We start from the raw sequence: 137599 nt of genomic DNA, 5'->3' as shown, positions 1-137599 counted from the left end.
TAACAATACTGGCGATGTCCTTATAAGTAGTAATAATTTGAAAATGAAAAAACAAACAAACTAATTATAGAATCTTCCAAAAATCAATTTAACGTATGCTTCTTTCTCTTATATTCATCCGCTCTACAGAGCGAAAAATACAAAAATAGCATTACTTTTCTTAGGGTTATCGAATGGTTTGTTGAAGGAAATCGTCTTCTCTTGGTTTTTATTACTTATTTTTTATTTTTTTTTTAATATAAAGTTAAGTTAAGAACTTTCAAAACAAAAATAGTAATGTACGAACTCCAAATATAATTTGTTATAAAAAAGGACAGCGGTTTTTTATATTGGTGACCAAGAATAAGCACTACAGTCCGGATATATAATTATATTTACTAGTGAATAGCACAATTTTGTGATCTGTCTAATTTTAAGTGTACTAGGTTTTCCAGGTGACGTTGTTAAAAAACGAAATATAACTTTGAAAACTGTTTAAAATATGACATTAACTAAAATTGTAAGGTTATTTATACCTTATCCAAAGCTTATGTGATCATGCCCGACAAATAAAGCGTGCATTTGAACCTCTATATTATATTATTTCTCCGTAAAAACAAACTAAACCAAATCACTCATCCAAAATTGCTATTATTGTAATCTCTATGTCGATAATAGTCAATTATTTCAATAGGTCCGTTTGACATCCTGAGAACAAGTTAATTTTTTTTTTTACAAAATATCACAGTATTTTGGTTCCCTTAAACTTTCTCAGGCTTATTCTCTTCGAAGGTGGCCTGAGTTAGTAACACTAGCTACCATGGTGATCACTCACGTCGGTACTAAATTCTTTTCCCTTCTCTACTCTTTTACGCTATATACTGTACTGCAGCACTTAACTTAAAATAAATAGCGTCACTTAAAATAAAGATACTATAGTAAAAGCTTCACATAGGTTTGCCGTGAGGTTGCAACGGAGGTGGCTCCAATAAATTTTTATGTAATGAAGGACTTTCCAGATGTTATTTCTATTACTATTCGCTTTTTGTTATTACTATAATTGTAAATATTATTTATTTACTGTAATAATTTTAAAAAGATATAACTATTTAGTTATTATGTTATTGATATCAATAGAATAATAATTTTTTTACTTTTACTTTCAAGAAGTTTGGATTCCGTGTAATAAATAGGATAGTAACCTACAGCTTTATAAAAAGTTGGTTGGATTTGCCACTTGTGTGGGGAGTTTTTAATGGTTTTGCGAACGTTTTATGGTGCCCTAATTAAAACAAGAAATATTTGTTAAAAGAGTCTGCATTCATTTAGTATTGCGTCCGAAATAGTTCAAGCAGTTAATAAGTAAAAAAAACCCCGGTCTAGTCAGGGAGTTGAATAGTATCATTTTGTTCTTAAGGCTCAAATTACTATTATACAATAGATGGTGAAGAGGAGAACACACGCGCTACAATAGGTCGTCCTTTGTAACTTGATAATATTAGTCGAGATGGATCTTTAAATTTCTTCTAGTTAAGGGGAGACGCTTTATTTTGAAAGCAATACTCATAACTCGTCATGAGCCAAATCACTTTCTGAGGGTTGCTAGATACGGTCGAATGTGCTTTATTGCTAACTGAGCTTATTATGATTTCCTTTCTACTAAGGTGTCGTCGGCGTATTGAGATGGCAGATATTAATAGATGTAGAGCACCATTTAGGTTGATGGAGAAAAGAACTGAAAAAAGAAGAGCGTACGCAGAACCCCAGTTTTAATTTTTTTTAAATCCTATTTTTTTTTTAAGTTTGTTTAAAGCACTTTTCTAATGGAAATAATAATTCAACTTATATTTTTTTTTCATAATTACCCTTTACAAATAAGTTATTTTATGTTAATAAGGTCTAAGAGAACAATAAAGGTTCTCAAGTTATTTAATTGAGGTTTTGACAAGTAAAATAGCACCTGCCTTTCCTATGCAGGAGACGGTGTTATCGTACTCTAATAAGTTTGCCGAAATGTTGCCTAAATGGTTTTTATTAAAAACCTGACAGTCTGTAGTTATAGAGTACGTCAGGGGATCACGAAGGTGATATGCTTCCAATAATTATTTTTTATCGTCGTTATTATTCACAATAGTTCATAATGTACTGGTGTAAGTTAGCATGGCCATATTTAAACTATTGTAATGTACAAAATCATAAAAGCACCAGGTATTGAAGGACTTTTGTGAAAATCTGTAATTTTTAATTTTTGCTCATATTATTAATTTTATCTTTACTAATGTAGAAATTATTTGTAATATTAAAATTGCCATAATTAATACCAGTAAGATAATATACTTAAAGGTAACGTCCCGAATTTTGGCGCTATGTTGTAAGATTTTCTATCTGGTTATATCTGTTAGCATAATAGGTGGAGGCCTGTAGTTTGTAACTTATTGTTTTTATTATTAATTCCATCTCCGATGTTGTAGAATAGTTGTTACTGTAAAAACTACATAATTAGTACCAGTAGTGGTGCTTGTCGCATTTTTAACCAATAAGTTTGTTGAACTCGTCACTGTTGTTGTTTAACGTAGTTTTAATAGTATTATAATGATTAGTGTTTTAAACTCCATAAAAGTTTATAAATACTATTTTTTATGCTTTTATTAAAGTGGCTATGATTTATTAGCTTTTATAATAATTATTAGTATTAACCAAATTCTTTATTGAGTGATTTAATATCTCCTTATTTTCAAGTATAAGCTTTTGAAGGTACTTGGCTTATCGAGGAGCTCCAGTACCCATAATATATATCAATAGTATTTGAGTCAGTTTTTTCCATTAATCCATTTCGTTTCCGTGTTATAGTGATCTTCTTGATAAACCTCGTTTAGTTTTGCTTTTGTGACTAATAACTCTATTCTGAGTGTTTAACAATAGCTAATAACTTAGAAGCAAAGTCTGTTTAGTTTCTCTGATAGAAAAAGGATCCATAGGGGAGCCATAAAATATATATTAAAGTGTGAGAATGAAAGGGTTCTAAACTATAAGAAGAAGGCGTGTAAAGCGAATGTAAACAAGCAAGTGTATAAAAAAAGGATATCAGCTATGAAGGTATATATCATTAGGATCTTGTAGCCGTAAGGACTTTTTTTAATGATAATAAAGCTAGCCCCAAAGTTACAAAAATATAAAAACTTATTAACATAAAAAACAGGCTATTATATATAAATTTTCTTTAAAAAAATATAAATATGAAACAAAAATAAGCTATTAAACTAAGAACATAACTTGGAAAACAAGAGGGAGGAAAGCCAAACCTTATACTGAAGGGAGGCGTTGAACGCAGTTTACTGCAAAGAAATTTAAAAAAAATCGAGGGGCTATTTTTTAAAATTAGAGGGCGAACTGAACAAATTTAAATAACATGATGTGTAAAGTAAAGGTAAATAATAATATAATAAAACAACACAAAAATAACGAGAAAAATAACTTAATTAGATAAACCGCTTCTGTCACTGTTTATTATTTAAAGTTAAATATATCATTAGACAATTTAAAATTTTTAAACTAATTTGTAAATTATTGTGGGTTAAATATTAATATAATTTTTTTCAATAAATTGAAATTACTTTTTATTGGTTTAATTACTTAAAATCTTGTAATAAAACAGTACCGCTTTAGTTTATCTAATTAAGATATCTTTCTCTCTCGTTATTTTTTAATCCATAGATTTTATTTTTATTTATACATATCTAGATATATAAGTTTGTTCATATATTTATCTAGACTTAGTACTCTTTATCGGGCGCCAGCCCTTAGCTGACTCGATCCCAAAGTAAGTGAAAATTAAGGTACAACGAGGTAACGGCATGTGCTTAAAGGCAACATATCGGTGGCAAGAGTTGGGCAGGTCTTCCTCATTTTCTAATTATTTATATTTATAACTGGGAAAATAATTTGTTTGAGGCGAAATATAGAGGGAGAAAATACAAATTTTTTTATTTTTATTAATGAAACAGTAAACGAAAAACGTGTTAACTTTTAACACAAATACACCAAACATGGAACATACACAAAAAAAAACAATTCATAAAATACAGAACACGAAATTATTAAACGCAGAAATACAGAACACACAAAAAACATAATACATTAAGATTTAACGAAAGTTAACATGTAAGGTAACACGAAACAAATTTTTTAATTTGTTAAATCTAGCTCCCCCTGCGCGTAGTCAAAGTTAGACTGTAGCGCCTATAACTACGATGTTAAGTAAGGGAGAAGAAAATAGGTTTATTAAATTCTTTACATTCTATTCTAAGAACAGAGTGGGTTGAGTGAAGTTGGTTACATGCATATTAAACTAATGAAAAGCGACTCTATGCAAACCATAAATAATATTATCGCGCGCTTGTAAGCCTAACTCAACCTTCAAATTGTTTAAGTTATTCTAAAGTGAGGTTCCAAGTAAACAAATTAAAATGTAATGCCTAAACGTCGACCAGTCAAAAATTAAGTATTTTCAAAAATGAAGAACAGCTATTACAACTAAAAAATAATTTTTTGTCTAACACAAGAGCTGGTTATCAGACAAATATGAATAATATAATATTAATCTTTCGTAAAGGGTGTATAAGTACAGATCGTAAACAGGTCAATAAAGCACTCATACGTGAATACCATTTAGTTTATATTTTGTACATGCACAATATTTATTTTTACACAATTTTTACAATTAAACATATTCATATTTTGTTTCAGATATTTATTTTTTATATTTTTGTGCTCCTTTATAGTGAGTTTTCCAGCATCTTTAGGACCATTTTTCCAAGTTCTTAGGCTTTTATGTCTTTAGTTTTAACGTATTTTTTCTCAGTGTAATAGTTGCATAATCTTAATTTCTTTAAGATAACTTATTGTGACTATTAGGTACATTTTAAAATATTACTATAATTTAAAGTAAAATACTATAACTTAATTTTATGTATTAAAAGCTACTGTTCATTTAATTCCTTAGCGAATACAGGCTGACTGTTTCCAACTTTAACGTTATTTTTGTGCCGTTTGTTTGGAATTCTAAATAACTCACAGGCAGGTTTATAACAATCTTTTACAAGTGTTGGACTCAACGTTCCAAAAATTAATTTAAACTAGGGTTTAAAAACAAATTCTAAGTTTTTTGCAATCATGGTAAACTTTTAATACTTTATTATTTATGGCCACTTTATCAACGTAGTACTTAGTGGTTTCCACCAGTTTAGTTTTTTTGAGTGGACTAATATTAACCAAATACATATTTCTCTCACTTAATAAAGTTAAGCAACCGGTGCTATTATTGTTTAAAATATCCTTAGAGCAGCTGAGCTCAAGTAAAAACTGGAAGCAATAGGAAGGGCGGTTCCTCTCTATACCCTTGGCCTCTCACATGTTTTTTATATAGGCGGAAGTCTGCAGGGCAGCTTTCGAGACAGGTACGGAGTATGTTATCTCAAATGAGCCAAAATCTGACTGCACTCATGATGAACTATTGCCTTATTAAGGATCTCCCGCTTTATGAATTCTAGCGTAATAAGACTTTACTGTCAGTACTGGATTAGCAGAAAAGTGGGCAGATGATCTCTTTAAATTAAGGCATAAAAAGGTCTAACGCCAACGACAAATGAAGGCGCTTTTAGCTATGAAGCTGTAAAAAGGACAGTAGGCTGAACATACTAGCTGCAGTCATCTCCAAGGTTGTTCGGTTCTATGATCCTATCCTTTGGGACATTAGTAATGTAATAAAATCCAAGTCTTATGTGACTGTAAAGATACTCAAAGCTTTTACCTAGTCGGACTATGCTCGCATAGTGTATATAGTACTATATCACCGACACTATTAGTGTCGATACACACAATGCGGCCGGTATCCAAGGAACTGGCCCAAAGCCACCTGAAAGGATCAGGCAGTCACAAAGCGGCCCCGAAAAAAGGTTATAGTACAAGGTAAACTTCACTCATTCTACGGGCCTTGCCCCAATCGCATTCGGCCACACCTAATTACCGCTTTCGAGTAGGTTTTGAAGAACTTAGCTGATTTCATCAAATAATATGATAGTGAAAGGGTTAACTGCGTTAGCTCTCCCTCGGCATCTTACAAGAACAGCTCCAGAAGGCCCTGCTAGTATTCAACGCGAAGGCTAAGAGTAAGAATTAGCACAACAAAGCCAATTTAAGTTACAGGCAAGTCTCGTTAGCGAACCAAAGTTACTAACCATAACTGTGCCATCATGTTACAGGGAACATAGCACCTGCCACTGGACTCAAAGTTTTGCCAATTTTAAGAGTGATACTTTCGAACCGCTCGTCACGCAACCTGCGACTCCCCGAAGTACTGTATATCTCATGACTTAGAGCTCAAACCAGGAAGTTACCGTAGTCACGTTGTATTGGATTTCACAGTTAATTAGCTGTTCGTGTCATAGTTGATTTCAAGTGTTCAATTTAGTTGACTGAAACCAAGTTCTGACTTCGTTACAAAGTAGAGTCGGATACATTACCCAATTAAAAGGAGTCTACTTTTATACAACCTTCCATATTCGGATGGCGACCTAGAGACCACATTAGACCGTAGCCCACATCCGCGAGGAATAACAACGAAGCAAGGCGCGAATTTTATATATAGGTCTGATCTTTTTCAGCCGCTTTTACTAATATATCCCTCTGGACTGAACAGGAATCCTTACGAACATGCAGGGCGTACAATTAGTATGAAAGGTCAAAGGTTAGACCCAATAGTCAGAGCAAGAACCAGATGTCCGGCAAAGTCTAGCCGCTAAGTAGTGGATCTACACAGTTGCCTCGGAGGCGGCAAAGGACTTAACTGCTGCGATCAAAGCACTAGAAAGGTTGCCTTCGCGTATCCCGCGCCAAAAATGAAGTTAAAATTAAAAAGTGTGCGCACGGAGGACACGCGCAAGCAACGAGAGATCAAAAAAACGCATCTCTCTTGTGTACGAGGATTTAGTTGCTTAAATATTACAGCAAATAGCACTAAAACATGAAAATTTTTTTAAAAGACCCTTCAAAGGTCAAAAGAGTGTCGAACTCATGAAAATGACCATCAAAGGTCCAAAAGGTCACAAATAGTGTATAACTATATAAATCGAACAGCATCTAAGGTGGTCTAGTGTAAAGAAAATAAACTTCGATTACGGTGCCTTCCTGAAAAGGACAAAAATGGTTTCGGTACTGTTCAAGACACAACCACTTATAGAATAGGGAAGCCTTTGTCACATTTGATTACGTACTAGTCAAATTGAATTAGGTTTAAGTGTAAATGTTGGTTAGCCCTAATGTGTAGAGATAGTTAGAGCCGGTGCTAGAGTTGTTTCCTAATGAGAAGAATCATGTGACAATAATCCACTACTCTTCCTTATAAAAACCAAAAATTTACAGATTTTGCTACAGGTGGGACCATCTTGAAGAGAAGGTGGATAATTTGCCTAAAATGAGGTAGCATGTTTTTTTCGTGAGCGTTTTACAAAAACAAATTTGTATTAAAAAATTTTACGGCAGGGGCCTCGCTATAACAATATAAATTATAATTTTGTATATAATCTGAAAATTCCATTTTCTGTATTATTTTACTCAATTTAGGCAACGTTATAAGGACAAGTAATTGGTTAAACTTTGCAGAATAAAAAAGCCTTTTTTATTTAAATATGATCCATGTGCCTTTCTTGTAATTAATTTATAAATTATTAAAAATAATGTTTTGTACACCTAGAGGGGTTAGTACGTCGGATAATACTATCGTTTGGAAGGCAAACCTTTATGACGAAAATCGAAATATTTTCTTTGTAACAAACAGTACCCGCTCTGCTGAAGACTATTTAAGTTTATATATTAATTCTTGAAAGACTTTTAAGGTAAATTTCAAAAATAAAATTTTTAATTTGTTTAATGTAGAGATCCCATTGATGTTTGCGTACAATTAATCGAGATGTTAAAAAAAAATGTTATATCTTTTTGGGCTGATTGGAGTGCCGAAAGTAAGATACAGGCTAAGAGAGAAAGAAAGGAGTTAAACATGTAAATAATTCTAACAATGACTCGCACAATTTTTTTTAAAAAATATATTTTAAAAAAGTTTTAAGTTGCTTTTTGTAAGTTTTATATCATTAGTTATGATACTAGATACATAGTAAGATGTATTAAACCCTAAGTCTCCCCCTGAGATCTTTTAATAAAGCTTTTATACACGTAAAAAAAAGTTACAATTAAATTTATATAATATAATATTAATTTCACTCAATTTTATGGACAGTTTTTATTTGGAATTTTATATTTTTTAAAGAGTAGTGCTCTTTTCTTTTATAAATTTTAATAAAGCCCACTTTAGAGTTGACCATTAAAAAAAATGAAGGTATATCTAACTTTCCTCAGCCAAAATAAAAATGCTAGCGGATATTGTTAGCTTAATGTAGAATTTTTAATAGTTATTATTTAAAATAAACTTATCTTTAGAACAATAAAATTGTAGTTAAACTATTTCTGTGGTGTATTAAAAAAACCATAACAGCTCCTTTTGTTTTTAATTAATATTAATACTAACATCAGTTAAATGTGCATTATACAAAAAAGGGTAGTTACTGCTAGCATGCGCCCCTATCATTATTTTCATTGGATATTATTATGTTATATGGGCCAATGCATGAAAATTTTATAATTTGCTTTTTTAGCGCTTAAACATTGTTCTTCAACGCAAAACTCCAAGGCTTAAAATGGATTTGTTTTGCGTTTACTGATAATAAGTTTACCACTTTTTTCATGTTTCGTTGGTTGCTGCCTAATCCTTTAGAACATGGTAGTCAAACTAACCAGAGATTGTTTCAGGGATTGAGCCTGTCATTCAGGGTTCCATAGACCTACTCTTGCAAATTGAACCTAGGCGACAAGTGGTAAACATTGTAACGTGTAACCTAAAGGGGTTAAGGCTTCCAACCTTAAGGTGAGGGGGCTGATTCTGTTACTTTCTTTATGTAAAGCGCCTATCGCATATTTTCTCTTTGTTACTTTTGCTTCTACATCCAATTTCTAAGTTCTGTTTCTTTCTTCGTTCCTTTCTTAAGTTCTCTTTCCGCTTGTGCAAAGCTTTGATATAGTTGTGCATTAGCTCCATTCTTGCTCTAAGACCTTAGCTTTGTTAACTATTATTGTTTAAGGTTAATTAGTTTACTTTTTTTTTCCCCTTACCATCTATTTTAACTCTTATAAGTTCACTTTAGGGCTCTTATTATCGTCAGAGAAAGATAGCACTTATTAAAGACAAACTATATAGGAGGGAATAAAATATAGCTCTCAGATTAGAAAATGATTATTACCCACTCGTTTCTTTGGAAAAAAATAATATAAGATTATTAGTTCTTAAAAATAGTAATAACGACTATTATATGCGCATCCTAAATCTTGTTCCAGTTCTTAACTCTAAATTCCCATCTTTACCTGGTACAACAATTAAATTTGTATAACTTACTTAAAAATAGCGTTAACGTTTATAAAACTTATAATTTCTAAAAAGGCTAAGCAGAAATCGTCAACTTTTATAATTTTTTTCGTTTTGTCTTTTATTAACTAATTGATAGTATAGCGTACAGCAAGCGTTTTTAATCTTTTTTATCTAGATAATAAGATTAAAAAAAGATGAAAATAACATTACTACTTTTATTTATGGCTGGTTCTTAACTTCAGTAGTGCAAAATTTGGTTTACATGAACGCTTTGCTGCTTTGGCTTTTCTTCGGAACACTACGGCAAGGAGCGTACTCTCAAGATGGCTGTCAAGGACCATTTAATAAAAGAAAGGCGTAAGTCTTATTAGGCTAACTAATTCTATAAGAGCTTCCTCTAGACCTTTATTTAAACATCACCAGCAAAATTGTATGTTTTCGTTTTTAAACGGCAGTTTTTTATAAGGTTACCGACATAGGTTTTAGGTTAGGCGCTGTAGCATCCAAGGTCTTCGTTGAAACGATAGCTGTTTTATCACGTAATATTAAGAGAATAGTAAAAGGGTTTCTAGGGTAATACTACTTTTGATACCCCAGTTTATGAGAGGAATGTTTCTATTTAATGAGAAGTTAATAAATTGATATTTATAAATGAAATAAATAGAGCGTTAGCGCGATGTTTTTTGTCTGTCCCACTCCCGACAGGTGACCAGCTATCCTCAGACATACAGTACTTGTAAGTTCCTATCTTTAATGTTATTACTTCTGACTTTGCAGTTTCAATCTTTTTGTTACTTACCTTGAACTATTATTGAAGTTACACTAGGGCAATGCCACCTTCGTCTGTCTAAACTAGTTAAATCTACTAAGTCGCTAATATTAGACTTAATTCAACTGTCACAATTACAAAATGAATAAAAAAAATTAATTTAAAAAAATGCTATTATAATAAGCGCCGAGTTTTTTGGTAAACGATTTAAAAGTACTTGTTAAAGTTAGTGGAAGTACTCCAGTCAAGAGGGACATGGCAGTAATTTAATTATTAGTGCAAGTGTAAGAAAACTAACAAAGTAGGAAGAGGCCGCCTTTAGCCAAATTGGCGAACATCATAGAGGTGCAAGAAATAGGTACTTCCTTTATCAATAGTGCAAATGATGGATAAAATATATGGATTACTAAGTAGAATATTTTTAAGTGGAATTGCTGTAGTTTGCTCGCCCTAATTGCTTCAATACTTTAATTGGTTATCTCCTATTATCTGTTGCATCAACATGTAACAATTTTTCAAGTGTAATTGGGGTAAATAGGCATTCGAAAATTATTTTCTTGTTGAAATAACTACTAAAGTAATAATATCTCTTGCTTACTATTTTTTTCATTTGTTAATGATGTAGAAACTTGGGGGAAAATAATATAACTTCACTGCCTAAAAATCTTTTCAAGAACCTTGTCGGCCTACATTCTTTGTAATTTAAATTAAAACCTTATTTATAATCATTTAGTTTACTTACATTTTAGTTTTGTAAAACTTAATTTATAAACATAAAAGGGTTTTGAGCGATAATGGTCTTACCTCAATTTATAATTATAACTTTAAATATCTTGGAAGCCTTAAAGAATTGTAAGTTAACTGTAATTTTGCATAGAAACCTATCAGTCACTCTAGAATCTACATTTAATATGTTTTTTTAGCTTAAAACAAAGACTTTTTAGTAGCAAAAAAAGGCATTAGTATAGCCTAATTATACGGTTGCCGAAACTAATCCTCTTAGAGACTTACTATTTGCCTATTTAGCGGTTAGTAGTTAACAATTTTTTGTTTAATTTTTTATATAACTGCAAATAAACTTCCTTATTATACTTTATAGAATTATAAACAATAATCAACTTGGGTTCATAGAGGAAGGCTCGTTTGACGATCTTAAATCTCTGGAGCATTTGTACTATAAAATAATATAACCTATGTTTAAGCCTAATTTGTTAAAATTTCCGATGTCAATATAAATTGTTCTCGTAATTTCCACTACAATACTTATAAATATTGAAGTACGAACTTCTTTTAATTCGTCTTTTACTTTTTTTAAAGTATTAGTTATAAGGGAGTGAATGCTGTTAAAACCGTAAAAAGAGTAGTAGCTTTACCTTCACATCCCAGCTTAAGCTATAAAGAATTAATTTTTTTTTACTTGCAGGCGTAATTTTAAGTTTCTTTAAAATACCAAATGTAAGAACTAAAAGTACCTATAAAATTAATGAAAAAGCCTTAAAAGCTCTAGTTCTTAAATAGATTTAAGTTCTAAAATTTGCGTAACAACTTTAGCAAGCAGTGTTCCCAAAAATAAATTATGATTTTTAGGTTTACCCTTTTACTTATATACACCTTTATAATTCTTTAAAAATTTACGAGTTCCTACTCTTATTATTAATTCTAGTTCTTTGTCACTCACAACGTCTTAATTTATATATTCTATATTTGTGTAAGTTTTATAAGTATTTAATAAACTCTACTGTGTTATTTAGTTGCAATTTTTTTGAGCGTAATTCAAATTCTCTTAATTTTAATTTATTAACATTTTAAACTAATAAGCTGATATAGCACTTAGGTTTACTGAATCCTTTTTTTTACTGGTTTTAAATTAGCATTACTTAAACATACAGTTGCCTATTAATTAATGATAAGCTGTTTAGAGGCTTGAGAAACGTTACTACCTTGTAAGACAGCTTTTAACTTTCTACTAATAACAAAGTTATCCATACAAATTTATTATTCATATAATGTCTTGAATTATTTATTCTATCTTTCAATAAGTTATGTAAGTATTTAATAAGCTTTGTTATGTTAGGTGGTAGCGGGGTTTATTAAGTCTACCTCAAATTCTACCTAAATTTATTAAATATTATATTAATAAGCTAAGTAAATGATGTATTTAGTGAAGAAGTTGTACTTAGCCTTTCTTACTAGTATAAATTGGTGTTACGTAATACATCTAGTTGCTATTAAAAAATGATATAATTTGCGTTTTTTCTACTAATTGACACAGGTCCTTACAAAACAATTACTTAACTACAGTTAGCGATAAGCTATTTAAAGGTTCGAGGAACATTATTACCTTGTAAGTTGGCATCTAACCTCTATTAAATGCAAATTTATAATTCATATGTGTTATTAAGGAATTTAGCTTGGAATCGATTGACGTCACTTGAGAAAGATACCTTCATAAACTTAAAGGACCTTGCATCTTTGTGAGTAACTGAGATTTTAAAGTATCTTTTCGTAATCAAAACTGACTATTAAAGGAAGCGTAAGCATTTCTCTGAAGACTTATTTTAATATAGCTACTTGATAATAGTATAATATACTGAATAGCAGCTTTCGAGCATGTATCAGGGAAAATAATTTTTTTTAAGCGCTGTGCTACGGATTTAGATATCTTTTAAAAAGTATTCATACGAATTAAGGGTGGGTAAAGGAAAGCTTAATAACGGTGTTAATAGATTAGAATCTTGTAATGTAGCCTAATAGATTAATTTAGTGCTTTTTTAGTAGTTTATGTATATTTATTATAAAATTGTCTTTCTTAACTTAAAAACAGAAAGATTCACGTAAAATCATTAATAGATTGCTCAGTCATAATAGCATAAAGTCGTTTAAAGCTGCTTCAATTTCCCACTTGAGAGCATTAACAGAATTGTATGTTCTTTAAGAGAACCAAATAAGAAAGAATATGTTGTTTTTCACTCATTATTCTATGTATTTATGCGGTGTATAAATTTTCATATAGGTATTTGTCTTATAACCCGATCACCTCAATAGAATACGATGATGTCGAAGTTTTCCTAAATCTAAAGCAATTGTAAGTCGCTGCTAATAACAAAAACAGATATAACTTTTTCTAATATCAGAAAGCTAAGAGACCATATAAAATAGTTGTAAGAATGCTGGCATAAAAAAACTTTTTAAAGCTAAATTAACTACTTCCCTTAGTTCTTTAAGAAATTGCTCCATTAAATTAATAGCTGATGAGGCATTTTCGCGGTTGCCAAAGTTGATGTATTTGTAAGTTGCTCATAGTTTTTTTTCTTTCTATTTTATGTTGTTTTCTACCAACATATTCTGTAGTAGTACCACAATATAGCTTCCTTTGTAAAACTATATAATTAGGTCAACTTAATAATTGTCTCTAGGTTAGCTCTTTTGGCCACTTAAAAAATTCATAATATATAGATTTTTTTAAATGGCCTCATATTTAACTGTATGGAATCTTAATGAATTCATAGACTTGGCTTCTCAAAAAAAGCTTTTAATAGATAACTAACTCTAACTTATTAGGGATCTACATAAGAACGAACTTACAGCGATCAACGATGGCATGTTTAAGGGCCTGAATTATTTAGAAATCTTGTAAGCTCTTTTGTTTTTAGATAAATGAAATTTTTAAGGATGAAGATATTTAGAAATCCTGTAAACTCCTTTTTTTTTTAAGAGTAATATAATTTTAAAGAATGAAGGTAATCAAAATTTATAGAGCTTTATATTGTTTCTTTTTTAGGACTATTCGGTTAAGACGTAAAAAAAATGTTAATAAACCTATTATGTGTTAGATATCTTTCGGATAATAAAATTACATTCATTGCGCCTAATTCCTTTGGATCACTAACGGAACTAAGGACCTTGTAGGCTTATGCTTCATTACATAAACTTGTCATAAGCATAACTTAATTTGTTTATTTAAAGTGAAAGCGGCTATTTTCTGTTTAGATATATTAATTAATGTTATCTGTAATAAGAAATTTATTACTTATAGTTTCAAAAATATATTGATTTATAGCAAATTCTTTTTATGGTGCGCTTACATGCATTATAGCAAACGTATCTGTTAGTATTAATTCTTTGGTTGTAATAAATATATATTTGTTTACTTCTATTCGTCTTACATAATGAATATTAGGCATTTATCTAGTAATCCTATAACTGAGATCGGGCCCAAAGCATTTAGTCCTATCTTGGATTTTAGAAATATGTTAACTTTTCTTGTGTTATCCCTTCATTTTGTTTACCCTTTATTTATTTAATTCAGTGTTTTGAAACTCGATAAGAATTTTCTCTGTTGCTCGCGCGTTCTATATGAAAGCCTTAGTTATATAGAATCCAAATGCACCTATCAGGGTGCTCTCGAAGAGTATAATAGCTTTGTTAAGGAGAAGTGTAGTTCATCTTTCGCAGCAAACGCTCAAGGTGTCCAAAAGGAAAAGGTAGCTCTTAAACTTGACGTTTTAATTGCGGTATCCCTTCAATAAACTTTGTCTTCGTTGCCGATATTTTAATTTGTCAGTGAAAAATATATGAAACTGCGATAAATTTTTATTTGTTTCCTCCTTAGTTGTCGGGTTACCAAGACAAATAAGTATGCTTTAACATAAAAAATCACCCGCATAATTAATAATAGCGTTAGTAACTTTCGGTGACATGGTAGTTTCTAGCCTGATTACTTGTGGCAGGTGGTTCAGTTGAACTTGAACTTTAAAGTGCCTGTAAACTCGTCCACTAAAAAGAACCAGAATCCGACAAAAAGAGTCGGCATATATAAAAAGGCAAGTTTTCTTGTCAATGAATAAGCGCTCATTATAGACATTGATCTTCCTTAGAAGATAGGAAGCAGCTTAAAAGTAAAACAACAATGGTGGGTCGAAAACAATAAAAAGGTAACACACCCCCGCTTTACTGCTTAATATGAGTTGTTATATTTATAAAAGATAAAAATTAATTCTCAATCGCTTGGCTATGATAGTAGTGAGAAATTAACAGTAAAAAGACGCGAAAGAAACAAAAACACGGTACTGATGTTATTGAAGATACTATTTAAATACATTATTTCTAGTTTTATAGAGATTAACTGGACTCTCCCTAGCCCGAACCAAACAATTTTTGATTGTAATTTTCGCAATAATCACAATAGTCATTATTATAACTTTGTCCGTATTATATAAACTTGAGAGTTGCAAAAAGAATTATGGTAAACAATTTCGCATTCAGAATCAAGTAGGAATGAGTACATTGAATCCTCTTTTTAAAAGTGGGATCAACACGGGTTATAACTATTCAGGGGTATAATAAAAAAATTTCAATTATAACTGCTCTATTTTTATTAAGCGTCCTTCCACAACCGGCTTTAGTGGTGAAATTAGCATAAGCTGACTATTATAGAGTTACATACACATCTGAAATGGGTGTAAGGGCTTATATAATAAATTAACGCAGACACAATAGACAGAGAGTTTCTAGTTTAAAAATTGACATCTTTGAGTTTAGCTTATTGCCTCTCTACTCTAAAGGGAGTAAAAAAAATTGTCCTCAGCTTCAGTACTTCATTTAAATTTATTTTTTTGTTTATTCATAGCCTTGCGCCCAATTTTAAGATGAAATTGTAGTGCTTATTTTAGAACTTGAAAGAGAGAGGAGTATGAGTTTAATGAGTAGCTTCACGTCAGCAGTTAAAGAGCTTTGGAAGAGTAGAGCTATTTTATAATAACGCCTCCTCGAAGAATAATTAATAATTTTTTTTCGTGCGTTAATACAACTAATTAGCTTTCTTAAACTACGACCTACCCATAATTTTAGGAGAGCTAATCCGACTTAATAAAAAAGAGTAATGGTGCCGACTTAAACTTGAATTACTCATAGTTAAGCAACACCTAAAATTACGTTCCAGTTAAGTAAGTTTTCAATTCACTATATCTTTAGAAGAGTAATCTTCTATCAATTTTAATTCGAATTTATGTTTTTCAAGTCTCCTGTAGGGTTGGGCGTAAGAAAGCTCTTGCAAGCGAAACGAAATGTAAATTAACCTTTAATCAGAGTCGCAAGTTTTCTGTGGATATCCTCAAACAAGTAGTATAAGAGCAATAATCCTTCTACTTTATAAACCAATTTTACTGTTTTAGGCTAAGGTCTACCTGAGCTGTGTAAAAATAAGTCTCCTCTTCGTTTGTACGTTGAGGAACTTTTCGATCAAAAAGAATTTTAAATGCATCCTAGTAGGAACAGCTGTACCAATCAAATCATAAAAAAAAAAGGTAGTCGCTTGGCTCATCTGGCACTACGGTCTCTCATTCTGATTTCTCTAATATCATTTAACAGCGTTGTGCATGTGTAACTTCTCTTAATGTATAACAACCCAGCTAAAATTGCTGTTATTTCTTCAAAGCTTTTGTAAGTCGTATGTGGCTTACCAAACTCGACTTCTATTGACTAATGTTGCAATAGTTAATATTTTAATATTAAAAAAAAAGTAGCAGTTTTGATGCTCAATTGATGATTTTGATATAACGGCTGCAGAAATATGGAATATATGTATTACTAGATTTATTTTGGATCCTCCCCTTGTCACATATATACCCTTCACTTTTCCATAAAGCAATTGTCTCTTTTTACTTAACTTTTTCTTCATACAAATAAATTTTGTTCAGTATTTTTACCCGACGAATAGGGCCTGGGGGCGTATAGTCGCATTACTTTTAGCTTCAAATTTTTTGTTAGCAACCTCACAAAGGTATATGGTATTATGTTTTTAAATGACTACACTTAAATTTATCTTCAAAATGCCTTGAAAAACTTTTAGTTATATGCTTATAAATAAGTTTATAAATAAAAATTTCCTCATGATATTGCATAACAAACGCTAACGTATTTAAAAATTTAATGCTTAAATCTTAAAATGATGGCAACACCAAGTATAATGCTTCTTTCTTTTCCTAGCTTTCGTTGATAAGTTAATAGCCTCCACAAACAAGAACACAATTGGGGTATTCGTCAGTAAGGCGAGTAAATCCTTTGACCGAAAGGTTTCTAATTTAACAGTGTTTAAATCATTTCGTCCTCCCGGAATCATTTTTTTTTTTGCGTTTAATATGCAATGTAGTTTGTTCAAATTTTATGCTAGCCCTACTCTTTTTTAAATAACAATTTTACGATTCCCTTATTTATTTAAATTTACTGTTCAATTTTTACCGACCTCTACTTGAAAGAAATGCCTCCATAGCGGACGAATTCATGAAAAGTTAGAGCGAAATATATCATCAAATTTAAAAACTCTAGTATGGCAGTTCTACTTTAGTTAAGTTAATTTCACAAAGTATACTTTTATCTTTGTTAAAGAAGGTTATTAGTGCATTTATAAAATTTTATTAATGTTTATTGGCAACCATAGCGCTTAATTTTATAAGAATCTCTGTAATGGTAATAATAATAAGAAAGTAAAAGCATATAAAGCCCCTAACTATAAGTGATTGAATCAATATGACATGAACTTCATTAAGATGTAAGGGATTCCCAGCGGGAGCAACTTGTGCAGGAGTTCCCCTCAACGTGGCGTAAATTATGTTCAACTTCAAAATAAAATTTCAACGTTCGGGGCAGCAGATACTCAAACCGCGGTGATTTCGACGGAATGGTTGGGCTATATATATATAGTACTAGCTAATAACACTACAACTCACATACAACCAATACAGTTTTTCAACCGACCAAGGTATGCGTATGTTTGTTTGCTACTGTTGCAACCGTAAGTTAACCCGTTATTTAGCCAAGTTCTGAACTGTTTTTGTAGTTGTTACAATGGATCTGGAAACAGACCTTTAATGTTATTAGAACATTACTCATTATACAGATCTTTCTGCTAAGACTTTCCGTCCGCAATCAATTACTCGCATGACGGTAGTTTTCTTATAACTTAGCTATTTACTTCCAAGCAATCATTCAGTAATTGCAAGAGTTCAATAGATCTTTCTAGGCGTCGTATATAAATATTACGCTTCGAAAGGCATTGCTAGGACTCAATGCGAAGCTTTCATGACCAAGTTAAAGAGTTGTTATCTCTTTGTGTGTTACTTTATTATGTTTAATCAACAAAGTCATTTTTATTATGAGTTAAGTCTAGTTAATAAATCCGAAGGCATCAGACACCAGTCAGAATATTACACATAATGGTTCATTTAAAGTTACTGGGAAGTTAGCAACTGTTCCAAGACTTTATCCAACCTTAGTGTTTTGCCAAGTTTAAAAGCATATTTTTCGATACGACCCTAATAGATCCTATAGTTTTCGGTAGTACAACGTAACTTAACAGAGCGCTCAAAAAGTAATATACCATAATTACGCTGCATTGGTTTCCTTAGTTAATTAGCCACTTGTGTCAGAATTAAGTCAAAGTATACATTGGTTTAAGCTAGTTTACAGCAACAATATTGCCAACATCTTTGCAGAGTTGAGGATGTCATGACCCAAGACAGATGTTTTCGCATTCACGTTGCATTACATCTACGGATGGCAACCCATTACCTTCCATAGATCGAAACCACCTGGAAACCGCCGGGAATAACGCCAAGACTGGACGCAATTTATATATAGGACCGATCTTTTTCGGCCGCTTATATTCTTATGGACCAGGCGACGGAACAGGGATCCTTACACCCTAAAGAGTGTGCATTTCTGGACACTGCTAAAAGATGTGGCTAATGGTCGAGTTGGATGCTACCACTAAAGTCCGACCGACCGCAGTTGCCTGGTCAGGCAAGTCAATGAGCCCCCCCAAACAGAATTTAGTCGTTGCTACCACAGCCCAGAACAGGAAGTCCGCCGCAGGCAAACCCTCAAGAATAAAAAAGATAAAAGACAGAGCGTCCTCTCGGGCGCGAGCATCGAGACCAAGAAAAAAAGTTCTTATCTCTTCTACGGGTTTTAAAAACTCTAAATTATAAAAATGACCTTGAAAAGGACAAAAATAGTGCTTCTACCTATATAAAGATAATGAAAGATAAACGAGTGTAAATTTTAATATTATTTCAAGATAGAAGCACAAAATAAGTACAAGGGCGTTGACTAGGTTTAAACTAGCTTATCCGAGTAAGACGCCGAATAAAATAAGTAGTTCGTTAAGCCGCTATTTTTCTTAAATTTAGAGGTGCCTGAGGAGCACAACACAGACCACCTATAATTAACAAACAAAAAGTGGGGAAGGGTGCGCCATAGCACTTCTCTTTCAAACACTAATTGGTGTTGCGCCCTCCACTGGTTAGTCAAAAACATCCATACAACCATGACAACTCGCTATAGAAAATTGTTTAATGGCACTAAAGATGATTTAACCAAACAAACTATATTTGGCGCCAAGTCGGCGAACAATTATATGGCTTGGCAGTGTTTTATAAGAACGTTGCTATGAACTCACAACTTAAAAACTAAGTTAAGAAATTACCGTAATTATTTGCCTTTGCGCGAACATTCAAAGACTTGGATGAAGGGAAGTAATGTCAAAGGTGCATTTTTCTTGAAATGAAGAGAAAAAAAATAAAAATTCCGAGGCTTTCAAAGGCAATAAAAAGTGGATAGTTTAGTTTACTGAGCACCTCCGAGGTGGTATTCTTGGAAGACGTAAAGCAAACATTCTTCACTCTTAGAAATTTGGTTTAAAAAGAAACCATTATGTCGTTGAACTTGATGACTGTGAAGTAAATGAGCGGCATGAAAATGTATGACAAAGACCCACTGATAAATTTACTCGAACGAGTAAAAATTCTCAAATAAATGCGAAATAAGATGGGAGGACAGTAGTCATAGATAAAAACAAAAGTCATATTATTTATAAGACTTTGTATTTTGTACAATGAATAAAAAAGATGACTAAAAACGTACAGTCAATGGAAGAATTAACTTTCAATACCAAGTTATAAAAGTAACAAAAATAACAATAGTTTAGCTTCGAAAGTTTTTTATTTTTACAAATTATTCCCGATATAATAAAAGGTAAGTGTAGTATTTTTGTAAATTATGTACTAATGTTACTTGGTTTCTATAACTGCTGAGTCTGCTTTTGGATGGTGGGCATATTGAGGGTAGTCTTTTTAAAATAGAAATTAATTTATATTTTTAATTCCGAATACTTTTCGTTCGGTCCATAGATTGGCAATTAAAAGGCAAGCTTTCTACCTTATTAATATTCCTCGGCATCTACTGTTTAAACTAAAAATGAGTTATTATTACTTACTTACTCTTTGCATATACGATATTAAAAAACATTAGTAACCTCAATTTATTCACGAGTTACACCAGAATAGTTCATTTGCTCTATAGTCCAAAAACTCTCTTCTTCTTCAAGCTTCAATGCACAGTATACATAGTTAATGCAGTTCTTATTGGGTCTCTCAGGAGGCATTCACTTCTACAAAAACGATTAGTAAATGAATTACATTTTATAATGAACAAAATGCATTATAAGAATTTCACATAAAAAATTTCATAAACATAATATTCTCTAATATCATCCATAAACCCAACTTGCATTTGAAATAAATTATATTGCATTCAAAAATTTGAACTTTAGGCAAAATAAAATATTGAATATATCGTACAGAAAAATAAACTTTATTTCCTCTTGCTAGCCATTAACCTTCAGTTATCCACCGAAGAGTAAGATAAAGTCGGAATCAAACGGTTCTATTTTGCTACTTACTACACTGAATGTGTTGTAAATTATAACGTTAAACATTTCTTGCATTTAACCCTACAGTAGTCGCGCCTCTCAGTTAATCAATGGTAGTCGTAGTAGGTATCTCAGACCCCTTGAGTTTAAATTTTTTTTAAACTTATGTTAATAGAAATAAAAAATACCGTAAATTTTGAAAACATGTTTTATTGAGATATTAGGATACAGCTCACACTAAACTTTATCCTATCTAATTTGAAAATTTAGAAAACAAAATAAATTTTAGATCCGTGAGACCCTCCGCGACTACAAGGGTTAAAAGTTTTCCATTTGTAAGCTATGTTGTAGATTTTGTTACTTTTAGATCCAATTAACTTGCGGTCATTATTGGCTGGCCCTTACTATATAATTTTGTGTAAAAATCCTCTTTACAAACCGAGTACTTCGATTTAGGGCGTCCTCATTTTATTTATAATTTTACGAAACTCTTACTCAGTTAACCTTAAATTAAAAACTGGGGTACAATATCCCGAAAAGTTTTACAAAACATTGCCTTGAATGTACTTTTGGTAGCTGTTTAATAATTTTTTTATTAGTGATATTTCCTGGTACTCTTTCGGGTCGTAAAAGAAAACCGAATTTACGTGCTCTCAACAGAATGATAGCATGCACATTAGCTTTAAGCTTGTGTTAAAAAAATGATATATATATATACTTTAAAAATAATTCTATCCCTATCCCATATTATATACTTAGAGTCCATGGGGTGGTAGGCGATAGCGTGCGCCGGCCAACATTTCCTTTTTGACCTTATCTGTCAGTAATCGATTAGTGGGTCTGATTGAGCCGATTGTAGGTTGTGATAGCTTTACGTCGAAAATGTTACCCAGAGGTTCAATCTAAAGATCTTGATGTAAGGCCTCGATGCGTACAAACCACGGCGCGTCCGTCATAAGGCGTAGCAGCTTGGTTTGCCTCACTTGAAGCGAAGAGATTATAGCCGGTGTGCCATAGGCTCAGACAGTTGACGCGTATGTCATGATCGGTCGAATTCACGACAATTACTAGCGTCGTTTGTGGTGCAGCGAGAGTTTGCTTCGAGCATAGTAAAGGGTAAAGAGTTTGAACCGCCGCCTTGGCCTTTGCTGCAATATATAGTTTATGTGCGGCCGCCACGAGAGCTTATTGTAGATAATGACCTCAGGTATTTCGCCTCAGGGCACCAAGGAATTACCTTAATATTAAAAGTTAGCGGCAATAGTGGTGTAATGCTGATACTGGCACAATGGGACAAGTGTCTTTGACGTAGAGTAAATCACTGTGTCATTAGCATATAAGACAATCCGCATATGGAGGTCGTCAGGCTATAGCATGTCGCCTACATAAAATGCAAAGAACAGAGGTGATAAGAGAGAACCTAGTGGGTCTCCCGGTGTTAATGGTCTTAGGGGCGAGCGCGCATCTCCCCACACATATTAAAGACGCGACCCTTAAGGTGAGCTTTGATCACGTTAAAAAGAATAGTAGGGAGGGCTATGGTGCGCTATCTGTGAAGCAAGCCCCTGTGTCAAATTCGGCCAAACGCTTTTTCGACATCAAGAAGACGGCTCCCGTTGCCTTCTTTAAAACGAAGGTAGGGGTCGTCCACTCTGTTAAGCGAAGGAGTTGTTGAATCGTGGAGTGCCCTTGTCGAAATCCAAAATGGAACTCTGGCAGGGCGTGGCTTGCATAACAAATGCCTTCAAGCGACGCAGTATGGCTGCCTCAGCTACTTTGTCAAAAGCTGACAAGAGGCTACTAGGCCTGTATTTGCTTGACGTAGATGCAGGTCGTGGTGTCTTCAGGTACATCACTGTAGTTGCCGTCTTCCAGCACTTTGGAGAGGTGACAAGAGCCATCGTAGAGTTGATGAGGCAGCATTCTGTCGTCGCCATTGGTAATTGCTTTAATAACGTTGGGAATACTGTCAAGGTCATGTGCCTTTCGTCTCGGTTAATAATCTCTACTATTTCCACTATAGTTATTGGCGCAAGCTGTTCCCCGGCATTAGCAATGGAGTTTAATTCACAAAGCACTTTGTTAGCAACTAAATAAGCTGAGGGCGCACCCTGAGTAGCGAGGTGATCAGAAAATGGAGTCTCTTTGTCAACATCATTCCCCGCCACAAATTTGCCGTCTCGCATAGTAGAAAATAGTTAACGCTCTCGGTTTCTGTAATTTCTAATTAGCTTTCAGAAAGAAAGCAACCGTTAACCGTTCTCATCCAAAATATTACTTAACATTTCTCCCACAATCGGTTATAGTGCGCCCACAACTCTTTCCTTATGCGCCGGTGTAGCCTATTAAGAGCTTCGGGCGTTGTGACACCGTGGCCAGTCGAATTAGGCGTCGTTACTCGCAGGGGAGGGTCTTCCATGCATCAGGCAAGCGGTTAGGCGGAACTCAACGTGTCGTCTTGGTGGTTTAGTACGCCATGACCAAAGATCCCTCGAAATCAGCGACAGCAAGGTCAGGTTAGGTGGGTGTTCTGATTAAGGCGAAAGATTGGAAAAGGTTATATTAAGAGCCTCGGTAGATTGAGTCTAGTCCGAAAAAGTTCTGGTATATGTCCTCTGTTACTCCTTTTCGTCGCCCAAATTAAGCAGAACTGGCATGGTTTGACGAAAGTTCGTAAAGAACTTCAATTGCAGTTGAAATATATATATATATTTCGAAACGGCGATATCTAATACGTCTAAAATCCATGTCTTCGCCGTGTGCGTTGGGTACTGTGGTCCTATGACGTTGCAGTCCGCACTCGTCGGTGGAAGATCCGAGGATTTAGCTGTTTGGGTTATCGACATGGCTGTTTCAGGCGGGATGCTTGCAATTTAGGTCCTTAAATTCAATAACTGAGGAACAAGTTATATAAAGGGCATCAAGCTCTGAGGTAATGCGGTAAGCTGGGGGGCTTGTAAGCCCTAATTACCGACAGGGCCCCCTGGCTGCTTAATTTGGATGGACACTTCAACCTCTCAATGCTTTGCAGGGTTGGTAAAGATATCATATATTGACGCTTTTGATGGAGCTTGTAATGGTATTGGTACTTTATTGTACCTTTAGCATTCGTCACGGCTTTTGGCGCATTGCCTGGTCGTTGATGTATGCTAGTAGCACTACTAGAATAGTGCTACTACTATATAATCTATAGATACTAGTACTATATATATCGCGCCGCTCCCACTGCAATCCTTGTTTTCTCTAGAACGTCATCTGTTTTAGAACAAAAGACGGGTATGATGTAGTGTTCGTGATCTAAAAAGCATCTCTAACCTTGTTGACAGGCTTGTTGTCAATATTGAAAGCAGTTGTCGAAGTGCTGGTTGCGGTTGTAGGGGGTTATCTGTATTAGAATTTATAAATAATTAAATAAAAAATATTAAAAAAAGTATGTAACTAAAGATAAGCAAAAAATGATATGATAAATAAAATAGTATAGTATAGCTTTTCTACTTCTTTTATTCTGAAAGTCTTGTGATATTTATACTAAAAAATGTGTTCGAAGAACCAATCAAATTCCCCTTTTTTATTAACATTTTTTAAAAAACTACCTTTAATAATAATTTTTTTTTGCATACTAAATAAAGCGGATTCGAAGAACCAATCAATATCGGCATCGCGACCAACGAAAATCCATTTTTTGTTAATTGAATTAGTTTTTAATTTAATTTTGTAGTTATTTTCTTGTTAGGCTGGGGTATTGTCTTTGTGGACAGGCGAGCGGCCTAAGAAATTGTCGGAGTTACATTAATAGGGACCTGTTTTTGAAGTTTTGGTTGGATGAATATTCACAGTCACGATAATTGGCAGTGTGCGTTTCACCGCAATTAGCACAACTGACAGTACTTTCTCGTGCTTTTGTCCACTGTGCAGTCAAGTGGCCCTCGCCACATTTAATACGACCAGCGGAGCAGAAATGCTCTGTGTCCAAATACCCTGAGAGCGGTGGCACTATCCGACTCCATTACTCTTTCGGAGCACTTCCACCCTAACCTGGAAAAATTGTAAGCCATCTTTAATTCCAACAGCTTTCGTTGATCAAGGTAAAAGTCGCTTCGTGCGTTTTTCATCGACATTGTCCTCAAGCTGCATCCTTGCCAGGCCGAGGAATGAGATGCCTTGCTCGCTTAAGTCTCCCTCCACGGTTTGGACGTAAAGATCGCAATAGATCCCACGTAGAACAAACTATAAAGGTTTGTCCTCCGGTAGTTGATAAGTGAAATGAGGTAGCGGTTCATCGCGCATGTCTTGGTGATAGCTCGATACCCGTCTGCTGTTGCAGGAAAATTTTTATCCTTTGACGTGTATTCCTAGACTTTGGAACCCTGCTGATGCCATTGGCTAACAGAAGTTTTACAAAATGATTCCACTTCTTTTTCGCAGAGAACCATAGGCGGGAACTTAGTGTTTCGCTCAGGAGATGCAGCTGCGGAAGGTGGCTCGGATTCACTGGAGATATTTCATTGGGAAAACTTTCTCTAATTAGCCATATCAACGTCTTTGTTACCATTATTATAAACAGTTTTTTTTTAATATTACTGATAAGTTTACTATTAAGGTTGATACAGTCATTAAAGCCCTTTACAAAAGTATTATTACTAAATTACTTACTACTATTACTACCTTTTCTTTGTATAATTATTATTATTTTTACTATTATTGTTATTGTTATTAGTTTGGTTATAATTTCTTTTAGTGTCTTTTATCATAAAAGCTTTCCCTTCACTCCTCTAAGATTTCTTCTTTCCAAGGCTCGTTAAGTACTTGGAGAGCAGAGTAAGGGTTAGCATTATTACTTATAATAGAAGAATTTCTATCGGCTCTTTTCGTCGTTTAGTCTCGTTTTTAATAGGCGTTTATTCAAAATCCTGTAATTTCATTTTTACAGCCTTCAGCTCTTTACGAAGTTTTTTAATAGTAGCTAATAATATTTATTAGTCCTTCGTAAGTCGGCTTCTAGAAGTGGGGGACTCATCTTATATAATAGCAAACGAATAAACACAAACCGCATTCCTTATCTTCAAAATACGTTTAATTATATGAACTAATCTTAATATATCTTTATCGTAATGCTTTTTTCCTGCTAATTAGCCTAAAATGGTTGAATAGCTTTTCTTTTAATTTATAAATATTAATCCAATTTAGTATTCTTATAAACCTGAATTATATATACTTTAAAGAGTTTGAACCTAAATATTTTTATAACCTCATACACAATCTCACGTTACATCTTAATAATTTATAATGCTTGTTACTTTAAGTTGCTGTATATCTACATTCCCTATAGAAATCGAATATTAAAATTATTAAGAAAAATATTTATCACTGCTTTAGTGACTTTTAATAACTTAATATTGCAAATGATAAAATAAAGTTTAATTTCCCTTATTTCTTTGAGGACTTGAACTAGTCCATCTTAATAGCTATTTTATTGCATTAAGAAAAACACTACTAATTAAAAGAGGATTGGAGAAAAGGACACAATAAAATAATTTTAAGCACCCAATATGGATTTAAAAGTTACAACACTATACAGCTGTTTACTCTTAAAAGCGCTAGGAAGGTCCCCTATTACAAAAAAAAATTCTTTAGTGGTTATATATAAGCTTTTGATGAATTTAGAAGAATCTAGTTAAGGGCTACTCCCACCTGGTGAGAAGCTCATAGCCTGGACGGCGGTGCTGATCGGTGTCTCCCAGGTGGCCTCGGATCTTGTGCCTCTCCCGGCGGTGATTTATAGCGTTTTCCACCACACCAGGGCGAACGGCGGGAGACCGGGCCCGATTTTTTCCGCATTTTCTGACCTCCGGGAGAGCCATTATGGCTCTCTAAAGAGCGTACTCAGGTGGGCACTCTGCTCCAACCCCTGCAGAAGATGGGAATTCAGATAAATCGATTTAAAGTCTTAGTAAGAAGATCGGCCGTAGTTTACCAGTGCTAAAAAATTAAAAAAAAAGTATCCAGTTACTGTCTTGGCCACTTATGCTAAATTAAGTTTTGCGAAGAGGTCTCTTCTCAAAAAGAGGTAGAACAAGAAGGGATAATTGTTATTTTAAAAACATTTTACGAAAAAAGAGAAGTGAAAACTAGAAGTGAAAATTTAAAAAAGCTGTTTTTCGGATAATTAGCGCTACGACTAAACTTAAGTGTTTTTTCCTCGACTATCTTAAGAATTTGCTTCAAAGATACAGAAAGTTCAAAACTTTATACAGTAATAATAGCAATATACTGGTTTATTATAAAGTTCAACTTCGTCTTAGAATCTTTCTCAAACTTTTATCACTCCTATGCTTTATTCAAGGTCAACATAAGTTGATTTATTTTAAAAGTTGACAATTTTAATAAGTAAAGCTTGCTTTCAGCTCAAAAAAATTAAGTAGCAATTTTTTTTAAACTTAATAATGAGTTTTGGGTGATAGTTTTTTTTAATATGAACTTTAATTTTGAACTTGTCTCATCCGTTGACAGCCAGTTGGGGTATCTACTTATAAAAAGAAAGGTTAAACATCTTATATTTCTAAGTGAAGTGGGTAAATATCCAGTATATAAAAATATTAAATTTAAATTTTTTGCTCTATGAAAACTGATCAGCAAAAGCTTCGAAGCCTTTAAACAAAAAAAATGTTTTAATAGAATTTTAAGCAAAGATCAGCTTATATAAAAACTGAAGTTCTAGAAATAATAATTTGGTGAATATCATTGTGAAACTTTTGGGATTAACTATTAATATATTTTTACAGAATAATGAAAAATACGTTAAAATACACACACGCAGCAAGCTATTACCTATGTATACTATTTGCATTTATTTTATTAACGTATTTTTCCATATTTTTAATTATTTTATTATAATAACTTACATAACCAAGTGTATTGGAGTGACTAATTCGGTAGATAAGTCCAGCAGCGCTTTTTATGTGTGCTAAGGTACTAAGTAAACTATCTTTAAAACAAGAGTAAAAAAGAAAGGCCGGTTTACAATAGCGAAAAGTTGTCTTGAGTTCCAATATCGGAGCTCCAAGGTACGGATAATTAAAATACTAAAAATATATAACTATAAATAACTAAAAAATAAGAATAGTTTTTAGAGTTTCACTTTTAACTTTATGCAAGTTACTAACTTAAATTTTTTAAAAAAAGGGGTTACAACGTAGATAATGTACTTTTAAGTCGGAAGAAATAACTAAGAATTAAATAAATTACTTTATACCTAATATAAGGTTTCTATTTTTTTAAAAAAAGTTGTGCCAACCAAAAAAGGTGACAACCATTCCTATAGGAAAAGTTGAAAAATAAATAGCTTAAGAGTCAAGCCTGGTGTCTTGAGGTTCTGCGAAAACTTGCTCTTCGCGTTTTTAAGTAAGGTTTGCGAGTACCGTCCAAATTCTAAAAAATTTGCTACTTTACCTTGAAGTTTTTTTTTATACAATATTCGCTTTATCACATTGCTTTATAGCAATGACCACAAGTATATTTCTGGATACCCAAATTCGTGACTGGGTTTTAATTCCTTTAAGCCTTGTAATATTTCTAATAGAGATTTTTAGAACTTACTTATCCCAGTTACTTCAAAGTGATAAGAAAATTAAGGACTTAGGATCGGTAAGTTGTTTTATAGCAAAATATTTTAAAAAAATGTTTTGTGTACCAAATCTTTTGAAAGTATTAGTAAAAAATATTTAATACTTTGTAATAATTAATACATAGCTATTGTTCATTCTAATAATTTATGGAAAAATTATTGTAAAAAGATTAAGGAAAGTCACATAATAAAGCGTGTACAGCTTTTAAAAGCCAATCGTAATTACCTTTCAAGAGAATCTTTTTATGCTCGAGTGCATAGTTTTTGTGATGAGGTTATTTTCTTGTTAGAAAACTGTTGCATTTTTAATTTAATTTAATCTATTTTCTAAAGGTTTCCGGCATTTTACGAGAGAATCCTTCTAAAAAGCCTTTACAGGGTCTTTCTATGGATCCTGAGAAATTGGCAACCTCACTTAAAAATAACATGCAACTTATGATTACCCAGATAATTTTGTATAATTGGGTTAATTATTTCTTCTACGGATTTTTGACAAGTAATTTTTTTAAAAATTTTCTTAGTTGTAGAACTGTAAAATTTTTGTAGTTTTTTAATTTATGCTCAATTTAATTGATTTATTTATATATATCTATATATTGTTAAATTTTTTTTTTGAGAGTTAAAACAATAATAAGTTTCATTTATATGCTTGCAATTTTTTTTGTTTTGGCTTTAACGTTTCTTGTCTTATTAGAGTACGCGATTAACAAATTTTGTATTTCTCTTATAAACTATAGATTTTTACGGTTATTATTTATTGTTCCAGAAATTTAATATTTTTCTGTACGTATTTTTTTACCATTCTTTTGATAGAAACTTAATAATTTTTTAAATTAAATTAACTAGCGAAAGTACCTTTTCCGTTAACATTGTCATTTAAAACTATGACTCAAAGCGGAGTGGAACTAGAGGTAAATTTTTTTAAGAAAAACAAAAAAAAAAGATTAATTTATAAATTATTTTTTGAAAAAAAGTTTAGATTTCGGAGAGTGCCAAGGAATTAACTTTTTATTTTTTTTTTCTAAATTATAGATTCTTATATATTTTTTATAATAGCCCCATTTTTATGCCATTGCTTAAGAATCAGTGTGGTTGTTGTAGAGACATAGTACTTTGAGATTGTACAAACTTAAATTAAAAAAAAATTCTAAAAAAGCTTTTTTATTTTGAAGTTTATATAATCTTTAATTTAAAAACTTTTACTATATTTCCAGCATCTTTTATTCACTACTTTTTCTATTATTTATTGTTTTACATCTGAAGAATAATTATTTTTCATTTCAATAAATTTTTTTAAAGCTCTGTAAAACGTATATGGAGAAAAGTTCATTGGATATAAATTTCTTTTGTACTCCACTGTGACTTCTAGTTTTTTCTAATTTAGTCGGAAAAAAGCAGTTCTTATATGAAATTAATTCAGTTTCGAGATTACAATATTAAAGTTAAAAATTTTTTATAGCTTTCTTTTTTTAATAAAATAATAAATTAAAAATCAAATTTAAAAAGTTTCTATTATCAATTTTTAATTTTCTTATAGTAATTAAGAAAAAAAAGATTTTATAGTAAATTTAAGTTATCAAAGAAACAAAGCATCCTTTCTAAGCCATTTTAAAAATTCACTTCAAATTATGTTTTGTAAAAATTCGTGCACGCGAATTTTCTACTTATAAAAGATTTGGGGATATTTTTTTGTTAACCTAACAACTTTACGTCGGCCAACTTCTTTTTTTTTTTCAATCCCCCTCGTTGTTTATAAGTGATTTTTTATTTTGTAGCAAAACACTTCTCGTCTCTACTTTAATACTAGCTTATAACTTTTATAAAAAAAAAGTCATTTTCTAATTATATTTCGGACTTTAAATAATTCTAATAACGTTATAAAAATTAGTTTTAAAATTATTTCATTTTAAGGTGTAGTACTTTCACCAGCTAATTTATATGAAATCCTAAAATTACTTTTATAAACTTTTATTTCTTTCTAATTTTTTTTTATATTTCCTATATTTTATGAATTATTTTAATTCGATTTATACTTTATTAATGTAAACTTTTAATTTTTTTTTAAATTATTTTATCCTTCAACAAAAGACTCTTGATGCTTCCTGGATCAGCTCGTTTAGCTGGTATATTCTAAACATGTCTGGAACGAGAGGCTTGATCACTCTAATCTTGGAAGATGGTTTGCCAGAAATTAAAACAATTTTTTCTAATTTTGTTATTGTGCAAAATATTTTAAGCGGAGAAATGCGCTCTACTCATATGATTTTTAATTAGAAAATAATTATAAAGTTCAAATAAATATATATATAATTGGCATCCTCTAATCTATAATCTATTTATTTTCTTATAAATTTTGAGTTTCTGAAAATGTATTCTATTCTCATAATTAGACGATACAGATCATGTGAAAGTTGTTTACACGTGGTGCGTTGATTATTTTAATGGGTGTTGTGCTTCCCTTTCCAGATTCGAAAAACTTTCTGTTATGTATCATCATTATTAATAATGCATTGAGTTAATAAAAGGTTTATAGTATGCCTGATATTGTCTAGAATATAAATTGAAACTGAAAGAACAAGATATAAAGAAAAATTAAAAATTTATATTAAATTTTGTTTAATTTTTTATATAAAGTTCATTTTTTTTTGGTTAGTTAGTTATATAGCAAAGAAATTTGCTATTCTGTTTTTATTATTACATGAATTTAAGTTTTCTTGGTGTCCTTTTTTAATAAGAGGAGTTCATTGATTCAGAGATTTTTATTCTATAAACTAAATTATGCCAAAAAAAAATTAGGGATGAGGAAAAAAATATACTTGTGGTCATGTCTTTATGTTCTTATTATGTTTTTTTCGGTTGTAATTTTAATAATTTTAAAAATTATCTTTCTATAAATTTAAATTTTGAATCTCCTTTCAACTTTAATTAATTATACATTTATCTTAAATCGTAGTTGACTTTTTTTTGTAATTCTGTTTTTTAACTTTGTACACTTCCCTTATAAATCTGTTGTTTTATATTTTTTTTATTCATTTCTGGTAATTTATACTTTTTATTTATACAAAGGAATTTAAAAATAATAAATAAAAGTTGTTCCTCTTTTTATTTTTATTTTAATTAAATAATATAAATATGAATCTCCCTGTAACGGCTTTACACCGTTTAGCTTAGTAAATATTCAATTTTGTGCTGCATAAAAATTTGGATTTTAAAGATTTTATTAGTTTATTCTATTTTATTATTAATTTGTAAGAGACGACTTCAGATGATTTTACTTTGATGCAAAGTCATTTAAAAGAATCTTCTCAGCAAATTACTGATGCCAATGCGGTAAGCACGCTCCTTTCCCTCAGAAGTCTAAATTGCATTTAACTATTTTTAAATAAATTTATTTTTAGCTTCTCCCACCGTTTTGGTTTGAGTATTAATTTATTATTTATACAAAAGATTTTTAAGGCCGAACGAGAAGAATTAAAAGTGTTAAGTCATAGCTTTTTACTTGAAGATATAGAAAGTCGTACGCTTGGATATACAAGTTGAGAATAACATTTAATAAAATTTTTATTCCTCTGTTTCTTCTTCGTTCCCTACAAAATATTTAAAATTTATAAAGTAATTTGGGTCAAAAAAGTTTTGAAATAATTACTTGTAAACTTATTTAAATAATGTTCATTTTTTTAAAAGTATGAAAGCATTGTATCTTTAGCCCTTATTATAAGCGGTTGATTAAAATAAAACTTTGAGCATCTGACAAGTCTATATGATCGCTCTGCTTGATTTACTCTCCATAAATTATGCAATAACTAAAAAACCACCCCTTAATATATCTTTTTTCAAACCAAAAAAGTAATTGTATATAACTTTATAGAGTTTAAGATTAATAAAAGAGCAGGCATTACTTATATAATATTTTCAATTTGGGTTTAAAGCACAGTGGTATAGGAAGAGAACGTGGCATTAAAAATAAAATATTAAGAGTCTATTACTAACTGTCTCCATGGAAAGCAGTGTTGCACAAATTACTGAAAGCCCTATAAGAAATGCAGCAGCATTTTCAGATGCACTTTATGCAAGGAAGCTAACACTCTGGCTAACGGAGTTATTAAGTAAATTCACCTATTTGGTTTGAATATAGAATAAAAACTTATACCTTTTGCTTAGTAGAATAATTCGTTTTGTTGATAGTCTGATTTTATGTCTTTGATATAGATATTATGGATTTAAGACAATAAAAAGTGGTTCACGTTATAATTTATTTACAATTGAATTGTATTGGGTTTAAGTTAACTCAACATATATGTAATGCATCCGTTTTTTGTAGCACTACGAGAGTCGCTGGTGGCGCTAAGTAGAAAGCACTGATTCTTGCCTTTTAATAAATATCATTCTACACGGTAAAAATTAATAACTACTTATTTAGTTAATACTTCCACACAATTTTTTAATAATTCTTTTTAGGGTTCAATACAAGCATCTTTCAAGATGCCCGCAGTATAAGCAATCTACGCTTACTTAGCCTACGCGATTAAAAAATAGAGAACTATTTAAGTTTGCAGTACCCTTTTTTACTTATAAGAGTAAATTAACATTTAAAAACAAGCAATTTCTTTATAAATGCAGGCCTATGAAACCCTCTAAATAGGCTACAATTTTGTAAAAGAAATTTTAAGTATGTGCACGTTAGGTTGAACGAAACTTTAGAATGCGCCGTGGCTGTTATGTTTTGTTTGTTGTGGAAATAATAAAAATAACGCAAAAAATTGCAGTAGAGAATCAGCAATCATAAAAATTTTTGCCTACGATAATAAACTACGACCTTTAGTGATGCTACCTAAACACCTGCTAAATTTAAATCAGGGATATCGGGGAGCTCAAGTGCTAGCATTTCAACTACTACTACTATTAGTAATGATAATGAGAGTTATAGTTAAAAATTGGGCTTATAGTAATAATAACAATTAGAATATAACCTAGAATAAAACTTTTAACAAAAAAGATGGAATTAGCTCTAAATTATAAATTAAAATATTGAATTCTTTATTGTATATTATGCCTTTTACAGGTTTCAATGGGTTAACAAACCTGAATTATAGCGAATTTTTAACAAATTTTTTCATCATTGTCAGCCCAAATCTCTACACGAAATACAACAACAAACTTAGCGATGGATTAACGTGTTCTATTAGTTCAACTGTAGACTAAATTGAATACTTATTGCAGAAATTCGCTAAATAGCGGCGGCATAATGCGCACTAGCTTGCTTAGTGGCATGTGAACAAGATTTAATAGAGCTATCAGTGAATGTAAAGTTTGCCCCCAAAAAATATAAAAAGAAAATTAAAAAAACATTTTTTGGGCAATCGTATATGGAACAGACGTATACAATTGTGTTCATTAGCATACTTTTTAATATATACTAAGGTGGTCAGTTAGTAGTTGGTTGTGCACATGCACTAATTTGAAGCCACCCTCGAGCTAAATCTTAAATAAAAGGCTTGCTCCCGATAAGAAGTCTCGATTCTTGTTATCCTTCATAGTGGAGCGCGTCTTACGCCTCTCTACTAAAAGTACTACTTTGTTTGGCCATTAGTTGTCTTTCCAGTTTTGTTGGCTTATTTCTATTTTTTTGTTATATTATAAATCCTATTTACTAGTCTGTTGGCGCGCAGTATAATCATAGGATCTAAAGGCTTTAAGGTCGTATCAGTTCGATGTCCTTTACTTTTTATATTACGTCTTGGGTTTAAAAGCTTTGAACCATGTTGCAACCCCAATTCCTTCTTCTTTTCCTTCTTACCTCTTTTAGCTTCTTACGGCTAAATATTTTTTATCAGAAAGTATTAACCTTAAAGAGATAGCTCTTTTATTTTGTAGGCTGCCATCTGTTAGAATTAACTTAAAATCAAATGCTCATACCACATTTTCTATTATAATTCCTCTGGAGTATATATACCCATACCCTCCCTATACAGGAGGATTAACTGTAGCACTATAATAAATATTATATTCGGTCGCTAAATCTACGTCAGTTATAATTAAACATCAACTTCAAAAAAAAAATTGTTTTTTGCGCAAGTTGTCTAATTAAAAAAATTGTCTTTATTCATTAAAATATTGGTTAATCCTCCTCTGTCCCCGCTTTCCCATCATCTCAAATGATGGATGTTGGAATAAAAACTACAATTTCGATACCTTGATAAATATGTATTATTATACTTTAGTTCATTTAAAGTTATAAAAATGTCGAACACTCATTTATTGATAAACCATATATATCGAGCTTTAACCAACTACAAGGCCACGGTTTTAAAATTTGTTTCCTCTTCGAGTATTAATTACTTTTATTGATTTATTAAGAAGTCTTCGGTGCAGCTTTAACCAATGAATGCAAATTCTTACAATTTTATTAGCAATCTTATTAACTCTCTGTCTCCTTTTTAAATGCCTTGCTAATTAATTTTACTTTTAAAAGTATTACCGCTGGGATTCTTTAAAAATTTTACATTTTATTTATATACTACTTAATTATTATTGTGACTGGCCTAGGTTATCATGTGGCATGAATGCGCCACAAAAAATCTTTATAGAAGAAATAATTGACCAAAAAGCGAAGCAGTAACAGAAAAACACCAACAAGCAATACAGAACAAGTCGTACGGAACTCAAAATTTAACGAGAGCCAATAAACTTTATGTATACAATTTTAGTGAATTCCATTACGGCATTTATATATATAAAAGCATGCTCACTGCTAACGTTTGTTACTTCATTACACTGTTACCTACAATTTTTACTATAATAACATAGTTTTAAAAGCTTTATCATTAAAACAATGATAAGTATTCTAAAAGTTTAGTTAAGAGGTTAAGGTAAATGTTTTTATTACCTACTCCCAAGTGTATATTAATTTTTAAATATGCCTTTTTTACAAACATATATGAAGATGACTGTTCGTACTCGTGGACGGGCTCCTGGTAGTAAACGAAATGAGATAGATTTTAATACTAGCTCTTCTTCCGGTACTTATCTTATCAAACAGGAGAACAACTGCTTTTTAGTCTAAATCTCTTTTCGTAGAGAGCCAAAGTGAAAACAATAGCACTATAGGAGACACATCATTTACTACCAGTAATACTACTTTTAATTCATCTTTTATTTTGTTTATATTAATTTTACCAGAGTAATTTGCATTTTTTTGTAAAAGACGTTTGCTTATATCTAATAATAAAAGTCATATACTTTTTTTATAAACAATTTAAAAATATTTGGGGGCTTGGATTTATTTAGTGTCAAGTTGTTTATTTATAAAAAAAAATTAAAATAATTATAGTTTTAGGTAGGCAAATGCTTTATAATTTTCACATATTTTTGAAATTTAAATTTGAAATATATATTTTTGTAACTTTAATTATTATATGATTATCCATTTTAATTTCCTGTACTTATTACTTTATTACCATTTCGGTGGTATCTTTACTATTTTTTTTTAGAAAATGGAGAATATGCAAAGGATTAGTTGTTGGAATTTGGTTTATAATTACGTTTTATTCTAGTTTTACTTTATTTTTAAAATTTAAAACATTCCTGCTTAAATTTTTTAGTTGTTTTTACTAAATTATTATAATTACAACTTTGAATTCTTTTTTGTAATAACAAAAAAGAATTATTACACAATTATTATTATAGTTTGATTTTATCTATATTTGAGTATTTTTATAAAAAATTTAGAATTTGTTTTTTCTATTAGAAAGTAAAGTCGTTATTAAAAGTGAATACTTAAATTTTATAGCAACAAATAAAATAATATTTGAATTTAAATATTTTTATTACTATCGGGCAGTTTTTTGGTAGTTTTATTGAAATAATATACAATATACTTCTTTTTTTTTTTTTTACTATTTATCAAATTTTATTACTTAAACGTATTTGGTTAAGCCTGTTAACACCATTTTTAGGTAAAAGACAACTTCGAAAGAGAAGTAGAGTTTACTATAATGAAATTCAGTACTACAAACAAGTTTTATTATTACCAATCTTTTTCTTGAGTTTTTTTTAATTATAATTTTTTAATTTAGCTTGAACGGCAAGCATACGACTTTAGGAGATTTAATAAAACTTTCAAAAAAAGGAAGTCATTAAGACTTATGAAATTGAAATCTATTAATAAGGAATGTGAAAGTGAAGATCATATTGCAAGCGACGTCAGTGCAGTTGATGAGGAGATTATTAAAGGAAAAAAGCATAATATCGATGAGAATCACAAGGATTTTGTTGATGAGGAGAGAAATTTAAGGTGATTATAGTTCATAATACTTATTTAGTACTTCTATCACTGTTCGGTAGACTTTTTTATAAACATTTGTTTAAATATTATTTATTGTAAAATTTTTTTTTTTTTTTTTAATTAAATAACTTTTGTTTGAAGTTATTATTATTGTTAATTATGAGATTATTAGTAAATCGGTGATAGTTTTTATAGAATGCAGTTACAGCCTGTTATATATTTATTATTCAACTTTATTTTTAAGAGTTTTTATTTTTTTACTTTTTTTTGTATTTATTAAACTTGTTTAACGCGCAACAAAACGCAGTAATTTCCTTTTGAATTTCCAAGTAAATTATATCACTACTGGCATGAAAGTAGTTTAAGAAAAAAAACTGTAGCATAGTTTTTATGAATTGTAAGTTTTATTAAAATTATGATTTTAATTTTTAAATTAATGTTTCAGTCGACTATTATTATTTTTTAACTAATTTCTTAATTAAAGTTATTATTATTAACTTCTATTAGTTGTTCCTGCACGGAAGAGGTTGTTGAGGACTGCCACAGAGAAGGTCTTCGACCGCGCATCAAGCATGTGACTGTTCGTAGAAATAAGCTCAAAAGGTCCTATTAATCGAGAAGTGGGTGTAGTGTAACTTCTATTTTGTAATTGGTAGATACGATTTACGCCCGAAGCGGCCGCCTGTCGATCGCTTAGAGCCGACCTCCTATGGCCACCAGCAACCAACTGTTTTCCGCCCCGTATCCAGCCCGCCTCGCCAATATCACCATCGGAAAGAGCGCTTTAGAAGACGGGAGGTTGCGCACGTGTTCCTAGCCTCGTTTTTTGTAAAAAAATAGTTTTCTAAGACGGTAGGAGCCATTTTTTCGGGCAGTGACTCTGAAGGTTGTCTACTGGCTTATTTTTTTGTTTCTTGTTATTATTATTTTCGAGTAGATAAAAGCAGGGAGCCAATAAAACCGCATAACATGACTGCCGAGATGGCCCGCTCGCTCGCTTTCGGAAGAGGCCGAGCCACCACTTCAACTCCGCAAAGTATTTTTTTAAAAGAGTTCAGTTAAGTTTTTATGATTGGTCAGCTTTTCAGGCTGGCTGGCGGATGTGGACCCGATTGGCGTGGATGACGCAGACTTTGCTTCTGTGGGGTAAGACTTTCCTTATTGGCCTTCTGCACTTTTGCTACACCATCCATCCTCCAGCGGGCTTGATGAGCACGTGTTTTCCTTAAAAGAAATGATAATCCTTCCATTGCTGTATCCTGATCTTCTCGGTATTTTTTTTACCTTTCTTAGTAATTAACTATAATAAACGTGTATTTCTTTTCTGGTCAAGTTATTATTTTCTCCTCTTTTTTTTGAAAGAGAAGTTTTCTATTAAACCGATTCGCGGAGTTTTGTTTCACGGTCCTCCCGGCACTGGAAAAACGCTTGTAGCTCGCGCATTGGCCCACGAGTGCTCTCGGATTTCTGGGCAGAAGGTTTGTCCACACATATATACATACATACATAGCCAGTAATCTTTTTTATATACTCATTTCGGCAGGTAGCTTTTTTCATTAGAAAAGGCGCGGACTGCCTGTCGAAGTGGGTGGGCGAAAGCGAGCGGCAGCTGCACTTGCTCTTTGAACAAGGCTTGCTGTTCCTTTGAAATGGCTCTAGTTCGATTCCATCAATGTCTTCACTTTCAGCGCACCTCCTTCGGCCATCGGTGGTCTTCTTTGACGAGCTTGATGGTTTAGCGCCGGTTCGCTCATCCAAGCAGGACCAAATTCACAGCTCCATTGTTTCGACACTCCTGGCACTGATGGACGGGCTAGAAGACAGGGGGCAGGTAATGTTTTTAGTATTGGGGCGCATGCTTATATATATCAATTTTTTTGGCGCAACGTCTTATAGGTTGTTGTCATTGGCGCCACCAATCGTCTTGATGCCATTGATCCCGCCCTGCGCCGCCCTGGCCGCTTCGACCGCGAACTTCTTTTTTCCTTGCCCACGCTGAACCAGCGAATGGAAATTTTTAGAATCCACACTCGCACGTGGGTACCTCCGTTATCCCTAGCGTATGATTTTCTATCACTATTAAACCGCACCTGTTGAGAAAACTGTTTCAGATTAATCCAAGAAGTCATGGAACACTGCGATGGCTACTCGGGGGCGGATATCCGGCATCTCTGCACCGAAGCCGCCTTCGATGCGCTTAGGGAAAAGTATCCGCAGGTCTATTTTTACTATGCGTTATTATAAAGGGCATAGCAAACTACAACTTTTTTAATGACTAACAGATATATGAAAAACCTGTTCGTTTTCTGCTTGATACCTCGGCTCTTCAGGTCTCGAAACATAACTTTATTAGAGCTGCACAGAAAATAAAAGTTTCTTCGCAAAGGTCGAGTATCTTTTTTATTATAATACTTCTGAATTTGGTGATGTTTAAGTAAAAATGCTTTTAAAAATATAAATCTTGACTTTATTACCTTTTCAAGGAACCAGAAAGTTTACTCGAAGGCTCTTCCGAAATATATAGAACCGCTCTATAAAGTTATTATTATCAGTCTTTATCTTTTTTTATTTAAATTATAACTTACAGTAAAAAATAAACTTCAAAATATAATTATTATACTCAATAATAATAAATTTATTATGAAAAATAATTATTAATGAGCAAGTTATACACCAAGAAAATTATTATAAAAATAATTACAAATATTTTATTAATTTCTATTAATATAGTAAAATATAAAAAATACAGATAATAGTAATAACTATACGAAAGTATACGATAATTTTTACTTTATATTATGAAAAATTCTACATCTTTTTTATTAGAAAAAATTAATATTTTATTTAATGATGTATAAATTATTTTATTTTTACTTTATAACTTTTTTATTATAAAATTATATTATTTTTACTTTGTAACTACTATTTGTTTGCTTTAAATTTATTATTTATAGTTAAACTTTACTTTTTATTACATTTATATCAAATTGTTGATATTTTAAATATCTGTTTGGACTTAACTTTTATTATTTTTTTTTAAAGTACCATATATTAGTTTTAATATTTACTTTTTATATTTCTTTTGTACTTTTTCATACACCATGTGTTACTAGCTTTGCAAGTTATAAATCTTTTGCTCAGAATTATAAAAATTTTTATATTTTATTTTTTTTACTTTTATTAAATTGTTATCAACTTGTTTTTATTATTAAATACATTTTTCATGTATATTAACTTCTTTACTTAATAGTAATTTACATAATAATTATAATAAGTAAAAAGTTAATAAATAGTCACAACTTTTTTCGATATAAATTTAATTTTTTTTTATAATTATATTTCATATAATGTAGTAATTATATATATTTTTTTAATATGAAAAATAAACTTTTTATATTAACCTGTACTTAATTTATTTATATTTAAAAAGTTTTGTATAAAAAAGATCTGCCAATTTTTGACTTTTAAAACTTTTTTTAACGCTTTATTATTATTAATTACATTATTGCGTTTAATATATACTTTCACTTTTGGTTTTCGTATAACTAAAAAATATTTTTTAACTTCCATAATTTTTCCATTTTTTATTCATTTCTTTTTACTTTATCTTTTTTTTTGAACTTTAGTTTTTGTAATATTTTTATTATAGTTTAATATTTTTTTTATATACCGATCTCTAATTTTTTTTTATAAATACTTAAAAGTTTCCTCATATTTATATTATGTTTATTTTTTGGTTTTTTATATATAATATTTATTTTTATATAATTTTATATAACATTTCATTGTTTTTTATATTTTTTATATTAATAAACTTTATAGTCTTTTTTTGAAGAGCTTAATAAAAAAGTTCTTGAGTCCTTCAAATTGAAAAGTTCTGCAGAAAGAAAAGAGTGGATAGCTCAATTGCTTTCGTGACGTTCTGTTTTACTTGCAAATACTGTTTATTGATTGTCCAACCCCGTTTAGTTTTGAAGTGGACGACTGCCCGCCGCACAACAAACTCTTTATATTATTAAAAGGAGAAAAGTATTTTATTAAATAAATATAATAAGTAATATTTATTATTTTAGTTGCTCAACGATTCAAAACTTTTTTATTTTATTTTTTCTAATAATTTTTTTATTACCAACTTTTTAAACCAATAGAGGAATGGGCCAAAGCACGTATGTTGCTCCCGCGTTATTTCACGCTTTGGGCTGCGTAGTTTATTTTTAATTTAAAAGTATCAACTTTTACTTATAAAACTTTTGATTTGCTGTTTTTTCAGGAAGTTCAATGCATTGACTTTGCTTCTCTTAGTGCTTTTAGTGAAACTCTTTCTGTTTCCATTGAGGAAGTTATTATCTTTCTTATTTATATTTAGTTTTGTTGCAAACATAATGAATTATATTATTAATAAAACAAGGCGCTTGTGAAAAGCATAAGAGATGCTTTTAAGAGACCACCATGTGCCATCTATCTACCTCGTTTGTGCTTTTGGCTAAGACTCGCTAATAAAAGTTTATCACTTTTACTGCGAGCATTATTGGATGAAATACCTATAGACAAAGGTTTGCTTATATTATTCTTATTGTATATTACTATTATTATTTTATTAGGAATTTGTGTGCTTTTCACTGTTGAAGATACTGTTGACGTTGACGATTTGGAAGAACTTTGCGGAGATTTTCTCGTGTGGGAGCTTAAGCTTCCCTCTTGCGCGGCTCGGCATTCTTTTTTCCGTCATTTACTTGCAAACTTTTGCAACTCTTCATTTTCATTGGTTTATTATTATTATTATTATTACTATTATTATTACTATTATTATTATTTATTATTATTATTTATTATTATTATTATTATTATTATTATTATTATTATTATTATTATTACTTAGAAAAAGCAAACGATTTGCATACAAGAAAACTTACCGGAAGCCCCTTTCCAACTATTACGTTTGTTTTTAAAAACTTCTTCATTTTTAAGGACTCTTTGCGTTTACTAACTATAATAAAAGCTTCCAGCTGTTCAAGTTTCGAAATAAAATACTTTAACGAGGAAAGTGAAGCGCTTATGCGGGAGTTTCGTATATACTTACGACAAGTTTTGATACTTTGATACTTAATATATATATAAATTTGTTTTCATAACTTTAATAATGATATGCTTATGAATCTTTATTATAAACTTTTATACTTTTTTACTATTACTTATTAACAGTTTTAGTTTTACTTTAACATAAATTTTTATAGTAAATGTAGCCTTTTTATGGACTTCTTAAGTAAAAAATTTAAGAACGCACTATTTCACTATTAATATGACTTGTATACATTTTTTTTACGTTAGGTACTTAACCGCGTGTCAAAAAACTCGAGATTTCGTATTTTTTTAACTCCAGTAAGCTTAGAAGGTTTTTGTTTAATTGTTAAAGTTAAAAAAGTTAAAATATTTTTTATGGAGAACTAATTTTTTAATTTATTATTATTTCTAATAATTATGAAAGTTTTGCTTTTTCCACAATTTTATTGGTCAACTTTTTTATTCTCCGCTTGCAGAGCACCCAAAATACCTCGCAGTTGTCGATCAACCAATGGATCTATCTCTTATCATGCAGAAGGTATGTGTGCTAATATAGTTCTTGTCTTTTTTTTTACTGAATTTTTTATATAAAAGTTTACTTACTTTACTGTATTTCCTAAGTGTCTATATATGACTTTTTTCTGTTTCAGTATTTTATTTGTACGTTTCTTTGTTCTACTTTTTCACTATATTTTTACCAAAAATTTTTATAATAGATAAACGATAACGCCTACATTCGGCCTTATGAATTTGTTGAGGATATTAAGCTAATAACGAAGAACGCTCTCGTGTACTTTAAAAAAGGAGATTCTGTTACGAACCGCGTACGTTTATTTTATTATTGGTGTACGATTTATCAAACTTTTCTGAAGTTATTTTTTATAGCGTTTTTACCCTTCATATTTTATGATTATTTATTTGTATATTATTTCAGTATTATTCCTTATTAGTACGACTTTCACTTTTATTATTATAAAGCAGTTTTTTTTTATGAAGGCTATCGAACTTCAAGACGAAGTTGCCTCGCTAATGGCCGACTTGCGTGAAGAGTTTGTAAAAGACTGCGAGAGGCTTTACCGTATCAAACAAAAGTTAAATGGTTCAGTTTACCATTTTTTGGTCCCTTTTTTTAAAACCAGCCAGTTTTTGTTAAGAACAGTAAAAGTCTGAAAAACTTATTGTTATTGCTTTTATTGTTTTTTTTTTATTAAATTTATGATAGAATCGGATCAGTATTATGAAAATTGTGAAGCCGAAATCAATGTTATTAATAGCAATAAATATGATGATATTTATAATAATAATACCTCCGACATAAAAAAAACGCATGAAAATTTCTCGACGGAATGTTCTACCGAAAATTGTGTAGTGAACGAGCCAATGACCGCTAAGGTCGATGAGTTGTTAGACATTTTGGTCTCACGAACGGAAAAGCTGCCCATTAAAAAGTACGTTCCACTTTCACGCTACCCAATTATAGTGTATATAAGTAACGTTTTAACCTATAGACTGACTGAAGTTTATTCTGAGCTGAAAGAGCTCATCTATAAGCACCGCCTTGAAGGAGACAGGCATGTGACTCTGCAGGTCTTTTGACTTTAAAAAGTTTATTGCGCTTTGCTACTTATGCAGGTGTTTAGGCCATGTTTTCGTATGCTGCTGAACTCGATGAAATAAGCCACTCGGAACACGTGCCAACGAATATTTGTTTATAATAGAAAAAAGTTTTTTTTTTTAAAGATTACCCATTAGTAAGTTTATAAATAAAGAAAAATATTATTATCATTATTATTATAGCTAAACAGTTTCCACAGTTTAGCAGAGAGTCTTAAAATAGTGATCGATCTTTTCACAAATAAAGGAGAGTTTGTTGTGTTGAAGTCTAGCTTCTTTTACAATTTCAGCTATAATATTTTGGCTGCAAAAATAATAGTGATAATAATAATAATAATAATAATAATAATAATAATAAATAATATAATACTCCAAACTTCCTAAGAAAACGCTGAGCGAGTAGTCGATAGCGCCCGTGTCCAGAACCAACTGAGTAGCATTTAAAAATTTAAGAAGAACTTTTACACCCCGAATAGGCTCCACAAACGAAACTGCCACTGCCAGTTTCTCTCCTTTTCATAGTGTACATCATTATATAATATAGTAAAGCGAAAAAAAGTCAACAACCTTCGACCCGCCATGTGGCGTCCTTAAACACGCTTACCTTCGAAAAGTCGCTGGCAAAGTAATAAATTCTGCCCAGAAAGAAGTCAAGCTGGTGGACGAGCTCGGAAAGCGTGCTGCTTGCGCGGTCACTTATAAACAATAGAGAGCACCTATCTATTAATAAACCTCGTGTCTTTGTAGCTGGCAAAAATATTCGGCACTCCCAACGCCTCATATAATTGGTGGAAAAGAGAGTGAGTGGTCGAGTGGTCTTCAAAGGAAAGCTTAATATTTTGAATCCAATACTTATTTTCTATGGAATTATAAAAATAAGGCAAACTTTTAAAGTTTTTTCTGTTACTTTTCCTTGAAAAAAATTTTTTTTTACAATCTGAAAAAATTTAAACCAACAAAAATGTTGGGCAAATTAAACTGCGCCTGTCGACCAGACAGTACCTGTAATGCGGCTCGTGTCGAGTTCGATTCGGAGCTTTGATCCGAAACGTGGAGCGACAAACTCGATAATATTTTCTGTGAACGCGCTTATCTTGTGCTCCACAACCCCGCGAAGAATCTCTAGCGTTATTTGCTGCTTAACTATGGACTGTAAATGGTAATAGTAATAATAATAATAATAATGATAATAATAAAAATAAAAACAACACCTCCCATGTTATAGAGCTTTTAGTAGTATTAAGGATTTCTAATCCATTCAACTCATCCTAATGTGGTAGAGAATAATAATAATAATAATAATAATAATAATAATAATAATAATAATAATAATAATAATAATAATAATAATAATAATAATAATAATAGTAATAACAATAATACTTGAACTTGAGACAACTTCTCCTCTAACTGGCTTTTATCGGCCAGTAGGCTTTGCATGTGAGAGCTGAGTTCTTTATGACTCTCTTCTAACTGATTCAGAGCTTTCTACGAAAAAGTTTTAATGAATGTTAACTACTCCCGTTTATCGTATATAAAAAATTGTCGTTTACGTCATATTTACGAAGAACTTCCTCCTGTTCGCAGGCCGACTTGTAAAAGGTATTTAGCTGCTCTAAAAGAGAAATTTATTATTACTATTATTTTTACCAACAACGAATAAGGAAATACCGTATTGTTCGGGTGACAGAATGGCAGACTGAAAGGAGGCAAGCTCTTTTTCTAAAGAGTCGACATAAGCATCAAGCGCTGTATTTTTAGCTCTAAGCAGCTCAACAAACTCGGAGTTGTAGACTTCGCAATCAGCTTTTAACGATTCCTGTAGCAAAAATAATAATAAACAACATAAATTTAATAGTAAAATATTATCAAACTCACAGAACAGTGTAAAAAGGAGTCATGCAACTCCTGCTCTAACGTTAATCGGATTTGATGGTAGATTTTTCTTGCTTCAAGCCTTTTTATTATATTAATGAAGTTTACCAGAAGCTTTTTTCTAAAAGTTATTCTCTTGAACCTTTTGTATGACTTGAGTTCTCTTAGTTTCTCTAAAAGTTCTGTCTTCTGGGAACTTTCTTCTTCTAGAAGAACGAATAAAATATCGGGAGTCTTCCTTTGCATCTCGGAAACAATAAAATCCACGTCGCTTTTGATTCCTGTTATTAAACAGTGTGAGCAGAAAATAAAAAATCTACCAAAAGTAATGGAAAACCGTTGATTCGATGTAGTATTTGGCTGCAAGTTTTCTCAATGGCTTTCAACTCGGGAAGTTGGATGGCGGCCAAACACAGTCTCTGAAACAACGTGTCTGTGGGGCACACTCGCTCAGTGCCAAGTGTCGTGCGTCTTAAGGAATGTAAAATGATGGGTAGTTGGGTTCATAATTATATTTACTGACAATAAAAAAAAAAGAACCTATTCGTATTCATGTTATCATAGAATCGAATTTCGCATAAACTCAAAAACTCATTCAGTGTGAAATGAAAGTTCGGCTTTTCCTCTTTTCCTGCATGAAAATGATTGTTTTTAAAAAACGAGAGCAACGTATACAAAGAAATACCTCCTAAAAGCTGTGTATATTCCATAGTCTCACCGTTCTAGAGGGTTATAGAAGTAAAGAAATATACCGCACTGGAGCGGATGCATGCCAACAACCTGAGTAACATCGGGCAGCACTGGCGCTTCGGCCACGCCTCCAACTACGGCCGTCAGTTCCATTTTCTCTTTACTTGCCCCGAGAGCGACAGGTGTCACCACGTGGTCATCGATGTTGCTTTCCACCGCAAAGCTCCCTGTTTGCTCTTCCAATTCGCTGCAAGTAATCTCTTCTGCCTGCGTGAGTTTTTCCGAAGGAGCGTGGGGGAGAGCCCCTCCTTGAGAGTCGGTGATACCCATGACTTCTCCTAGACTTTCTCTTCGTCCTTCGCCTTGCAATCCCCCGTAACAGTCTGTCATGTCCATGTCTCCTCCCAAACTTTTTCTTTCCGGTCGAACGGAAATAACACTCTGCAAGCCGCCACAATAGTCCGTCATGTTCACATGTTTATCTCTATCGTTTACGCTTCCCGCGTCCTTCAGCACGGATAATTCGCTGTACAGGCCGCCATGGCACTCGGTCATGTCCATCCTTCCATCTATACTTTTTCTTCGCTGCTCAGTTGTGGCGTTTTCGAGGAGTTCACTGAGTACGCCGCCGTGACAATCAGTTGTATCCATTTCTCCTTCGGAATCTTTGCTTTGCACAATTAGTGCCCCGTTGTGGCAAACAGTCAAGTCCATGTGCTCCTCTATAGCTTCCCTCGACACGTCCAACTGTTTTCCTGCCACAGATCTTGTTAGTTCTGCTCTAGGCAAACCGTTGTAGCACTCCGTCATTTCCATTTCCTCCCTAAAACTTTTCCTTCTTTCTACATTAAAAGAGGTTCGTGACTGTTCATCGCTGAGCGACTCTTTAAGACGCTCCGCGGTCGCCAAATTGCTTCCTGTTATTAAAGGTGGAAGAGATTCCGAAGTGTTGGGGCAGAACTCTACTTGATCTTCGCTTAGCAACCCGCCTAGACAAACAGTTAATTCCATTTCCGTGCCAATGCTGCTTCTTCTCTTAGCAAAAGTTACTTCTTCATGGAGATAATCGGCAGTAAGAGTGTCCCTTTCAGTCTTAAGTTTATATAAAAAAGATAAAATTAATTTTAAAAAACAAATTATAAAAAACTAATATATATATATATCTGATTACTTAAAGGAAATATTAGTTTAACAAAACGAGATAAAAAGGTACTTGTATATTGCCATCACTAGAACCTTGAATTCGACAATCATAGTCGTCTGGGGTACCAGAAGAGGAGACTATCGGTTTCCCATAGTGTTCTAAAAAATTTCTTGGAAAAGTCTCGCTGGGGCTGGTTTGAAAGGATGAGAATGTTTCACGAGGGGATGCCGTTTCGTTAAGATCAGGAGGATAGGTCGGTGAAGGCTCCCCCCATTGCTCCTCCCTCTCGTACTCAGTTCTAAAAAAAATTAAGATAAATTTTCAGTCATAAAAAGAAGAGAAATCTAAAATCACCTGGTGTTCAAAGAATTATCAAAGCGAACAGATTTCCTGTATAATATTTAAAGAAAATTTAAACCAAGAGAATAAAAATTTATATAAAATTACCTCCTTTTACTATCTTTATGAGGGGTGTTAGTATCGCGCTCTTGTAAGGGAGGTAACTTTAAAATCTAGGAAAATATCCTTATGGAATCAATTAATAAAACTAAATCACTTATTAAAACTGCTTGCCGAACGTCTCCTGTTGAGAACACCCGCTTCCTTTGGTGGTTCTCTAAGAAAAAGCGGAGGTCATAAGTATAAAGTGGAAATGTGTGAAGAATTTATTAAAAAAAAATTTTCGAAAACAAAGTTTTTCCTAACTTTGAGAAAGTAGATAAAAACTTAACTTACCCCATCAGTAAAGGAGAAGCAACAGAATCGATACGATGAAGGCAAGATCTAATGACCCTCCCTTTAGTTTCTAACGTACCAAATGGTGGATGAACAAGAGGGCAAGTATTTAATAACCACATTAAAAATGCTATATAAATAAAAAGATTAATTCTTTGTTCTCGTATTCTTATTGAAACATTTTGTTAATTTCAGTACAACTAATTTTTTTAAATCAACAATAACTAAGAATTACAAAATAATATATCGATGGTAAAGAAAAATTGAATTGCCGGGCTGCAAAATTATTCACGGACGCGATAACTATTTGTAGGGCCACTCCGAGTAAGATAAGTACAAAAAACTTGTATTACAAAATGTATTAGTATAACTCGAATAATTTGGTATAAATTTATAACTAGTTAATTTTATAAAACTTTTAATAACTAAATTACCTCCACTGAATGCACTTTTTTTGTAATTTCCATACAACTTAGCTATACCTTTCACTACCTTAAGTTATATATCCTCCTAATAAAGTCCTACTTCGATTTAGCCGTGCTTAGTGTTTCAAGTAACTTAAAGATTGGAAATTATTAGTTTAAAAATAGTGCGGAAATAGTTTTTTCATAGTCATATAAGTACGTAATTATGATAATATGATATATATATAAGCTATGGTCTTTAAGGTTCTCACATACCAGAGGGTTACTAAGATAACTTAGAAAAATATAAAGTTTACTTAGCGCTCTACTTATAATAAGTGTAACGACAATAAAATGAGGAATCTTCTACCGTATAGGCTACCCTGTATAATGTCAGCCTCTGCCTACCTTTCGTAGTCCTTGGCTATCAACACAACCGAGTTTACTCGCTTTATTTAGGTAGTATAATACTAATGGTAGTTTAACTAGTTTTATAAAGCACAGCCAAGTATATACAATACCTTGCTTTATATATATATACAAATTGGTGAGACCTTATATTTTTTTATAAATATTAACAATTAAAGTAAGTGTGTAAACTAATATTAGAAAATAAACATATTTTGTTTGTGCCAGTTCTTAAATTTCTTTAACCTTTTTTCTAAATAAAACTTACTGCTTAGCTATCATTTTCTTTGAGGTTAACTAGTACTTCGCAATACTAATCGCTTCCTTATTTATAACGGTCTAAAACTTTAGTCTTCTCTCAACTAAAATAGTCCACTAATTATGATTATGGCCCAAATATTTCCCAGTTCCGCTGGTACCTTCCCGTTTTACTCTAGGCTACGAAAAAAATATGTCGATTCTCATAGTTTTAAAGCTTTAATATTATTGCATAAATACGAATAATGTGTTGTTTTTATTGAGCGAGCTTTGCCAATCGTTCGACCTTAAAAATCTATTAAAGTTAGTTCATATTGGATACTTTATTGCCATAAATTCAAAAAAAAATTGTAGTATAAGCATTACGACTTCAGGACTTAACTAAAAATTTTACTTTGTAATACATTTTTTTGTATACTAAATGGCTTCTCATTAATTTATTAGTTAAAGAAGTCTAGCCTATATACATCAACGCACTTTTTCCCGTTATAACCTTAACAAGCTATAAGACTTAAGAAACCATTACTAAATTACATAAGTTAGTATGATATTATATGTAAGTCGTTAAGTAGTAAAAATAAAGTTAATGATAACTTCGGGCTTGCTTTGCTCAATTATAGTATTAGTTACAAAAAGATACATTTCAGAGTAAGAAAAGAAAAGTAAAACTGCGCATGTCCTAGCAATATAATTAGTTTTTTGTGTTTTATATAAGAACGGATGATTATAATGGATAATACAATCCTGCACTTTAGTAGTTGCTAACTGACGCACCGAAAAGTTATACACTTCTGGTGCTATCCTTCGAGAATGTAACCCTCTGCTGTACAGCGTACTAGGAGTTTTACAGCTCAAACGTTTTTTGATACGTATATGCGATTAAACCGAGAAGCCCATGTTTTACGAAGATGACTTGGCCTTGGCAAAGTACCTGCAGCAGCAGGAAGATGATTATTTGTATTCAGACCAACTATAGTATGTTACTTTCTTTATTAGACTTAACACCTTTGAATACATTTTTTAACTTTTAATTTAATTTTTTTAAAAGAAAACGTCCTTTAAGTTTTTAAAAATAAATTAATTTATTTTTTTCACCGACCAACTGAGATGTTATACCACAAATAATCTCAAAGAATTTTTATTTTATTTTTTAAAACCTAAACACACCACCAGTATGGCCTCCTCTAGTGAAGGTGAAGAGTTAAGCCCTCAAAAAATTAAAAAAAGGCTTGTTAATAGGAATTATAAGTTAAAGAAGTCGGTGGAAAATAACACTTCGAGAGCAAGTGACTCTTCCCTCAATGGTAGAGATTCCTTAAAGGGTTTTAATTTTTATTTCTTTTTCATTCCCTTTGCTCAAAAATTGTTATATCCAAGTTGTATGGCGTTCATTATAAAAACACTTACTGCTACCTTGTAGATAAGAAAACTCCTCGTAGTTGGTCACAAGAAGAGCAACGACTATTCCTTGAAGGTTTGGAATTATACGGTCGTGATTGGGAAAAAGTAAATAGTTAATATTAGTAATTCGCTAATTTCTACTTTTTTTATTTTTTTTTTTATAAGCTTGCACAGCATGTCGGAAATAACCGGAACAAAAACAGTTGTAAAAGCCACGCACAGAAATACTTTATTAAATTATATCTGGATCAAAGTCCGTTGCCAAAGAAGGTTATTATTTTTTTTATATTTCGCTTGGGATTGGTAACAATTCCGCTGTGAAGGTCCAGGAATCCGGAGAGGGCTACACTCTTTCAGGAAAGCCTTTAGATCCAAACTCTGCTTCATTAAAGGCTTACAGCGATGGATGTACGTGTTAATTTCTTTCATTTTTTATAAGGGACTCAACAGCTTTTTATAGCTGCCTACAGAAAAGAGATCGCTGAGAGAAATGCCAGTAAAAGAAAAACTGTTACTAAAAAAGTTTCGAGTAAAGAATCACTTTCAAAAACGAGATTAAATAAAACTAGAAAAAGCGAGAAACAGCTCCATAAGGAAGATTTCATATCTAAAAATGTTAGAGACGAGCACTTACCAAAATCCGCGGGAGAGTGTCGACCGGAGCGATCCTCCGCTCGCCTTCGTGATTCGCAATCTAAACCTCCGGACTTCTGTTTATTGGATCCAAAAAGGTGATTGTTTTAAATTTTCTGATTTTTTCATAATCCTCTAACAGCGATCCGTCTGATTTAGCGGTCTACTTTCGAGCAGATTTTTTTCAACATTCTTAATTACTTTTTCATATTTTAAATTTTCTTGCAGCCACCCGTTGCAAACGGCTGTTTGTGAGCGGTACACTTCTCTACAACAACCATTTTCGGTGGAAGTTTCGAGCGCTGCTTTGGTAGTTATGGATTTTCACGCTCATCTAGCGAGCTCCGAAGTAATCGGATTTTTGGGAGGAATTTTTGACGAGCAAAAGAAAGGTAACCCGCTAATATTTGAAAGTTAATCTATTAATTTATTTAAATTTATCAAAATTATTGATTATATAAAAAAGGGTATTTTAATGTTTTTTTAAAAATATTTATAATATTTGTTCTCTGCTTGGTTTCTATTTGTTACTCTTTACTTTTTTTATATATCTTTATTGTTCGTATTACCCTTGTCACAATTAATTTTTATTTAATTTTAAATTTTTTATAATAAAATTAAGTGTAGTCAAAAATTATTTTTCGACTTTAAAGCTTTTTTATGAATTATAAAACCCTTTTTTAAAAAATTGCAGCTTTCCAATTTTTACATTTATATAATACAATTTTATGTACGTCTGATTGAAACTTTTTAACATTAATTTAATTTTGTACAAATAACTATTTTGTTAAATAAATTGTTTCTTTGAATTTTTTTTTGAAGTCAAAGTTTTTAATTTATTATTTAATAATTGTGCTCATTTACTGTAATTTAAATTTTTAAAACTGTAGAGATGAATTTATTAAGTTAATAAAGTTTTAATATAAAATTTCTAAAAATGTGAAAACATTCAAGATCTACAACTTTAGAAATTTTAATACAAATAAATTACAGTATAACAACAACTATATATTTTATTTAACTACAAAATAATTTTCATATTTATAATTTTTAAATATAATTTAGTAATTACAATACACAATAAAATATTCTCAGCTTTCAGATTTAGTTAAATATCTTTTCTTCTAATAAATTATTAATACAATTATTTTTTAAGGTAGCGTTAAAAATTAATCTAACTTCTATGTTTTATTTTATAATTTATATCGAATTACAAAAATCTTTCTTATTTCAGCATTGATTTTAAATTATTTTTTAATTAAATATAATACTTTTTAGTATTAAAAGTTTTGGAAGCTTTTGCCTGCCGAGCAGTTGATCAAGGGGATCCGCAGTCCGTCTCGCACGATGTAGAAACCAACGTGGAGATGGATCCTCAAAGTGAACTTGAGGTGAACTTTTGCCAATTTTCTAATTAAATTTTAAATAATTTTTTGAATTTATTATTTTAATTGATACTAAAAATGAAGGTGAGAACTTTGATCGGCGCAAGAAATCTTCAAATCGTTGGATGGTACCACTCTCACCCCACTTTTAAACCCGTCCCGTCCCACACTGACGTCGTGAATCAGTTTAACTATCAGGCAATTTTCAATTTTACTTAAAATTAAATTTGATTTAAAAAAGATTAAAAAAACGATTATAAGTTTATAAATGATTTTCTATTACTAAATTCCCAGTTAAAGATTTACTTAAATGTATACATTATTGAAAGTTTCTAATAAACTAGTTTATATATTGATTAATTATTGATCTTTTTATGCCACAGTTACTTTTCTATAAGAAAGCAACTCAAGCGCCTCCCTTTATCGGTGCTATCATTGGTATAAATTTTTAAATTTTCTTCTGATGAAATTGTTTTATAAAAATGGAAACTGGAAGGCCCTTACGATTTCGTGATGCCGCGAGAAGAGTCAGTGATCACGTGGTTTAATGTTAAATCTTTTGGGAGCGATGATAAGCGCGCGATGATTTTTGAAATCGAAGTTTTTGAAAGCGAAGATTTCGATCACGTGTCCGTAGAACTGGTTTTCATATATAAAAAAATTAAAATCTGAATATAAATTGGGTTTCATTTTTTTATTTGTAGCGCAAACTTGTTGAATATTATAAGACATTTCCGCACCGAATCTACAATTTTAACCAAGTTTGGAGGCACTGCCAAACTAAAGTGGATGAAGCGGTTTATGAAAAATTCAATACTGCAATTGAAGAGGGTGAAAGCAAATTTTCGCTGGTAGGCTGTAGAAATTTACACGAAACAATGCCGGTAGAAAAATCTACAGCGAAAACAGATATTTTTGCACACGATGAAAAAGAAAATCTTCAACAAAATAATTTCCAAGAAAACAGCAGCGAACTTCTGCTTGTTCCCCGAACATACTTGTCAAAATTAGCAGTTTCTACTCTTTCGCGTGTAACTTCAGATTCCACCGCTCGCAACGTGGTGCTGGACTCGTTGACTTATCTCAAAAATTCTATAAATTCTTAAATTTCCTGTTTTTTAATAATTGTTTACACCTTCCTATTTTCTAAATATTCTACAAAACAAGCAACTGCCGATCTATTTTTTTTTAAAAATAAATTCAAATCAACTACCTTATATAAAAACGACGTGCCTAAGAGGGCGTGTTAATTTCACTACTGTCTACTTTAATAATAAAAAAACAGAGCAGCAATTCAAAAAGAGACAAATCATAAAGTAAACTAGATCGAAATTAAAAAATAAAACCATAAGGTGAAAGTTAACATTTAAATGAAGGAAAATACCATAACTTTAAAGCACGTGTAACCAAAATACTAAGTTGACAAATCTTATCACAACTATTTTTTGATAGCCCAGCTTAGTATTTAGAAAATTAGCAGAAAAAAGTTAGAATTATACTACCATTACTATAAGTCGACCTGTAAAAACACAATTTTTGTTAAAGCTTGAAAAAGATGACGCATTTATAGTAAATATTGAGGCTCCCGTTGCAACACAATATATATATGGACTGGAAAAGTCTGTGTAAAGTCCAATAACGTAAAATATACACGTATATATTACAAATCGTGACAACGAATCAACTTATGATTTACAAAAAAACTTGTCAGGGTGAGTGAGCGGGTTATCTACGACAAGAATTATCGCAATTACAACGCCACCTATAAAAAGACCAGTAATGGAATAATAAAATACTTTACTTTTTAGTCAATAAACATAAGGGGAGGGGACTGAAGGACCACAAAAATTAGTTTAAAAAGCGAATGCCATAAAAACTTTATTACATCCACTTGAGAAAATATTCAATAACAAAGCAGGTAAAACAAAAGCCTTAGACAGAGGGAGGAGGCGGTGGTGGGAGGGAGTCCGTCTGCTGCTGGGCTTGAGGCTGATAATAGCCGGCTGAGGTGGTATACTGCTGCTGCTGCTGCGGTTGGGCCGAAGTAATGCCCTGTTGTGCGTAGTACGCCTGCCACGCGTACCAATTCTGCCACTGCTGCTCGAGAGTGAGCTCGCCAACGGCACTTAAAGAGCCATCCAGGGTCGCCTCCTCCGCACTGGCAGAGAGGCTCTGGTTCGGATCCTGCGACTGGAGTGACTCCTGAGAGTGCTGACCGGGCGTTCCCAAGTCGCCGCCAGCGCCGTAGCCGTTCACACCTTGAGATTGTGGCATGGGACTTTGCGAAGGCGCCTGGGCATAGTAGGCTTGCTGAGAAGGTGTGGGCGGCTGCTGAGTCTGCATGGCTGCTGCCGCGGAGGGCTGAACATACTGGCCGTTCCATGACTGTGGAGACTGGACTTGCTGGGGATACTGAGTATAAGCGGCGTAGGCGTACTGCTGCTGTTGGGCGTACTGAGGAAAGGCCTGGGGGGACTGCTGATAGGCCTGTTGTGGCCATGGCGACAGGGGATAGGCCGGCTGTGCCCCCACCATTCCCGTCACCTATCCAGCGTGGGAGTGTTAGTTATATAGCCGCCTTAAGTAACGTAGAGGGCGACCTTCTCCATAATTAAGGCTTTCGCGCTGGCCAGTTGTTGGGGTGTCCCCTGCAAAATAAAGATCTTGTAGGGCGAATTAGGTGGGGCCTCTTGTATGAGCTGGACTCGAGCGCCCGACTGCTGCTGGATCGCCTTAATGGTGTCGCCCTCTTACACATCATAACATTATAATTATGGCAAATCTCAAAAGAGAACAAAATAAGGAGTACTTGTTCCAATGACCAAACCAACTTTGTCTATTGGAACCTTAAACTCTTCGCCATTGGTCCCAAGAGAATTCTACGCAAGCAATTAGTCACCAAACAACCAACGTGGAAATAGTAAGCGCAAAAGCTATAGTGATCAAAAGAAGAGGAGCCAACCCCTTGAAGCAGCAAATCAACTTGAGCCTGTGCCGCTTGAACTAATAAAAGTGCAAGGGATATATTATAAGGAAAAAAAACACCCAATTCATATAACAAATACTTTGCTGCGGAGTGCCGGATATGATAAGCGCGCGGGTGTCCGGCAAGTTATCTACACGTGGCATGAGAGGCTTTATAAAGCGGGCAGGTAGGTGGACACAGCAACGGAAAAAACTAACCAGGACCCATCTGCACCATCGCGCCCGTATCCATTTGTAGTTTCTTAATAGTAGCGCCTTTCTGGCCAATTACGAGCCCCACAAAAGATCGTGGGATGATCTTCTCCACTAGAATTGTGTGCGCATTAGCCAAGAGAGCGCAACGAATTAAATACATGCTGCCTTGGTTAAGAACAGGAGTTCCGTATTGGTTAACGATGGTGGCAGGCCTGACCCCTTGAATACCCCCGTCCATGGCCGCCACGAGGTTATAAATAAGCTGCTTAGCTAGGTGAACGCACTCGGGCGTCCCCGTAATCTGAACCTGCATCAATAAAGTTCAGTACTTATTACTAGTCCTTCGCGAACATTAAAAGTACGTCTTTTTCGTTCCTCTCCACCACCAACTCTTGAATAACAGAAATGCGCGCTCCAGAGCGCTCCTGTCCACACTAATAAGTAAACGGACATCTCCCACGTGATGACTACGTGACCTGCAAGTCGCGCAAAGTCAGGCCACCCTTCCCAATAACCAACCCGACTCTGTCCGCCCGGACACCGAGCTTCTCTGTAATATGTCCGGATGACTGTGCGAAAAAATACATGTTAGACGACTGACCAATTTATTCTTCAATGAAAACAAAAATAGTTCGTAACAAATATGTACTGATGAGGGCGGATCTATAACTTCTCGAATGACAACCTCCGCTTTTCTTATTTGCTCTTCCGTCCCTTGAAATTTAGTTGAAATATAAGAAAAACAATAATAAAAGTTATAGATAAACCAACCCGCAACATAGACATAGCGGTTGTTCCCACCATCGTGGGATTCCGTGGCGACCTGCCGACCAGTTTTTAGTCACAAAAATAAAAATCACCAAAAGGAAAGCCAAAGATGTCATAACTTGAACACGGGCTCCGGATTCAGCCTGTATTTTTTTAATTGTTTCACCGTTTTTACCAATAACAAGCCCCGCTGAAATTAAATAAATGCATAAACTTGATAATAGTAAATATTTACTTATATTATTATATTAAAGTAATTTGTTTATTTTAAACATTTATATAATAATTAGTAAAAACCAATTTTCTTTTTTAACTAATTTTAAATTAATTAATAAAATATAAATAGTCTTCTTATTATTCTTTATAGAATTTCAAAATTTTTTTATAAAAGTATATATGAAATATTATTCTATACAATAAGTTCGAGAAAAAGTTATACGAAAAGGTACCCATAACGTTAGGAATTAGTACATCTTTCTTAGTGACGAATCCCAAACCGAGATATTGCGAATCTCTATAATATAACAGATTAAAAATTTTAACTCTATAAAGCGTTAACTTACAGCATAACGGAAGGCCGCTTTGGATCAAAACTATTCATAACTTCTTCAATTCGTCGTTTCTCAGCTAAAATCAATAGTAATTACAATCGTAATAATAATAAAAAGATGAAGTTAAGTAAAAACGAAATAAAGAATTAATAAAGAAACGAGAAATAAAAAAACATTAAAAATATATAATCAAAAATATAAATTTTGAAATAATTGTTACGCATACTAAAAAAGCGATTTACCAAATAATAATAGCCGCTATCTACCAAAAAGTGTATTTACTTAACAAAAAAAGAGACTCGATTCCAGTAAAACAAACATGTAAAGCAGCCCCAAACTAGCAGGACAATAGGCCGAGCATAATAATATTAAGCTTCGCATATATATAAAAGTAACCGAGAACACTAATTTTAAACTAATAAACCAAATTATCTACAAAAAATACTCAATTACAACTTATAAACAATTTATAAGTTAGTTCATCAAAGGCAAATATTTTCAAGATCTTTGAGTAATTTACCTTTAAAAAAGGCCGAACCTGTGTTTTCTGTTTCAATAAAAACACTACTTTATCTACTATGAACACAAGTATATTGAAATTCTAAAGCAAAATTATCACTGTTAATAGAAGCATTATTATTATATTATCTTCAGTAAAGATATTATCACTATAAAAAAAGGAAATGGTACAAAACGTAATTAATTTATGCCAATTTTTAGATCACCCAAATCTAACCAAAGCTGACAATAGTGACCTCCATCACAAGGCGTTTAAGTCTAATAAGTTAAATATCTAATATATATAAATAAGGGAAATAACAAAAAACGGCACGGGCTATGGGACAAGTTATAAAGAATACTATAAAAAAATATATATTTTCTCCATAATATTTTTTCCATTAAAAAAAGAAAAGAAAAAAAAGTTAAAAAAAAAAAAAGAAAAAGTTAGTTGAAGCCGTCAAAAGCAGCAAAAGTCTTACTTTTCAAAGCTTCTGCTCGAGCTTTGGCAAGAGCTAAGACATTCTTAAAATCAGTTTTAGAACTACTATCAACGGAATTGACGGCTTCTGTGGATGTCATACTTCAATTTAAAATGATAAAACAGTTAAATTAATATTAAGTTCTCAATAACTATCGGCAACAGTAGAAAAAGGAAAAAAGGGAGAGACGCCAATCTGGCGAAGTATAAAATGTAATCAAGCAAAGTACCATTTGTATTATAATTTCGCTAAAGCCGCGTGGCTACATAATACTAAATTATTTGGTATTTAATGGTCACTTAACAAAAAGTAACAATTTAAGTAATTTCAACCAAATTGTATATCATATCGAGCGTCTCATAAAGTTTCGATTACTTTTAACTAGTTATAAAAAGAATCCTGTGTACATCAACTATTAATAATTACATTTACATAATACTAGATTTTTAAAAAAAAGTTACAATTTAAATAATTATGTCTTAAGTTTGTGTTACATAATAGATTAAAGAATGATCGTCTCATAAGGTTTCGATATATAAATAGTTTATATGCACAAGCATTATTTTTTTTAACGAATTATTCAAAGTTCAGAATTTAAAGTTTGCCAAGTTATAATTAAATCGCTTTCTTTTTATTTTCCTTTTTAAAAAAGGTCGGTGGTAGTGAGACAACACAAGAATCATAGGGTAGGCGGCATTAGTATATCAACAACAGGTTCAAAAGAAGGTTTTACACCAGGGTATTTCTTAAACATGGCTTTACATCAGAACAGTGACCAACCACCGGTATTATTATGCTACATGGATAAACCACAGGGAAATTAGTACCTAAATTTCTCTTGTCTACAGGGGTTTAACCATATTTTAAGCGCTTTCAAAACCATGCGTAGAGCAACTCTCATACTGCAATCCTTATTTTAATAAAGAGCGTGCTATACTAAAAACGAAAGACCGAGAATAACAACCATTTAGCAGGGCCCGTAAGGCTTCAACCAACACAGCTGAGGGCTAACGTATAACTGGAACATAAATCATGACCAAATAATAGCCAAAGGCACTTTGACCTCAGCGCTAGATTAGGATGTTGCGGTAAGTCGTCAATGAAGAAATTTTATTTCATCCATTTTTTCTTTCCGCTAAAGTAATTTTTTTCGTTACACTTTGATAAAACAAGCTAATTAGCGTTTCTCGAGTGTTACTACTAGTTCCTCCCTAGAAGAGTATTTAATCGGGTTATTTCACCTTGATAGTTCCTTAAAGCTTCGGTGACCTCATCAAAAGTGTAACACGGTATAACCCTTGTATAACTCTTGTATTATCATAGTAGGATGATTGAAAAAGCCAAATTTTTTCAGTAGGTAATCCGCTGACAACGGGTGAATTTAGGATGAGCTTTAGAAAAAAATTACTAAATAAACCGTTAAATCACGATAGTAAAAAAAAAAAAAAATAAAAGGTAAAGATATCCTATTTACTTATTATTTTTGTATTAAAAGGTTCCAATTTAAAAACTATACTTTTTACAAGAATGTTACAAGAATGTAAAGTATTTGAAAGTTTTATTAGTATAGTATGAAAAAATTTTGTCGAGTTTCATTTGAAACAAAATTTGCATTAAAGAAAAATATTACAAAATAGGCGAAAACGTTTGGGATGCCTGAGTGGGCTCAGCACTGGCTACTAGAAACTTGCCATTTTTAAATGTACAGCAAACCTTGAAACAACTGTAATTAGGGCTAGTAACTCTTGCATGCGTATTTCTATATAATTACTAACTATATTATTGATTGGAAAAGTTTCTTTTGGAAGCATTTATTATATATAAATAAATTTAAGGAAGTTTTTGTAAGTAATAGAGATGGCTTCAGTATATTATGAGTTTTAAGGACGCCGTTACTGTGGTTACCACACCGAGTGAATTAAGCAGGTACACGTAAGCCGTGTGTAAATTTTGGTCAATTTTGAACTATTAATCTTATTAAAATTATTATTACTTGGTTAACAAAGGTGCATTTATCTTTTTATTATAGATCCATATTAAAAGCCACAGAAGCAAGTGACTTTAGGCCTAAACCCAAACACCTCCATGGTAGATTAAGCTGCTAATCTTTAAAATTGTTTATTTATTAAAGTACTTAATTTAAGAGTTAGTTGAACCTTTGCTACTGTATATATTTTTTAATAATATTCTTTATAGCGCTAGTGGAATACTCGAACAGAGGAAAAAATGATAAAATTATAGAACAACTTTTAAAAAGGACAAGGGAGAAACACTGGGCTGTCGTGTTAAAAAGGTTTATTTTATTTCAATAAAGGCAAGTTTAATAATGCTTTTCAGTCTTTTAGAGTAAATTTTTTTTTTTTAAAAATAATAGTTTAATCACGATTCATACCCTTCTTTCTCGCGGGAGTCTTTTTTTTTCCTCTCGACTTTCTCGCTGGGAATCAAATACTTTTGGACATCTCAGCGGATATTACGATAAATATAGTACAAATTTTTTAAATAAGAAAATTCTACTTATAATTTCCTATTTGAAATAGGCTATGAAATGTCCGAAGTTATTCGACAGTATTCTTCTTATTTGGGTGAGAAAATCTATACTCATAATCGTTTGGGGAAGGATCCTTTAAGGGGAAGTTTGAAGCAAAGTTTCATACACATCCAATCTACTAACAATCAAGAAATGTTTATTCTTTTTGAACTGCTTCTCGATCAGGCGGGATCATTATTAAAGCTTGTATAGTTATTATTATTATCATAAATATTTTCCATCTCTGTTTTGATTTTTATTTTAGGATCTTCCCCCTGATTTGTACAACAGCGCTATTGTTTACCAAATTTACTTTCTTCTCTTCGGTGATTGTGTTCGTTTGTATGTCCTTCTGAATCAAGTGGCCATCTACTTTTTGGATATATTTATAAAATTAAGTCGAGAGGAAGCAGTTAGAGCATTTCAGCATCTGAAGACCTTCTGCTCCCACGTGGAGAAGATGAAGTTTTTTACAGAAATGGGAGCTAAATTGCATACTTTTTTAGAAGTTCCAAAATTCAATTTGGTTTTTTTTATATTCTATTTATTATTATTGCTACCTTCTCCCTTTCTATACTTTTTTACTGTTTGTACTATTTATATTCTTTAAATCAAATTTCTTATATTAATTTAATAGTAAATTTATATTTATCAAATTTTATTTTCATAGAGATTGAACTACTTACTAATTTAAATTAAATTTTGTCTTGCGTTTATTATTGTTACTCATTGTATAATAATTATTTGTTTCTTTTTTAATATAAGCACAAAAAATTTATAAATTTTTACTTTTTTTAGAATAAATTTAATTTTTTTATGAAAAGTAATTTGGATTATTTTCTATATTAAAAATAATCTTATTTAATTTGAATTTCCCAGCTTCCCTCCACTTTGATTCCGAGTTTAAAAAAATACTTAGAAGAGACCGAATCTCCCGCGAAGTTTAAATCTCCCGTTGATCAATCTAATTCTATTAGAACCGCTAGTAGCGGAATTTCCTCTACTTACTCGCAATTTCGAGTGCCGTCAGGAAGAGGACTTCCTCAAGTATTTGATCAATCTACTAATTCTCAGTACTTGAAATTTCGGGATCATCACGAGAATCTGCTTAGCATGGACGATTCTTCGTTTCAAGATTCAAGCAACTTTAATTATAACGCACGCACGAATACTAATAAACTTTCCACGCAAGAAAGTATATAATTATTAAGTTTTTTTGGGGGTTTAATATTTTTATAGAAAAAGTTAGTTATTTTAACTAATTTTATTTTTATTATTATTATAGTTAATTTTAATTATTATTAATAGTTTTGGATCTCTTTGATCCTTTAAGAAATGATTTATACCCAAGCACGGCCCAAGCTCAGAATGATTGGTAAAGTTTTTATTTGTAGTTCTTTTTATTTGTTATCATTTCTTTAATAGTTATACTTATATATTTTTTAAAACTTAATTTTATTTTAATTTGTAAAAATGGTTTAAATTATTTTTTATTGCTATGAATTTTTTAAATACATTACTGAATTAATCTTTTTTAGATTAAAAATAATTTATTTATTTATACATGGTTATTATAATAATTATACCCAAATTTGATTAATTTTTAAACTTTTAATTTTTTAATTTGGCTTATAATATTTATAAGTTTGGTTTTTTCTTATTTTATAATTAAGTTCGAACTGAACGTTAGTGTTTACCCAATTAAATTTGAATTTTTATTTTCAGTTTTTGTTTAAAATATTTTATAAGAAAATTAGAAAAGAAATAATTAAAGTATATAAATTATTTGAAATTTTATTTTTTTAAAATATCAAACATACACCTGATGTATATAATTTTAAATTATATTTAAAATTTTACTTTTTAAAAAATATATTATACTTTATTGATTACGATAATTAGTTGAATTTTATTTTAAATTGTTATATTTTTTTTGTTTTTTAGTAAAATTTATTCTTTAACTTAATTTTATTGTATTTATAATGTTTATAATTTTTAGTTATCAAGTAAATTTTATATATTATCCTTTAACAGAACGCATAAATTACTACTTTTTATAACTTGATTTGCCTATAAATTTTATTTATCATAAAAATTCAGAATTTCCTAATTATTAAATAGTGATTTCGCACGTCAAAGTTTTGAAGCTCCGCCGAAACTCGAAACTTTGCAGGAACCGTTTAGTCTTCCTTCTCATTATAGAAACGATTTTATTACTTCTTCTCAGCAAATCAACGCATCTACTACTGAATTTTCGTTTTCAGACCGTAAAGATTTCTTGCAGAGTGATTATGATTCCGCTGAAAAAGACGTAAATTATTTGATGCTTATTATTTATAATTTATAATTTTTAGATTTACTTTTATTATTTTGGATATTTTCATTTGAATGACAAAATTATATATATAGTACTAATTTTTTTGTTTAAAGATTATTTCTTTAAAAGTATATTTATTATTATATTATTCATAATTGTACTTTTTATTTTGTAACGATTGTCTAAAATTTTTATAAACTTGATTTTACGTGTAAAGTTTTGTTCCAAGTTTATTTTATTTTTAGTTCATTTTTTTTAGCATATTAATTTTAGTTGTACTTTTGTTAGTTTGTATTCTCTGGATATTTTAGGTATGAACTTATTACTTTTTATTTTTAGATTATTTGCTTATAAAATTATTTTTCTTACTATATTAATTTAATTTATTTGTAAGTATATAAAGTTTGTTTTAAGATTGTTTGCTTTTCAATTACTTTATAGTTGATTATTAGATCTATAAAGTTCTTTACCTGTTTTGAATTTAATATTTTAATTAACTTCAGATTGGAGCTTGTCCTTATCTTATTTTTGTTTTATCTTTTTAGAAGTTTTAACTTTAAATAAACATTTTAGTTAACACCAATTTCGATTTACATTAGTACTCCAATTTTTAATTATAAATTTTTGATTTTTATTTTTATTGCTTTAGTTTACTATATTTTTTAATTTTTCAGTGTTTATAATCTTTTTTAAAAAATATTAGTTTTATATTTATAAATATACTGCTTAAATATTTGTGTTTATAACATTTTAAACATTTTAAACTTTTTATAAATTAATAACTTTTTTATAAATTTTTAGTTCACAATTAATTTTTTTTAGATTCCTTTTCAAAGAACTTCCTTGAATCCTTTTGATTTTCAGTCACCTTCCGGTTCCGAGGAGCGACCGACTCATCGCAACACTAATCCCTTTCTTTAAAACTAATAAATTTTAATTTTATAAGAATTTGAAAAAATAAATTGTTGGCATTTAATTATTTTTTTGGAATTTCACGTCTTTTCATTATTTAAATTATATATAAGGTTTTTCATCACCCTAAAAGAACTTATTAAAAGTATAAGGATACTTATATTTTTTTACAGTATATAATCATTAGATACAAAAGAAACCTTTTATATCAAACGTTTAATTTTTGGTACATTTGCGCTGAAATTCTCAGAAGCCTTTCTTAGGAGTTCAGAGTTCGGCAAACTAAAAACAATCTATTTTCTAACAAATTATTTCATTTAGTAGCGAGGAATACTTTTTATATCAAGCGTTCATTTTTTTCCTTAAAATTGCTTTGGAATTAGAATTCGAGGCAAACTAAAAGCAATCAAATTTAAAGGGGCGTTATTGCAAAGTGAAAGATGAAAGAATCATAAAATGTATATGGCGTATTTTAGAAAGGAAAGAAGTTCATAAAGTTTCTAAAGCGCATTTAAAGATATTTAATAGTGATTTTGAGTAAAAGGTAATTTTACTTATTACATCTGGGCTCTGCAAAATTTGTAAACGATTACTTTTCTATATAACTATTTAGTAAAGTTTACATCATAGCCATGAATATTTGTTCATTTTTGGTTTTGCAAAAGTTTACATATTTATTTAAACTTCGTTATCACAAGGAAAACTCATATTAAAGGTTTTGTTCCATATTAATATTTAGTTTCTTTTTTTGCAAAAAAAGGATTGAAAAAAAAAAGTGACACGCCCTCTCGTAGACATAAAAAAATTGGATTTAGGCGGTTTACTAGGAGTTGTCGATAGTTTTAAAAAATTACTTAAGCGGTGTTTCGAAAGTTCGCCTTATGACGCTCTTACTAAATGAAAAATATATATTTCAGCTATTTAACAAATTGATGATGCACCGTAAGTTTTAACAAAAAGCATAAGTTTACTATACTATAGTCGTAAACTTAGTTCTTCATCTTTAAATTTTTTTAAGTTCAAGAGCGAATACTTACAATAAAGAAAGAAACATGGATAGTTGAGAAAAGTTCCAGCGATTAAATGTGGTGCCAATAAAGAAAACAGAGAAAGCAAACAGAACTAGTTTTCCATCCTGATCTTGCACCGAAATAGGAGTATAGTTACTAAATTATGCTACTGTGAGGCAGGTATGTATTTATTAAAATTTGTTAGACTCCACTAATAAGTATATTAGATTAATCTCTAAGTGCATTGTTTAATAAGCGTGGGATTTGGTTAGAAAACTTTTATATGAGAACAATCTATCTCTACTAAGTTACTAAAAGAAAAAAGAAAGAAATCTATACACTTTTAAAATTCTGTATCTAACTTAGTACAAACGCACTTATTGTTTTTCGCAATCCTTAGGAGGATCTAGCCGTCCTTTAACTTGGTATAAAATTTATTAAGTAGAAGTATATTTAAGATAATCGCAAAGTTAAGTTTTATATAAAATTAAATCCTACAACAAATTTAGTTGCATATACAAAATCGTTTATTATGAAATTTTGTTTAACTGCCAAGTATAATACGTAGATTTTCTACATTTATGAAACGTGATTTGTACATTACTATTTTTTTAGCATTATAAAAAATAATTTTGTTGAGAGAAGTAGAACAATTTAACTTTACGAAGATAACAGGAACCATATTTTATTAAAGTTTTTGATTACTTTTTTGTAAAATAATATTATTTACTTCGACGTAAGTTGAGAATTCTTCTCAAGAACTCTCGACAGAGAAAAAGGAGGAGGAAGTGCGCTATATTTGTAAACCTATATATAAGTTAAGATATTTTTCTTTGTGGTGCATAATACTATAATAAAAATTAAAAAATTAAAAATAAACCTTAACGTTTAAAATAGCCTTTTACTTGTTAATACATATTCAAAGTAATTAATGTAAAATGATCTACTTTGTTGTGAAATGTCAGCATATGTTTTTCCTCGCTGTTTTATTATTAACTTATCGACTGTTACTTAGCAGTCTGTAAAAATTTCAAAATCTTTCTTAGTTAATATGAAAGTTATATATATGACTTTTTATTATTTATGCCTTCAAGTTTTGTATACTTGCAATTTCAGTTATAAAAACTTGTAATTTGGGCAATATGTTTAAAAAAGATCTAGTTTGTACTGATGTTTTAATAAGGTCTTTTTTTTTTCTTTTCGTAGTGTTAAGTATGAATACTATGGTTACTAGTGAAATTAGTATATCTTTGCCTAACCACCTTCCCGTATAATTTTAGACCAGCTAGACAACATTTTAACCTAGAGAGCCCGACAACAAAGTTATAATAATTAAAATACAAAATATACTAAATACCAACAAAAAACTTAGAAATTTTCCAGTAGTAATAAAAAGACTAATTGAGTATGATATTTTTAAATAAAGGCCGACGGAAAGTTTATAGGTTTTATATAATACTAATTATCTTTAAGTATGTTTAAAAGCAATACAAAAAAATAACAAATACATAGAAAACGTAAAAATTATTATAGTTTCAAACAATCTTGCAAAACCACCGACCGATATAATTTTGTGGAATTGTAACTTTTTTTTATAAAAAGTTAACATAAAGCCCTAAAAAAATTAATAAATTTGCGCGATAATACATATATATGTATATATAATAAAAAGTCGGTGACTTAGGCTAGACTAAGGCTAAAAATCATAAGTAAAGAAAATATGCCTTCCTCTCTTTCCAAACCCTTCCTAATATTCTAAGGTGGCTTTAAAATTTAATGACAAATTAAACCTTATGTTCATCAAATTTTAGTCCTCCATTATCCTTCATTTTCCTTGTAAATTCGTCCTATAATGCATTCAAGTTATAAATTTAAAAAAAAAAAATTTAAACTTTAGTATATACTACCAAGTATAAAAGAGTATTATTTAAGCTTACTTAGTACGAATAAGTTTGCCTGCACGTATCAATATTTTAGTATTAACGCGTAAAAATGCTTTGCTAACTAAAGTAGGTTAATAAGAACACGTAATTTTAATCCTTTTTATATCGGATGACAAAAATTAATTATTTTCAATTAGTTGGTATTAAACGTTTATTAGAGAGATATGACAGTATATATAATTCTCTCAGGTAACTTAAACCAAATTCTTTTCTTTCCCTTCTTTCAACATTAATAGAAAATACAAAATGTTGTCACTGTTTTTGCATTTTACAATATAATTGTTACGTTGATTTTAATAATTGTAATACACCTCTTTATTTGAAGGAAGTGATAAAGTTGGATAAGTTGGCTCAGGATACTTAGACCTTTCATACATTTCTATTTTTATGATGGCCTTTTGTTTTTCTAGTTCCTCTATATCCATTAAAATTTTAAGAAAGTTTATTCAACATTAAATACGACGAAAGTTCAACTATGGTAAATAGGGCATGCCTAATTCTTCCCTGAGTTTATTTTCCATGTCCTCTAACTTTTTTTGAGCCTCTATGTGCTGTCTGATAAAATTAACTAAATTGTCTTTCTCGTTTTTAGAAAAACCTATAAACTAACAAGTTGTTAAAAAAGTTATTAGTTATAAGTTATTGAAATATAGTTTACAACTTTTGTTGGATTATTGTGTGTATTCATTGTCCTAAAACTTTTAAGAAGGATTCATATATCCAAAATTTATTTTATAATTTTTTTAAGCTATAAAAACAAAAAGGGAATTCTATAAAACGATTATTTTCGTTGCAAGAAAACTTATACTTTTAATGAACAAGTTTAAAAGCGATGAACACATACATAAAAGGAATTTAATTTAAAATTAGGCTTAGTTGCCTTATTTGTATCGTCTTCCGCAGGTCATGCGATTGCTCTCTGTAAGATATTAAATTCATATAACTTTAAATGTACTAAAAACTAAAAGTTACTACTGATTAAATTATTTTGAATTCCTTTTTAGAAAGACAATATAATAATCTTTAATTTTATTCTGAGCAGCTCATACCATTTCCTCCCTCGAATGTATTATTTATTTAAGAGCTTTTCAGTTAGCTAAAAGCGTAGGGTAATATATTGTAAAAGTTCTTGCTTGCCTAATTGTAAACACTTGAAAGAAAGACATTTAAGTATTGACTAAAGTGACAAGTTATTAAAATTATACAATTTTAAAAATAGAAAAAAAGGATTACAAAATAATTTACTTAAGACAGAAAATAAAGTTTATAAATTCCGTCCACTTGCGAGTTTACAAAGGTTGTCAGTTATGCCTCGTGGTCCTTTGTAACAAAATATATAAATTTTTAGTTTTATTTTTATGATTATTTCTCTTTTTCATCGTAATGATAATAAGCTATAAAAGTTTTACAAATTCATGTGTAACCAACGGATATTACTAGCGGAGTTTCAATTATGTTAATATCATGTTATAATTAGATGTTATAAAGGTATTTCTCCTAAATAAAGTCAGTAAACTTTAACTGTACGACTATACTTACATGTATTAGGGTTAAACTTAAAAAGTTCTTTAGCACAATTTTTTTAATTAACTTCACTCCCTAACAAGATGGTCATACCGGAAGTTTTTAATAGAGCGATTAGTGTTATATTTTTATCAAATTGCTTGACTGTTTATACCTTTAAACTTCGATGCACTTGGTAACTAGCCATGTCGGGCAAAGTAAGAATATTTACCGATGTATGACGTATCCCAGGCTACATACGCTAACAAAAGTATCTTGTCCCATATAATAGGTCTTATATTGATTTATAAAAACTGGGATCAGCTAGATGGAAAAGAGAAAATTTTGATACTTACTTTTTTTTTCTTTCGTTCTACTTTGGTAGAACATTTAACTAGCTAACATGTCTAGACTGTTAGTTAGTTCTTTTTATAAAAGTAAGTTTATCCTAAGCTTTGACCTTTTGAAAGATAACTTAGGTTAATGATAAACAGGTTTTTGGCAGTTGACTAGTGCCTTGAAAATTAAGAGGATTAAATTAGACCTAGGCTAAATAACTTAGGGTTGATAAATACTTTATGATGACTTTAGAATAGACAGAAAACTAGTCTCGTTGTTGTTTTCACGTCCTGTGCAAGGATATAACTTTAACATCTTTGTACTAATAAACTTCGAAGAGCTAAGGAACTAATAATAAAATTAGGGTCTACTTTTTTGATGAGCCCGCGTATTTCAGTAGTTTTGCAAAAAACTTACTATAAGTTCATCGCCTATTTTTATGTTTATTTATTTCTACAAATTAATACTTTTATGATACTCGCTAAAAATACTATGATACAGTATTTATCCTTCTTTTAATATATCTTTCTGTTAATTAATATAATGAAAATACTCTAATAAAAGTCCAGTACTGCTCTGGCGTACTAGCTAACGTAGCTGCCAACAAAACCCTAAAAAGATAAATTTGGATCTCGATATTAAAAGAATTTTAAGCTTGAGAATTATACTGTTGCCTCGAACTCAAAGATATAGGACATTTAATCAGATGCATAAGTGTATTACTGAGCTATGACCCTACTTTCCTAGCGAACGACAAAGCTAACCCCTTCTTCGACGGAGGAAAGAAGGAGAGGTAATTAGTTAATTGTCACTTACAGAGAGGGTCTCTATATTTTTAAAGGCATATAAGCACGTAGTTATTAGGGTTTAATCTTCTCAATGATATTTTATAATAAAATAAACGGTTCTGATGACAACTCTAATAGTAAGCTTTATAAAAAGGTAATTTACTTGGACTACTAATAATAACTAATAGCAGATGCTACAGTTTTAAAGAACCGACCTAAATACTTTCGTACGCAATAAAAACTACCGGAACAGTTTTCGCAGCTTCCGTTAAGTATGGTATACCCTTCATGAAAGTAAGGATTCATGACCCACAGGTCGATATCGTAAATCGCACGAAAGAGATCGTTCCTATATAAAAATTCGCGTCTGCCGGCGCTCTTAGTCGTGCGGTTTCTTCCGATAGGTAGAAATATTAACGGCTGGCAAACGAGCGCCATCCGAAAGCGGATTAAAAGGTAGATGCAAGAACATTTGTCCCGGGTGAACAGTAGTGAAATTTTCGGCCTTAAAGACAGAAGACACTGCCTAAAAATTTATGCACCAACAGGAAAGAGCTTCAAGGGGCTTGTTAGTTTACTGGACACGGGCTAAAGGACTTCTTTTATTGTCCCCACTTAAAAAAACCTTCAAGGTAATACAGCCTTAAATTTTTTAGTCTCGCAAGACTTCTAAACAATTTGGAAAGAGAAGATTTTCATTCCATTAGAGTTATATGGAAGAAAATTATAATTATAACAGCACTCCCTACTCTTAGTACTGGTTGAAAGTACTCTTGAATATGCTAACTATATATACGATGAAAACTGTTTATCATGCATGGTTATATCAGCAGAGCCGCTAACGAGAAACGGCAGAGACTGAGTGTTAAAGCTATCAACTATTTGATTATACTAACTTATATTGCACGTTCCAACACTATCGTGTCAAGGTTGGGACTGCCTAAAAAACTCTGAAAACAGGTTATAGTACGCTAACTGCCACGAAAATCACCACGGCGAGTTACGGGGAATGTTTTATACTACCCTTCAGTTTATTTATTTATAAGAACGTTACTCCCTTCACTCGAATTTAAAAGAAGAGCAAATGCGTTGTTCAGCTTTAGCGTGCTTTAATAATTGTTTAAAATAAAAATTTAATCTGTTTAAATATGGTTTTCTTAATCCTTTTAAAAAGTTCCTTTAGAGCTATTAAGTTTTTAAATGCACACTCCTTCTAGACGCTAAGCTCTTTTTGATCCTCTAATCAATTATAACAACACTAAGTTCGGCCCTACATATCGAAACAGTAACTCAAACTTGTCCTCTACCCTATCAAGCTAGACCTATAAACTGAAGTATGTTACGAAACCAAAGCACAAATTCTTATTGTTAATTAATATAAAATGAATATGGGAGATCTACAACTTGTATTTCGCCGTTTAACTTAAAAATGATACAAATTTCATTTTTATAATTTAACAATTTGCCCACAATATTCAGTACAAAAAAGTTTGTTATTGAAAGAAGATAGTTTTCAACCTTGTTTTAATTTGAAAAAACTGCTAATGAATCTTTTTGACGACTTTGAAGAACTTGCACTATTAAAGACAATGCCCAGAGATTGGCACAGACGTTTCAAAAGTGGTGATTTTGGCACGAGTGTTAAAGAAGGTCCAAGTTAGCTACTTTAGGCAATCGAGGATAGAGATCCGTCAAATGCAGGATTGACTTGCCTAAGCGGCCATTTTCAAGGGATTGTGTGCAAGGTGCCCAAGGAAGGAATTCGGGTACAACATGAACTAAAAAACTCGTACTAAAAAGATTTGAGTTCTTGCGAAGGAACGAATTTTAATTTAACTGATAAAGAAGTTTTATTTTTTTTTTTTGATACAGTAAAATTGCTTTAAACATTTAAATTGTTAATAGCGAATTAAAAATTGGTTTTTATCAATATAAACACGTTTTATTGGTCTTGTAAAAAAATAATATAATTCTTTTAGGTAGTTAAAAAGATTAAATTAACAGTAAAAAAAAATTAAAAATTTATCAATCCATAATAAAATCATAAAAAGCGTTAATCCAAAAGTCTGTTTAGTTTTAACTTTTGCTCTCCAGAAAGAGCATAACTTGATTGGCAATTTCGGAGGCGTGATTTTCTTGAATATATTCTTCACTTGTGTTGTACTCCACATTTAGTTGGTGTGCGGCGCCCGGCACGTGCGTCTTAAACCAATTGCCGAACAACGTCCCAACCTTCATTAAACAAAAAGAAATAATATTAAACTTTTTAACAATTAAAAATCGTAATTTATAAAGAAACAAATGCCACAAAAATAATTTCTTTTTTCGAATTTATTATCATAACTGTTATATAAGATAATAAACTGTGAAAACTTTTATAAATGAGGTAAATCAATTGTTTATAATAAAAGTTTCTTATTCATAAGTAAATTTACTTTGTTAATAATATGATAAACTTAAGTAAAATTTAGTTATAATAATTTAAACACAATAGAAAATAAATTTAAGCAAAATTACTTCTATAATAAAAATTGAGTAAAAAAAACATTTTTCTAGATTAATAAAATAATAAAAACTGAAAAATTTCGTTGATTAGCAAGTGAAAATATAACAAAATTAAAATATTTATTAAAGTTTATCAATAAATTTAAAAAGTATAATAATAAAGACTTACAAGAATCTATTTTTTTTAAAGAAATTGCATTATTTAAACTATGTTTTTAGGCGTGAATACGTGATTACTTAAAGTATAATAATAAAAATTAAAAAAAAATAAATTTAAAACACGCTGATCTTAAATAAAAAGGCTTTTTGTTAACACGAAATTCAGCAGAATTTATTTCTTTATACCAAAATATATTTTTTAAAAAGAAATTCGTTGCGCACTACCTAAACGTAAACTTTTTGTTTCACTAACGCTAATGAGTAAAGGAAGTTTTTTTAAGTAATAATAAGAATAATAATTAAATTTAACAAAATATTTTTAATTAGTACATCTGCTAACAAAATTTCTTTAAGTTTAAATAATAAAAAAACAAACTCAAAACAAAATTATGCAAATTATTTAAACAACTTTATAGTTTACTGTCGTCCTTTTTACAAATATATAAAAAAGCACAACAAGAAAACTTTATAATAATAATGACTTGTAAAAAGATAATAATTTATATTACTCATATAAAACAAAAAAAATACAATTCACATAAAATTTTACAATAGTAACTAGTAAAAAGATAAAAACTTGTAAGTGAAAATCATAAACTCCAAATTTTGAAAAATAGAAAATTTATATAAACTAAAGCAGTACATAATTATTACTTGACAAATAAATTTCTCTAATTTAAAAAAAATATTTTTTTGAATATTAATAAAAAACGCTCCGTAGTCACATGGTAAAAGTGTACTTCAGTTAAAAGTAACACAAATAATTTTATAACAAAACTCGTGCAGCAGAAAAGATCTGCTTTGAATTAAAACATTAAAAAAATATTTAATTATAAAATCTAAAAATAAAAATAAAAAGTAATAAACTAAAACTCGAAAGAAAAATAAAGGACAAAATCTTTTTTTTATAAATAATTAAAAATTTCATTAAGATAATTCATCACTTCGTAATCTTTAGAAGTTAAGATAAGCATTGGCTTTGTGAAATTTTCATAAAAATCTGTGAATTCAGAAATTTTTTTTTCGCTGCAAGGCAAAGACCAGTCACTGAAAGGATATGCAAAAGTTAATATTTTAATAGTAAAAATTTATAAAGAAAAGAAAATAAAAGTAAAATATAAAAAATCGAATTAAATTTAATAATTAAATAATAAGCTATAAAAAAATATTTTAATTATACAAAAATAAAAAAAAATCTTCTGCTATAAACAAAGAAATTTACACGCAGAAGACAAAGAAATTAAAAAAACCTTAAAAAGAATTATATTACAAATTTATAAAATTTAATTTATAAAAAAATTAATGTCAATTACAATTTAAAACATTTAATAGAAATTATAAAATACATTTAAAGTAAAAAATAATTTATAAAACTAGAAACTCGTTAAAGAAAATTAAATTTATAGATGGAAAAATTTAAAATGTATACTTATTGCTTAATAGTAACTTATTTTAATTATTTTTTTCAACCTTTATTATATATTTTTTTCTTTTATATAAAAATTTATTTATTAAAATAATTGCAAAAAGCAATACTATAAAATATTTTTATAAAAGCAATTTTATAATAATTAAACAAGTTTATAGGGGATTAATAATATACAAAAACATAAAACTAATATATAATTATTTAAATTTAATAAAATGTTAAAACTATGAAACGTTTAATTTAAATATAATTAAATATAAAAGATAATTTAAAAAATGTAAATGCCGATCTAAAAATGATCAAAATAAATTAAAATAAAATAAACTAATAAATCAATAATTTATTACAAATATTCGAATTTTAAAGCAAAAATAGAAAAAAATAAAATAGTAAAGAATAGTAATCAAATTAAGATTTAACAAAACAAAAGAAATTTAGAGATTTTCATATATAAAAAGTATTTTTTATAAAATTATTGTAAATTATAAAAATAATTATATCAATTATAATATATTTATAGTAAAAAATAGATTTTTCACAAAATAATAGATAAAGATTGGTTTTTTATAGAAAATTAAATTTTATTAGCATACAAGCCAATTAAAACTAATTTTAATCTTTCTAAAAAAACACTCATAAAGTAGCACAAACGATTTGAGAGAGATGTTTTAACAAAAAAGTTAAAAAAAATAAATTTCAACTTAAGAAAAAATAAAAATATTAAAAACTAAATTTAATACCATCATGCTAATTTTAAGATAATAGATGTTAAAATGAACTCTATTTAATAAAAAATCTTAAAATAGTAATTTTATTATAAATAAAGTAACAAATAAATATTTTTTGTCCAGTATATTTTATAATTGAAAAAGAAAATATCACATATTCTGTTTTCAGATGTAAAAACAAAATTTATAGCAAAATTAAAATTAAAAAATACTAATATAAAATAAAACATTTTGTGTTTAAAAAAAAATCAATACAGCTAGTAATTTATAAAATCTTGAAACATAAATTAACATTTAAGAAATTAATCTTCTAAAGAAATTAATCTTCTAAAGTTTAAATGAAAAGTCATAATAGAAATTTTATTAAAAATATATATATACGTAATGGCGCTCCAAGCAACGGTATGTGCGTGGTGCGGCATAGCAGTCTCGAACTCAGTAATTTCCGAAAGTGAATAATAATGCTGTGAGAGCGTATTTCTTTTAAGTGTTTCTTAAAAGAAAAAAATCAAAAAAAAATCAAAAAAATTAACTTAATTGTAAATTAAAAACCAGTAGGCGAAAGATAAGGGGAAAAGCGAGTGATATAGCGCTCAAGTTTATGCGAAAAAGGAAGATTGCTGAGTTCACGGGAATAAAATAAAGAATTTCCGAGAACAATCCGAGAGTAGCGGTTTGGATCACTTTTCATCAAAGAAAGAGCTAATAGTCCTTATAAATAAATAATTTTTAAATAATCAAATATGAGGAAACGCAATAATAAAATTACCGGCGCGGCCCATAGCAAACAAGGTAATGCCTTCATTAATGGCTAAATTTAAAAAATATAAAACATTTACACTAAAAAAGGTTAACTACAATATTTAAACAATACCAATCTGGTCCAGCAAAGAAGTAATCCACCGCATATGATTTTCAATGGTGTGAATTTTTCGTACGGAAGGCTTATCAGAACGACCAAAACCAATTAAATCAACGGCAATAACTCGGAGTTTTGCCATTGAAAAAATAGAGATGAGTTTTCCGATACGTAAAGGACCAAAGAGGTGCATCGTGGAGTAAAAGTAGTATATGCGTGTTGAGCCCCCCTTCATCGACGTAGTGCAAGGTAAGATTATCCTTAAAAAGTTAAATAATAATCATAAGTATTAAAACTTTTTAAAAAAGTTTACATCGGAATCAACAATTTTAAAACGGGATTCAAAAGGGAAATTTTCTAACTTCAAGTTAACTTCACGAGAGGAAAGTTGATAGACACAAAAACCAGACGAGGAATAAAACGCGCAAGAAGGCCAGGTTATGAAGTTATATAAATAAGCGCATGCAGGAAATAATGATAACAAGATGAAAACAGTCTGGAAAATACTAGAAAAATAAAAATATAACATTAGCAATGAGAGCAAGTACATTAATGGTTTGACTGTAATAAAGTTCAACCTAAAATAAGTGGGGCTGTTATCTTTAACCTTCCTTACTTTCTTAACTTTTTTGTGCCGTGAATCCTTTTCCTTGTCTTCCTTTAAAACACTTACTATGTGTTGCCTTGGAGATTTAGTGGTGCTGGATTTTTTCATAACTGAAAGCTGAAGCTAAACTAATTTTACGATGAAAGAGAGGAGTTATGGAGCGATTTTTAAAGGAAGATAAACGCTTTTTAAAAAAGGATATAACAAAAAAAAATTAAAGGTTTTTGCTTATAATATATTATGAAGATATAAATAAAAAATTAAAGTTAAGAAATTCGCCTCGGCAAGTTACAACCACCACAAAAAATTTCTTTGCCCTTCGCATTTGTACTACAAAACTACACCAAAACTTTTTTTGCTTATCGTTTTACTCTTGTTCCTTACGTGCTCCCGTTGATAAGTTTAGCCTATTACTTTATTATATACTATTTTTAAAAAAATTGTTGTCCATCAGAGTTCAGAACTTTGCAAATATATAATTTTTCTATATTTTAAACTTGTTTACTAACTAAAACTTATACAAGGGAGGTAAAGAGTAACAGTTTGCTACGAGAGAGTGGAGTTATGTTTGAGAAATTTTTAGTTATAATTTTCGATTACATATAAACTTATTATATCATCGTGACTTTGCTCCTCATTATTTATGGCCTCTATAGAAAATAAGATTAAGATTAAAATCTTTATCTGTTTCTGTATAACAAAGGATGTTATTAAAGTTTATTTTGTGCAATTTTTAAAAATATTTACGGCAAGCCGGCTCTCTATTTTTCGTTTAAAATGTATAACAACCTTTAAGCGCTCGCCTTTTAAAGCTCATATTTATAACACCACTTTCCCCCCTGATATTTCAAATTTTAAATCAAACTCTTTGTTTATTGATTTAAAACTTTTTTAATAGAATATTGGTTTTTCTGTAAGGTTTAAATATTATATTATATTATTTATTTAATAACTTTAGAGTAGATCATTTCTAAACTTGTGAATACTCAGCAAAACATTATAACGTTGTTTCACTGTTCATATATTATTTAAACAATACTGTGCAACATTTGTTATATTTAATCCAAAGTTAAATGCATCTCATTTAATAAGGTTTAAAATTTGTTAATTTTTCTTTAATTTATCCAAAGGAAAGAGTATAAAAAAATAAAGTTTAGGATTTATTGTAAGTATAAATAAATCTAAACGAAAATTTGAAAAAGAGATGAAAAGGAATATATAATTTAATAAAAGAAGAGTAATTTATTAAAAAAAATTGTATATATTATTTAAATTTACAAAAAAAACTATAAAACAAATAATAGTTTGTTAGATTTCTATAATTTTATATAAATTAATTTTTAAATTCTAAATTGTTTTCAACATTTTCGCCTTTGCTTTTCGTTATTTCTGCTTCCGTTAATTTTTTTGATAATGCCAAACACTTAATCTTGAGCAAAGCTATCATCTTCATTACTTTTCTGCGTTCTAAGTTGGTCTATTATTTTTAAATGTGTATAATAAAATTTAATACTAAAAAATAAATTAAGTTAAGTAGTTTTAATAATTTCTACATAGTAAAGAGTAAATTTTATAGTAACTCTTAATATAACAAAAAATCTTGTAAAAAATTTTTAAGTACTCTAAACTATCATCTTTGTAATTCTCAATAATTTAAGATCTAATAAGATTCAATATTCAGAAAAAGGCGCCCACTTTTTTTAATAAAGAAATAAAAATATTTTTAATTTTAAATTCAGTTGTATAGTACTTCTTCCAAAGATTGGGAGATACTGGCCACAAGGCATTTTGTTGCAATCAATTTCTTATAGTAAAGCAAAAAAAATTCAAAAAATTTTGATTTGATAATTATACAAAATTAAATTTACTTCTAGATTTAGAGGCTCTTGTTTTCCCGCGCTTGGAACTTTTTGAATTAAACTAAACGTGAGAGATGAAGTTTCCTTATTATTGAGTCCTTTTCTCTTTGTAAAATATTAATTATCAAATTAATATAAACTAATATAAAGAAAACATTGACATAAAAGAAAATTTAATTTGGAATGTCGCTAAAAAATGATTGATTTAAAAGTGGCATGTAAAATAATTTCAGAGAAATTGCTTGCTGGTTTACTTTTATAATAGAAATTAAAGATTAAACTTTTAAATAAACTTGTAACAATAAAATTATAATTTTAAAATTTTAAATTTAAGAGTAAAATTTTTAGTATACTTATAATAGAAATAATAATAATATAATAACTCTACAGTAAAACTTTTTGGAACTTATAACAATCATATCAAAAGTTCTTAATAAAATAAACTTCATAAACGTCTTTTAAAGAATTTTATGTAAATAATATATGAAAGCTTCAATTAAAATACTACGATATTGTGTTTAAGAGTTTTCAGTATAAGTAAAATAAATTACACTATAAGCAAATTTTATAAAACAAACCAGAAGTTTAATAAATGTTTTGTGTGAAGCATTTAATAAAATAAAAAATTGCAGCATTTATGTAATTAAATAAATTTAAATTTAATTAAAATTCAAACTTTGTATAAATTTTCAAGTCAAAATTTTAGTATTATTACTTAAAGAAAAAACGAATAAACGAGATAAATAAATGAAAAACTGAAAACGTAATTTATAAAGTCAAAAAACAACGTGAGTTCACAATTTGAATTAATTTTAGGATTTTAAAAAAATCAGTGAATAAAAAATTTAATTAAAAAAATATACATACTTTTATGTATTCATAAAAATTTTTTTAAAAAAGTTCGATTAATGCAAATGGAAAGGTTACCTCGTGAGCAGGTTTTGATTTATTTTTCGAAGATTTTAACTGCTCAAGTTTTTTTTTGTACTCTTCATTTTCTTGCAAGTGTTAGTAAAAATAAATATATTTTACTTTTCTCAACTTTTTTAAACAAAAAAAAATAAAAACTCTTTGTTTCCAGTGAAAGTTCCTTTTTTAAATCCAAAGAAAGCTCCTCAATGCCAAAAGAATCTATAAATTTGTAGCAAAAAAAACAAGTAAAAACTTGGTTCTTACTAACATACTTATTCGATACAATAAACTCTTTTGGGTGCATTATAAAACTACTTTGGGCAAATTTAATACTATCTAAACGGGTTTCTTGTTAAATGCCCAATGAAATTTTAAAGGGAAGCAGTATAATATAATAGACCAAATAAGGTCACAGTCAAGTGGATAATATAAACCATATACAAAATATATACTTTTTAAGGTATTGTACTCTTTTTGCATAAATTCGTACTCTTCGCGGTACTTTTCAAGCTCTTGAGAGCATTTAACAAGTTGTGCAGCTGTTGAATAATAAATATATAAAGAAACTTACGTTTTTTTTAAAAAAAAGGCTGAACTATTATTGTTTAAAAAAATAAAAAACATCACAAAAATTTCACAAGAGTTTCCAAATCATATGAATTTTATCAGATAAGCTAAAGAGTGAATTTAATATTAAAGTGAGGCAGATAATTATCAAAATGTGTTAAAAAATAACACAGAATATAATTGGAGACCATATGGGCACTAATAATTAACTTAATTATGAAAAAAATGTTTAGCTTAAAACTTTATAGATAATATTGTTTTTATAAGCTGATATTTTTAATTGGAAGCGAAATATTATAAATTAATAAAAATTATTAAAAAATAAAATGGCTGATTTTATAATGATATAAATATTAGAAAAACGAAAAAATAAACCAGAAATTACATACAAGATAACGTAAAGTAAAAAATAATTTAACTCTAGTTTTTATATTAAAAAGATCATCAAAGTTTGTATCAATATTAGTTCCAGCTGTAAATAAGAAGTTAGAACAAAAAAGCAAAAGAGGAATGTTATTATATATATAAATATGACGTGGTGCCATGTTTTTATTTTGCTGGAATACAATAACGGGACAATATAAAAAAAAACTTTTACTGGAATAAAAAGTAAAACATTTTGCTATTGCTATTTTATACTAATTTTTTTTAGGGTGGACACAGAAAATATTGAAAAAAAGTTTTTAATTATGAAAGTAAAATAAAACATTTTGCTTTTTGAACGTTCAGTTTTTCTTGTAATTTCTTATTTTTTATGCGCATAGTCTCGATAGTATCGTGCTCAGTAGCCTTTTCGTCAGAAATATCCGGGGATTCGCTTCGATTGTCTCCCGATGACCCATCCACACTATTGGCTGGTTTATAATATTTATTTTTTTTATTTATCAAAATTAACTTTAATGAAAGTTAAAAAGATTTGTATTTACTCGGAATATAATAAACTTTTGACGTGGGATACATAATATGAATTAATACGTAATTTTAAAACTTTTCAACGCAGATCATTGGAAAATTCCATACTTTTATAAGATAGTTTATTTGCTTCGAAGCTATAATTGCTTCTTATAAAACCTTCTATTATGACCGATAACTGGCTAAGGAAAACATACTAACACGACGATTGGTTAAAAAATAATCATATCTGTTTACTGGTTATTTTTTTATAAGGTAAAAGCATTGGCTTTATAATAATTTTTATTGGTTATTAAAAAACGCAACAAAATTTCACTGTTTTGCTAGAAAAATTGATTACTAAGTCAATTATTACCAAAAATTACGTTCTACAAGTAAAAATATTATTAGTTATATTAAACTTTTATTGATTATTTAAAGAAATTACTCTTAACAATTCGATTATTATTAAATAGCATTTATTAACCCCCAGTTGGCTGGTTGAGAAAATATCAAACTTGTTTACTGGTTATTTTTATACTAAAAAAAAACATTCATTTTATAAAATTTCATTGGTTAGCTAAAAACGCCATAATAAAATTTATTAAAGTTATAAAAGTATTGTTTACAAGTTGACGGTTATAATAATTTCTACGTTTTTTTTATAGGACTATATTTATCATTGGCTTTATAATAATTTCCATTGGTTACTAAAGCGCTCTTCTATTGGTCAAAATAATAATGTTTACAAGTAGATTAGTATGAATAAAGTCAGCAATTTTTATTACTGTCTCTATGGATATGATCTTTTTATAATTCTTATCAAGCTATGCTCAACTTTTAGTAACAATAATAATAATAAATATTTATATATAAAGCGCTACAGTTTCTTTACCTTTTTTTCTGAGAGACAAATGCCTGATGCCAGCCTTCAAATTTTGAAGAACTTTAATACTTTTGGAGTCTGAAAGTTTAATTATAGAAAAGATATTGTATTTAAATTGTTGAAAATAATTATTTTTTATAAAAAAAAATTATTAGTATTATTAAGTATATAATTGATAAAGGTTGAACCTTCAAATTCAAAAAGTGACGCGTTATTTTTGGTCGTTCTAAATAAATAATTATTATTGTAGTTGCAACAGTTTAGTATGAACAAAAACATAAAGAAAGTTTATTATATTAATATAATACTATTAATGTAGTACTCATTATATGTTAATGTTATATATAGAAAAGTTGTGTGATAAAAGTTAGTAAAAAATAGTTTTCTAATAAAATAGATATTTTTTTACATAAACTAAATTGGTATTAAAAAAGAGTACAAATTATTATTATATTTATTTATTATAAATTTTTAATAAGAAAAAAATTAAAAAAGTTTAATTATTTTTAGGTATTATAAAGTTCATTAATAAATATATTAAAAATATTGTGAATTTCCAGTTGGTGACAAAATATATTATAATAGTTCACTGAAAATATTTATTATAAAATATTTCTAGTTTTAATAAAATTTATAAATTTGTACTAAAAATATTCGAAAAGTTAATTCTGAAAAAAAAAAGTAAAAGTTTCATGTAATACATATTTAAAAGCCTCAAAAGTAATAAAAGTTAAAAAAATCGTAATTGCGATTATAAATTAACAAAAATTTACTAAAGTTTAACATAATTTTTGCTCATAAATATTAAATAAGTAAACATTCATTATTAATATGTTGTGTATATTAACTTTTTTTAAAAAATTGAACTTTTCATTATGAATTTATATATAATGATAGTGAATAGCATAACTTTTACGACCATAGCTAAACTTTGTCTACAATTTCCATATGTAAGAAAACTTCGCGATAAATGCAATGAATCGTAAAACTTTTACATCAAAAAAATAGAAGCGAGAAATGTGTAGTGCTTACTACAATACAACCAAAAAAATAATTTATTAAAAAAGCTGCACATAAATCGATTCATAAAGCGCGCACTTTTTAAAAATTACTGAAAGCAAGATTAACATCCAAATAAACATCTCGGTAGCTTATAGGAACGAAATTTTACTATAAAAATAAGGAATCTTCGCTAAAAAAATTCATTAAAAAACATGTATTTTCCTATAATTGGTTAATTATTGATACACTTTTTAACGATAACTTTTATAATAGAAACTATTATTAAAAAACACAAAAGTACTTTAAAGTTTATAAAGTATATTAAAAGTTATTCTCTTTTAAGATAAAAAAAGTTTAGATATAAAATATTAATACGAGTTTTTAAAAAAGCTTGTAAGTATATTTTAGTTTTTATCATAATAATTTTTTTGAAAGTTTATAATGACTCATTTTAAAACTCACATTATTTTATAGAGTTTATAAGGTATATTAAAAAAAAGTTGTATTACATTTTTTCTCTTTACATATAAAAAAAGTTTATATATAAAATATTGATGTAAATTTTTAAGAAAAATTGTTAAGTATATTTTAGTTTTATTATAAAAAAATTTATTAAGTTAATTATTATTAATATTAAAAAAAACTTATAATCATATTCTATTAAAAAAATAACTTTTTATATAATTTTTTAAATAAACTTTAAAATGTTTAAATAAATAAAATTCTTATATATATTTTACTTTACATAAACTAAAGAAGTAGAAGTTTAAAGAATAAAAGTCTTTAAAAAGTTTTAAAGAAACCCAAAAATAGTTGTCATATTTTCTGAAGATGTTTACAAGTATAATAAAAAGAATAAAACTGTTATAGTTTTTTATAGAACATAAAAGTTGAATACATCTCTTTCTATTCAACTTTATAGAAAAATATTATTGTTTATTATAAACTTTAATATAAAAAAAGTTGTAGTTAAATTAAAAAAAAGATTTTCTTAACTTGTAAATTTTATAAAAATTTTATAAAATTATATTCACAATTCTATTTTTACTTTTTAATATTACTTTACTTTATAACAACTCTATAATAACTTTTATAATTGAGTAACTTTGCATATACTGAACGTAAAAAAATAAAAGTAAATTAAATTTTAAAGCAAATTAAAATTAATATAAATATTTATTTGTTATAATTCGTGTCACCAAAATTAAAAAAGTTATAACTTTCATTAAAATCTTAAATATGTTTGTTTTTATACTTAAATAAATTTGTAAACTGCAAACTTTTTTACAAGAGTTTTATATAGAATATATAAATTACTAGAACTAAAAAAAAATTATTAGATAATAACTATTAAGATAATAATAAGGCAAAAAACCTTTTTATAAAGAAATCTGTACAATAAAAATAAAATTATAAACTTTGCTTTTTGTATTTTTTATAAAGCTGGATCCTTATTTTTAGATTTTTAAGTAGAATAAGTGACTTTTATATTACTGTATAATAAAAAAAAGTTTATAGCTTACAAGTTATATAATTGTTTAATAAAATAAGAACTTAAATTTAAATTTGTGGCCAAGTTCGAGATTATAAAAATTAAAAATTAAAAATTAAATTTTTCATGACTGACCAATTGTTAACTGTAAGATTTAAGTATGCTTATAATACGAAATTTCCAACAAACTTTAAATATAAAAGTAAAGTCGACTGTAAAATTTTTATAATTCTATCAAAATTAAATTTAAAATTTTATTTTTAAAATATACAATTTATTTGTTTTTTGTAGTAGTGTTATTAGTTAGTTATACATTTCGTAAACTTTCTACTATAAAAAAGCTAATATAATATATAAAAAATAAAAAATTTAAAAAATATACGGAAAATAAAAATCTACAAAATAAATTTGAATTTATTTTTTCTTTTTTTCTATAAAATATAACAAATTGCAATAAAAATTACTACTAAATTATTTGGAATTTCAAAAATAAAATTATTTTGATATTTAAAAAAAGAAAAATTATAAAATTTTAATTTTTTTTAGTACACAAAACAAAATTCTGATTTTCTTATGAAAACTATAAATCATACAAATTCCCGTCATCCTCTAAAGCTTTTGCGTCTTCTGAATAAAAACTCGTTCCGCTAAGGCAGCTCAGCGTATCGTCCTCCTTTAAAAAATAATATTTAGAAGTAAGTACAATTAATTAGTAAAACTAATTTTAATTTATTTAAAAGAAGTCTAAAAAATGAAATTTATAAAAAAATCATAGAGAAACTTTTTTTTTCTAATTAATAACAAATTTAAAGGAGATAATCAAAATCAATATATAAAAGTACTGTACTATAATACGGTATTATATAAAAAATTAGAAATTTAATTTTTAAAATTAGAAATTTATAATTTTATTAATAAAAGTAAAAAAAATTAAAATTACTTGAATTAAAAAGTTTAGATCAAAATAAAAAATAAAAATAATTTAGTTTAGAATTGAGTTTTAAATTTTGCATCACTCAGGAAAAAATATTATACCAATATTCAGAAAATCTTATAGAAATTACTAATAATTCATAAATTAAAAAAAAATAAGAAAATAAAAAAAAATAATTAAGGTAATAAAAATAACTTAATGTAACGAATTAATTCATAAAGTTAAGAAAACTATAAACTAAGTTTAAAATTTTTTAAATTTTTGTTTGAAATTTACTTAAACTTATAGTAATTATGAAAAGATTAGAATAATTTATTATAAAATCCAATAATAAAATAGAAGTAACTTTAATAATAAACTGTGAAAAGTTAAGAGAAAATCTGAGTATAAGTTTTGTTAATTAAAAAATTACATTTAAATAATTATTATTAAAATTTAATAGGTTATATAATAAATTAAAAATAACTTTTACTTTAAATTAAATATGAAAGTTAGAAAGAAATAATAAATTAAATTTAATTAGATACCTTGCAGCTTTCTCTAACGAAGTTTGAACTTAGTGTGAAAAAAACTGTACAGCTAGAAAAGTTTATTTAAAAAAATTGAATTTCAGGTCAAAGAATTTTACAAAATTTTTAAAAATGCAAAGTTATCGAAAATAAAAATTTTTTTAGATAGCAACTTTGTGATAAGTTAGTTTAAATTTCCTTATAAAATTCATAAACAAATAAATTTATATATATATATAAACATTTTAAATTTTAAACTACTAATTGCAAGAATCTGTAATGCTAAAGGTCTAGAATTAAAATTCAATAACTTTACATTACGATAACTAAACTGACAGCAAAAATTAATATAAATCTATTTTATTTATAATATTTGTAGAGCAGAAGACGCATGTAAATTAAGATAAAAACTACAAAAGAAAAACAGAAAGTGAAGCAAAATGTTTAAGAATAACATTATAATAATAATTCAGTTCACAAAATTTAATTTACGAATATATAATATAATTCAAAAAGAGCTTAAAAATAAAAACAAAAAGTATAATATGAAATAAATTAAACATCACCTATGAAGGCTCGCTGTCTATTTATTAACAATATCTTATTTGTATCATATATCATTTTGAATTTACGTATGTAACCGTGTTTATGATAAAGCTTATTTTATTAAATTATAATTTAAGACAAAAGGAGAACTTTATAAGTTCTTACCGTTATTATCTAAATCTATTAGAAATATTATGTTATAGTTTTTGAAAAAATTTATTGGTTCTAAAGTTTATATCACTTTATTTATGTATATTTATGAACTTGTAATTATTAAAGAAATAATAATAACCGTTAATTTTTTACTTAATCAATTTTAAAACTTAAATAATTACTTTAAGGTAGTTAATAATTCTAAAAAGAAGTTTCCCATAATTTTATTGTAAAAATTGAGTGCAAGCTTTAAAAAAGATATAAAATTTAACCATATTTTTCAACTTTAAAATTATAAAGAGCTTCTCACAAAATTTGTATAATTTATTCTATTTAAGCTATAAGCAATCAGTACGAGTTTATTATATCTAAAAGAGGTTTCAACTCCAAGTTGAGATTTACATCTGAGCGTAAAGTTTCAGCGTAAACACTCAAGTCAATATACTCAGAACAGTAAACTTTTCCTCCTTTTATAGGCAATACCTAAAAAATTTAAATTTTCAAGGTAAAAATTAGGTTAAAAAATTATGAAGGCAACTATGTCTTACTAATATAACTTTACCTCCTCCAAAATTATTTTGTACTCCTTTTTTTCAAATTTATCTTTTTCCTTAAACAAAGTGGAAAGTAAGGTCAAATTCTTTTGAATCAACAAATAAATTTTGTTTGACTGAAGGTTATACACTAATAATTACCTGATTAAAATTTATTTCTGCGCCACTACCACCGGGTAGCTATAATAAAAATTAAAAACAATATTTTCATATGTCAAGTAAATAAAAACGAGATGAAGACCAGGGTTAAGGTTTGTTTATTAGTATAAAGAAGTTTAGCTCTCCGCTTCAATCCTAAGATGAACGTCCTTGTTTGAGAGGAGGGATCCTCGTTAAAATTGATCAGCACTTTGTTTATGTGCAACTCAAACCGAAACAAAAGACTAGGCTGCGATGCTACAGCATGCTTTAATCTCGAAGTAACTCTCTTCATATTATTTTTATAGCTCGCAAGTTTTTATAATCATGATAATCTAATGTTCAAGCCTTGACTACTTTATGAACAAGATTAATTAAGTGGGTTCTAAAAATGTTTTAGAGCTAAGTTAACAAAGTAAATATATAAACAATAACTGAATTCTTTCTAATCAATAGCAATGGTGTTGCCGTAAGAACGCAAGCTAGAAGAGGCTATTAATAATTAACTAAATGACCCCTTTCTAATCGACAATAATAGTATTTGGTATAAACCTCCAACTGGCTGTAAATGCTATTAAAGCAGCCAATAAAAGACCATTCTTAAGGCGACACGTTAAGCAGCTGCCTTTAGCTAACTTAGCAAAACTAAGTTGTGCATTTTGTACAGTTTAATAGAAGAATATGTGACCAGCTATAATAGATTTTAATTTTTGAAAGTTTACATCACAATTTTGTACGTGCACTCGACTAGCTCAAATTTATGGTACATTTAAAATGTTTAAAGTTTATTACCATTTTACCAATTAAATAATATATCATCGTTTATGAAATAAAACATCGTAGTATAATCTAGAATCTGGAGAAATTTTTAAATGACATATTTTTAACGACAGCATTTCAAAATTTAATTTATATTAAAAAAACGTAGTTGGCTACAAAGTCCATAAGATATCCTTGCAGGTTATTAGAGCTTTACACGATTCCACCCTGGTTGTGTCCGCCATTAGAAGTTTTGATTGCAATACCCACTAGGGCAAGAGTTGCCATATAAAACAAATATAGGGAGAAATTTGTCTTAAGCGTGAATGAGCATTTGTAATTATTTACCAAACATTTTCGTCCTGATTATGGTACCTTAGCGAAACATCTGTGTCATCAGGTTGGCTTTGTACTTGGGAGAGTCGCAAATTACTTGACGCTTCGTATCGAAAGATACACTCTTAAAACTGGCAAAACCACAAGGTTGGATGCATGTACAGAGCTTCGCTCTAGCTTTGCCCCGTTTGACTCCTAATTAGAAGTTACAACAAATTAATTTAACCCAAAACCAATAAAATAAACATAAACAACATACATTAGTATTTAAATTTTTTTTGATGTACAAGCGTAAACTCGATAGCTGTTAAGGAGCTCAGGGATACTGGGGGTTCAAGACGATACCCGCACCAATTTTTAGTCTTTGGGCTCTACTTACACGGAAAGTGCATCAATAGGCACCGCGCTCAAACTTCTCTCTAGGAAGGGTTACAGATTAAGTGGTATAAGGTCAATTTAAGACTGGCCGTAGTAGGTAAATGCTAAAAAAAATAGAGGTTTGGGCCGGAGACCAGGCCTTGCGGTAAAAAAGTAATAAGAATTAGAGCTAAGCCCAAAGCTCCTTAATGATGATGAAGATTTAAGTCATTAAGTAGTAGGTAAAGCTGCCTATTAGAACACCGATACTCTGGAACCTACTGTAGCATCTTAGTGGTTCAAATAAATAGATATATAAAAAAAGAAGCTTCAATTTTTACCTCACGTTTTAAGCAGAAAGTTTCTTTACCAAAGACTTAAGAAAGAGGGGGAGGGAAAGCAAGTTATTAATGGGTTACTCGCTTTAAACCAAGAGGGCTAAAAACTTTAGCCTCTTTATTTCGACTCATTTTTTAATACTATAAAGAGCATATGAAATAATAATGAATAAATCTAAATTATAACTAATTATTCGAGTTATCCTTATGTTTTTTTTAAAAAAATATAAACATGATAAAACTTCTAGTTTAAATTAATTTTTAAATTTAACTATTTGGGTCTGCCCAATAAAAGCTCATTCTATACTTTAAAAGCTATCAATAGTTAACTGTTATTAAATGACTATGCCGAGCGCATCGGAGGTGGCCGTCTTCATAAACCTTTAGCGTTGCAGTGATGGTACACTTAGGTTATCGCCCTTATTGAGGGAGAGACTGCACTTCAGCAGCACATCAAATATAAGTGGTGAGCCAGGAATTTATCGTAAAGCCAGTAGAACGGAAATCCCAAAAAATATTTCTAAACTCCTAGTCCTTTCTAACCTAAAAGAGAGAATGTATATTAAAAATATATATTTCCGTTTTTAACACTTTACTAGCCTTTGTTAATTTGAGACTTATATTCGGTTAGCTGGATGTTTACTATTTCTAACAACTAGCTTTCCCATGCAAAGAATGCTGCATAATAAGCCAATTTCTATTAAGTCTACCGATGGATTGCAACAAACCTTTTTATAAGATTGGATATTTACTGTACTAGAAGAAGGGCCGTGTTATTTGCATATACAGGGTGCAATAAAAAAGGAGTGGCATGATAACAATACAAAAGTTTTATAGAGAACTGATCGTAAACAGAACTTCTTAAACTTAACCAATTAAAGTATTATTGCACCTACAAATGTAACTTTACTTCAGGCTGTTTTAATTAGGGAAACACCACCATCCATGAAGTTAGGTTATTAGTTCATAAAATATTATTTCTGTTGAAAACTTTAACTATTATCATTATAAGAGTTTTCTAAATTTTATTTATCGGGGTCAAAAGCGATCGTTACTGTTATCAAGCAAGGCTGGAATATAGTTCAGAAGGTCACTTAAAGCTTCTATAAGCTTGCCTCTGCCTATTAAATTTAATTGTTTTTAGCATTTTTTCAAGATTATAAGTAACTTTCAAGCACTTTGCAAAAACGTTTCACAGAAATAACGACTGAGTTTTTAACCTTTTCCACTTAGTTATATCAAACATTAATTAAGGACGGCCTTAAAGATTAGTTGTCACAATTTAATAATTTGTTATTAAATAGATAAAATGATAGCTATTTCATAACCGAAACAGTGGCCTTGATCTGATGATGAGTCAGCGTTAGAGCGCAACTGTGTAACTTTAGAACTGCGTATGACACAAACGGAATTACCCAAGATTGGCATAATAGGTTTTCTTATACTGAAGCTTCTACAATACATTAGACTAAGCATTTAGTTTTATTCGCATATTAAACGTTGTTATAAGTATAGGCGCCGGATGGGGAGTTCGAGTTCAAATTCCGGCCTTTAGGGCTTCTGGATTTGTTATTACTGCGTTATGGAGTCGTGACAAAACAAAAGTAATAAAAAATATAAAATTAAAAATAAACCTTTTAACAAACACTCCACAAATTCTTAACATATATATATTATAAAAGGCTTTAAACATCGCTAAAGAATTGGATATCCCGTTTTCTACTAACAAAGTAGAAGAAATTTTATTAAGCCGAGAGGTAGATCTAGTTTGTATTTCTACACCTCCTCACCTTCACTGTGGAATTGTGGCTAAAGCTATCACTGCCGGAAAACATGTGATCTGCGAAAAGCCGGCAGGTCACTATAAACTTTTACTTAACATTACAGATCAAGCTTTATAACCTCTTCTTTCTTACCATCAAAATTCAAAGCTTTAAATTTATCGCAAGCTCGGAAAATGTTAAATTCTTCAAAGTATTACCCCCAGCTTCTTTCAATAATAGTAATAAATTAATTGCTGTATTGAATAATTGGATTACTAATTTAAAAAAAAATTTAACGGTGAGATCACAATATTCGTACGTCCAATCAAATTTACTTTCTTTAGCTGTAACGTAATAAATTAATTCCAAGTTAATTAATAAATTACAGTAAATCTTACATACTACTAATTATTAGTTATAAATTAGTAAATTTGCGTTTTGTATGTGAACTGTTTCTCTTTTACTTAAAAGTAACTTTTGCTTTGTTTCCATAAACTAACATTTTTATGAAAATTAAAAATTTATATTAATAAATTTGTATAATAAATACCTAAAGTTATTTCTTTATTACTTTTAATATATGAATAAAATGGGACTTATCCTACATAATTACATTTTTTACAATTTATTACAACTGCCTTTACTTACACTTAATCTCAGCCAAGACAAAAAAAGGTCGTTGCTGTGGTTATACATACATAAAAGAATTAATAGTCTTTTTATGATCTTCTAAAGTATTTATTATAATCTTTTTGTTTTGATTTATATAACAGTGCCTTATGTAAAAGTTGAGATTTAAATTTATATATAGTTAAATTTCCAAAGTTAATTCTATTTTTGTTTTGTTAGAGAATTACAAAATAATTTAAAATTAATTTGTTTTTTTTTTTAAAATTTTTTTTTATAAAACAATTTTTAAGCTATATAAAATCTTTTTAGGACCATGAACTTCGATTTTTACCGGCCATGGCCAAGATGAAGGAGCTCGTGACTGCTGGCTACTGTGGAAATCTGCTCGTTCTTAAAGCAGACGTGAGCATGAGTTCCCTTATCAAAGGAAAAGTATTACAATTCTTTTGGAAATTCTTATTGCGAAGTTTATGATTTTAAGAAATTATGTATACGTCGCGATCGTAAACTTGAAATTCGTTATTTTATTACCGTTTTTCTCTTTTTATTACTATGACGGTTACTTTTCTTACAACTTTTGTGAGTATTTCTTTTTTTGTTTTATTTTTAAAGTCTGCCTTGCGTTATTTTTATAGGCGTCTTGAAATTGATTAATTATATAAACTGATTAATTTAATAAACGTTGCATACGAAGTGTATAGAAAAGTTTCAAAATTTAAACTTTTGGAATAACAAAGTAACTATGCTTACAATAAAACTTTAATTAAGTTATTGTTACTTACAAAAAAGTACAACGTCCACTAATTTTAATTTTTTTCTCCAACGACTCAGCTTTCAACTTGTTGGCGCATGAGAATGCTCTCTTTCGTAATTGCATTCTATCATTTTTCAGAGTATTGATTGGTTTTCAAGCTTTATAGCCATGTTAAGATAAAATCCAACACTTTTTTAAAATCTTATGATATTTTCTAAGTTTATAAAATTAATTAACGAACTCTTTTTATGGAAGTTTCTATTATAAAAGTAAATATTATTATAATAATATAAAAAATAATCTTTTTATATATTTACTATAGTTTACACATTAAAAAAAGCGTCCTTGAAACAAAAATTTTATTACTAATAAAAACAGATTTCTAATTTTCTTTTAATATTAGTTTACTGTATTGTTTAACTTTACTTTGTTATTATTCTATTTATAAACTTTTTTTAGAAAAATTAAAAGATAAACTCTTCACTATTTTATATTATCGTAAACTTTAAACATCGTTATCGGCGTAAACAGTCCCCATGGACACTCATGGATCAAATAGTTTTCGCTTTTGGTTGGATATTTAAATTTATAAAACCTCTTTATACTGCAATCTTAACCAATGATAATAAAGTATGGTGAGTTCATAGTTAAGTGATGATGCTGACAACCAATGGAAGCGCCTACTCGCTTAAATATACAACGTGAAGTACAACTTTTTTTTAATGACTAAATAAAGGAACCACAATTCTTTACTTTTTAGTACATGTAACCAATTACATTTTTTCGAATGTTTCTATAAACTATTGTCACCTATAAGATAAAAAAAAATTAAACACCGACTCTTGTGGTTTTTTATTGGCTATTATAATATCTCATAAATTATGAAAAGTTAAACAAATTTTTTACTCTCCCTTTTCAAGAAAAATTTTTATGTTCTGTATCGGGTTTTGCTTACTTTTACTCTGCTAAACGCGACTTTTTTAGTCACCAGCTTTCATTACTTTTTTAGTATAACTGGTGGTGTGACGAATCGCTGGGCGGAGGAGTGCTTGGTGCTGTGGGTTCTCATATAATTGATGCTTTTTATTTTTTAACAGGTTGTATATAAGAACTAAAAAAAAGGAAATATAATAAACTGTTATTAAACTTTTATTATAATCATATAAACCAAAAAAAAACTTCTGTACTGTTATAATTATAAATCTATTAAAAAGTTGCGTGATTTTTTTACTAGGCTTGCAGGCTATAGAGGTGTTGGGAGTGCTAAGAACATACAAAAAAACAACCAAGAAGATTAAAGACTTTAGACATATTACTAGCGATGACTATTGTGCTTGTCAAGTTATTACATTATTATTGTTGTTATTATTATTTTACAAAGTAAACTCATACTTAAATCTCTTTTTCAAAACCTGTTAACCTTAATAGCCCCTAACAATAATAATTTTTATTATAAATTTAAAATATTTTTTCCCTATTTTCATTGCAGTTAACGTATGAAAATGAAGTCCACGCGACTATTACTCTGAACACTTTGTCTTACGGAAGTTACTATCACGTGGTCTCCGTCTACGGCGATCGCGGGGGTCTCGTGTTAAGAAACGGAGACTTGTACGCATGCTCGGCTGATTCTCCATTAGTTAACTATTTTAAAATTTTCATAAAAAATGATTGGCCTATATGACTTCAATTATTTTGACTGGCTAACTAAAAATTTTTTAATGCTTCATATGTATTTTCGATGTACAACTCAAGTTGTGAATACATTTATTGCGTTTATCAATTATTTTTTACGGAAATTTATTTCTTTTTTTAAAATATAATAAAAAAATTTTAAGTATGCTTTTGGTTTTCTGATTTATTAACACTGATTGAATTTCTGTGTACAATTTTTAATGTAAAAATATATAAGAATATTACAGAGCACAGTTAATATTGAAAACTTTGCTGAAAATTTTAATTTTTTTTATTATTTTAAAAATATTTAACAATATATTGTGTTTTACAATTTTTTAATATTAATAAACTTTTTTAAATACGTAATTTTTTTTTTAATGAAACTTAAACACGATCCACTCGTTAAGTTAAGCCTATAACAAACGGCTTTATAAAAGACAAGTTCCTTGCCAAAAGCCATCCACTAGCCAATAACCAATCACCTTTGCGCTCAGGCATCCGCCCACCAATTACTTGTCGGAAGCCATGTGAGCTTTGTACCTTTCGGAAATAGTCTCGAGAGCCATATGGGCTTTTTAATATAAAAAAAAATCGCTTAAAATATATAATATACTCAATCTATAAATTTAGTTTATTTTTTTTATGTAAATTAATTCTATAAATTTAAAAAAAAAAGTAAAAAGCTGAAAACTTTTCAATTTGTAAAGAAAAAAAAAACGAACAAAAAAATAATAGAGATCAGAACATTTTGCAATTTTCCGCTACTAAAATTTACTTTAGGCGTTGTGTAATTTTTAAAATTTTACATTATTATAATTTTTAAATATATATATTTAAGTAAATTTTATTGTAATAATTTCTTTAATATAATTATTTTTGTTAAGTCCCTTTCCAGGGGCGCTTATCTCTTATCTTTCAAACGAATTCATTTAAAATGTTAAAGATTTATAAATTATAAAATCTTTTTTTTTTAAAGGAAGAGCTAATCGTAGGCAGCTCGAATACCTCGCAAAGTTCTCCTTTTGCTAAAGGGACGGAAGTTATGATCAGTTGCCTCAAAGAAGCTTTCTTAAAAAAGGACTTTTCTATCGTAACAACTTTTATAAAAATTTAAATTTGCAATGTTCCTTATAAAAATTAGCAAATTCACCATTTTTATCATAAAAATAACAAATAAAAAATATTTTTTGAATTAACTTTAACTGCCTAAAGCCTAAAAATAACTGAATTTAAAAAATAAAAATTTCTTTACAAAAAATTAATATTATCAAATTTCAATGATGCTTTCTGCTATGTTTAGTAAAAGTTATTTTCTTTTGCAATATAAGCTATTTAAAGGAATATAATACTGAAGCAAACTTTAAATAAAAGTTAGTTAAGCTTTTTGTTTATTAAAAAATTATTTAAGGCTTTTTATATTATGATAAACTCTTATTAACAAAAAAAAGCACAAAATTTTAATAACTATATAAAGTTTTGGAAAACCTACGATGATGCTTTTATAATTATTTTCAACTTACAAGGAAAATTAAAAGATTTACAAATAAATTTATTTAATTTTCGCTTTTCCTCTGCATAACGTTCATAATAAATTAATTTAATTTTAATTTTCTTTTAAGGTGGGAACTACTGCCAATTAAAAAATTTTTATTATTCCGCTTTTATAAATTTTGTTAAATTTAATTAATTATTTAAAATCACGTTGCTTTATATAAAGTGCATCTATGTACACATAAGAAATTTTTAAATAAACTAGTTTTTCAAAATTTCAGATTAACTGCTTTTAGAATGCAAATTATTATAATTTAAAGCTTTTCTTATTTTTTTTTATTCAGTTAAAAAATCTAATCAAAAGTAAATTTTTAATAAAATTTTTATTAAATTTTTATAACTTTTTACACATATTCATTATAAACATAACAAAAGCTGCAAAATGCTGCCAACTTTGAAGCTGGATTGCACACCCAAGCAATTATTGATGGCATTAAGAAGAGCAGTTTTTCTGGTGAGTGGATCAACGTGCAGCATTTACTGGAGGACAAGCGCTCTCCCGAAACAGTTTTTTTCCACCAATAAAGTTTCTCAAAATTAAAGTTATATATTTAATTAAACTTATTCTTAAAGGTTTGTAAAAGCTGCGAAAGATTTTATAACTTAATTGTAAATAGAAATTAAATAATATATTAAAATTATCTCTAACCTAAAAACAAAGAATTTGAATTAAACTTTAAAAAAAAAAGATTGCTTTAATAATTTTTAAAAAAATTTTTTTTTAAGTTAGAAGGAAAAAAAGTTTTTGTAAACTTTGAAAGCAATATAAATATAGTAAAACTTATTTTAAAAAATTAATTTTTTTTATAGTAAAGCTCAAAAAATCAGACTTTTTTTTATATATAGATATAAATTTCTAGGTCAGCTCTTAAAAAATAAATAATAAACAAAGAAATCCACAAATTTCTATATAAATTTTCTTTTTATAGATAAAACTATGGCATTCCACAAAAAAATAGATTTAATTTTGAAGAAGTTTTTTCATTTCATCGTCCTTAGCTGCTTCTAAGAAAGTGCGGCCGTCGGGGGTCTTTCCGTGGACATCGGCACCCTGAAGTCAGAAGTCATCTGAATTACTTTTACACTTTATATTATGATAATTATACTTGGTTATCTTTTCTTTAATTAAAGGAATTTTTATTTTGATTTATTTTATAAATGAAGCGAACAGGATGCTCACAATAAAATGAAAGAAAAACTGTGCAAATAAGTTATATGATAGTAATTTACCCAGGTTAAAAAAAAACTGAAATGGAATTTAAATTTATATATAGTGATAAAAATATAGTCTAAAATATAAATTATATATTGTAAATTTTTTTTTAATAAATAGTAAAAAAGACGCACATTTTTTATCAAAACTTCAGCGCACTTAGTGTGGTTTTCAAGTACGGCTGCGCACAAAGGAGTCATGGAATAACTTTTTGTTTAAAATTAAGTGAAAATTAAAAAAAAAATCTAGAGACTTAATTTTAGTTAACCAATCTTCGGCATCAACTTTAGCTCCCTTCGAAATTAGTAAAGAAATCATCTCGACTTGACCATAATCAGCAGCATAATGTAGGGCTGTGCGGCCTTTATACATTTTATTGATGTCATTATCACTCTACATTGCCAAAAAAAAGTTTAAAATTGTTTCTTTACTATTCATAACGCAAGCAAAAAATCGTAGTAATTAGTAGAAAGTTAGCCGTCTTTGCAAAACATCTTGAAAACTTTTTTTAACATATATTGTAAAAAGTTTTTTTTAAAAATAATTTAAACACGCATTCTTTTGTTACTCCTTCTTTTAAAACAATATTTCGAAGCAACATAAAATCAATCAACGTTCAAGTCATTTACTACTCAAATAAGTTGTCCGCAAACTGCTAAGTTAACAATTAAATATATCATGCTTATTTTCATACCTTCAAAAGCTGTTCCACCTCTTTTGTAGCTCCATTTTGAACATTCCATATTATCTCATCCTCCATTTTTCTTAAAAAAAAAATTAAAACTGAAGCCCACAAGAGATTGAGGTAATACGAACAAACTGGCGTGTTGTTCCACTTTTAGATTATGGAAACTACAAACTAAGGGTTACCATAGTCATCTCACTTCTTCAAGCAAAAGAGCTAGCAGCGTATTATAATATTCATTTTAGTTATTTTGTATTTCTATTAATTGTGACATTAATAACTAAAGTTTATCTTTTTGTGCTTTGTAATAAAAGCGGATTTCTCTATTTATGCCAAACTTTTGTATAACGACCCCCACAAAGATAAAATATTTCATAGAGTGATATACCTTCTTTCAAACAAGTGTGCAAATGATATTTAATAACTTATGATAAAATTGCTTAACCGACTCGTTCAGTAAGTAAACATTTCTCTATACGGGTTAGTTTTATGCTACGCCAATGATTACAGTAATTATAGTTAAGACCATACTTTTCGCATTGTGTAAGGTAAACTTGCTGACTAACTGGTTTTTACGCACATAATAATAAAATATACTCTAATCATACAACTTATGTCCTATATGACAGTTTTATATTAAAGGGTTTTCCTGTTGCTCTTTTGAAAAAAGTTAGTTAATATAACAATTTTAAGAAATTTTAGTTTCTCTAGTCGATGGTTATTATTCCTAAAAAAACCTTTTGCAGTTACGTACCTCATTATACGGTCCCACGGCAGATGCCTGCACTGCAATCAAATGAACTATATCTAAAACATAACTCAAACTTTTAAAGGTCGTGTAGGTTTTTGGGTAAATATATCATTTAATAGCCAACGCTTAAACTAAATAATTATATTTGTGGCTCTACAGCGTAGTTAAATATGTAAATAAATAAAAAACTTCTAGTAAACAAATAATAATATTAGCGACCTATTTATTATTTTACGTATTAGTCGCCCTTTGGAGTTGCTTGTGAGAATAATATCAAATAACAATCTTTTTAATATATAATTAGCATACTCGTCAAAAGAACTGAAATAATGATTAAAGTATTCAAAATGTATATAATTATAATAAAGTTAAAGTAGTTCGGTAGCTAGGAACTGGCAACGTAATAGTAATAAACTAGGTAAATAAAGCTTTAATTCAAGTTTTCCAATATATTATACTGAAGTGGCTTATCTGATGATATCCTGACTGCTATTCAGGATACCATTTTGTCACCTCACCATGAAATAATGTCTTTAGATATTTCAGCCTTATATACTTCCATTCCTATTATGGAAGCATTCAGGGTAATTAAAAAATATATTCTAGAGCATTATGGACCAATTCAGGGTGGTTTGCTTGTAGAGGCTCTTCATTTAATTCTAAATACAAGTTATTTTGAATTCTATGATAAGCTATTTAATCTAACATGCTTTCATATAATTAAATCGGAAGTAATACCCACGAGTGTCGATCTCTATTAGAGATGATCTAATAGACAAAATTCCTATACGTTGCAATATTTAGTTTTCATAACTGCATTGAGATTAAAGTTAATTTTTCATTTTTTAATAGTTATGTGTAATGATCGAACTATCCAACTAATAATAAAAGCTTTAGTAAATATATACAGACAAATTATTTTTACGAGTAAATGCTATAAAGTTTAGTGACCTTTTTGCTTTGAACTATCATGTTTGAATAATGTCTCACGTTAAGAATTAAGCGAATATAGAATTTTCGATTATAAAATGGAGGTACTCTCTTTTTTTTTGTTCATGTACATGGTGAAAAAAAAGTATACATCTTCTTAAATGGGTTAAATTGTATAAGGATTTCATTTTAAATCTACACTTTTTCGAATAACAAACGCTGAAAAATAAGACAAGCAAGCTTGTGCTCCTTTAAGAGCTTCTCCTTCTTTATTTATCTTTTAGTTATCAATTCACTAGTAAAAATAAAAAAATGCCAAAATTAAAAAAAAAAACATAATTTGGTTTATTGCATTTAGTAAATTTGCATATTCCCCCTATGTAAGAGCCCTATTAAAAAAATTGATGAAATAACTTTTCCGTATATAAACGCTAATTCATTACTGTAAAATAAAAAGATAAAAAATTTAAAAACGGTTTCTCTTAAGAAACCCCTTGTTCCACTTTGAAATTGTTTTATCTTGTCGTTAGCTTTTTTTAAATTCTTGAGACCCCGGAGTAAAATCACTAATAAACTCTTCCATCCTAGATTGCTAACGAAATAGCGCCATTACTTTTAGTAAAATCTTAACAATTGTGCTTCATATCTACATAAAAAAGTCAGATTTTACCACAACGTCTAACATTGAGCTACAAGTAAAAGTGTACAGCCTGCAAAACGACTACCATTCCTCATATGATAAAGTTATAAATCTTATTTCTTATGTATACCGGCCCCTTTCACACAACGAATTTTTAATTTTTATTCAGTTTTTTTGGCTTCAAATATGTCTGTTGTATAAAATAAATTTATAAACATAAAAATCATTTTTTTACTTGGGTAAAATTCAGCATAAACGCGCATTATAGCCTCCATGATATTCAAATAGATACCCAACTAAAATTTCGTGTTAAAAAACAAGCTCCAATTATTAGGCTTTAAAAGTTTTATTTGCTAGCTTAAGCATGATTTATTTAAACAGGAACTGTCATAAATAAGTAAACACCTTTTCATTTGAAGCTACTTTCTGAAAAGTCTGCGATCACTCCTGATTGAGAACTCGAGTATATAAATAACAAATTCATATAAATTTATGTCAAACATATATTAAGAAGCTGTTTAGCTGCATTCTAAGGCCTTAAAAAGCCATGAAGAGATTTTTATTTACAATAATAGTATAAGCCTAACGGTTAATACAAATGGTTTCTCAAACAACGCTTTTTAAAGCTGGGACGAAAATATTTTTTAGTAAAGTGAGACTACTAGTTGTATAATATGATTATATATATTTCTTTATATTTTGTAACTATACGTTAATGGCTTCGCTTAAATGTTAGCGTTCACTGACGCTATTAGAAAGTTAGCTTTTTACCTAGTTGATTTCACTTTTCCTTACTCTCTACCTTATTAAAAATAAAATAAGTGAATTAATTATTCTTTAACCAAACCAATCAAATTTTAGTAGTAGTAACATAAGGAGGTATAACTCATCGACACCCGCGCGTTGATAACTACATATGCAAGAGTAATCGGTTTCCATCACTCTAAAAAAAAAGGTTCTCTTCGGATAAATTCTTTTTTAAACCCCGTCTTACCCGCTCACAACTTAGTAGACCGACTTCAAAAAAAAAAACTTCTAAGCAGAGACAAAAAACCAGAAAAAGAAAAATTCATTAAGCTTCACATAGGGGATTTAAAGTATAATAGCGTTTATTACTAGTCTATTTCAATCGAGTTTAATTTAATATAAAAAAGGATGTCAGACACTTACGAATATCTTTGTAGGGGCAAAGGATTTTTAAAAAGTTTTTACCAGTTGTTGCGTTGCTTCTTCCTTGTTCTATTTTTAAAAAGGTTATACATTTACTGTACTTGAAAAATTTACTTGCTTCTCGTTTAACCTTACTTCCTAAGGCATTATCTTAAAAAACAAAATAACGTATGTTTTATCGTTTAACTGTTATATTTATCTTGGTTCTACTATTCTTTACAATTATTTCATACAAAGTCTTAAGTCAAGAAATTTTACTTTTCTCACGCCTAGTGTACGTATATTAAGAGTAAGGCACGTTATAAACAAAAAAAACTCTATTCGCCCTTTTTGTGGCAAACAAATATTTATAATTTTATTAATAAATTATGTACAGAGCAATAAAAGTAATTTACATTTCTTTCAATTAAGGTTACTTAGAAGTTTTTCTTTTAATAAACAATCACTCCCCATATAAGAAACTGAGTTTAATGCTTCTAAAAGTTTTTCCTTCGTTATAAAGCAATCATTATTTTGGAGAGTTTCATTACTTATAAGATTCTTATGAATATGATAATCAACACTTTTGCTATTGAAAATATCTTTTAACGAATTATATATTAAATCGCATTTAAATTCTTCTTCTGAATCTGAACTGGTCGCCAACTTATCATCTTCCACGACTTTCTTATTCTGAACTTTATTGTAATTTTTCTTTTTCAAATTTAGATGTGGGGGCTGGAAATACTTTCTAACGTTTGCCTTAACGGGTGTGGGCTGGAAGGAAAAAGAAACTTTAACCAGAGTTTTTAATCGTTCCTATAAATTAAAAAAAACTCATAATACTAGAAAAAATAAATTAAATAGACTCTTATTTCAATAATATATACTTTTACAATTTAAAAACGTTCTTATTTTCAGTAAGTTTTAAGAGTTAAAATTTAGTTAGTACTTAATAAAAATAAGATTAATTAAACATTTATAGTAAATAAAGAATTTTTGATAAAAATAAAATTTTTAATTTCATTTATAAAACTACTATTAAGCTGTATTTATTTATTATTATTATTACCTACATTATTTTAATTTATTCATTTATAAAACTACTATTAAATTGTATCTATTATATTATTACTTTTACTTACATTAATTTAGGAAGTTATTATTATTATTATTATTATTATTATTATTATATGACAAAAGTGAAGGACCTTTACTGTTTTTTTTATAAATTTAACTGCTAAAGGGTCAATCTTATCAATATTATAACGCTTAGCGATGGTTTGTAGTCGAGCTTCTAGCAAAGAAAAATTCGGCAGTCTAATAGTATGAGTATAAATAAGTAACTTTTATGTAAACGTTTCAAGGATAATTTTTAAAGACATATACCTCCTCAAAATTCATAAATTTAATATGTGGAAAAGCGAACTTAAAAATACTACAAAATAATTAAAGCTTTTATGTAATATAATATTGTAATTGCTATCTCGTTTTTTCTTATAATAAGCAACTATTTGTGGCGGTCTTATAACTTTGAGATTGTAAAGTGCAATGACCAATTATCATTAATTAATAAAAGTAATAAAAAAAATATATGTAAATTCGAAGAATCTCTTAAGAAATTATCCTAACTGAAATAAAGCTCTAATTATTCTTTAGATCTAATAAAGAGTTAAAGTTAAAGTTGATAAGATAATTAAGTGAGTTGACTAAATACTAAGTTAAATATTTATCTCACACAAAGGTCAAAGCTCCGAAAATTTTAATAACAAAAAGTGTATACTCGAAATAAGCAGTGCCGAAAAATATAAAAAAATTAAAAATTTAATGTTTCAAGGCAAGACCAAACAAATTATATACTAACTTTCTATAATATTAAACAAACAATAAAATATAAAAATTATTACGTGCCTTAAAGTGTGCGCACAAGACAAGGAATAATTTCCAAAGTTTCTAATAATATAATCTGTAGTGACACAAAAATTTGGTAATAAATAAGTAAAAAAAGCTACTTTAGTACCATATATTTTCTCTTCTCTATCACTTTTACCATAAAAACATTCAAAATTTCCTGGTATTTTCTACACAAAATAGTAGTATAGAATATTCTAAATATTTATAAAATATTCATATTTACTTTAGTTTTTAGCAACTCACTAATGTTAGAAGAACAGTCAGAGTTAATTTCCTCGTAAAAAGGATATACAAATCTCTCTTCTCCTATAATAATTTCGTAAAAAAGACACATATTTGGGTATATGCATAGTATTGTTGTACTTTGTTCCATGGTCTAGTTAGTTATTATGAAAATTGCCACAGCTAACTAATAAGCAAATTTTAATTTTAAAAATATTAGGATAGATAGCAAGTACTATTTATATACAGAATTTGAGGAATTAAAATCACAGTTCCCTGTGGAGGACCATAGCGCTTTGGGCAATAGTAAAGAAGGTAAAACGTAGCGCGATCTTGAATTCCATGGGGTTGATTATTAGGCCATCAGTCAAAAGTTATTTGAAACGCTTTGACAAGTTTCTTTTTGGTTATTTAGTAATTGCAAAGACCTTCTCCAATTTATATAAAGTTATTAGCGCTCAAGTAATTGGCAAAAGTATGATAATTATCACCCGTTTTGACTGCCCCCCGTACAACTTATAAGAAAGTAAGCGAAAGATAGGCAGCGATGCTAAAATTATGCTAATTTTTAAGCGTTTGGCAAAATGTAACAAAACCAAGAAGTCAGGTAGAATATAATAGAAAAATATTGTTTAAAACGAAGTTCCAATTAAATTAACGTACAGGAGGAAAATAATTTACCGAGTATATGTATGGAAGAAGATGAGACGGCAACGCAACCCAAGTAGAAAGCTTTCGCAAGGTGGCGTTCGGAATGCTCGCTTTTTAAAAGTTATGTCAAATGTGACTCTGAAGAGCAAGAGTAAGCGAGAAAAAGGAGATGGCAGGTTATCTTTTAGTACTTCCCATTAGGACGAAAAGTATCGTATAGGTGCTTACCGGCGGAGGGCCTTCGTGTCTAAGGCGGGAGTCCTTCGGCTTTAAATAGTGTTGCCGACCTTTAAAATTATAGGCAACCAAAGAAGTTTTTACTTCCTATAATGCAAGATATTAGCCTATCTGACCACGATGGTAATTTATAAGCCTTTTTAGTGCTGTAAATGCTTTATTATTTTATTATACCTAAAAAGCCGTGTCCATCTTGCATCCCACGAGGTATCGTAGTCGACAGTCTAATATTTTATCAATCTGACTAACGCTAATTTACTAAGAAAATAAAATTTTAAATAGTAAATTCTTTAAATAGTAGGCTCTCTATATATAAAACAATTTTAATTGATTTATTAGATATTATTAAGAGTAGATTTAGTTATCATATAAGTTTTGCATACAAACCGTTTATCGCTGTTCTATAGGTAATTGGTATACCCCATTTCGCGTTTATTTGTTCTCGGCATAACCCTGTTAAATTCTTTGTGACCGATTTAGTAAATCTTTACCTTTCTGCAAGCAAAATAAAAGTAGGCCAAAGTAAAAGTTTTTTTTTAGTGTCATTCTCTTAAAAGAGATACACATTTTACGTGGAGAGGAAATTAAAATTTGTAAGAAACAACAGCTTTATTAAGGTAGGATTATTGTTAACAACTTATTTTTGAAACCATGAGAATAAATGTAAGTTCTGAAACAACTTTATACTCGTATGTGTTAAGCGAGATCAATAAAACTTACCATTTGTACTTTCATTATCTAAACTCAATTATATTTATTGTTTAATAAGGTAAGATAATAGGAATGTCTTCATAATGTAATATTTCAGTTAAATTTAAAGCTAAGTAAATAAACGGCGATGGTACTATATAAATAGCTCTTTATCTAAAGATATCATAAGGATAAAATGCATTAAACCTTTTTATCTCAATGACAACTATTTTTTATTTATATAATATGGGAAGACAACTTTATTGATAGTCTCTGATTTTCATATCAACTGTTATATCTCTATAAGTAGGGACTTTTCTTTAATTTTATCGACAATATTTGTAGAAAATTCGGTTTTTAAATGATGGGCCAAGGATGCTAGTTTACTTTATATTACCAAACATATCTTTCGGTTCAACTAATTATTACACCAATCACTTATTATGACATAATTTTGGGTATTTAATGCAATCGTTCTTCGCACAAAGCTTTTCCTGTTAATTTTTTCTTATAACTTTTTAAGGCCCTTCCACTGGTTATCAAGAGCAGTTCTCGCTTTTACCTGAGAAAATAGGCGTTTTATAAAAGTGAATGCTCATTAGAAATCCTTAAGGTATCGAACCTCACAACTTTATGGGGCCTCTTACTTTATAACTAGGTAATACTTTTGTGAGGCAAAGGGGTGGTAAATATTCAAAATTGACCAAAACCGAAAGGTCAGTAAAATCTGTCATAACAATATGCTTTTCAAAATTTTAATACCACGTAATGCCCGAACTACATTAATTAAATATAAAACGTTTATATGCTTTTTAATTATTTATTGCTCAAAGGTTTATTTCAAAAAACAGTACATATAAGAAGAAACTTACCATTAATAAGCTGACCTTATAAATTTTGGTTAAAAACATCTCATTGTAGCTAGGTTAAGGCAAGTAACTGCACATTATATTAAGAAATGTGACCAAGACGCTCTGTATATAATTCGGAAGCTGTTCTTGGCCCTAACAATTCCTCTACTCTACTATATTTTTTTATTTATAAAACATATTCTCAGATAAATAAGAAAGGAACAAATATTGTGATTTGACCTTAATCATATTTATCTCATACCATTTAAAAATTTAATCTTGAAAAATGACGCCCCCATTGGTTTTAATAATGATTTCTAGGTTGGGAGCTCAGCTATAGAAACCCTCTGCGGGTCTATAACTTACCGGCAATAACCTTCTCGTATCAAGGGAGACAAAACAAGCTTCTACGCGTCATTACGGAACAATGCTTTACACCAAGATCTCTAACTTTACCGCTTTTAAAGTATTGCCATTACCCCTACTAAGCGTTTATTCAGCACACCACTCTATTATCAAGAGAAGAGATCAGTTACGAAATTATGTACCAGTGGATGGCGCAATTTAAGTATTTACTAAAGGTTAGCAGCTAAGTAAAATAGATATATGTTTGCTTTGGCACGAGCATGAATCTAATTTATATGCTACTCCCCTGTTAAGAGCTCTCTTAAGTTGTCGTTTTTGTCGTAATTAACCGCAACTCCAAAAGAGGGCTCCTCTACTCAAGTTCGACATTTTTTGACCCTTTAATTGCTTAAAGTGGATGTACTCAAAACTATTAATTCTTTGGTCCTATCTCCTTTATTTAGGATTTTCTCTTTCATACTTATGATATGAGCTTACCTTATGAGTCGTATATTGTTAAGAATTAAAAGTCGTTAGGATTCTATGAAGTAATAAAGCGCGCCAAAATTACAAATGAAAAAATTATTAGTAAAAATGTAAATTAGATTAATAAGTTCAATTTATTATAAACGCAATAATAATATATGTAAAAAGGAAGGAATTAGCCATTAAAACTGAGAAAGAAACTTAGAAAACAAGAAGATTAAAATCAGAACCAAGATCATATAAAGGAGAGGAAAGACACGCTTTCACTGTAAAGAATATGACAGGGATCAAGAAGCTCTACCGGGCGCAAGACTTTTATCGGTTGTTGACCCCAGGCTACACGAAAAATAGCTGTTCGAGGTGATTTGCTCAAACTTACACACATTTTACTATAGTACACATAATTAAAGTTGGCACCACTCTCGCAAAATTATTTTTATTTAGTTTTATTTACCTTAGTTTTTTTTTGGGTTTTTGTGTAAGCATGTTGCTTGTTTATATATTATATTGCAGGATATAAATGGAATAAACCTTTAAGGAGTGAACTGACAAAACATTTTTCTAACAAAAGGCTATAAAATAAATTTTTGTAAAGTTTAGAGATTTTTAAAACAATTTATTAGTATATAATTTTTTATAGGCAAATTCGTTTAAAGGTTAAATTCCATATTTTAAATAAAAGGCCTCTTATTTCTCTTTCTATAATCTGTTTTAATCTCTCGATTTAAAAGTTATTTGCCCGTTGCCCATGAAGTAATAGTCTACATGTGCCTACTATAAGGCCTTGAAATTTACTTTTGTTACCGTTAACTTTTGAAATAAAATTTTTATAGTAAATAGTAAGCATACTAGCTCCTTTGTCGGTAACGACTTTTTTTTAGAAGTTCTTGCCTATTTTTAATATATTCTATTTTTTCAAACTCTGATTTTACTTAAAAAAGGCAGTTTTATATATAAATGCAGTATTATCCAAATATTTTCAATTGTTTACCTATTTACCATGCTCAACGATCGTGATTACTCTGGTTTAAAAAATCACAAATATTCCCCTTTAAATTTTAATTATGTTACACCGACTCATTTTTCTCGTCAGAAAACGTTTTCTCCTAGATTAAAAAGAGGTCAATATCAGAATCAGGAGATTTATCGTGTAAACTATGTTAATAAACCTACCTACGACCATGAAATTGCTCCTTCGGGTCAATCTTTTAAAAGTTCTTCGACTTTGACTTCAGAAGATTTGAGGGAAGCCCATAATCTTACAACATACACTCCTGTTAGCAAAGAATGCGTAACTCCCTCTCTTCAAGGCCCATATAGGAGCGTCTACAGCGCAAACAGAGAGCGTTTCCAATCTTCCGTACCTGAAACGTTACCGTATGCTCATTTAAAGTATGCCTTTTCTTCTAAATAAGTCCAAGTTATTTGATCTTTTACAGCAACCAAGGAAATATTTATAAAGTCTCTTCCTCTTCCAATTTCAATTCTACTTTTTCTTCCTTTAAGGAATCTCCGCTTTATCATAATAAGAAGTTGCATTTAAACTTAAAACATAACTGGGAAGTTCCTGTAAGTTACTTTATGCTGTTCACAAAACCCCATCTAACTTCAGTTTTTAGAAATTAACAGATCTTTCGAAGCTCTCTTCTAGGGAAAATTTCTTTCAACCTTTTTGTTTATATGCCGGAATTTCATTAATATTTCTAGGAATGCTTTATTTTTGTCAATATTATACCTTAGAAATTAATACTTTGGATGAATTATTTAAAAAAAAAAAAATAACTTGGCCTAAACTTGTGGGTAAGTTTTTTCTCTTTTTTTTAACCTTTAACGTAATCCTAGTGCCTTAAGTACCTTCTGCATAAATTTAATTATTTAAATAATTTCGTTTATTTATAATTTTTTTGATCTGTGAGGTTCACTTTTGAGCTTTGCCTTAATTTCCCGACTTCTTCTGTCACTTTTCTTCGGTGCCCGTTTCTCTGCGCCACTACTCTACGGCGTCCTAATCTTTGCAACTTGGTTGACTTACAGCTCTTCAATTACAATTATTTATGGGCAGTAAGTTTTAATTGCCAATCACACTAAAGGCAGTTCACTGTTAAAAACGTTTTAGTGCCGTTGAAATTCTTGGCCTGCGCATCATATTAGAGAACTCTATCCGTTTTGCAGTGGGCATGGCTATTATCTTACCTGGCTTGCTCCTGATCATCCGTTACTTTCAAGTTTCAAGTGAGTTTAAAGAAGCAGTTAGAGCAGCCCACCACTTCGACGAACTGTTCCGGAAGAGGCCCATCAGTGAGATTCCCTCGTCCCCCTCATTTAATTTAACACCTTATAAGGAGGTAACTACTTGACTCTCTTGCATATCGACCCACGTTTGATAATGCTTATTAGTGTCCTGCTCATCCCTCCAGCAGCGAGCGACTTTCAAAGTGGACCTCCTCCTTAACTCCCCAAGTACAGGGTATGCCGCGTAATAGATCCGAGCCTACTTCTACTGACTACTATTTTTTGTATAGACTCCTCTAACAAAGGCAGACCAGTGCGTTCCCCGGGAAGTCCTCCACTTACTACAGAGATTCGAATGAGTTTAAACTCCTCCACTGGTTTTATATAAAGTAGATCCAGAATAATAGCTGCCGTGCTTACAGCTCTAATTTTTAGCAGATAACGCAAACTGGGTGGCTCATGCTTCTAGCTTGGGTGATCTAGGAAGCCGGCCGTATTTAACAGCTACGAGGTTCTCTTTGGTTATAGCCTTGTATCCTGCATAAACACTGTTTATGGCACTTCAGCAATATAAGTCGCTCACGCAAAGTAAAAATGGTCACGCGGTCAAGTGCGGATCATAGCCACGTGCCCAATCCTATTTTGGCTGAAAATTTAGTACTTCAAGCTGTTTTTATATAAACTTTTTAATCTCCTATCAAAATTTAGCTCGCTGAGTTGGGGATCCAAGTTATGATGGACTTGTGGACCACCAACATGCGAACGGTCCAATAGCAAACTATTTACTGGGCACTTCCGTACTAACAATAACTACAGTGGCTCTCCAGGAAAATACTACGCAACCTGCTCGCACGCATTAAAAGTCTCGATGCTTACTTCGAGCAGCTCGGCTACGCTGCCTTTAAATGCGGCGGTAGTGTTATAGCGCCTTAAAAAAGGCTTGTTAATATTTTGATTCAACAGTTCTTTCCGAACAAAACAGACAGCTTCTCCAACGGTACGCCCAGGTGCTCCCTCCACATATTGCTCACGTGCTCTGTCGCCCTTTCTTCCGGCTGCTTCTCATACAGGACAAACACTGCTTTGAGAGGCTGCAAGTCCAACGATACTTGGATATTAAAGAACATCCTCTCTGTGCGGATTACGTCGTTCAACGCATAGCAGAGCTGGCCAACCACTCCGTTGCTCTTGGCTCCTACTGCTGGGATGCATCCGGTTTGCTGCACAAAGGACGGCCTCTAAGGGACAGCTTACCATCTGACCCAGAGGTTTTTTAACCACCGCACCTTGCTAAAGTCCAACTGCTTATCCTCGTGTAGTTGCTCTTCCATCTTTTTTGTACTTTTATGGACATTGTGACTCCTTCAAAACCTTCAAGCACACAGCCTTTCAGTTCGGAGTATGTCAGCAGCGGCCCCATCCCCTCCGAAGGCAGGCCGGCATGCACTACTATCGAAACCGGGGTCTTTATAGCAGTTTTCATAAGCAGACTGCACTAAGGACGTCTGTATCTGTCGAGTTCGGTTGGCGCCCGCCGTGCACTATCGGGTTGCCGTGCGCAGAAATATGAGTGGCGGACGAGACGAACTTTGGTCACTCTGGGAAGTGGCGGAGGTCTCATTTTGTTTCCTGCCAAACTTTGCAACCGCTTACATGCTGTCATTGACAGGGTAAAAAAAATCTCTTTCACGTATTGGTCCTGTTTGTCTATTTTGTGCAAACCCGAATGAGCGGCCAGCTAGGGTACGTGTGTGTCCCAAGCCTCTGCGCTAGTAGTACGAATCTATTTAAAAGGGGCCTGAAGTTGGCCACCAGCGGCGTTCAACTGGACTACGTGCTTAGTGCCACTGGAAGTCAGAAATACTAATTTTTAGTTTAGCAAACCTGCTTTATAAAATCTTAAAGATTTTTTTCATTTTAACTATCAACTTCCAGTCATTTTTAGTCATTTCCTCCTTGTAATGCTCCTTAAGAACGTCAATAGCCCGGCGGCTTAGCTATCAGTAGATAAAATGTGAGTGCACAACACCGTCGCTGTGTGACTATTGAAAAATGTACGTTTGTATAGAGCAGATTAGTGTGGTCAAAGTGACGACCGTACATCCGGGGAGCATCCCGAGTGTTCTGGATGCGAACACACACGCTTTGCCCAGTCTTCGCCGTTGGCAAGTCTTTATTGTTAATTTGAATAGAATCAACCACTCCGAGTTCAAGAAACTATAATAAATACATTAGCAGCCAATAAAAAAAAGGTTATAAAGTGTGACGTCTTTGTCGGGAACAACTATAGGAACGCCCGACCTCAGAGTGCCCTCCACTACCGTGACGCCCATTATAAGCTGCAGGAGCCAAACGATTCATTCCACAAGCAATGATAAACGAGGAGAGCTTACCGGATCGCGGTTCCTAAAAATCGATTCAGGGAGGATTTGCAGGACGCATGGAAACCACGCTAAGTGCGCCACAGCGCGCTTTCGCTTCTCCAGTTCAGTCTGTTTTTTTAATCGTTTAGCATATATTTCAAGGCTGTGTTGCTACGCGATCACCACCTTTCTGAATTCCATGTAGCGATCAAACAAATGATATATAATATCCGCGGTAAAAATTGTAATTTTCTTCTGCTTAGCGAGTTTTTTGGCCTCCGGATCCACAGGCACGTCAAAGGCAAGGATGCACGAGTAAAGAGCGTCCTTTTGCGTCGAGCATTTGACAACTTGCTTCTTGTGGACCTGTCATTCATCGAGTAAGCACTATCCGTTTGTTACATAAGTTGTGCTGGTAAACTCAACTGGTCCAATATCCACGCTGGAAACTGGAATCTTTGAAGTTTCAAAAAATACAAGCAAGGCCTCTAAAGCGCCCAAAGTGGAGGCCTGAGCGCAAACGCCTGACACGAACAATTTAAAGTCTAGCGAAGCATCTTCACTCTATTTAGAAAAGGCTACTCCACCCTCTTCTTGCGTCTCAAATCGATCCAAAGAGGCCTTCAGCTCATTAATAACCTAAAATAAATTATTCAGCGGCGAAATTTCTGCAACCAACTGCAACAACCTTTTCTTCTATCTCTTTTATGCGCGATTCGTCCGTATTGTCATCAATAACATACAACGGTGTTCCGGCCACTGCGCTTTCCAAATGCTAACTCAGTTGTCTAATTAATGAGCGGCGTTGCGACGAAAATAAAGTAAAACCTTTGCAAAAATTTTAACCCCCTGGGCAGCCGAGACAACTTTGTGTGAGACATAGTTCGATTTCACGCGTAGTTCACGAAGGGGCTGCGGCATGAGCAATTCCCTAATAGTTGTCCGTATTGGTCCGTCCAGACCACACAGGACAATTGTCTGACCTACTCAAGGCTCAATAACAAAGAAATCCACCTGGAAACGCTATACGAGCCTTGTTTTAAGGAGCCCTGTGATAATATTACATCGACCGTGGTGCCCAGCCCTTGCACCTTTTTGACCTCCAAAATGGTACCTTGTGATAAGTTAACCCAATAATATAAGCTAGAGTAATCCCGAATAGAAGCTACATTCTACGTTAGTTTTGAAAGAGATGCGGGTGGCCATCCACCGCTGGGTCAGCTGCACTATTAACCCCAGAAGATCCGGGATGCCCTCTCCCGTCTTAGCAGAGGTCGGCACTAAACTAACTGTTTTTTTTAAATCCTTATTCTCATAGTATAGAGCAGCATTGAAGCCCTGCACAAAAGCTTAATAGAAGATAAACACACCTCTAGGAAAGTGCCAACCTGCTCTGCTAACTGAAGGACTATCTTTGAGGCCAGCTCGTTAAAGTGTTTCTGCGCATGGCCCTTCTGGTTTTTAAAAGAGGCCCTAAACCCGGAATGGAGGCGGGGCGTCCACCCATAACACCTTCGGTTGTGTGTTGCAAAAAAGAATCTACACAGCAAACACATGGCTCGTACACGTCAATCTTATTGATAGCAACCACGAAAGGCGTTTTTCTTTTTTTTAAGATGCTGATGGATTCAATAGTCTGCTGCTCCAGTCCGTGCTGGATGTCAACAACGAGAATCGCGATGTCACAAAGAGATGACCCACGAAGTCTAAATAGAAAAGATAAACAGCGCGAAAAGGGGAAACTATGCGAGCTAATACCGAAGATTGGAAAAGGACTCGTGGCCTGGTGTGTCGATCACCAGCAAGCCTGGAACCTTCAGCTCCAGTCGGCCTACAAACGCCACGTGTCAAAGGAATGACAAAGTTATGCGCGGCGGGTACAGGTAAGTGTTACCCTGCCTATTTATAACGGCGGTCCTTTGAGCCAGTGCAGAGGTGGGGACAAACGTGGCCCCAATTTGCTGGGTAATCCCGCCTGCTTCGCCATCCTGTTTATAGGGAACTAAGGGAAAGAACAAAACGTATAAAACAAAGGGTAAACCTGAACGTTTGTAGAGCGAATGTTATCCAAAAGTTTTGTCTTTCCGGTGTCTACATGGCCGAGAACACAGCAAATAGGAGACCGGAGTGTTGCCTCTGCCGCCTACAAAAAAAAGATCACCAAAATTAAGCGTCAAATTAACAAAAGTAACACGGCTTGAGGAGGCGCTTCCGGCTGAGAAGGGCCCTTTTCAGGAGCCTTATCAGGAGAGTCTATTGCAGAAGTACAATAACACCTTTAGAAATTCTTACACTCGTCGATTAAGTAAAAGTACCGACGGTAGACGAGTCAGGATTCGAAGAGTCATAATCAGAAGCTTCCCAATCGAGGGCTTCCCAATCAGAAACCACATTCTCGACTGTAGCTTGAACAGTCTTGGTACTCACTTTTTTTTCTTCAGTTGAAAGTTCAGGGCACGCAACAGAAGCAGCAATACTCACTTCCGATTTTATTTCGACGCTCTTATTTTTCTTTTTACTGCTATAAACAACTTTCTTTTTGGTGTCGTTAATCCTTTCCAAAGCTGTCTTTTTTCCAGTGTTTAACTCGACACTCGCTTTGCCTTGAATCTCAATAACGGCAGACTTTTTCTGCGTATTTTTATTATCATTACTACTTTCTCCATAGAGTTTACTGTTTTTCTGCTTTTTAACCTTATTCGTACTTTGAAGATCTGTTGTTATTATATCTACTGACTTTTCTTCAGTTATTTCTAAAAATTCGAGTTTATTATATAAAGCTTTAAAGGTGGTAACTGTGCCCTTTTTTTGTGAGCCTTTATCTAAGAGCTAATTTTTATGTTAAAATACATATTATTAATATTTATATTATAAACAAGTTTACTTTTTGAGATTTGAACTTGTGTTTTGCATTAGAAGCATCTTCGGTCATGGTTATATCCGAATTATCTGCTACAACGATAAGGGACAAAACATACAATTAATAAATAATTCAATAAAGAAGCCTAGAAGCAGTTATCAATAGATATAATAAATATTACTATAATCATAATTAGAATGCACAGTTGCATTTAAGTTAAGCAGATTAGGTGGGAGCATTTGTGGACCGTCTCTAGTTAATTAAATAATATTTTAAAACCATAATTTTTATAAAAATTAAATGTAATAATTCGAGTACTCATCGCTAGAAGACTGATCTTTTTCCCTCTGACGTACTTTCTTTCTACCCATTCGTATAAATATTTTTATGTACTAACCATTAATAGCTGCCTTACTAATTTTAAAAAAGGTAAGTAAGAAAAAAATCTTTAAAAAAATCTATGCACAAAGGAAATAAATTACTTTTTGAGAATAAAATATACATAATTAAACAACTCAAAAAAAAAAAGACTCAGCGGCCAGAAAGTAAAAGAAGTATTTACGTACACTGTAGTAGTCAGCTAATTGAGTTCACGTGAAATTTATTATTGACTAAAATTGATTGGATCAATAATGTAAAGAAGCCAACTACCACCGCCTCATCGTTACAAAGTTGTGTGGGTTGGCCTGGATATTGTGCCATACCCTAAATGTAGCATGTAAATATTATATGATTGAGCCTTTTAATACCATGAGTGTGCTTTTACCCCTTAATAGCGCGCGCCGCATACATTTTTTCATATTCCTGTTGGCAGTCCCTGTTGTGTTTTTGGAAATAAATGTTGGTTTTTTATGTAGAGAGTGGAGGTTAAAAGCCAATATGGTTAATGTTGACTGCTTGTATTCTTATATTTTGTTTTATTGGCAGGAACTTAAGCATTTTTTAAGTTAAGAGCCTAAATATCACTACTTTAAACAGACTTGCTTTACGTTTTTCTATTTAGGTATCGATATTGTAAAGCTACACAGCTATATTTTATATATGTGGTTTAGTTATGTACGTATGGGGGTTTATTTTAAAAAACAATAAGCTTTTATATAAAAATTTATCCAAAGTTTTCTCAAAAAACAAGTTATCTATGTTGCATAAGTTTAAATCGCAAAGTACTTTACCACGTTAACACTAATGGATAATGACTAACGAATAGCCACGAGTTTCATTGCGTAGCTGAGTAAAGCCATGTCTGTCCAGAGTGTTTTGACTCGCGTATTGTCTGAGCTTTCTCTTCAGGTATTGTATTATTATTTTAAATTTTTGATTTTTTTTTTTTATTTCTTTAGTAATAGGTTTTTTCCTTGTTTTTAACTATATAACTTACAAAATGTTTAGCAAGGGAACAAAGAATCGGCATCCAAGTTTTTCTTAGATTTCCAAGATTTTATTACTAAAATTTATGGAGATAAGGTTTACACTTTTTATAAATCCTCCTATTATTAGGTGAACCCTCCTATTGTTATTATCATCCTCATAGCCTATTGATAAGTTTATATTAAAACTTTCGTTAAATTACTAATAGTTTTTAACTTTTATTCTATTTTGCTTGTATAGAATGTATCCGAAAATTCTCGTTTTGACGCTATTGATCACTTAACCTTATTGCAAAGTTCCAGAACTTATAAGCGCCTACTGGAATTGTATCATCCTAGTTCCTTGACCCTCAAGCATGTTCCGCGTTAGCAGCCCAAAGAGTTGTTCTTTAAGTTGAATAAACCAGTCGTACGTTTTATTCTTGAAATCAAATGTATATTTAACGGAACCTTAATAAAGTAAGCTTATTCTTAAACCTGCGTTAACTTTTTTTCGTGGAATTAGCAAGATCGCACAATTCCTAAATTGTAAAGTAGTTATTTTTCAAAATAAGAATTTATGTTATAAAGAATTTTCGGTTCAGTCATCAATTACTTCCATTATAATTCACGGAATAGTATTTAGCTCAATACTTTAATGCGGTATTTCCCGTAACAGCAAGTTTTATTAGCCCGTATTTTATACAATAAACATTAAAGATAAAACTTCGTAAAACAACAGCTGCAGCGTACTAAATGGAAGACTTTGATTTAAAATATGAAAGAAAACAGAACATTAAGCCTAGAAGGTCATACTTACCTTTTTGGTAATGATAGCATAGAAGAAAAAGTTTGGGGTTAAAAAAACTTAATTTTTATGGCAATTCCAGAAAATAGATTTTTTTTTTAAAATTAGTGAAGACGATTATACAGCTCTACTGTTAATTTATAGTCACTAACTGAAAGCCTTTAAAGAGCTAAAAAAATAAATATATTTTTTTAAAGATTGTTTCTTATATTATGCACTTTCTCTTTAATAAATAAAAAAAAGTAAGCTATGGAAAAAAATGTATAACGATGGGAGAAGGGTAAAATCAAGCGCAAGCTGCTTAGTCTTTTTGAAAATTTAAAAGTTTGAGCGTAACATAACATAGTTTTCTGCGAGCTTTGAAAATATAATTAGATACATTAAACAAAATAAAAATAGTATGTGGCTTAAAAGGCGCGTCTATCCAAATTATATATATATGTTCTCTAGTCAACTTGTTATTTCGAATGCGTACATTGACATGTTTGGAAGCAAAGCAGTTGCGTTTAAAGTAGCCCTAAACTCATTCCAGATTTCTCGCCGTGCACGAAACGAGGTGCGCGCTGAGTCATTCAGTTCCAAGAGCCGGTTTGTGGGGGCATTAGTAGGGGCACGTTCACGTCTTGTATATTTACGGAGGAAGAGTGAGTAGTTACTTCCACTTTGAGGTTTATCGTAACGTATTCGACTTGTTACCGTCAACTTGGTCACGAATCAATAATATAATGCCACTCTACGAGGGTAAACAGCAATAGGCAGCGAAGGTAGTGCCTATTCCGAGGGCACTTAGCGAGAGTTTTCAAGTAGTGTTGTAGGTGTAGCTGCAGTAATGCGGAACTGTTTCTCGACGAGTGGTTTGCATTGTCAACGGGGAGGGATGCGATGCTGGTGTCCCAAGAATGCATAGTATGGAGCTTGGGAGTGATAGCAGAAAGCCCTGTGGAACATCGGTGTAAAGTTTGTAAAACCACCGCGTGACCAGTTTTATTGCCAATAGGAGGGCCGCCTGGGCGGTTCGCTTAACAATATAAGATGAAACCTACTTCACTTAGCAAAGCTTATACTTTATTATACATTTAAGAGAAATGTTCGATTATTAACATGGGGAAAAGCCGCCGCCTTGCAAAGCAACAAACAATTGTTAAGGACATACTTGAAGTGGGTGGTGAATTATATTACAACAAACCTGAGGTCTTTACTTCAAATATTTAAAGTTAAATTCTTGTATTAATTAATATTATTAAGTTTCAATTTATAAAAGAAAGTTGTAGCCCTCTATCCCATGTTCCTGTTTTAAAGAAAAAAAAGCTTTCGGTTAAACAAAAAAAGAGACTTAGAAAGGTTTGAAACTTATAATCTTTATAAAACCTAATAACTTACTACCCTCCTATTTTTAAGATTTTAGAGAAAAAGAAAAAAAAATTGGAACGTTTAAATATTCTCAAAGAACTCCAGCATGTCCAAATTACCTCTGAACATTCCCAGCTTCTCTATAAAACTGCTCACTTTTCCTCCGTACTGTTTTACAACATCCTTTTTTTTCTAGTAATTCTAATTTGTTTAAAGTAGGGAAGTAAGAAAAATAAAGTAAAGAGAGCGACAAAAATTATTAATACTGACCTACATTTGGAATCTCAAGATTATAGAGAGCGTTATTACTATTTTGAACCGATTTTATATGCAACTAATGCTTTAAAAAAGCGGTTGAAGATTCCAACAAGGAAGAAGACAATCCTTTACGGAAACAAAAAAAAGAAGATGCGGGTGGTTGCTTTCTTAAATATGCTACTTCCCTACTAAGAAAAAGATCTTCTCAAGATAATTTTTATGATTCAAATGGTTTAGCATAAGTTTATTACCAACTTGTTTATGATTCTCTTAAGACTATTTATGAATTTAGAAGCGTATAACCACCCTTCCCCGAATCCGTTAAGCCCTTTTACTTCTCTTGACTATTCAATAAAATCACAAACAACAGAAAAAGGAAAGATCAGTGCAGTAAAAGAAGATGTTAACATGCCGGTTGAGAAAATTGTTAAACTTCCCGTAGTCAAACCAATACACGTTGAAGTCAACAGGACTAGAGATGTTGAGGAGCAGCGCACTTCTCTTCCCATTTTTTACGAAGAGTTTCAAATAATTAGCACTATTAAAGAAAATCTTGTTACCATTCTTTGCGGGGAAACCGGAAGGTAACGTCTACTCTATTATTTTCGTAACTCTACAATTATTTTTAATATTTTTTAGCGGAAAAACCACACAACTCCCTCAGTTTTTATATGAGGCCGGCTTTAGTTTTCCTGAAGGGAAGTTTTCTGGACTCATCGGCGTAACAGAGCCACGTCGCGTGGCCGCCATCAGCATGAGCGCACGTGTAGGGCACGAGCTTAACGATTCCACTCTCTCGAGTTACCAAATTCGTTATGAAGGAAATGGTTTTATAAGTCTCATATATATATTAGATTTTGTTTTATAATCACTTTTATAGTCACAAGCAGTACGCGAATTAAGTTTATGACGGAAGGCGTGCTTCTCAAGGAAATCGAAGAAGATTTTTTACTACGTAAGTACTCCGTGGTGGTGTTGGACGAGGCGCACGAGCGCTCGTTAAACACTGATATTCTTATTGGCCTCCTCTCGCGTATAATTAAACTCAGAAAAGAGATGTCAGGTATGTAACTGAATTTATAGAATCTTTTTTATAAAAATCTTCTATACTTTAAAGATAATAACGAAGACGGTGTTCTCCCCTTCCGATTGGTTGTTATGTCCGCCACGCTTTGCATTAAAGACTTTACTGCTAACGAGCGGTTGTTCGACTGCGTTCCTCCAGTCATTCAAGTATTTGCTTGAGCGATTTTTTTTGCAATTACTATTTTAAATTATTTTTGGAGGTGGAGACGCGACAGTTTCCAGTGACAATCCACTTCAACCGCCGCACACCGCTCGATGATTATCTTGAAGAAACTTATAATAAAGTGTGTAAAGTGCACACGCATTTACCTTCTGGCGGTCTTCTGGTTTTTCTTCCTTCGCAACGGGAAATTATGGCGCTTGTGAGGAAACTCAGAAGGCGCTTTCCTATGAATCTTGGTTATTATTATTATTATTATTATTATTATTATTATTATTATTATTATTATTATTATTATTATTATTATTATCCTTTATAACGATGCTATTGAAGATTCTCAGGACACACCTGAAAAAAAATTACTTAAAAGTAATACTTTTCAGGTTTGGTTTATGTTACTTTTTTTATGCAGCCGATTAATACTCATTCAGGCTGAGAGCAGCGCGTCTACGGAGGACGAGAGTGAAACGGCTGTTACTATTCCGAATCTTTCATGCCCTCCATTGCACGTGCTGCCGCTCTACTCTCTGCTGCCGCACACCCAGCAGATGAAAGTTTTCCGCCCGCCACCCACTGGCGCCCGTCTATGCGTGGTGGCCACTAACATTGCGGAGACGTCCATAACTATTCCTGATATTCGTTACGTTGTGGACTCTGGAAAGGTTATTTTTATTATTATTGTAAATTATTAATATTATTTTCTTTACGTGTGCTGTATATAAAGGTTAAACAGCGCACCTATGAATTCGGAGAAGACAGCGTTTCTCGTCTGGACGTGCAGTGGACTTCTCAGGCATCTGCCAACCAGCGAGCTGGACGCGCGGGAAGAAGTGGCCCGGGTATTACTTGTTTGCTCTTTATATATATTCTCTCGTGGTTTTGACTCTTTCCGTTACGAAGGACACTGCTATAGACTTTATTCTTCGGCTGTATTTCAGAATTATTTTGAGCAATTTTTCTCGTCCAGAGGCATCTACTACTATTGTTGTTGTTATAGTTGCTATACATATTTCAAATAGATATTAAGACTACCTATAGAAGGTGTAGTCCTGCAAATGAAAGCGATGGGAATAGTCAACGTTGTGAATTTTCCCTTCCCGACTCCGCCCGATATGGTTTTTTTATTATTATTATTATTGTTACTAGTAACGCTTTATTACTAATACTGTTGTTATTAAGGCATCGCTGGTTTCTGCAGAGAAGCATCTGGTCAATTTGGGCGCTGTGGACCCTAAAACGCTAAAGATCACGTGTTCTGGCACGCGCATGTCTAAATTTCCAGTGACTATTATTAGGTCTTTGCTACACTTTTGCGCTTCTTAACGCGTTCACCTGCGCAGGTCCCTCCCCGCTACGCGAAGCTTTTAGACTTCGCATTGGACCATCGCGATATACTCGGCTATGTGATTGTCATTGTCTCCGCTCTAGCTGTGGGACACGTGTTTCTTTCCGACTATGAAGTTCGTATGGGAGGGCGTCATCGTTCATTAAAATGTATGCTAGTTTATACTTTTATAGACAACCAATGGCAACTCGGATAGGGGGCCCTCGTCCTCTCAAAAGGCTAAAGATGAAATGTTGGGGGCGTGTTCTTCTGATCTATTTGCACTACTACGCGTGGTGGGGGCCTATGAATATGCCGGTAACTCATCCGACTTCTGCAAAAGCTATTTCTTGCGGGAAAAGTCTTTAAAAGAAATAAGAAAAGTGAAGATTTATATAAACTGCTTTTCTTATTTTTTTATATATCGTCTTCTAGCTTTTTTCCCATCTCGTTAAAATTGTTAACCGAGTATTTTCCGCCAACCTCTCGACTGGTTTAAAACTGAAACCACCAACAAAGAGACAAGTCAATTATGTTTTGTTTTTAATATTATATTCATAATTGCTACTTTTATAGGAGAGTTTACTGTTTCAGGCGATCTTCTCTGCATATAGCGATCATGTTACTTAATATTCTTACTCATTTTTATTATTTTATACATCAAACTTTTTTTTAATGCAGCTTGTAAAACGTTATCACGCAGAGTCCACTGATGACAACGAATTGCTGCGGATTAAAGGCGCTTATCAAAGCCTTCATTCGGACGATCTTTTTTTTATTCACCAATCGTCTGTCCTCCACGCGACACTGCCCGAATGGGCTATATACACGGAGCTCGTGGAAGTGGGCTCCAAGAAGTACATGAAGGTCACTTATAAACTTCTCATTTTATTCATTACGTGCCACACTAATCCATGCTGCGTAGCTTCTGACTAAAGTAGACCCTGCGTGGGTCCCTCTTTATGCTCCTTTCATTTGCGTATTTACAAAGCCACGTGACCTTCAGAACGCCCGTTACGACCCACAACTAGACTCGGTGTGCACACGGCTTTCCGGTGATATTATTATTATTATTACTTTTATTATTATTATTTTATTATTATTATTATTAATTATTATTATCATTATTTATTTTAGCTACTGCCGGGATCCATTCTTGGCAGCTTCCAAGCAGAGAACTTCCTTTTCCTGGCGAGGATCCCAACCTCTATAAAGTATTCGCCATGAGTCTTCTGGAAGGTTCCTTAGCCATTATAATTACTTAAGCTTGAAGGAAAGTTATAAAAATGTTTTTTTATAACTTTTTTCAACCCTTTTACTAAACTTAATCAGGAGAAGTGATTTCTACGCTAAAACCACTTGTTGCCCACCTCGTGGCCTCTCCACGTTTGCTACTGACCACGTGCACACAAGAGCGTGTCGTTGCAATCACGTTTCCTTTGGCCAATAACAAAGTAAAATTTTTTTACTTGTTTTTTTACTCTATAACTTTTTTATTACTATTTTCCTTTTTCTATCATATTTAAATTTCATTTTCGTATGTTTTACAATTGACTTTTGCTTTGAAATAATTTTTTTTATTGCCTATTATGTTTATTATATAGAACTTTTTTTTTACATGATGATATTCTTAAATTTTTATTATATCCATCTTTTATTAGTTTAAAATGTTATTTTTTATTTAATATTTTATATTACATAATTAACACTTGATATTTTATTGTGATTCTCAATAGATAAATAATTTATGAGTAATTATTATGTTTATATTTTATTGATAATTATTTATAAATAATAATAAACTTTTAAATACTTTTAAATTTTTTTTAAACGTTATATACTAGTTTTTGAAAAATTTTGTAGTATTTTACCTTTTTCATCTTATTTGACAAAGTTATTATATATTATTAATTTATGATTATTCTAATACTAATTATATAATTTTCTATAAATTTTTATTTCATTTATATTTTATTATGTATTTTTTTTTTAAACTTGAATTTTATTTTTAAAATTATTAATTAAGTTTTATTATAAAGTTTTTAGCATTAAAAAAGATATTTTTAATTATATAATAGTAATTATTTTATTATTTAAGAATATAATTATTATTTATCGTTAATTTATAATTATTATACTACTTATATAACTTCACTATAATAATTATTATTGATATAATTTTATTTTAGATTATAAGTTGATATTTTATTAAATTTAAATTCAATATTTATGAGAGTAATTTTTTTACTTACTGAGCATGATAAGACGTTATATTTTATTTTTATTTATTAATAATTATAAAAAGAAATATTAATTTTTTTATAATAAACGTTGAGGTTTTTAATTTTATTGGTAAAACTAACAGAATGTTGAATAGTTTTTTATTATTATAACAATAATATTATATAAATATTTTATAAGTTAAAATGTAAAGTACATAATATTATCATTATATGATGTTAATTTGCTTGACAATTTATACCATTTTTCTAATCTGAAAGTTTTATGAATTTTAAATTTAATTTTACATAATAGAAATTAAATATTGTTAAATATGCGTACGATTTTTTTTTTTATTAAATTTTCATATTTTTACTTAAAATTTTTTATTATTCAATTTAATTATAATTATATAAGAAATATCTCATTGTAGAAGATTTCTGAATTCACTACTTCTACAAAGTTATTACTTAAAAAAAATTATATAACTTTATATTAAATCAAATAACGAATAATAAAAGTGAAAGTTAAAAAAATAATTTATAATATAAATTTTTTTTTAATTTTTTTAAAAAAATTAGATTAAAACATTAATTTTTGAATTTATTTGAATTATCAAAACTTAATATCTACAGCTTCTAATAAATTTATTAATTTATTTAATAAAAACTTGTGGTTTAATTTTTTGGTAATTTCAAATTCCCTCATTTTTCAAAAAAGTTATTACTTGTTACTCGCTTAGTTAAGTTCTCTAAAATTTTGAATTTTTTTATTTAGTGTTATTATAACTTAACTATTAGCAACAATTATTATAGGTTGACTTTTTTAATATTTATAAATTTTATTTTGCTTTGTTAAAATTTTTTAAAGCTGATTTTATATATTATTTTATTATAACTTTCTTTTTATTATTACTGCAACAAAATATATTCTTTTTAATATTATTTATGAATTTATTGAAGTTTTCCTAATTAATAAATTTCTTTGCGGTGGGCTGCATTATTAAAATTTATTTTTATAGAGGCTAAAGACAGAGATGGATTTATTATTTTTGAAATTTTTTTGGCGGCTTATTGATTATATTAAGATCTAACTATAATTTATATATATATTTAAGATAATTGCTAAATCACCTTTTGATTTATAAACTATTTTCAGTTTTAAACCTTCTAGTTACTAGAAACTATAAATTATATTAGCTGAAGAAATGAGGATCACATAAATTATTTTTAAACCATTACTTTTTATATGCACATGAGCAATTTAAACTTTTTACAAATATTCTGGTTGCGGGTCAGCCTTAATGTTATAATTAAGTTTCTAATTTTTTGTAGATTTGTACTCGAGCATCCTTAATAAACCAGTGGAAGACAGAGAAAAGTTTTTTATTAAAAGCTTATTCACTTTGGATTCAAAAGCCGATGCACTCTTTGCTAATAGAAATTTGGAAATCTCTACCAGAAACTTTTCATTCTGCACAGCATTAATAAAATTGTGTTCAAAATTATTTGTTTAAATTTTACTTGATTATTTAATTCTGTATGAGATTGGCTGTTGCGCTCTTTTTTAATATATGTTTTTAAATAGGAATCTTTTTTAAGTACACCTTAAAATAAAATCAGGATTACCTTAAAAAATTTATTTTTTGGAGTTGCGCTATTAGTTATTTTAGTTGCTTTGTGTATATAAGATTGGTTAATTTAGCCGATGCATACTTTATTTTACAAAATACGTAAGTTTTTATTAGAAATTGTTTAGTTAATACAGCATTTAAATAATAATAATAATAAAGATGTAATCAAAAAGTTATTCTTTTGTAGTTGAACTTTTACCTAAATTATTCTGTGTATAATTGATAACGTCACTTTAACTTTTGCCCTATTATTTATAATAAAAATATAAAAGTTTTGTAAACACTACGATAGAAAATTTTATGTAGTTATTGAGGTCGAAAGAATTTTTTTTACTACTTTATTATTAGTATAGTTGTCTTTTAGAGAAGACTTTTTTATTTACGAAATATCTTGTCTCCTTGTTATTCAAACTAATTCTTGGTATTTATTACTACTAACTTTGTACTGTTTGTTTTATACACCGCTAGTTGAGTAAGTAACTTCTTTTTCTGGTTCAACTCTTAAATTAAGAGTGGTCACTAGCAGCTAAAAGTTTCTTAATGCACGGGAATGCATATATTTTATATAAGAAAGCATTTTAAGCTAAGCCAAACTCTCTATATTTTTTATACGCACACTTAGTAAAATAGTAGCGCTTTTAATATAGGTACGGTAATAAAAGGAGAAAGAGAAAAATATAGAACTCAGCAAGATCCTCGTAGAACTAGGTACGCTCGGATTAGCGTTTATTGTGTACCATAACATTTTTTTCCGCGAAAATTACGGTTTTCCAACAACTTCAAGCAGACTAAAATAGTATTTTCTTTAAATTAATAAGCACAATAAAAGATGGATGCTTTTAAAGTTGAACGTGTACGAAAAATAATTTTTAAGTTGTAAAAAAATATTGTTAGTTTCATAGTTATGTATGCCACTAGAAAGACGGAGAGGAGCAGCAAAAACAGAAACTTAGTTTTTTATAGAAAATATATTTACTTCTCCTTATTCCTCATTAAAAATTACCCCTTACTTTATTTTTATTGCCCGATAGCCGAAAATATTTATATCTGTACACATACACAACGAAACCCGATGGCTGCTGCCAGGATAATGTCTCTTAAGGTGTAATATAAAAGCTACTTAACGCACACAATTGAACTTCATAAGTTTTTATATTGTTTTACATACCTCAGGTCGTTATAATATATAAAGAAGAGCGCAGCTTACGTTGATCGAGCAAACTCAACTATCAAGCAACAGCAAGGACAACGACTACAAACTGTTAAATATTTTGTTGACGAATCTCTTCCTCAAGATCAAACCCGTGAAGGGTTTAGAATCCGTTTGTAATGGCCACTAAACCTTAAAAAAGAAAGCATATTCGATTGATGTTCTATAGTATGGAGAGCGTCTAGAATAAAAATACAAGTTGCAGGAGTTAATGCAAAGCGAAAAATGAGATCTGCATCCTCAGTGAAACGTAGCTCTCCCCACTTGAGCCATCAAATTTCAGCATCTCTGCGCTATATAGCCGGATCGGCGGACGTTGCTGTCCTGCTTAACAGTTATCCGGAGGGATTCCTCCTTCGTACTTAAAAATTTGTTACTACTATTCACTTCATAATCGCCCAAGTTGTTAAGGATTTTAAATTGCAAGACAGGCCTGAAATCCTTATAGCAACGAGCAGATAGCAAAAATCTACTACACGCTTACTCGTTCTACTAAATTTTAAACTAAAATATAGTTAGTTTCTATAGTTATATGATAAAGATCTGTTTACACTGAGGTTTCACTGTAAACTTCAACTATAGAGATTATTAGTCGGAAAACTTTGCTTTACTAGGAGAATTATTTAATAGTTATTTTAGAGCAAAGGATAAATTTCGAAGCGTGGTGTCCCCTTAATATTCATGAATCAACTTTATTTTTAACGACATCAAAAGTCTAATTTCTTTAAGTTCGGAATCCAGAAAGCCTATTTCAGTTTATTTAATATTTAAGACGTTAATATAAAACTTAGCTTTTACCAAGCATTCAGCGGCAGAGGCAACCATCATGAACTTTGGATTAAATCTAACTTGCCTGATAGCGGTTTTGTGCCCCTCAAAGGCGTAAACTAATTCTCCTTTCAGATCCCAGCAGTAGATGCCACCGTCTTCCGAGCCTGCAAGATTTGCAATGGAAAAAAAAAATTGAAGATTAAAAGAAAAGGGAAGATACCACTAAGTACAAACCGGCCGTCCGGGGAAAAGCACACGTCTTGCGCGTTGACGTGGCCTGATAACTTTGCGTGGATGGCGCCCTTAAGGGAAAACATTATTCTCAAAGTAAAGAAACTGAATAAAAAGAAAAACATTAGAAACATCCACGAGAAAGTGATCACCGTTCGTGGCGATAAGTAGGCTTTTCCCGTCGGGGCTGTAACGAAGGAGTCGCCATTCAGAAGTCAACAACTCAGGAAGATCGAAGGTAAATGTACAAGCAGGCCCCTTAAATAATCAACAATTAAAATTGTAACAATAACGAGTAAACTAAGTGCTTACCGAGAGAAACTTGGCTAACGAATAAATTTTTATAGATTTTGCATCCAAGGCCACAGCAAAGTTTGAACCTTGTGGATCAAAGAGGGGTATAGGCAGCCCACCGGCCTGAAGGCAGCCCTGACAGCGGGGCGACCGCAAATCCCATAGACGAACGGTGCCGTCTGCCGCGCCAGACAAGAACCGGTCAGTATAAGGAGCCATATTTAAAACTTTCACCCTTAAAAGTTTTTAAATTTTTTAATTTGTCAAAGTCAAATAGAATTTATTTTTACTTACAGTCATAAAACATTAAATTCTCTAATACCAAACCTGATTTCGATGCTGAACATATATATAGCTAAGGAAGCTACTACTGCAAAGAGGCAACGAATAAAAATATTAAAATTATTTCACAAAAAAGTTAAACTATTTTTAACAAAGCGGATGTTTAGTGGTACACTTAATTTTAAAGCTTACATGTTTAAATAAGAAACAAAAAGAAACTGTCAGTACATCTGGAAAGTCAACAATTATAGCTTACAAATAAGTGCGAATGCTTTTACAATCGTTCTAAGCTCAACATAATTACTTTTCATTGAAACATAAATTAAAAAGACCCTTGTTTATTTGACTCAACTTAAAAAATATAAAAACACAAATCTACCATTTTATAGAGCGGGCTCATTATTTATAAATAAAAGGCAGGTTATTTAGCAGATAACAAATATAGCTAAATCGAAAGTGAAACCAGTTATAATTTAGGACCTATTAGTGTGGCCTTGAAAGTAACAGAGATATTTATTGTCGTGCAATGAAAGATGACGGATGTTATCTACGTTTATTTAAATGTTGACGGTAAAAAATATAGGTTAAAGGGCTAAAAGTGTATATATAAAGTTTACTCAACTATGAGAGAATCTTTAGAATAAATAAATAGAAACCGTCCAATCTAGTGGAAGTATGTAAAATGGTGTTTTCGCAATAAGTATGTTCAACGACTCCAATTCCATACTTTTTTATATTAATAGTTTTCAAATCTCTTTGTGAAACAAATATTTTATTTACAAAAAAAATCACACCTCAAAATGGTATATACCCCTCTACCAAAAAATAGTTTCTCTTAACTAAAATAATTTTTGAAATTTTATATAAAAAAATCCTATATTAAACATTAATAGTTATATATATATATATATATATATATATATACAAGCCACTGTTACAGTCGTATAGCACTATTTTCTCGCTACCAACTGAAGTAATGCAACGTTTGCCGTCAGTAGAAAATGTTAATGTTTCTGTTTGCTCAGGCAGATAAGAGTGAATTTTTGCTATTTCAAATGCTTTGAGCACCTTGTAAGTAAGAAGCATTTCACAATAAATAGCCTTAGCAGGCCTGTCTTATTTATTTTTTTTAACAATGGCGTACTACGACTAATACTAACTATGACTTTAACTGCTTTAGCCTATTTCTTTTCCTCAATGGAAAAACGCTGAATACCACCACCAGAAGAGATACCTTCGAGTACTAGACCCGAGAGCGTCTGAAGACCAGCTAGCCAAGCCTCCCCGACTAAAAGCTTCCGCCAGAGGGGGCCCGCAGGCTTATCTTAATAGGGATAACTAAATTTATATCTAAGGCTACTAATTCACCTGCGAAGCGCCTGAAATACTTATTATACAATTTATGCGAAATTTGCCTATTAAAAAGAATTCAGAGCAAAACTTCCTAATTGTTACAATTATTAAAAAAGGTTTAGTAGAGATGATCTTTTACAATTAACTTTAATTCCAGTTATCGGTTAGTCTTCTTAAGACTAACTAGTTTGTACGGTAGATTTTGAACATAAGTTTTAATGAGTTCTTTCATGAACCTCAAATTAAGCAAGGTAATATTATTAACTAACCGTAGTATGGTGCGTTCGAGGGCGTCCTTGCGATAAAAGTAGTTCTTTGTTCATTCCAGTTAAAAGTAAAACCATGAAAAGTTTTAAATAAACAGAATGACTTAAGATGATAACAGTAGAATAGTATGTTGCCTAAACACTACTTGGTATCTATTCGCTTTCTCTGTAACTACATCGAATATATATGATTTTTCTTCCAAATTCTAAAATTAGGTTATGCAAACTGAATAATTTTTCATTTAGTTAAATTTCACTTAAACATTAGGGTAAAGATGTTCACGCCCTGCGGCTGAGGGAGTCGTGTTAATTTTTTGGTAGAGCATCCGTAAAGTGTAATTTAAGCGATGTTAATTATGCTGGCTGATCTTCAGGTTCTCATACTAGTGGTAACCTCTCCCAATAACGGTTTTCTAGCAGTCTTTTACCGGCTAAAGGACATAGTCCAGAAGCGATATTTCTCCTATTTCTAACCTAGTATTACAGAAAGGAGACCTTTCTTTTTCATATGGTTATAAACTCCTCTTGAAGGAAATTGAAAAGATTAAATGGTTTATGTTTTAAAGAGGCTGAAAATAGTATGTCAGTGCTAAAGGATATAAAAATCATGCCAACTATGTGTCACCTTCTGAGTAAATATTGCTTGGGAATAGCGTGCCAAAGAAGAGTTAAATGCAGTGCTTAACCAGGAAGCTTTTTAACAAGCATTTATATCTTTGATTAGCTATGTGTTAGATATTCTACCCTGCCAAAAAGTAGTCGTCCATCTTAAGAAGAGTAGTTCATCTCAAGTATCGAGTCCTGTCATACCCCCTTTCCTTGTTAAATGGTTTTCGCTTTAACTTCATTTTGTATTCTAGTTTCCTTACCCATACAATATTTAAATTTAATGATAATCCTTTCTTCTAGGCGACGGACTTAAAACGGGGCATAGGACACTTTATTTGTTAAATTTTTCGCCACGCCGAAAAGCGAAAACCGACATTAAGTCATTATAGTTTAATGATCCCCAATAATAGGTTATTGATAAGTGCGCAGACCATTAAAAGTAGCTTAAAAAGTTGGTACAGTGCATGTACAAGAGTCAATTCGTTTAATTACAAACATGTTAGTAATATACGCGAGCACAAGAAGAGTATAAAACCTTAAAACAACGTACTCTCTCGGGAGACCTAAGTCTTTCAAGTGTAATGCAAAGTATTTTTAATAAAAGAAAAGTGTTCTAGTTCTACTCTTACTTTATATTATATAGTTAGGCATTATAATTAAAAAGTATAAGCTACGCAAAGCGCTGCGTTTAAAATGACTGCTTGTCCTGAAGAAGGGCAAGTGGGAAATCTTGTTTTACGCATATTACCGAATTTGTCAATGGTTTTAGTATAAATATTCGACCAATAATTAAGTAGTATCAGACTTTGATGAACTGCTCGTTCTTTTTTGGGGGGTCTAAATTAACAGTTATGTAAAACCATCACGCCAGGATAAGAGCATTGACGCGAATACTCAAGTTGGTGGGTTCAATTTCCACCGATAAGACTTTCTTTTCCGGTCTATGTTGGTAGCGTGTTTAACCTATAGCCCTCATAAATTCTGATATAACTTCCCTGTCGGCTACTTATAGTTCATCTGAACCTTCGTAGTAGAGTTAGCTTCTTTAAGTTGGCAATACCTTTTTAAACCTCGAAACCCTGCATGCGGGTCTGAGACCCACCCATATAATAGGCACCCAAACAGCAAAATTTTCGCCCTAATTGGTTGGAGTAGCACCAGCTAAGAACCCTCCACTTAGCCCCCATCCTTCAGTCTCGGTCTCCAACGTTTGTGTTTTCTAGGTACAGTTGAAAATTTTGCTACCTTTTTTGATATCAATTTAATAATTACAGCGCTATGGTCAACTGACCGGGCTAAGCTACTAGGTCTTAGTTACACTTTGCAAAAATTTTAAAAAACTATTTTCATAATGGGGAAATTAAATCTATAATGTCCGCTTTTTGACTTTTTACTAAACTGTTGTTTAGTTAGGTTATTGCTAATGTTTATAGTGTTGGGTTTACCCTCCCACGTGGTATAAATTAAACCTTTGTGGTCAAAAAGATATAAAACAAGGTTTTATTGAAGGTGAAGCAGCGGTTCATACCCTCACCCTGAGGACCAAACCTTTTTGTCTGGTATCGACAGTTTATGACTTGTTATAATCAGTACACATCATCCTAACTGCGCAATGGTAAAAACACTAGATGTTAAAATTCTAGTAACGAGCTCTTTGATGTTAAATAGCTATTGATGTCACAAGTATAATTTTTTTAAAACCGAAAGTTGCTACACTAAGTAAGTTAAAGGCGGCGTTGCCTTCTACCTTAAAGTAGACATAGCGGAGGAAGATTTATTGAGTGGCTACTTACAAAGTTTTTAAAGTCTTTTACTTTTGCACTCGGATATTTAGTAAAATCAGTAGAGCTATAATTTTAATATAAATAGAGGATCTTAAACTAGTTAATATATATCGTTCGACATACTCGCCCCAAAACTGTTTAACAGTTAAGTTATTAAGCCTATACATCAACAAACTGAATTAAATATTATAAAAAATGACGTGTTAACTACTCTTTTTTAGAATAGTTTCACTTGAGAACACATAGATTTAAAACTCGAAATAGGTATGACTACAGGAAGGTCTTATTATATTGTTTAAGTGTTCTATTGTATGACAGTGCAGCATTTTACTTAAAATCTTTACATAACTTTAAAGAAGACTAATCAATATTAACAAGAAAAATATAGTTATAATTCCAATATATCTGTTTGTTTAATCACTTGAATCGAATCATTTAAAATTGTAGTTTTAGATATAAATTTAAGATGTAAAGTTGTATTGTTTAGTGAATTGCTCTGAGAATGCTCCTGGGGAAGATTAACAACGACTACTAGCCCAGATTTAGGATTGGTAAGCTGTTTAAGATTGTTGTTTGCTCCCAAATCTTGGTTTGCTCTTCAGTAAAGTACTTTCTTCGTTGCAGCTCGAGGCTATGCTTACGGGGTGACTAGCAAACGTCGAATTTGTTTTAACTTATGCTATCAGCAAAATTTATTTCAAAGTATGAGGCTAATAAGGTCTAATAAATAGCAGGTGAAATTATAAACCGTTTTTAGGTTACAAGCATGTTTTATTCGGGAAGGTATTTTATTTTTTATTTACTTACAATATGAAATTTTTCATACTTAACAGTACATAATAAATAAGTAATAACTTACAGAAGTATTATTTTCTACAGATAAAGTTGACTTTTAGTAGAATGAGTTGCTGTTTAAGTTTAATATAAATATTTTCACCCAATGACCAAAATCATTGTAGCTGCTCTTAAATTTAGAGTTTCTTTAAGATTTTAAAAATGTATAGATATATTTTACTTTAGTTTAATAAGGTTTTCCTCTCTAACAAATAAACCTTTGTTAGGAAGACATTTGAAATAAAATTTTCCATCAACTTTGCCATCATTTTTTCCGCAGTGGTCACTTTCAAGTTGTAAGCCGAACCAGATACCCTCCTTGAAATGAGTTTTTCCTATAAATTTAACAGTTCCAATTGAACCTGTGATAATATAACTTCGTTTTTATTAATAATAGTAAACCGTAAAATACATACCCTGTCTGTTTTTAACGGCCACGTAGTCGCCAATATCAATAACATCGCGAGGATCATGACCAGGATAGAGAGAAGTCATGTTACAGGGAGACTGAAATAACTCTTGAGTCGCTGAAGGCAACTTTATAGTTTTACTTTCGAGGTGTTTTGAGTTTTTAACACCAAGATGCTTAGTATTTGAGTATTTCGACCCTGAGAAGGCTTCACTGATCATTGAGTCCTGTTTTCTAGCTTGGTTTTCCTCAGAAAGCAATTTTTTTTTAGCTCTTACTTTTAGGTTATTATTATAATAATAACTTATTTTCTTATTTCGAAGGGCAGGCTCTTTTCCAAACTTTTGTTTCTTTTTAACACGGATGGGATTTATCTTTTTTTTCTTACGCAATTTGATAGGTAAGCAGTTGGAAGCTGAATCTAAAGAAGGCTTTAATATTTTTTTTTTACAAGGAAACTCTCTAGTAACTCTATTTGATGAAAGCTTTAACTCTTTTATCAAAAACTGAATTTCTTGCGTCTCTTTCAAAATTTTTAAGATTTTCTCGGATTCTGCTTGAAAATTTCTTTCCGACTCAACCAAACGTTTGTTTAAAGCGCTTAAAAACTTTGTAAATTCCTTTTGAGTAGTTTCCTTTGAAAGAACTGCGTTGTTTACTGGCTTACTGCTTGCTAAATATTTGTCATCAATTCTGTTTTTGTTATTCATTACTACTAATAAAAGTATAGTTAATAATGATGAGTTACTTATTAATCTCAAAATGTAAAGGATTCCCGCTATTCAAGCTTTCGTTATTTCTTAAATTCATGGTCATAAGTTAATCAATTTAGTGTAAAGTAGTATTTTACCCGAGGCTCAAAATCTTTAAAAGTGATATAGTCCAATAAATCCTATTACAGGTGTAATATTTAATTGCAGCGAGGATTAAGTAAAAAGCACCTGCAAAATAAAATCTTTGAACATTTGATTCACAAATACTAGGTGCCTAACGCACAACCTTCAGAATCTTTCGAGCATTTAGTTTATAAGTTATTTTCTCTGACACCTGTGATAAAGTTATACTTTTACCTGGAAGAAAATAATTTTTGCAACTCGTCGATTAATAATAATTAACTCATTACACATAACATATCCACAGGTTTTCACTCCGCAACCCTTTTCTTTTTACCGATCACCCCATTCTTAACCCACCATCCTTAGGATTTGAGGTCATAATAAAAGAATTTCTGCCCTCATAAGGAAAGGCGTCCATGTTAAGGCTAAACTTGTCCGTCCTATCGTTAACAACCGCCTTTCTGAACACTACTGTTGACAAAGTTGAAGGCGCTTATTTGCGAGCGTCGATGTCTCACTCGAGTGACGAAGGAGTTGTAGCGCACTAAATATAAATGAACGATTGAGTCAACTACACCGACGCATTACGAAAAAGTTATTAGCACACCACAACAGTTTGCGGAATGCCTCTTTTTACCACTATTTTACCTGTACCACAGCGATTTTGCGGCAGAAAACGACATATATACGGTAGAACTATCTGAAAAGTGACCTATTTACTTAACAGTGGGTATCATCAACGAGTAATTGCTCTTAACGGGTGAAGAGCAAAGTTTATTTTACAGCGAAGAAATGCATTTACCAATGCCACTGGTTTTTAAAGGCGCAGATATAACGCGTTTTTCAGGCGATATTTATAGGAGTCAGCATTAACAATAAGCTGTTATGGCGGCCGAGCGTTACGCACTTAACTAGCTCTGAAAGCAAACTCCCGTTCTGCAACAAGCGACGCTTGTATGTATTGTGCATCCGACCAATTTTTGACCTACACATTCTGTTGTCTGAGATACTGCTTCGCTTCAGGTGAGATAAGGCGTGGCTGCTGCGTGTTATGGCGGGCACAGCGCTAGACGTTACTCTCTTACGAATGCCATTTCGACCTACGAACGGCTAACTAAACTCACTAACAGCTAATAGATTAGCTCGCTCACTAATCATGGGATGGTCACGCTGCCGCCGTTCCGACCTGCGCGTTTAGTGTCTGACGTAGTCAGGATGGGAGTAAAGCCAAACTATATAAGAATTTTGCTTAAATGTAGGCAAAAACTTTACTTTGTAGGCCACTAACCTGATCGAGTATTCGGTGTTAATTGGCCTAGTTGTGTACATGAAAACTCCCTTTTAGTTTTCCCTCTGAGGGTAACGTTTGCTACTTTTAAACACAAAAGCTCTTTGCTTTTATTAAAGTTATGTCCTTTTTTAAAATATTAATAGTCATTAAAAAAATAATAATAAAAAATAAAAGTTTGCTCTTCAAACAGGTGGCAGAAAGTGTTTTATTCGTCGTTTATTACCTAACATTAAGCTTGGATAATAAATTCTTAATTTATATGATCAACTTCAAAACTTTTAAAAAAAACTTTTAACGAATACTATAAGTCATAAAAATTATTTTATTAAGAACTTCTTCTCTATTAAAAAGTTAGCGACTAAATAAACTTCTACATTCCAAAATAGACTTCATCTACACAGACAGATGGTTAAAGCGACACTACTAAAAAGGAACCTTAAAAATTGGTTGTACTACCTTTTTATACTTGTTTGACTAAATTACCAGACTTAAATTACCAGCAGAAAAATTAAAAATAATAGTAGTTACCTCTAACAACTTTTATATTACACATAAAATCCTTAGGTAAAATATAATTTTTTTAAAAAAAAATTGTCATGCTCCATCTAAGGATATGTGAAAAGCATTTATTGAATCACTTAATAATTAGAGTCAGAGGCTGTAGGGCGTTTTTGAAATTCTGTGTTGGTGAAGAATACGAGCGTTAGTTCTATAAACTAAAAGTTTTGGATGTAAACACTGCGTGACTGACTACAGTGCGTTAGGCTAAGAGGTAAACAGAACGGCAAAGGGGGAGAGGGGCGCAGAGCTGGAAAATTTTGCAGCGTGGGCTTGCTATATATTAACTGTCATGCTGGTGGCTAACAAAAGCGCAGGTAAACAGTGGGACTAGTTATAATGACTACGAAATAAAAATTATGTAAAATTTCTTTTATAATTTACTACGGCAAATTAATACATAAATATTATAAAATTTATTGATTTTTTAAACCATTTGAGAACATCAATTGTATAAATTACACAAGCTGATCGATATTGACTCATTTTTACTTGGCAATTTAATAAACTTTCACCCATTGAGGGTTAAGCAAGAGCTATAAACTGTTTGTTGTTTGCCTTATTTTTTTTGTTACATTGTATGGAAATTTTAACAAATGTTAAGGTGCGACAGTAAAACGATTACGTCGCTAACATTGCATAGACGGCGCCCTTTATACCAGGTCTTACCTAATTCTTTTATTTAGTCACAACATTTAATACTGACTTACTTAATAACATTGGGCTTTTTATAAATTGTATTCTAGAGATTGGATGTGCTTATCTTCATATTGCTTCTCTTTTATACTTTAAAATGGTGCTATGACACCTCTGGTCGACAATTAACTGAAACTCTTCATAAGCAACGCGATGTTCAGTTATCAGAGTTTGAAGGAACTTTCGGTGAAGGGATGGTTTATGATTTTAATGCCCATGAAAACGTTTTTGATAACGTAGTTGGAGAAGAGAGCCCAAATAATATCAGCGCTATTGGAAATGAAGGCGATTACTCTTGGTTTTTTAAACCAGAGTCATCATGGTTTTATCAAGTTGAAGCAGTGCGTTAACTTTAAATTTCTATTTCCTTTTTTGATTAATATATTTTAAGACTTTTAACAAAGAAGAAGAGCTGCCTTACTTTTGGCAACCAGACTTTTGGGCATCTTTCACTTTATGCGTTATTATTTCTTTAGTCATTCTTTGGCAGTTATTGCAGGTTACGTTTTATATTTACGTTAGGGTTTTACATTTGAGTAAAAAAGGTTTTTTCCTTGTAATTTCCTAGTCTTTTTAATTTAATTAGTATTGGTCCGTTAGTTTTAAAGCTTTTATTACCTGTAAAACCGTTAAATCGTTGGGAGAGGCCCACTTAGTCAAAGTTATTCCTCGTAAGCACCGCGGAAAGCCTTCGCTGGTGGAGCTTACTGACTTAAATTCTAAAGTCATTTTAATTCGTGTAATAAATTATTATCTTTTAGTAATTTATTAATTTTATAGAGGCCCAGCTTCGTTTTCCAGAAAGTCCGTTTTGAGTATACTTGCGAAACTAATTCTTTCGAGAAAGTAAAGTGCAATTTAAATACGCCTATCTCTAGTTTTATTAGCAGCACCGGGATCAACAACGATGATGAAGTTTTTTTATTTGTAATAATTTTTCAAAAAAACTAATTTAATATTTTTTTTGCCAACTGAAGGTTAAGGAAAAGCGAAGGCGCTTCGGTCTTAATCGATTTGAGATTCCCATGCCCACCTTTTTGGAAATGTATATAGAGCAAATCACGTCTCCCTTTTTTGTGTTTCAAGTCTTTTGTGTTGCGTTGTGGTGCTTGGAGGTATTGAAATTTTAATAATCATTTTTGTGTGCTCTTAAATTTTTTGAATTTTCAAATTTTTTTTAATTTACTGAGAGATTTATTGATCGTACTGCATAGGAATACTGGCAGTACTCTTTATTTAACTTGGTAATGATACTCGGCTTTGAAGCTTCCGTAGTGCAATCAAGAAGAATGAACATCCAAAAAATTCGCGGGATGGGAAACAAAGCAACCGCGTGTGTTTTTCTATGAATGATCTTTTGCCTTTAAATTTTATAATTGTGGAAGGTGTGAAGCGTTTCGGAACAAAAAGTGGATTTTGCTTTCTACAGAAGACTTAGTTCCTGGAGACTTGATCCACATTCAAGGCGGAAAGGAGGACGAAGCAACTATCCCCTGCGACTGCTTGCTTGTGCGTTCCTTTCCCTTTTTAAAGACTTTTAAAATTGTTTATGAGATTAAATTTCTAGTTAGAAGGATCTGCTGTTGTTAATGAGTCTACGTTGACTGGAGAAAGTATTCCTTTATTAAAGGAAGCCATCGCGCCTTCCGAGAGAAATCTCGACGCAAAAAGCGAAGACAGGTTCTTCTACACTTTTTACTTCCTCGCTTTCCTTGAATTATGGATTTAATTGTTCTATTCTTTTACACTGGAATTGTAGATTCATGTCCTTTTTGGCGGGACGCAACTTCTGGAGGCCCGAAACGAAGCCGGAAAAGTCACGTGTTATGTACTTCGAACGGGATTCGCGTCTTCTCAGGGAAAACTCGTTAGGCGAATCGGTAGGTTTTTGTCGGGATGCTGTCGCTTTTTTAATATTTTTTGTTATAAAGAATTCAGTACTGAAAAGGTGACGGGCGATTCTTTAGAGGCGGCTTTACTTTTGGGCTTTTTGCTTTGCTTTGCCTTGCTTTCTTCGGGTTTTTTATTATTTTCCAGCTTTACACACTTCTTTTGATCCATTAGTATAGGATACGTGCTTCATCGCGGCTTGAGTGAAGGAAAGCGTTCAAGATTTGATCTTCTTTTGCACTGCATTCTGATTATCACGTCTGTCGTTCCGCCGGATCTCCCCATGCAGATGGCACTTATACTATTTTTTTTAAGGCGTCTTTCCTGTATAACTGTGCGACTTGCAGGCTCTCGCAGTGAACACCTCTCTGTCGGCTTTGATGTACCTTTCTGTGTTTTGCACCGAACCCTTTCGGATTCCTCTTGCAGGCTCCGTTTCGGTGTGTTGCTTCGATAAAACGGGTATTCTAGCGCTAGTTGTGTTGATCTTTTCTATTCTTATGCGGCACGCTTAGGCACGCTGACTTCTGAAAGATTGCAGGTAGCAGGAGTGGTTCCTTCCTCTCTGGAAGCACCAAAAAACTTGTACTTTTTATTCACTTTGTGTGTGCGGAAAAGTCTTCACTTGTTTGCCTCCCAGCACCACTTTGATTCCCGCTGAAAATGCACCGAAAGAATTTCGCCTGGTCGTTGCTGCCTGCCATTCGGTCTTCTTTTCTTCCGGAAAACTCCACGGCGATCCGCTGGAGGTCGCTGCTCTTCTGAGCATCTCGTGGGGAAGCGATGGGCGCTATGCACTTCCGCTTGAGTGTTGACTTCTATGCGGGACAATTATCGCATTTTGCTTATTTGTTACTTCGTTATAGTGTTTCATAACGAATCGAAATGCATGAAGGGGGCGCCTGTAGAAATTCTTCATCGCCATCACTTTTTATCTTCTCTGCAGCGGATGTCCGTTATTGCCAGCTATTCTGAAGTTGAATGTCGACAGTTTTACTTAATATCTAGTTTTGACTATATTCATTTAGCATCGCGGAAATAAAAGGTTTTACTGCTTTGCAAAAGGCAGTCCTGAACGCATTTACACTCTTTTGAAAGACTCTGTGAAAGTGCGAGTGTTTTTTTATCTCGATAGAGACTGTTATTGTTTACTTATGACCAGCACAAACCTATTTGGTATAACGAAGCCTACACTGCGCTGGCCAAGGAGGGCTACAGGATCATCGCGTTGGCATATAGAGTAGCCCCTTTCGTGTTGATTTTCTTTCTATCTTACTATTCCCTTTCCAAGGAACTCGCTAGTAAAGAATTGCAGCATTGCTGCAAAGACAGAGACCTTGCAGAAAGAAACTTGACGTTTGCGGGGTTTCTGACTTTCAACTGCCGTAACAGAAGCGTTTGCTTTTTATAAATGAGAATATCTACCAGTTTTGTTTATGGATTTTCTGCAGGACACTAAAGAAGTCCTCCAGGAATTGATAGAATGCAAAAACAACGTGTGCATGATTACCGGCGACTCTTTGTATACGGCAGCCCACGTGGCTTCCGAGGTTGGGATTGCCCGTGCCGACAAGTCGCTCATTTTGTTTTTGAAGAAAACGTACTTTTGTTTTTGTTTTTCCTTAATATTTTCTTATATATTAATCTATTCTTATAGAGAAGCTGAGCTTGCCTGGGTCGACTTTGAATTCGAATCGCTGCGCGTTCGTTATTCTGCTGCC

At 30.7% G+C, this 137599-nt stretch overlaps 17 protein-coding genes and 4 long non-coding RNA genes across 25 annotated transcripts; 11 read left to right on the top strand and 10 right to left on the bottom strand.

The window, feature by feature from the left end:
• The first annotated feature begins 9408 nt into the window (after window positions 1-9408).
• On the top strand, window positions 9409-15566 carry LOC135146597 (leucine-rich repeat-containing protein 15-like). The gene is made up of 20 exons (XM_064078719.1): window positions 9409-9450; window positions 9694-9808; window positions 10116-10187; window positions 10846-10917; window positions 11001-11072; window positions 11320-11391; window positions 12493-12564; window positions 12623-12694; window positions 13071-13142; window positions 13234-13305; window positions 13437-13508; window positions 13782-13853; window positions 14054-14125; window positions 14401-14472; window positions 14530-14704; window positions 14951-15043; window positions 15098-15154; window positions 15206-15286; window positions 15339-15383; window positions 15447-15566. The coding sequence occupies exons 2-20, from the start codon at window positions 9714-9716 to the stop codon at window positions 15561-15563; spliced, it is 1527 nt and encodes a 508-aa protein (XP_063934789.1). The 5' UTR covers window positions 9409-9450; window positions 9694-9713; the 3' UTR covers window positions 15564-15566.
• Window positions 15567-27359: 11793 nt separating this feature from the next.
• On the bottom strand, window positions 27360-28014 carry LOC135146627 (uncharacterized). The gene is made up of 3 exons (XR_010283888.1): window positions 27950-28014; window positions 27831-27892; window positions 27360-27451 (listed from the first exon to the last, which is right to left on the bottom strand). It is a non-coding gene; the product is annotated as an uncharacterized LOC135146627 (long non-coding RNA).
• A 418-nt stretch (window positions 28015-28432) lies between these two features.
• On the top strand, window positions 28433-32914 carry LOC135146578 (ER membrane protein complex subunit 3-like). Its single transcript, XM_064078699.1, has 9 exons — window positions 28433-28470; window positions 28518-28572; window positions 28722-28826; window positions 28886-29048; window positions 29399-29463; window positions 30641-30731; window positions 31806-31882; window positions 32000-32069; window positions 32874-32914. Exons 4-9 carry the CDS (start codon window positions 28940-28942, stop codon window positions 32912-32914), a joined length of 453 nt encoding a protein of 150 aa, XP_063934769.1. The 5' UTR covers window positions 28433-28470; window positions 28518-28572; window positions 28722-28826; window positions 28886-28939.
• Window positions 32915-37659: 4745 nt separating this feature from the next.
• On the top strand, window positions 37660-39416 carry LOC135146577 (ATPase family AAA domain-containing protein 2-like). The gene is made up of 11 exons (XM_064078698.1): window positions 37660-37722; window positions 37774-37872; window positions 37925-37982; window positions 38037-38107; window positions 38199-38314; window positions 38380-38467; window positions 38525-38667; window positions 38733-38896; window positions 38948-39053; window positions 39119-39222; window positions 39320-39416. The coding sequence occupies exons 2-11, from the start codon at window positions 37806-37808 to the stop codon at window positions 39414-39416; spliced, it is 1014 nt and encodes a 337-aa protein (XP_063934768.1). The 5' UTR covers window positions 37660-37722; window positions 37774-37805.
• Window positions 39417-41006: 1590 nt separating this feature from the next.
• Window positions 41007-43638, top strand: LOC135146631 (ATPase family AAA domain-containing protein 2-like). The gene is made up of 13 exons (XM_064078765.1): window positions 41007-41039; window positions 41107-41175; window positions 41245-41389; window positions 41438-41601; window positions 41716-41773; window positions 41836-41921; window positions 42165-42228; window positions 42374-42435; window positions 42614-42721; window positions 42894-42996; window positions 43120-43345; window positions 43406-43484; window positions 43538-43638. Exons 6-13 carry the CDS (start codon window positions 41892-41894, stop codon window positions 43610-43612), a joined length of 747 nt encoding a protein of 248 aa, XP_063934835.1. The 5' UTR covers window positions 41007-41039; window positions 41107-41175; window positions 41245-41389; window positions 41438-41601; window positions 41716-41773; window positions 41836-41891; the 3' UTR covers window positions 43613-43638.
• Window positions 43639-43712: 74 nt separating this feature from the next.
• LOC135146576 (uncharacterized) lies at window positions 43713-48019 on the bottom strand. The gene is made up of 20 exons (XM_064078697.1): window positions 47956-48019; window positions 47787-47836; window positions 47668-47732; window positions 47575-47610; window positions 47290-47518; window positions 46167-47168; window positions 46072-46108; window positions 45927-46017; window positions 45724-45857; window positions 45529-45667; window positions 45390-45468; window positions 45183-45330; window positions 45065-45126; window positions 44895-44999; window positions 44723-44779; window positions 44514-44661; window positions 44244-44370; window positions 44079-44191; window positions 43882-44023; window positions 43713-43815 (listed from the first exon to the last, which is right to left on the bottom strand). Exons 6-20 carry the CDS (start codon window positions 47085-47087, stop codon window positions 43713-43715), a joined length of 2406 nt encoding a protein of 801 aa, XP_063934767.1. The 5' UTR covers window positions 47088-47168; window positions 47290-47518; window positions 47575-47610; window positions 47668-47732; window positions 47787-47836; window positions 47956-48019.
• Window positions 48020-49916: 1897 nt separating this feature from the next.
• On the top strand, window positions 49917-53556 carry LOC135146623 (histone H2A deubiquitinase MYSM1-like). Of its 3 annotated transcripts, none has more exons than XM_064078755.1 (12): window positions 49917-50000; window positions 50199-50329; window positions 50446-50531; window positions 50592-50696; window positions 50750-50834; window positions 50887-51157; window positions 51288-51451; window positions 52338-52450; window positions 52529-52642; window positions 52828-52882; window positions 52941-53086; window positions 53149-53556. In XM_064078755.1, exons 1-12 carry the CDS (start codon window positions 49921-49923, stop codon window positions 53548-53550), a joined length of 1752 nt encoding a protein of 583 aa, XP_063934825.1. In that variant the 5' UTR covers window positions 49917-49920; the 3' UTR covers window positions 53551-53556. The 3 variants fall into 3 exon arrangements, with proteins under 3 accessions (XP_063934825.1, XP_063934824.1, XP_063934823.1); XM_064078754.1 differs by having other exon boundaries at window positions 50199-50347; window positions 52828-52870; XM_064078753.1 differs by having other exon boundaries at window positions 50199-50347.
• A 758-nt stretch (window positions 53557-54314) lies between these two features.
• On the bottom strand, window positions 54315-58057 carry LOC135146608 (far upstream element-binding protein 1-like). The gene is made up of 15 exons (XM_064078729.1): window positions 57924-58057; window positions 56956-57019; window positions 56842-56906; window positions 56512-56582; window positions 56396-56447; window positions 56274-56338; window positions 56101-56193; window positions 55987-56049; window positions 55790-55931; window positions 55628-55735; window positions 55510-55560; window positions 55407-55447; window positions 55254-55323; window positions 55045-55193; window positions 54315-54988 (listed from the first exon to the last, which is right to left on the bottom strand). Exons 1-15 carry the CDS (start codon window positions 58021-58023, stop codon window positions 54377-54379), a joined length of 1746 nt encoding a protein of 581 aa, XP_063934799.1. The 5' UTR covers window positions 58024-58057; the 3' UTR covers window positions 54315-54376.
• A 1684-nt stretch (window positions 58058-59741) lies between these two features.
• On the top strand, window positions 59742-63691 carry LOC135146575 (phosphatidylinositol-binding clathrin assembly protein unc-11-like). The gene is made up of 10 exons (XM_064078695.1): window positions 59742-59849; window positions 59953-60011; window positions 60120-60216; window positions 60298-60410; window positions 60464-60660; window positions 60719-60979; window positions 61333-61648; window positions 61762-61828; window positions 62575-62764; window positions 63593-63691. Exons 1-10 carry the CDS (start codon window positions 59797-59799, stop codon window positions 63689-63691), a joined length of 1452 nt encoding a protein of 483 aa, XP_063934765.1. The 5' UTR covers window positions 59742-59796.
• Window positions 63692-71322: 7631 nt separating this feature from the next.
• LOC135146630 (haloalkane dehalogenase-like) lies at window positions 71323-75695 on the bottom strand. Its single transcript, XM_064078764.1, has 8 exons — window positions 75524-75695; window positions 75259-75451; window positions 74961-75205; window positions 74856-74897; window positions 74639-74797; window positions 74468-74579; window positions 72874-72976; window positions 71323-71497 (listed from the first exon to the last, which is right to left on the bottom strand). Coding segments are annotated over exons 2-8 (819 nt in total). The 5' UTR covers window positions 75261-75451; window positions 75524-75695; the 3' UTR covers window positions 71323-71341.
• Window positions 75696-76885: 1190 nt separating this feature from the next.
• Window positions 76886-85737, bottom strand: LOC135146574 (uncharacterized). The gene is made up of 12 exons (XM_064078694.1): window positions 85659-85737; window positions 84623-84674; window positions 83755-83834; window positions 80856-80893; window positions 80677-80745; window positions 79598-79744; window positions 78776-78862; window positions 78480-78542; window positions 78339-78409; window positions 77421-77516; window positions 77303-77356; window positions 76886-77029 (listed from the first exon to the last, which is right to left on the bottom strand). The coding sequence occupies exons 6-12, from the start codon at window positions 79650-79652 to the stop codon at window positions 76886-76888; spliced, it is 570 nt and encodes a 189-aa protein (XP_063934764.1). The 5' UTR covers window positions 79653-79744; window positions 80677-80745; window positions 80856-80893; window positions 83755-83834; window positions 84623-84674; window positions 85659-85737.
• Window positions 85738-85868: 131 nt separating this feature from the next.
• On the bottom strand, window positions 85869-86314 carry LOC135146593 (uncharacterized). The gene is made up of 3 exons (XR_010283881.1): window positions 86099-86314; window positions 85999-86037; window positions 85869-85943 (listed from the first exon to the last, which is right to left on the bottom strand). It is a non-coding gene; the product is annotated as an uncharacterized LOC135146593 (long non-coding RNA).
• A 2840-nt stretch (window positions 86315-89154) lies between these two features.
• Window positions 89155-94685, top strand: LOC135146573 (glucose-fructose oxidoreductase domain-containing protein 2-like). Its single transcript, XM_064078693.1, has 10 exons — window positions 89155-89218; window positions 89301-89389; window positions 89468-89642; window positions 89717-89787; window positions 90488-90610; window positions 91942-92029; window positions 92167-92273; window positions 92422-92571; window positions 93586-93699; window positions 94536-94685. The coding sequence occupies exons 1-10, from the start codon at window positions 89182-89184 to the stop codon at window positions 94683-94685; spliced, it is 1104 nt and encodes a 367-aa protein (XP_063934763.1). The 5' UTR covers window positions 89155-89181.
• A 418-nt stretch (window positions 94686-95103) lies between these two features.
• LOC135146641 (myotrophin-like) lies at window positions 95104-96161 on the bottom strand. Of its 2 annotated transcripts, none has more exons than XM_064078770.1 (4): window positions 96068-96161; window positions 95642-95766; window positions 95508-95580; window positions 95104-95211 (listed from the first exon to the last, which is right to left on the bottom strand). In XM_064078770.1, exons 1-4 carry the CDS (start codon window positions 96131-96133, stop codon window positions 95122-95124), a joined length of 354 nt encoding a protein of 117 aa, XP_063934840.1. In that variant the 5' UTR covers window positions 96134-96161; the 3' UTR covers window positions 95104-95121. The 2 variants fall into 2 exon arrangements, with proteins under 2 accessions (XP_063934840.1, XP_063934841.1); XM_064078771.1 differs by having other exon boundaries at window positions 95642-95735.
• A 10483-nt stretch (window positions 96162-106644) lies between these two features.
• Window positions 106645-109170, top strand: LOC135146618 (transmembrane protein 209-like). The gene is made up of 16 exons (XM_064078743.1): window positions 106645-106724; window positions 106841-106985; window positions 107041-107269; window positions 107322-107391; window positions 107447-107533; window positions 107592-107667; window positions 107723-107813; window positions 107865-107921; window positions 107973-108069; window positions 108120-108163; window positions 108227-108424; window positions 108476-108587; window positions 108646-108770; window positions 108826-108899; window positions 108951-109029; window positions 109092-109170. The coding sequence occupies exons 3-15, from the start codon at window positions 107102-107104 to the stop codon at window positions 109021-109023; spliced, it is 1272 nt and encodes a 423-aa protein (XP_063934813.1). The 5' UTR covers window positions 106645-106724; window positions 106841-106985; window positions 107041-107101; the 3' UTR covers window positions 109024-109029; window positions 109092-109170.
• LOC135146617 (uncharacterized) lies at window positions 108984-113000 on the bottom strand. The gene is made up of 22 exons (XM_064078742.1): window positions 112946-113000; window positions 112698-112793; window positions 112561-112631; window positions 112404-112471; window positions 111835-112348; window positions 111714-111772; window positions 111561-111662; window positions 111414-111507; window positions 111278-111350; window positions 111085-111225; window positions 110908-111031; window positions 110689-110857; window positions 110553-110633; window positions 110348-110502; window positions 110208-110294; window positions 110107-110158; window positions 109946-110043; window positions 109706-109885; window positions 109550-109648; window positions 109424-109495; window positions 109215-109373; window positions 108984-109153 (listed from the first exon to the last, which is right to left on the bottom strand). Exons 2-22 carry the CDS (start codon window positions 112748-112750, stop codon window positions 109046-109048), a joined length of 2559 nt encoding a protein of 852 aa, XP_063934812.1. The 5' UTR covers window positions 112751-112793; window positions 112946-113000; the 3' UTR covers window positions 108984-109045.
• Window positions 113001-113502: 502 nt separating this feature from the next.
• LOC135146619 (uncharacterized) lies at window positions 113503-114188 on the top strand. Its single transcript, XR_010283887.1, has 3 exons — window positions 113503-113669; window positions 113769-113843; window positions 113988-114188. It is a non-coding gene; the product is annotated as an uncharacterized LOC135146619 (long non-coding RNA).
• A 1456-nt stretch (window positions 114189-115644) lies between these two features.
• LOC135146633 (probable ATP-dependent RNA helicase DHX37) lies at window positions 115645-122024 on the top strand. The gene is given in 24 exon segments (XM_064078766.1): window positions 115645-115724; window positions 115779-115874; window positions 115932-116048; window positions 116103-116184; window positions 116235-116372; window positions 116434-116725; window positions 116781-116968; window positions 117022-117204; window positions 117259-117374; window positions 117428-117626; window positions 117721-117770; window positions 117819-118049; window positions 118112-118226; window positions 118288-118502; window positions 118567-118668; window positions 118728-118847; window positions 118906-119094; window positions 119147-119236; window positions 119288-119332; window positions 119393-119578; window positions 119637-119766; window positions 119849-119950; window positions 120044-120165; window positions 121953-122024. Coding segments are annotated over 19 exon segments (2631 nt in total). The 5' UTR covers window positions 115645-115724; window positions 115779-115874; window positions 115932-116048; window positions 116103-116184; window positions 116235-116372; window positions 116434-116549.
• Window positions 122025-124465: 2441 nt separating this feature from the next.
• On the bottom strand, window positions 124466-125278 carry LOC135146564 (WD repeat-containing protein 82-A-like). Of its 2 annotated transcripts, none has more exons than XR_010283871.1 (5): window positions 125089-125278; window positions 124900-125034; window positions 124766-124847; window positions 124573-124709; window positions 124466-124520 (listed from the first exon to the last, which is right to left on the bottom strand). XR_010283871.1 is itself a non-coding variant. In XM_064078692.1 (5 exons), the coding sequence occupies exons 2-5, from the start codon at window positions 124982-124984 to the stop codon at window positions 124482-124484; spliced, it is 300 nt and encodes a 99-aa protein (XP_063934762.1). In that variant the 5' UTR covers window positions 124985-125034; window positions 125089-125278; the 3' UTR covers window positions 124466-124481. The 2 variants fall into 2 exon arrangements, 1 of the variants encoding a protein (XP_063934762.1); XM_064078692.1 differs by having other exon boundaries at window positions 124780-124847; window positions 124929-125034.
• Window positions 125279-125832: 554 nt separating this feature from the next.
• On the bottom strand, window positions 125833-126515 carry LOC135146569 (uncharacterized). Its single transcript, XR_010283876.1, has 3 exons — window positions 126278-126515; window positions 126009-126106; window positions 125833-125899 (listed from the first exon to the last, which is right to left on the bottom strand). It is a non-coding gene; the product is annotated as an uncharacterized LOC135146569 (long non-coding RNA).
• Window positions 126516-133862: 7347 nt separating this feature from the next.
• On the top strand, window positions 133863-137593 carry LOC135146611 (probable manganese-transporting ATPase catp-8; the record flags this gene model as incomplete). The annotated part of the gene is made up of 21 exons (XM_064078731.1): window positions 133863-133954; window positions 134039-134329; window positions 134380-134487; window positions 134575-134712; window positions 134769-134903; window positions 134966-135103; window positions 135203-135321; window positions 135374-135497; window positions 135556-135667; window positions 135746-135868; window positions 135920-136006; window positions 136058-136170; window positions 136226-136340; window positions 136394-136463; window positions 136519-136688; window positions 136745-136854; window positions 136907-136987; window positions 137041-137118; window positions 137170-137274; window positions 137330-137478; window positions 137536-137593. Coding segments are annotated over exons 1-21 (2490 nt in total), but the record flags the coding sequence as incomplete, so codon positions are not given.
• Between the last annotated feature and the right edge of the window lie 6 nt (window positions 137594-137599).

This window comes from Zophobas morio, unplaced genomic scaffold, assembly GCF_036711695.1.
Source record: "Zophobas morio isolate AGI-343-1 ecotype UQ-CSIRO unplaced genomic scaffold, CSIRO_AGI_Zmor_V1 ptg000243l, whole genome shotgun sequence".
Taxonomy (NCBI): Eukaryota; Metazoa; Arthropoda; class Insecta; order Coleoptera; family Tenebrionidae; genus Zophobas; species Zophobas morio.
This window is presented reverse-complemented; position numbering and strand designations above follow the sequence as displayed.

Excerpts from the sequence above, each read along its gene's own strand:
- LOC135146573 (XM_064078693.1), top strand. The coding sequence starts at position 89,182 with ATGACACAAACGGAATTACCCAAGATTGGCATAATAG. Across the intron at positions 89,390-89,467 it reads GGAGTCGTGACAAAACAAAA|GCTTTAAACATCGCTAAAGA; the intron begins GTAATAAAAAAT and ends ATATTATAAAAG. Across the intron at positions 92,274-92,421 it reads ATGACTATTGTGCTTGTCAA|TTAACGTATGAAAATGAAGT; the intron begins GTTATTACATTA and ends TTTTCATTGCAG.
- LOC135146618 (XM_064078743.1), top strand. The coding sequence starts at position 107,102 with ATGGCTATTATCTTACCTGGCTTGCTCCTGATCATCCGTTACTTTCAA. Across the intron at positions 107,668-107,722 it reads CCGTATTTAACAGCTACGAG|CAATATAAGTCGCTCACGCA; the intron begins GTTCTCTTTGGT and ends ATGGCACTTCAG. Across the intron at positions 108,900-108,950 it reads CGAATGAGCGGCCAGCTAGG|GGGCCTGAAGTTGGCCACCA; the intron begins GTACGTGTGTGT and ends TCTATTTAAAAG.
- LOC135146608 (XM_064078729.1), bottom strand. The coding sequence starts at position 58,023 with ATGACATCCACAGAAGCCGTCAATTCCGTTGATAGTAGTTCTAAAACT. Across the intron at positions 56,339-56,395 it reads CCGCTATGTCTATGTTGCGG|GGACGGAAGAGCAAATAAGA; the intron begins GTTGGTTTATCT and ends CTAAATTTCAAG. Across the intron at positions 55,448-55,509 it reads ATCCGGCACTCCGCAGCAAA|TTCAAGCGGCACAGGCTCAA; the intron begins GTATTTGTTATA and ends CACTTTTATTAG.
- LOC135146575 (XM_064078695.1), top strand. The coding sequence starts at position 59,797 with ATGAGTTTTAAGGACGCCGTTACTGTGGTTACCACACCGAGTGAATTA. Across the intron at positions 60,012-60,119 it reads TAAACCCAAACACCTCCATG|CGCTAGTGGAATACTCGAAC; the intron begins GTAGATTAAGCT and ends TATTCTTTATAG. Across the intron at positions 61,829-62,574 it reads GCCCAAGCTCAGAATGATTG|TGATTTCGCACGTCAAAGTT; the intron begins GTAAAGTTTTTA and ends ATTATTAAATAG.
- LOC135146641 (XM_064078770.1), bottom strand. The coding sequence starts at position 96,133 with ATGGAGGATGAGATAATATGGAATGTTCAAAATGGAGCTACAAAAGAG. Across the intron at positions 95,767-96,067 it reads AGGTGGAACAGCTTTTGAAG|AGTGATAATGACATCAATAA; the intron begins GTATGAAAATAA and ends TTGGCAATGTAG. Across the intron at positions 95,581-95,641 it reads AAAGTTGATGCCGAAGATTG|TTATTCCATGACTCCTTTGT; the intron begins GTTAACTAAAAT and ends TTAAACAAAAAG.
- LOC135146564 (XM_064078692.1), bottom strand. The coding sequence starts at position 124,984 with ATGGCGACTCCTTCGTTACAGCCCCGACGGGAAAAGCCTACTTATCGC. Across the intron at positions 124,710-124,779 it reads TGCTTTTCCCCGGACGGCCG|GCTCGGAAGACGGTGGCATC; the intron begins GTTTGTACTTAG and ends CAAATCTTGCAG. Across the intron at positions 124,521-124,572 it reads CCTCTGCCGCTGAATGCTTG|GCTTTCTGGATTCCGAACTT; the intron begins GTAAAAGCTAAG and ends AAACTGAAATAG.
- LOC135146623 (XM_064078753.1), top strand. The coding sequence starts at position 49,921 with ATGTTTTACGAAGATGACTTGGCCTTGGCAAAGTACCTGCAGCAGCAG. Across the intron at positions 50,348-50,445 it reads TGGTAGAGATTCCTTAAAGG|ATAAGAAAACTCCTCGTAGT; the intron begins GTTTTAATTTTT and ends GCTACCTTGTAG. Across the intron at positions 51,452-52,337 it reads TTTTGACGAGCAAAAGAAAG|TATTAAAAGTTTTGGAAGCT; the intron begins GTAACCCGCTAA and ends AATACTTTTTAG.
- LOC135146578 (XM_064078699.1), top strand. The coding sequence starts at position 28,940 with ATGGATCCTGAGAAATTGGCAACCTCACTTAAAAATAACATGCAACTT. Across the intron at positions 31,883-31,999 it reads AAATTACTGATGCCAATGCG|ATTTTTAAGGCCGAACGAGA; the intron begins GTAAGCACGCTC and ends TTTATACAAAAG. Across the intron at positions 32,070-32,873 it reads ACTTGAAGATATAGAAAGTC|CACTACGAGAGTCGCTGGTG; the intron begins GTACGCTTGGAT and ends CGTTTTTTGTAG.
- LOC135146597 (XM_064078719.1), top strand. The coding sequence starts at position 9,714 with ATGAACGCTTTGCTGCTTTGGCTTTTCTTCGGAACACTACGGCAAGGA. Across the intron at positions 10,188-10,845 it reads TCCTCAGACATACAGTACTT|AAACTTGGGGGAAAATAATA; the intron begins GTAAGTTCCTAT and ends TTAATGATGTAG. Across the intron at positions 10,918-11,000 it reads CTTGTCGGCCTACATTCTTT|GGTTTTGAGCGATAATGGTC; the intron begins GTAATTTAAATT and ends TAAACATAAAAG.
- LOC135146577 (XM_064078698.1), top strand. The coding sequence starts at position 37,806 with ATGACTGCCGAGATGGCCCGCTCGCTCGCTTTCGGAAGAGGCCGAGCC. Across the intron at positions 38,668-38,732 it reads GGCTAGAAGACAGGGGGCAG|GTTGTTGTCATTGGCGCCAC; the intron begins GTAATGTTTTTA and ends AACGTCTTATAG. Across the intron at positions 39,223-39,319 it reads ATAAAAGTTTCTTCGCAAAG|GAACCAGAAAGTTTACTCGA; the intron begins GTCGAGTATCTT and ends TACCTTTTCAAG.
- LOC135146574 (XM_064078694.1), bottom strand. The coding sequence starts at position 79,652 with ATGCGCATAAAAAATAAGAAATTACAAGAAAAACTGAACGTTCAAAAA. Across the intron at positions 77,517-78,338 it reads AATCAAAACCTGCTCACGAG|AGAAAAGGACTCAATAATAA; the intron begins GTAACCTTTCCA and ends TATTTTACAAAG. Across the intron at positions 77,357-77,420 it reads AAGAGCCTCTAAATCTAGAA|AAATTGATTGCAACAAAATG; the intron begins GTAAATTTAATT and ends CTTTACTATAAG.
- LOC135146630 (XM_064078764.1), bottom strand. Across the intron at positions 74,580-74,638 it reads CCCTTATCTTTCGCCTACTG|AAACACTTAAAAGAAATACG; the intron begins GTTTTTAATTTA and ends TTTTCTTTTAAG. Across the intron at positions 71,498-72,873 it reads TAACTTCTAAAGATTACGAA|GTTGGGACGTTGTTCGGCAA; the intron begins GTGATGAATTAT and ends TGTTTAATGAAG.
- LOC135146631 (XM_064078765.1), top strand. The coding sequence starts at position 41,892 with ATGCGGGAGTTTCGTATATACTTACGACAA. Across the intron at positions 42,436-42,613 it reads TATCTCTTATCATGCAGAAG|ATAAACGATAACGCCTACAT; the intron begins GTATGTGTGCTA and ends TTTTTATAATAG. Across the intron at positions 42,997-43,119 it reads TATCAAACAAAAGTTAAATG|AATCGGATCAGTATTATGAA; the intron begins GTTCAGTTTACC and ends AATTTATGATAG.
- LOC135146576 (XM_064078697.1), bottom strand. The coding sequence starts at position 47,087 with ATGGAATTAACTGTTTGTCTAGGCGGGTTGCTAAGCGAAGATCAAGTA. Across the intron at positions 45,469-45,528 it reads GAACTCAAGTCATACAAAAG|GCTTGAAGCAAGAAAAATCT; the intron begins GTTCAAGAGAAT and ends TATAATAAAAAG. Across the intron at positions 44,371-44,513 it reads CGACACGAGCCGCATTACAG|AAAATAAGTATTGGATTCAA; the intron begins GTACTGTCTGGT and ends ATAATTCCATAG.
- LOC135146617 (XM_064078742.1), bottom strand. The coding sequence starts at position 112,750 with ATGGGTAGAAAGAAAGTACGTCAGAGGGAAAAAGATCAGTCTTCTAGC. Across the intron at positions 111,226-111,277 it reads GAGTCCTTTTCCAATCTTCG|ACTTCGTGGGTCATCTCTTT; the intron begins GTATTAGCTCGC and ends TTTTCTATTTAG. Across the intron at positions 109,374-109,423 it reads TAGTTGTTCCCGACAAAGAC|TTTCTTGAACTCGGAGTGGT; the intron begins GTCACACTTTAT and ends TATTTATTATAG.